The 144179-nt window shown below is 38.1% G+C and overlaps 1 protein-coding gene across 1 annotated transcript; it reads left to right on the forward strand.

Annotated features, from left to right (window-relative positions):
- The first annotated feature begins 10990 nt into the window (after nucleotides 1-10990).
- On the forward strand, nucleotides 10991-11740 carry LOC129640216 (CD63 antigen-like). Its single transcript, XM_055565430.1, has 2 exons — nucleotides 10991-11325; nucleotides 11404-11740. Exons 1-2 carry the CDS (start codon nucleotides 10991-10993, stop codon nucleotides 11738-11740), a joined length of 672 nt encoding a protein of 223 aa, XP_055421405.1.
- Nucleotides 11741-144179: the final 132439 nt, after the last annotated feature.

The following is a 144179-nucleotide window of genomic DNA, read 5'->3' on the forward strand; positions in this document are numbered from 1 at the left end:
CACATTCTGATGAATTGACCTCACATGCCTATGAATAATCCATTTCTGCCAGAGCATTTCTGAATTTGTAATTAAGACAATGTAGTTAAAGATGTACAATGATTTTTTAAATTAATCATTCTTCAATTGTGGGATAAATTACATGTAAATGTCAATTAGTTATAAAAGGACAGAAGCTATTGCTGAGATGGTGTCAGAGGGACACTGGAGAAAGCAGACCCTAGCACATTGGTTTTTGAACTTTTTTATAAAGCCAAGAGATAGAATGTAAAATCTCAGAACTTAAAACAGTTAAGAGTATCTGCTGGAGCTGTATTCGGGCTGGCAGGGGTTGCGTGAGCGGGGAGCAAAGGGGCAGGTAGAGAGTGTGGGAGGGGGTTATGAGTGGGATAGATAAGACATGGACAGGGATGGGGTGACCTTGTGGCCTCTCTCTCCTCTCTTTCTCCACCCCTTTCTCAAGCCCCTCAATAGTCTTGGTCATCTTGAGAGGATAGTTAAATTTCTTGGAACATAATTTGAAAATTAATGGCAGAGTATAAAACACATGGACTGAAGCAATTGATGAAGTCTTATTCTAATCCTGGCCCCCAAATATAAGCTGTATGAATCAGTGCAAATCATCAGAACTCTCTGAACTTCTTTTTGCATCTGTGGAATGGAGATGATGCTAGAACTGGGGTAAATGAGGTATCACTTATAAAGAGGTGAGTAGGCATGCCTGGCATATAATAGTTGCTCAGAAAATGGCAGCTACTGTTATTATCTAGGGGAAACATTTAAGTTTGCACTGTTGCTCTAAAGAAGCTCTGTGCTGGGGGTTTCTGAAGCATTTTGTTGTTCAAAAACTGTGGTTTATTTTGGGTGTGGTGATGGCCAAGGAGACAACCTTTCTATCTTTTATGACTTCTATCAGGTGCTTTAAGGATCCCAGTTTTGACAACCCAACACATGAGAGTATTTGGGGGGCTTTTTCCTCTGCTAATTTGGGAATGTACCTTAACATGGAGGAAGAGTAAAAAGTTTGAGGAAAAATGTGGATGGAGATTAGAAGACACTTTTGCTGCCAAGAAGTATTTCTTGCCCCAGGGGGCCAGTGTTTTGGGGGGCTAACAGTGAGAATCCCCAGAAACAGCAGCTCTGACAACTTCTGTGCTTGGAAGGGATTTAGAAATCAGTTTGACTCATGCAAGACTTGGCGACTCAACAACAACAACCACCCTATCTTATTGGGCAGTAAACAGAGAGTGGCAGGAGGGGAGGAGGAAGAGTGCGAAGGTAGTTTCTGAAACGTACATTCCTCTGAGTAGGCAGACCTGTTGGGAGTGGCACAGTGGTGAAGAATCCACCTACAATGCAGGAGACATATGGGGTTGCAAACAGTCAGCAGGACTGTGCAAGGGAGCACACAAAGGCAGACCTGTTAAGTCCTTAACCCCTTATTGTGAACTACTCTGGTGTTTGCGGTGTAGGGTGGGGGAAGGATCCTACAGTCTGGCTTGGACCAAGGTGCTGCCAAGGTGGGCAAGGAAGGATCTTGACAGTGAGACCCAGTTTCAGGCCTTCAGGATGAGGGAGCTGAAAATGAAAAGCTGGGAAAAGGAGTCATTATAAAGTGATTTTTGCCATCTCTGTAACCTCAGTGAAGCTGACTGTGCTGAGCATGCTGAGGGCCTCAGCAGACTCAGTGAGGGATTGATTGAAGCTCCTGCCTTCACTTGTCTCTTTCCCCTGATTCTGTCTAAGCACCGCCTCTAGCCCTAAAGGGAAAGAAAGTAGCTGGAACTCACCAAAGCAACACTTCTATCATCTACTGAGGATGGAGGAATTGGATATTGGTGGTAAAAGGAGGGGAGGGAAGTTAAAAGTTAAACAAGTTTTAGAAAGTTCGGGTTATGTCTCCAAAATGCCAAACATCACCCCTCTCTTCTTCATGCTCTTCCCTGCACCCTCATTCCCCAAAAAGGCCAAGGCTGAGATGGGCCAAGAGTCTGGCATGTGGAATCTCACTCTTTTGTTACAGACTGGTGGTGGTGGTGCAATTTAGGAGCTGAGTAGACTGTCACTCCAAAAAGCGTTTGTCTGCTCCCTGAGAGTTTGGTCTGAAGTTGGGACTGAAGCCTACCTCAAGAAGGAAGGACCTTCCAAGTTGGGAAGCCCCCAGCTAAATTAAAAGCTGAGTTGAGGTCCAAACCAAACTTCCAGTGCTGTCCAACAGAAAAGTTCTCTTCTGTGTTGTCCAAAACCATAGCTGAATGTGGCTCTTAAACACTTGAACTATGACTAGTAGGAATGAGGAAAAAAGTTTTAAATTTTATTTACTTCTAATGAATGTAAACTTTAAAATGTCTACATGTGGCTGGTAGCTACTGAGTTGGGCAACACAATTTAGGCACCTTTCCACCCATCTCCCAATCTCTGTCATCCTGTGTTTTCAGTGGTCACCACTCAAGCTTTTATTACCTATCAAAACCATATGATTGATTTTGATGATATCAAATTAAGACATCTTGAAAAATTCTTTCCAGGAAGTTAGAATTGCTAAAGAAAAGCTTATTCATCTTTAGAAATGGATGGTATTACACACATCACTTATAATTTATTTAAAAAGTTTGAGTTCAGAACTAGTAAGATACTGATGTGCTAGGTTTGGGTCTAGGCATTTAACCTCCCTGGACCTTTGATTCTTCAACTGTAAAATAAGGTGTTTGTACTAAATGAACCTGAAGCCCTTTCCTAGCTCTAAAAAAAATGTGATTTGAAATAGCTGCTATGATGGTGAAAAAATTATATGTGTTCAAAGAAATAAAGTTATGGAGATGGCTAACATTTCAGATAAGACTATTACAAATTTAGTAATAAATATGAATTCAATATAATTACAAGGAACACTAGTAAGACATAATAGTAAAGTATAAGATAAATCTGAAGAGTCTTGCTTTGATGCAGAAAGTCTGAGAAAGAGAATTTTCTTAGACTGCACACTGTTCTCACTGTCCATTATTAAAAAAAAATTCCACTTATTGATTCTAGTGGAGCCCATAAGTTTAATCTACACTTTGCTGTAAACACTAAAAGATGTATTACTTTGAATTTGTTCACATAGCCCTTTAACAACTTTTACTAAGCCACTGAAAAGCAAGAGTTGATCATCAAAGGAATCGTTTCCTAGCTCTCATGAGTAAGTTACTTTGATCTCAGTCCTGGCGAAGACACACTGGCTGCACTATCAAGAGCGTAGTTTTCACATCAGTGCATATCACCCATCATCAACCCAGACACCTTATGACCCCACATCAAAAGACAACCAGAGCTCAACCTCTTTAGGGAGAAAAGGCTGTTTTTACAAAAGGCCACCAAAAGTGATTAAATGAAATGTTTTTAGCATCAAACATGCAAGTACACCAAAGACCAACTGCAAACATTGGCCACACCAGCCCTAGGAAAGAGCAAATCAGTAGTTAATATAATGCTTATGGAGAGAATTCTACAATATGTTGTTCTCAGACAACATCCTGAGAAAAATCTTTCCATACCCTGGGATTCACCAGAAACCCAGGAATTCTAAATAGTAGCAATAAAAAGCTAATGATTATATAGCACTTCCTATGGGCCAGATACTGATCTTGGTGTCTGGTGGTAGAATGAGCCTGAGTCGTCATAAATGACATGAAAGTTTGGCTCATTCACACTGAGCACAGACTACTTGGCCAATGGTGCCATCAAAGCACTGCCTAATCAAAATGCTTTAAACTTCTGAAGAGATGGAATGCTATACACAACACAATTCGCTTACATGATTTTGTAAACTATACTGGAAATTACTTAGAGATCAAAAAGTTACCAACATGAATGTGGCATTTTCCTTCTCTTATCTGGAGAAAATAGGCTCAGACAATTGGGGAAAGTATGGCAGTGTCTGTCATAGTCTATAGGGACCGTGGCGCAGGCAAATAAAGGAGACAGCAGTCTTTGAAGCATTTCAGACTGGTGAGCCCCTCCCACTGGGACTTTACACCTCAGTACCCCTTAGTGATGTCTTAGAATAGATGGGCTTGTTCACTGTTCTGACTTCCCTTTTTTCAATTGCTAGTTCTTTCTGACTAACCTTAGAGAATGTCATGAAAAAGAAACTTGTCACCAGTAACCTGCATCTTTTAACAGGCCCTCTTCTGGAAGACAGTCCTTTAAATTCTCATCTTGCTTTCTCCTTTCACTTTTGCCTTGCTTATTAGTATCTTTTCATCTGTAACCAAAACCACATTTTTTGGATTATATTTTTAAAAAGTTACCCTCTTAAAATCCATTGTATAAGCTTCCTCAGAATTAAGAAATTAAGGTTTATAGTCTGGCAAATCAGGATTTGAACTTACTATTGGATAGCCTTAGTACTTAATACTTTATATATTACTATTCCCTATTCTCAATGAAATCAGGTAGTAAAATCAACTTCACATACATTGGTGCCCTTGGTTCACAAAGACTGCTGAATGTTCAAGAATTTTGTATGTTGGTTATTAAACAGTTTCATTGTTAAAAAATTAAATTATATAAATTTATGCTTAAAATGCTTAAGACAAAAATAATGAATGCTCAAAACTCATCAGTTCCTAATTATCTTGCTACATTTTATCATCATCTGTGATTTTGAAGTTAAGTTTAGTAGAAAGTGAAAGTGCAAGTCTCTCAGTCGTGTCCGACTCTTTGCAACCCCATGGACTGTACAGCCCATGGAATTCTCCAGGCAAGAATACTGGAGTGGGTAGCCTTTCCCTTCTCCAGGGGATCTTCCCAACCCAGGGATTGAACCCAGGTCTCTCACATTGCAGGTGGATTCTTCACCAGCTGAGCCACAAGGGAAGCTCAAGAATACTGTAGTGTATAGCCAATCCCTTCTCCAGCGGATCTTTCCAACCCAGGAATTGAACTGGGGTCTGCTGCATTGCAGGCAGATTCTTTACCAACTGAGCTATCAGGGAAGCCGAGTATAGCGGAAGTAATACATAAATGGTGTGCTTATATATAGTACTGCACATCTCTTCCCGTGCCAGCCCATGTTTAGTTGGAAATCAACCAGAGTGGAAATATTTACACCATGGAAATTAGCAAACACTACAAATCAAGGCTTTTGGTCCCTTGGCATAGTTGCTTATAACTGTTCGCCTGCACACCACTGCTCATGTATGTGATATAAGAATTAATAAGAAATAATGTATAAAAGGTGCTTAAGTATATAGCTCATAATATGTACTTAATAAATGATGGTTCTCATTAGTACTGTTATCAATCAGTGAATCAGTTGTTTATTATCTAATTCAATGCGCTGAAAGATTTCTTAGAGCATAAAAAAATTTAGTACTGTCATCTGTTTCCATAAAGATATAGATCTCAACTTAATTAACGTAATAGCCTTATCTACAGCTTGTCCTAATTTTGGTAAGTGATATACCTTTTACAGAAATTTTTAAAAGGTTTGTGAGTTTTAGTATACTCCATTGATTTGTCAGAGAAAGAAACAGAGAGTTCCAAAAGCCTAGTATTTTGCTCAAGATTCCACAGGCCTCTAGTAGTAAAATGGTAATAATATATGTTATCAATGTATCTTATAAAGTCTTTTGACACCTTTCATAAGTGGATGAATCATTTATTAAGGGTATGAACCAGATGGTTTATATTTTCAATATTTATGATGTCTTTGTGGAAACTAAAGACAACACATATACTAGAAGTTGAAACATAAAAGTACCATTGTAAGTAAAGAATGGCCAAGTGTTAGGAATATTATATAGTTCAACCTAATACTTTTAACATAACAAAGTGAATATTCAAATTGATATGATCTTTACTTTTCTTTCCCACTCCTGTCTTACAAACATAATCTAATTAAGATAAATTCAGTCACATACCTGTGAGCTACAGATGTTTAAATGAGGATTTGTGGAATGATTTGGCTATGAGAATTTTATGGTTTCTTTGCTAAAAAATGATACTATGCTACCATTGTACTGTTAAACATTGTGAAACAAATATCCCTAAGCTTTAAGATGAGGAAGGAAGACAAATAGTTGATACAAGTTTGTGTGGAATTTGTGTCATTTTCTGGTTTGGGTTTAAGACCAGAGAATGGCTAAATTATATGTATTAGCCTAGGCTTTAAAAAAACATTCGCCACATAAGCATTAGCTTAGAAAACCCTAAATTGCTTTAAAAAATGGTCAAGCCAAAATAGAAGAAAATCCGTGGTTTTGTGCCCAATATACAATTACACAATTACAGAATTTATATGCTTGCAGTTGGATTTACAAAACCTCCTTAATGTACTAAAGTGTGGTCTAATTGCTTACTAATAAAAGGGGGGAAACACTCTCTAATTAGATAAATACCTTTTATAGCAATCTAAGTAAACACAGTCTGTTTGCCAGAGGGTAGCAAAGAGTTGGGAATGTGTGCTCAGTGCTTCTTTTCACCCTGCTGTTCCTGGTCGGGCACGGTCAGCCTGGAATGCAGGGTCCTTGCCCGGAGCTGCTCAGCATTCCTGACTAACAGCTCTAATCAGCAACTCCTTTAGTCAACAGCATTCAAGAGATGAAAGGAGGCAATAGTTTAAAATTTTTTTCCCAGATAATTGGAGTCAAAATAGTAATTGACTTGTTTGTTTTTCCAATATGCCCTCTGGAAATAACCTCAGGGTCAAAGTAGTTCTCAGAGTCCCTACTCTTTCCCCAAAACAGAAACTAGAGTGTTTCTGTTTTCATTAGTTTCTGCAGATCCTACTTTGTTTTTGTTGCTGCTTTTGTTTTGCTTTGGGTTATGGGCTCTTATTTTGAAAATCTTGAGAAAGCAGCTGTCCTCTTGTTAGTAAGCTGAGTTGTAGAACACTGGAAAGCGTGGTCATGGTAGTCATAAAGCCTGAGTTCTAGTCCTGGGTTATGTTACTAATTCATTATGAAACCTTGATCACATCACTTGAATTCAGAGTACATCAGCATTCCCATCTGTAAAATAAGAAACGCTTGTATTAGCTAGAAGGCTGTGATTCTAAGGGAGAAAATGTTGAGGCTTCCTGCATCCATTTATACAAAGAAGCCTTTCTGATACCTTCAGAAAGAGAGCACCAATCTCTTCCTTTTAATTTGGTTGTCTTGTGCACACCCTTATTTTTCTATTTATCATGCACAGCTCTCTTAGCAGGGATATGAGACCCTTCAAATCAGGAACTGTAATTTAGTCAACCCTGCTGGGGATGTAGACCAAGCATAAAACCACAGCCTTTATGGAAGAAAGGATGAGGCTGGTGTACTCTGAATTGCTGTGAGGCAAGAGTAACAAGGGTGTGAGCACAAAGAGGAATGAGGAAGGGAACACAAATAAGTACTCTACTCTTTTGGGTGTGCTGGGCTGTATTTAGGAGATAAATTGTGGAAACACAGTAGCAAGAGAGAAGTGACTCAGAAGTCAGAGAATTCCAAGACCAGAAACTTGTTTTTTGAGAGAGTAGTGATAGTTTCCTTGAGACAATAGCAACAAAACTTAACAAAAATCAAAATAAAACAAAACCTGCAATTTTTCTTATTGTAAAAATAATCCACGCTTACTGTAGAAAAATTTGGAGGTAAAATGAGGACACTATCAATCACAATCATCAACTATTTCTTTTCAGTATTTTTTTCTAAACATCTTTTTTTTTGTATACATACTATTATATTGACTAAGCAAATTTATACCTTGACTTTTCACTTAAAATCACTTAATTTAAATTCTACTTTATGAATGTAACATAATTTACTTAACAATTCTCCTACTTTTCCCTATTTATGGTTTAGTCATTATGTCGTGTCTGACTCTTGCAACCCCATGGACTGTAGCATGCCAGGCTCCTCTGTTAATGGGATTTCCCAGGCAAGACTACTGGAGTGGGTTGCCATTTCCTTCTCCAGGGAATCTTCCCAAACCAGGAATTGAACCTGGGCCTCCTACATTGCAGGTGGATTCTTTACTGACTGAGCTATGAGGGAAGCTCTCCCTATTTATAGTTTTTCTCTAAGAGTATTTCTGTGATGAATGTTATTATTTATTTATTTTATTGAAATATAGTTATATTAGTTTTAGATGTACAGCATAGTGATTTGATATTTTTATAGCTTATACCCCATTTAAAGTTATTATAAAATATTGACTATATTCCCTGTGCTGTACATTATATTCTTGTATCTTATTTTATACCTAGTAGTTTGTACCTCTTAATCCCCTTCCCGTCTTGCTTCTCCGTCCCACCCCTCTCCCCACTGGTGACCACTAGCTTGTTCTCTATCTGAGTCTATTCTATTTCTGTTTTGTTATGTTCATTTGTTTATTTTTTTTGTTTTACATATAAGTGAAAGCAAATACAGTATTTGTCTTCCTCTGTCTCACATACTTCACTTAGCATAATACCCTCCAGATCCATGTTGTTGCAAATGGCAAAATTTCATTCTTTTTTAATGGCTGAGTAATATTCCATTGTATGTATATGTGTGTGTGTGTAAATATGTGTGTGTGTGTGTGTGTGTGTATCTCACATCTTCTTTATCCATTTAACCATGATGAACATTATTATGTGATAAATTTTCTCCAGATTTTTGGACAATTTTCTGAGAAGAGATTTCTGAAATAGACATTGCTAGGAATAAAGATATACAAATTTTAGGAATAAAAATATAAATAAAAACACACATAAACACATGTGTTCCCAAATTATTTCCTAAGAAAGTATTATCAATTTTCACTTTCACCAGAAGGGACCATATGTATACATTACAAATAAGAGCTGTCTGAGGTTGAAATGCTCTATCACATTTAACTGAATTATTTTGGCCCCTATTGTAGAGGAGTTTCCTATGAGGGGAAGTGGGACTGAATGACCCAAAAGGTACCTGCCATCTACAAGAGTCACTGACTAAAATCAACTGAACTACTACCAAGAGAACTGGCTATACAGTTCTATTGGCTCCCCAAGAAGTTAGAATCTCAGCTTGCTTAAGTCACAATGCTCGCTGCCAAGGATACGGTCCCTGTCCTTGAAGAGCTAACTGTCTAGTGGAGTGCAGGTATTAAATAATTAATTTCAATATAATGGTATCTGATAATACCTGAGACATTTTCAAGGTATTATAGGGTCTCAGAAGAGGCCCTTAAGCAAAGAAAGGTGGGGAAAACATTGTAGACAAAAAGAAACAGCATTATCAAAGGTATGAAGGGGAAAACATGGCTTGTATGTTCTATGTGTGTGTCTACAAGTCATTAAGTTTTCTTTAAGGATAAAGTATTAAGTGGAAAATGGTGTAAGCTTGTAGGATAGTCAGAGGCTAAGTCATGGAGGGCTTTATATGCCATATTGAGAAGCTTAAACTTTCTTTTATAAGCAGTGGAGAAATATTTGAGGTTTTAGAGAGAGTGATGCAGTCAGATGTCATGATAGATAATGTTTCTGACTGTGGTGGAAGAATGGATACATTTTTAATGAGGCAAGACCAGAAGCAAGGAGATCTGTTAGGAGACTTTTGTCATATCCTACTGAGGAAATGTAAAAGCTTAAATCAGGGCAGTGGCAGTATGGAGGAATGGAGGGGAAGGAAAGGCTCAAAATTATGCTGGATGTCAGTTGGGCAGGAGTTGATAATTGATTGAATGTGAGGGCTAATGGAAAGAAAATACTGCATAAAAATCAAGATAATAAGAATATCAAAGAATCAATGCTCAATAGGTTAACTGTAGAAGAGAGGTCCAACCAGAAACATTACTGGCTGAAATATGCAGAATGAGTAGAAAGGGTAAGACCTAAGGGAGAACAATATGGAGGCTGCTGGAGTAATCCTTGTAATGGATGGCAGTGACTGGATTAATGCATTGCCTGTGAGGTGGACAGAAGTAGATGGATATGAAGGATTTTAAGGAAGTGAGAATTGACAGAGCTTTTTGATGGATGGGATGTGGAGATGAAGGAGAGAGAAAATTAAAGTATGATTCCCCAGGTTTCTAACTTAGGCAACAGAGAGGATGGTGACACCATTTATTTGAGACAAGAAACTCCAGGAGAGGAGTGTGTTTGGGCTCTATTGATGAGTTTAATTATGAAAAAATTGAGCTTCAGTTCCTGTGAGACATGGCACACTAATTCATTTATTCCTTCACTCAACAAATATTTACTGAGTACCTACTATATGCCAGGTACTATGCTATATTCTGGGACTAGAGCAATGAAGACAGTCTAGTTTAAATTCAAGTAGACATGTTGATGAGCTTCCCAGGTGGCACTACTGGTAAAGAACCTGCCTGCCAGTGCAGGAGACAAAAGAGACGTGGGTTTAATCCCTGGGTCGGGAAGATCCCCTGGAGGAGGGCATGGCAACCCACTCCAGTATTCTTACGTAAAGAATCTCCTGGACAGAGGAGCCTGGTGGGCTACAGTCCATGGGGTCACAAAATGTAGGACAAGACTGAAGCAACTTAGCATGCATGCACAGACATGTTGGTATTTGAATGAAGCTAAGGATGAGTTTAAAGCTAAGTTATAGGTTTGGGACTCACTAGTGCATGAAATCATTCAGAGAGTCTCTAGAAAATGTTAATATGTGGGGCAGGGTTGAGGAAGAGGTACCAAAAAGAAAACTGAGAGGTAGTGGCCAGAGATAGGAGGGAAATCAGGAAATGTGGTATCACAGAAGCCAAGAGATAAGTCATTCAAAGATGAAGTGATGAATGTGTCTGACAGATCAGAGGAGAAAGTCACTGTCCATTGGATTTAGTGACAAGGTGCTCATTGGTGAGATATGTGGGAATATCATCAGAATGATATGGGCAGAAACCAGTTGCTGTGGGTTAGGAATGAATAGGAAAGGAAATGGAGATGGACTTTGTAGATAATATTTTTCCCCCAAATTTTAGCTATATAGAAAGCCCCTGAGCCAAGGCAAGAGCGTGCACAGCCTTCTGGAGCCCAAGCCTGGAAGCCATGGTGGTGGAAGGAGGAATGAAGTGTGTCAAGGCCTTGCTCTATGTTCTTCTGGTGACCTGTTGCATCTGTGCAGTGGGACTGATTGCTGTGGGCTTAGGGGCCAAGCTCGACCTGAATCAGACCACTAACTGGGGGGCCACCCCCGAATCCCTGGCGCCCGTGGTCATCATCGCAATGGGTGTATGCCTCTTCCTAGTGGCCTTTGTGGGCTGCTATGGGGCCTGGAAGAAGGACTACTGTCTTATGATCATGCTTGCCATCTGCTTGTCCCTAATCATGCTGGCGGAGGTGGTTGCAGTCGTTGCTGGCTATATGCTTAAAGATAAGGTGATGTCAGAATCTAATAAGGACTTCCAGCAGCAGATACAGAATTATCAAAAAAACAATCACATGTCATCGATTATGGACAGGATGCAAGAACATTTTAAGTGCTGCAGGGCAGCTAACTACACAGACCGGGAATACATCCTGCTCACGACCAAGCAAATCCCTGGCTCCTACTATGTCAGCATCACTAAAGGCTGTGGGATTAATTTCAGCATAAAGGAGATGCATGCTGAAAGCTGTGTGGTGAAGACTGGGGGCTGGCTGAGGAGCAAAGTGGTGATTGCAACGGGCTTGAGCATTGCCTTTATGGAGGTCCTGGGTATTGTCTTTGCCTGCTGCCTCGTGAAGGTCATCCGACGTGGTTATGATGATGTCAGGGGTCTGGTCTCTTCAGCCCGCTTAAACAGGGGAGTGGGGTAGTGTACTCCAGGTTTTTCAATTAAATGGATTATTTTTTCAAACCAAAAACCGTGTTTCGACTCTAAAAGGGGAAAGTAACATCAATAATAGCTGGAAAAGGAATGTGGTGCCCCGAGTTACACAAACTGCAATGTTGAGGACACAGTCCTTTAAACTACCAACTCTGTCTAAGACTTCTCATCCCAACTATTAATACAAGGAGTTGGAGTTCAACTACAAAGTTAGAAGAGTCCACACAAAATCACCCTCACTTCTGACACCAACTGTAACTTTGAGAGTTCCCCAAACACCTGTAAGCTTCAATAATTTATCAGAAAGATTCACAGAGCTCATTGAAACTTATTATACTCATAGTTTATTACAGGGAAAGGATACAAATTAGAACCAGCTAAATAAAGTAAATGATATGTAGGACAGAGTTTGGGAGGGTCATAGGTGAAGCCTCCATTGTTCTTAGGATGTATTACCTCCCCAGTATTAATGTGTGAAAATATGCACAGAGTACTGCCAACCTGTGAAGCTCACCCAGCTGTGCTATCAGAATTTTTATTGGAGCTTCACTATGTAGATAAGATTGATTGATTGATTGGTCATCCATGTGGTTGAACTCTGTCTGCAGCTGTCCACTCCCAGGATATTGGGCTGATTTCACATGGTACTAGGGGCCTGCTTTGAATGACAAGGACAGTCTTATCACTTGGGAAATTCCAAGAGCTCAGAATTTACTTCCCAGGAGCCAGGGATGGACATACTTCTTTTTGAGAAGGTCAAAGTCTTTATTATACAACGGAATCACGTGAAGATTTTTGGTTTTATAGTTATTTAGTCTTGCTTGAATGAATTAGGCTTGAGCATGTTTAAATGCTGATTAGTAATTGAGAACTTCAAGATTAAAGATAGAGGGCAGAGTTAAGATGGCAAGATTCTTGAGAAGGTAGGAAGGGATGGATTCAGACAATGAGGGAACAGAGGCATTAGCCTTCTCCTACATAACAGCAGGCAAAGATGAAAGGATGAGGACTGACTTAACAGGGCATAATAAAAAGTCTTGACTAATGTCCTCTAATTTCTCTGTGAAGTAGGAAGCAAAATCATTTGTTGAGAATGATGGCCCAGGAGAAAGTCAGGAGTATGAGCAGCTGGAAATAGTTGCCATGGAGCAGGAAAACCCAGCAAGCTGGAAGACCTGAGCTAAGGGTCTCTTTGATACATTAATATTGATGACCAGAAATTTATAGTGGCACCAATCTGCATGGTTTCAAAATAAGTACAGTGGTGCAGTTCAGGCTTAAAGGAGTCTGAGGAAGAGATTCAGAAATCAAATTTTGCAATCTTCCCAGTTTTAGGACAAGAAGAGTGAAGTCTCTAATAAAGCAAGGAGGTAGAGAGAATATCTGGAAACAAGTTAGAGGTTAACCTAAGCATGACCTAAGCACCTCCCAAAGACCCTTCCTCCAAATATCATTACCTACAGGGTTAGGGTGTCAACAGGTGGATTTGGGGGACATCAATATTCAGACCATAGCAGGTATGATTATTCTCATTTTAGAGGTGAAGAAATTAAGGCTCAATATGCTTTGGTAACTTCACCCAGGTAAAAGATTCAGCAGCAGATATAGGATTTGAACCCATGTCTTAACAGGATTAATCCATAGCACCACAGAGACAGGAGGTCACTATTTACATAAGATTTCAGTTCAGAAAAACTCTTCACTGCTTTTATTTCCTATATTTAGAAATGAGTATTTTAGTTTTGTATTACTATTATTTGGGGGAACAGTTGTTTCTATTTTGTTTCCCTAGCTTTTAGTAAACTTCCCTTTGAAAATATTAGTCTATCTCTTCTTTGCTGAAGTAGAAGAAAAGATGTTTTCATTTTATTCCAATTACAGGGAGAAGTGAGTGCTCAGTCACTAGCATAGCTGTCCCACTCAGCTCAGCCATCATTATTCTGAAGCTCATTATTGCTCAGACCTTGTAAGGTTTGGTTTTACTGAGGAATCCCATTCATTATTTAGGGCATGTAGCAAAAATAGATTCTGATGAGTTAAATATAGAAAGTCCAGGCCATCATCTAGATGTCAGAGTCATAAAGAAAATGACAATGATTCATAGAGTGTCAGAATAGGAAGAAATTTCAAAAACCATCCTGTTCACTTCATTTTACAGACACAAGACCTGAGACCCAGAGTGGTTAAGTAATGTTCCAGAGGTCTCATTCAGGTAGTATGGAATAGACAGAGCCAAATCACCTGATTAAACTTCTTTTTTCTATCCTTAACATCGCAGTGGCCAAAATTTGGTTTTGTCAGATTCCTACTCTCTGACTCAAGTCCAAAGTTCTTTTAATGTCTCTAACTTCCAAGTGGGCCACACAAATATCAGTCTCTTCTTTTGTTCTGTTGCTAGATTCAGTTCAGTTCAGTTCAATCACTCAGTCGTGTCTGACTCTTTGAGGCCCCATGGACTGCAACACCCCAGGCCTCCCTGTCCAGCACCAACTCCAGCAGCTTGCTCAAACTCATGTCCATCAAGTCCGTGATGCCATCCAACCATCTCACCCTCTGTCATCCCCTTCTCCTCCCACCTTCAATCTTTCCCAGCATCAGGGTCTTTTCCAATGAGTCAGTTCTTTGCATCAGATGGCCAAAGTATTGGAGTTTCAGCATCAGTCCTTCCAATGAACACCCAGGACTGATTTCCTTTAGGATGGACTGGTTGGATCTCCTTGCATTGCAAGGGACTCTCAAGAGTCTTCTCCAACACCACAGTTCGAAAGCATCAATTCTTCAGGGCTCAGCTTTCTTTATAGTCCAACTCTCACATACATACATGACTACTGGAAAAACCATAACTTTGACTAGACGGACCTTTGTCGGCAAAGTAATGTCTCTGCTTTTTAAAATGCTGTCTAGGTTGCTCATAGCTTTTCTTCCAACAAGCAAGCATGTTTTAATTTTATGGCTGCAGTCACCATCTGCAGTGATTTTAGAACCCAAGAAAATAAAGTCTCTAACTCTTTCCATTGTTTTCCCATCTATTTGCCATGAAGTGATGGGACCAGATACCGTGACTTTCATTTTTTGAATGTTGAGTTTTAAGCCAGCTTTTTCACTCTTGTCTTTTCCTTTCATCAAGAGGCTCTTCAGTTCCTCTTTGCTTTCTGCCATTAGGGTGGTGTCATCTGAATATCTGAGGTTGCTAGATTAGAAACCAGGAAACTTTGAAGAAGAAGGGTAGAAGATGGGTGATAGCTCTCATGTACCTTTTCTGCCTTTTCCCTTACTCCTTCCTTTTCATTATTTTACTCCCAAAGATGTTTTCCAATGCTGGTAGAAGGGTTTATGCTTGAAGGTATATCTATCAGATATATATTGTGACAGTTTTATAACATGCTCCCGAAATTCTTACATACTCCTCAAGAAGCAAAGTCTATATCCTCTATCCTTTAATAAGTGTTCTGTGAATGCTTGACTGCTAGAGTGTGGCAAAGGTGAGAGTGGCTCAGTTTCTGGGCCTGGGCCTTAAGAAACGGGCATGTTTTATTTTCTGTCTCTTGAGATGGTCATTCTTGAAACACAGCTACCATGTGTGAGAAAGCCAGCAACCCAAGGAGAAGCCTCAGTGAGCTGTAGCTGGCGGCCATCACCACCTTGCCAGTCACGTGAGTGAGCCTCTTGTCTCCCTTGCAGAGCTCTACCCAAACTGCTGATCTGTGGATAAATAAATGGTTATTGCTGCTGCGAGCCACTAAATTTTGTTTTGTTTTGGTAGTGGTAAGGGGATTAAGTGGCAGAAAATAACTGGAACAGGTATTTCTACAAAAATGCTATATAACAAACCACCCCCTAACTCATTGGCTTTAAATAGCAGTCATTTATTCTCACAGATCTTCAGGTTACCTAGGGCAGCTCTACTCTGTGTGTGCTCATCTGGGAGGCCAGTCTGAGGGGCTATACTCCCTAGGACAAGCTCTTCTCATGAGATGGCAGGAGTCCAAGAGGAGAGTGAAAGACACAAAGCCCAAGCTCAGAACTTGCCACTGTAGCTTCTGCCAACATACCACTGGCCAAAGCAAGTCACATGGCCAAGCCCAAAGGCAGGTGGTGAAGAAATATACTTTCTCCCTGTAATCAGAGGAGCTGTGAAGTGACGCAGCAAAGAGGGGGAACAAGAAGGAGTGAAAAATTGGGAGCAATTGTGTGATCTACCATAGTGAATAAAACTCAGCAACTTTGGGCTGAAATATCTCTGTTAATTTTAAAGCATTAATAGATTCTCTGAGATCTACTACCAGGATGTTTTACTGATTTTAGAAAATTTAAGAATAAAATTAAAGTAAATTCAAGAAGAAGAAAAAAAGAATTCATATGCACATTTTTAACCTTGAGTGGGCTGAGAAAAATACTTAACTAAGAAAAAACAGCTACTAAAAAAATGCAATTGCCTTGTTTCCTGCCTAAACTGCACTGTGCAATATAATCTGGAGATAAATACTCTTTTGCCTTTGTAAATCAGATTCTCCCAAGGGAAGTGTTTACTGCATTCCCAGTAAAATCATGGGTTTCCCATGAGAATAAAAATACTATCTTTGGGGAATAGCATAAAGACATATTATTCTTCTTTGCCTTTCTATAGCTACTGAAAATTAAATTGGGAAGCTAACTTATAGTCTTTGAATGTTTCTTTTTTAATTTAATTCTTATTTTATATTGGAGTATAGTTGCTTTACCATGTTGTATTTGTTTCAGGTGTACAGCAAAGTGATTCAGTTACACATATATGTATATCCATTCTTTTTCAGATTCTTTTCCCATATAGGTTATTACAGAGTACTGACTAGAGTCCCCTGTGCTATACAGTGGACCTTTGTTGATTATCTATTTTATATATAGTAGTATATTACTAATCCCAAACTCCTAATTTATCCCTCCCCCACCTTTCCCCTTTGATAACCAAAAGTTTGTTTTTTAAGTCTATGAATCTGTTTCTGTTTTATAAATAAGTTCATTTATATAATTTTTTTAGGTTCCACATGTAAGTGATATCATATATTTGTCTTTGACTTAACTTCACTCAGTATGATAATCTTTAGGTCTATCCATGTTGCTGCAGATGACATTATTTCATTCTTTTTATGGCTGAGTAATATTCTATTGTATATATATATATATACCACATTTTCTTTATCCATTCATCTGTTGATGGTCACTTAGGTTGCTACCATGTCTTGGCTATTGTAAATAGGGCTACAGTGAATATTGGGGTGCATGTATCTTTTTGAATTATGGCTTCCTCCAGAAAGTGTCCAGGATGGGTTTGCTGGGTTATATGTTAGCTCTGTCTTGAGTTTTTTGAGGAACCCTCGTACTGTTCTCCATAGTGGCTGCACCCATCTACAGTGCCACCAACAGTGTAGGAAGGTTCCCTTTACTTCACACCCTCTGGAGCACTTACTGTTTGTAGAGTTTTTAATGATTTTCATTTTGACTGATATGATGTGAATGTTTCCTTTTAGAGAATCTGCTTTTGGCTAACAAGGAACTACATTTCCCAGAATTCCCTTCTCTGCATAGTTTTTTGTTAATATGGATCACTAGAGACATTTTGGGGCTCCCCAGGTGATGCAGAGGTAAAGAATCCGCCTGCCAATACAGGAGACATGGGCTTAACCCCTGGGTCAGGAAGATCCCCTAAAGAAGGATGTGGCAACCCACTCTAGTATTCTTGCCTGGAAAATTCTATGGATAGAGGAGCCTGGCAGACTACAGTCCATGGGGTCACAAAGAGTCAGACATGACTGAGCACACACAGAGACATTTTGGGTAAGATTTGAATGGTGGAAATAAAGCAACATACATATTCTTTTTTATACTTGGAAAGAGTGCATGGTCACAGTGCTTTTGCAATGCCGACATGGTGTTGCTGATCTGCTAGCTCACCTTCTTGGTGTGGGGCAGCAGCTGGGTTCACAACTCCTCCAGGTGCTGCCAGACACTCTACAGCTTCTTCAGTCCTAAGACAGTGTATGCAGCTTCTGGGACAACAGTAAGGTCTGCTTCTTCTACCTACCTTTTCAGCTTCTCTGATACCTGCATCAAGTCTGTGTTCAGCTTTGTGATAAAGGGTGTCAGGTTCTCCTTCATGTCAATCCATCACTGACTAGAGGCTTGAGGGCAGTTAGAGACTGATACAAGTTCTAGTTAGTCTTCAACTTCCAGCTTTCCTTCTGGGCTGCCTGTTCTGCTGAATTTAGACCCAGTGCCTGGTGCAGAAGCAACAGCCAAACAAAAACTAAGCAGCTTCCTTGATTATATAAGGTCAAATTCCTGTAATAACTTTCTTATTTAACATAATTGCTTATGGTTTTGCTTCTCTGATCAAACACTGACAAATACAAGTTGTTGTTGTTGTTTAATCGCTCAGTCATGTCTGACTCTGTGGCCCCATAGACTGCAGCATGCCAGGCTTCCCTGTCCTTCAGCATCTCCCGGAGCTTGCTCAAAACTCATGTCCATTGTGTCAGTGATACCATCCAACCATCTTGTCTTCTGTCATCCCCTTCTCCTCCTGCCTTCAATCTTTCCCAGCATCAGGGTCTTTTCTAGTGAGTTGGCTCTTTGCATCAGGTGGCCAAAGTATTGGAGCTTCAGCTTCAGCATCAGCCCAATGAATATTCAGGGTTTATTTCCTCTAAGATTAACTGGTTTGATCTCCTTGCTGTCCAAGGAACTCTCAAGAGTCTTCTCCAACGCCACAGTTCAAAAGTATCAATTCTCCTGCACTCAGCCTTCTTTATGATCCAACTTTCACATCCATACATGACTACTGGAAAAACCATAGCTTTGTTGGCAAAGTACTGTCTCAGCTTTTTAATAGGCTGTCTAGGTTTGTCATAACTTTTCTTCCAATGAGCAAGCATCTTTTAATTTCCTGGCTGAAGTCACCATCTGCAGTCATTTTGGAGCCCAAGAAAATAAAGTCTGTCACTGGTTTCTATTGTTTCCCCATCTATTTGCCATGAAGTGATGGGACCAGATGCCATGATCTTTTTTTTTTAGAATGTTGAGTTTTAAGCCAGATTTTTTACTTTCTTCTTTCACCTTCATCAAGAGACTCTTTAGTTCCTCTTAGCTTTCTGCCATAAAGATGTTATCATCTGCATATCTGAGGTTATTGATATTTCTCCTGGCAACCTTGATTCCAGCCTGTGCTTCATCCATCACAGCGTTTCTCATAATGTACTCTATATATAAGTTAAATAAGCAGGGTGACAATATACAGCCTTGATGTACTCCTTTTACAATTTTGAACCAGCCCTTTGTTCCATGTCCAGTTCTAACTGTTGCTTCTTGACCTGCATACAGGTTTGGCAAACAAATGCAAGAACCTTATGTAAAACTCAACATGATTTATCTTTTCTAACATTTTTTTCCAAATACCCAAGTCTTTTAGCCTATAGTAAATACTTACTAGATGCCAAGTACTTTGGTAGGCACTAAAGGAAACAAAATGAATAAGATAGTTGATTCCTGCCCTGTTAAGCTCAGTCTGGTCCCCATATATATTGCAGAGTTATGTAAAGGAACCAGTAGAACTGTTAAATACAGAGAATATTATTATCCAACTCCTAGAACAAACCTTGGTGCTCTAGTGATTTCTCTGTAACCTGTGATATGTGTCTAGGTACAGTGGAATTGCCTGACGACATGTGTATGACACTAGGGAAAAGGATAACATGGTACTTAGTTGTTGTGACATCCCAGTGACATGTCGTTCAGTCGTGTCTGACTCTTTGCCACCCCATGGACTGTAGCCTACCAGGCTCCTTCGTCCATGGGATTTTCCAGGCAAGAATACTGGAGTGGGTTGCCATTTCCTTCTCCAGGAGATCTTCCCGACACAGGATTTGAACCTGGGTCTCCGGCATTATATGCAGACGCTTCACCATCTGAGCCACCGGGGAAGTCAACGTCACAGTCTTAAGTGGCCTGGAAATGTAAAACCAATCTTTCCCATGCCCAGAGGATAATAATAGAAACTATATAAAAAATAGTATTGCTAATAAAATAGTATAGGTTGAGAGGGTAGAAATTCAGCTTTCTCACTGGAGCAAAGAAGATGATCCCCCTGTATCTGACATCTGGTAGCAGAGAGGTGAGGGGCTGTGCATGCTGCAGGCTACGGGGAAGTTCATCACCAAACTTAGTGCCCCTGGGAGGAGGCACAGATACCCACATGACTTACCTTAATAGAGGAGGAGGAAGCTGTGATGATGCTGTTCCCTGTAGCAATGACTTCTGTACACATATTTCTAAAGATAAAAATGGTCTCATAATTGATTAAATATATGATCATATGTCCATGCCATGTAATACTGTGCAGCCATTAAAAAAAGGGTGAGGTAGTTGTATGTGGACTGGTAATGGGAAAAACAAGACATGTTAGTCAGTCAAACAAGGGGCCAGCTGTGAATAGTGTGCTACTATTTGTATTTATAAAGGAATAAAAATAGGCTATATACATATTTACTTGTATAAGTACAGAAAATCTTTGTTGTTGTTGTTTAGTTGCTTCAGTCATGTCCAACTCTTTTCAACCCCATGGGCTGTAGCCCGCCAGGCTCCTCTGTCCATGGGCTTTCCTAGGCAAGAGTACTGGAATGGGTTGTCATTTCCTACTCCAGGGGATCTTCTGCATTGGTAGGCAGATTCTTTACCGCTGAGCCACCTGGGAAGCCCTACGGAATATCTTTGGAAGGATTCTAAAAACCAGTAACATTGGTTGCCTCTGGAGGGGAGGACAGGTAGGATAGGGGACAGGAGTAAGAGCAAGACTTTGTACCTAATACTCTTATAACTTTTTCATTTTGTGCCATGTGAATTTAATACTCATTCAAAAAATAAAGGAAATAAAATGTAAAATTAGAAAGAAAATGGCCAAGTAAATGTAAAGACATTTGGAAGATAACTCACCCCTCTTGGAAGCCCCACAGAAAACTGGTACTGGAGAGGGTGAGAATGCATCCGCTGGCCCTGCTACTTACAGCAGCAGTAGCAGTTGCCAGGTTTGACCAGTTGCCAGGTTTCCAAGTTCAGGGAAATGAGGGCTTGCAAAAGAAGTAGCTTGCAAACAATATGGCATTGATCCTATTTGGGGTGAAGAGGTCAAGGGGAATTATTCACAGTGAAAGCCATTACAAAAGACCACTGCTAATGGCTCCTCTTTGGACTAGTTCCCCAACATAATGAGGAATCTGGAAGCTTGGGAGATCTTTTTCAAAGACCACCCCATCCATTTGCCACATAAACTATCAAAAACAAAACAAAAGGCAACTGTGAATCTGAACATCCTCTAGAGAGGCTAAGGTGTGCGTTAGTACTGGAACAACTGAAAACTCCCGCCAGCTAAGAGCTAAGAGCAGAGTTACTTGTTAACCACCTCAGGAACACACTCAGTCAGCAGAATGGAGCCTTGTATGACAGAGCCTCAGGGCTTAAAAAAGTTATTGAAGGAGAGAATCCCATTAGAACCTTCTGGGGACTAGTTCATACACTCTCACGTCACACCGTATACCTCAGAGAGCACAATTCCCATCTTTTAGGAGAAATCAGCCTCTCATTTGCTTTCTCAATCACATGTATTTCCACCTTCATGTCTGTCAAACTACCAACACAGAAATTCCAAATGCAGCCACCTTTTCATCTGGAAGAGAAAAAGGCAGCCAAAGTGCTCAGTCTCTTGTCACAAAATACCCCAGGTCCCAGAGTCAAGAAAGCACATATTTTCAGCAGAAAATGTTCAGCCGAGCCCTGTCAGGATTGCAGTCCTGGTATTTGCTATTATGCGTATTTGAAATGTTGAGAAGGAAAGGGGAGATGAAAGAACTTGGGACCCTCAGGCACATCGGAAGTCATCCCACCTCAATTAGTTTTTCCTCCACCCTGTCACCTGGTTTAAGGGGGACATGAAAGGAAACTGCAGCTGCAGGATGCCCCTTTGCCCATCCCCCGTCCAGTCCAACCTACTTTCATCTCTTGCCCTAAAAAATAAATAGGACAGTGTGAGAATAGAGGAGTAAAAGAGACACTGGGTCACAAACCTCATTTTCTACCTCAACTCTTGCTCTTTTGTTTTAAGATCATTTTTACCTGGACCTTACTCCCCTGCATTCTTGATCCTTCTTTTAAGAAATCCTGAGTTTATTTTCCTAAGTCAGAATAAAATACTCAAAGCAGAAAATGCTCTGTAATGCAAAACACATCAACCTTCTTTTCAGGGCATGGTTTTACGCAACTAGAGGATGTTTGAGCTGCAGGAGAACTTAGACATCATTGTTCAAATCTCTTATTTGGGGGCAACTGAAACCCAGAAAAGTTAGTCAACTTGTCCAAGCTAGTTGCTGAACCAATAGTAGGAAGGAGGTTGTCTGACTCCTGTCAAGGAGGTCTATAAATAGACTTCAAAGTGAGAATTGTATTTTTTATTTTTTTTATGCTGCATACTTTATGCTGAATTTTGAACATACCAAAATAATACTCCGTATTGAAAGTCATTTATCTAATGATATTAACTACTCACAGCACACAGTTAAGAATCAGAAAGCAACTGAAAAAGATTAGATACTCCAAATAAATGTATTTGAGCTTATGTACTAAGTTTCTTTACTCTGAATATAAGAAATGTCCTCAAACTTTCCCTCGGAGTCTATTTACTCTAACTTTGCACACAGTTCTACCAAGCTTAGGTATTTGATTTTCTTCATTCACTTGTTTAATCATACATTGAACCCTTGCCCCAGACCAGGCACTGTTCTTGGAGATTGCAGGTTTAAAGACAAATAAGGCACAGCCTTGGAGCTTACATTCTGGAATTGTAAACCTAAAATTCCAAGGCAATATGCTTGTATGGGGGTCGGTGCAGGTACTGTGAGGCCACGCAGTCCAGCCTGGGAGAGTCAGAGGAGACCTCACAGAGCAGGTGAAATCTGTGCTGGGGCTGGGAGGGCAAGTAGGTGTTTACATTCTAGGCAAATGGAACAGTATGGAAAAGGTAAGGGACCCAGAGGAGTGTCATGTCTTCCAGTAAATACAGGTATATTTTATGACTAGAGAATAGGATAAGTTCAAGAATTGGTGGGCTTGTATACCACTCCCAGGAGTTTAGATTTTGTCCTGAAGGCGATACAGAATCAAACAAGACTGATAATTAAATTTGCCTGTTTGAAAGAAAACTTTAGGAGCTTGTAGTGAATGGGTTGAATACATAGGAATCTGTGGTACTGAACTCAGAGGATTTCTTCAGAAAGTTTGTTTCATAGTCCTTGTGAGAGATGGGACCTGAGTAAACTTGAGAGCATTTTAGGGGATAGAGTTATGAGAAATATTGGTCTTGAAGGCAGAAGGTGAGGAAAATGCAGGAGATGAGAATGATTTCCATATTTCTAGCTAGTTGTTTCCCCACATTACATTATGCCCTTCTTTCCTAGTAATAGAAGCTTTGAATTTTAATACGAATGGAAGAAGCCCTTATTTCCCAGTCTCCTTTGCAGCCAAGTAACTCAGTTCTGGCCAGTGGCTGCACGTGAAAGTGGTATGTGAATGTCCCAAGATGAGTCCTTAATGGGAAGGAGCATGCCCTTCTCTTCCTTTTTGATGACTGGAATTCAGCCATAATTACAGGAGGTAGAGCAGCCATTTTGGAAGATAAGGAGGAAACTGCATATAGAGGAGGGCAGAGGAGCAAGATTGAAAGGACTTGGGTCTCTTATGATTACAGAGCTGCCAAATCAGCCCTGAAGTACTCTCATTTACATGCAAGAAAAAATAAATTTCTTTTTTGTCTAAGCCACTGTTCTTTTGGGTTTCTGTGGCTCACAGCCACAATGAATCTTAAAACAGATGGTGAAACCATGGATTGAGAAGGTGAATGAAAGGAAGAATAAATTTGGGAGAGGGGAAGAATATAAATTTGGATAGGTCAGTGCTGAATTGTGTACTGAACTTCCAGATAGAAATATCAAGCCAGCAGTCACCTCTCAGTTCAGTTCAGTTCAGTTGCTCAGTGTCCAACTCTTTGCAACCCCATGGACTGCAGCAAGCCAGGCTTCCTTGTCCTTCACCATCTCCTGGAGTTTGTTCAAACTCATGTCCATTGAGTTGGTGATGCCATCCAACCATCTTGTCTTCTGTCGTCCCCTTCTCCTCCTGCCTTCAATCTTTATCAGCATCAGGGTCTTTTCCAATGAGTCAGTTCTTCACATCAGGTAGCCAAAGCATTGGAGTTTCAGCTTCAGCATCAGTCCTTCCAATGAATATTCAGAACTGATTTCCTTTAGGATTGACTGGTTTGATCTTACAGTCCAGGGGACTCTCAAGAGTCTTCTCCAACACCACAGTTCTATAGGTCTGAAACTAAGAGAGAGGTTTTGGATGTAGACCCAGACTTTAGAATGGCCCAAGTGGAGGTGGCAGTAATAGCTGTGGGTGCAATTATGAATGAAAAGTGGATGGCCAAGAAAGGAGTCACAACTAGGGGTCAGGGAAGTCAATTAATGTAGAAAGAAGGGAGAACGTATATACTTTGAACACAGAGGCAAAGCAGAAATCATGGGCAATGTGCTCAGGCCAAGATGGAACGAACAGATGGACATGAAATCAGTGAACTGCATTGATTGTCCAAAGCCAGAGTGGAACACAGAGGAGGCAGAGGCTGATGCTCACTCTACAGGCTTTCATGCTGTTGATGTAGGAGCAGTTAAAAGTGTGATCTGAGTACTTTGGGGAGCACAGTGACTGACTAACAGATCATCTCACACAGAGGAATGGTCATTAGATAAAGGTATGACATTAAGAGAACCTGCATCATGAGTAGCTTCATACAACACCATGACCAGGGAAGTTTGACTCCTAGCATGGGAGCTATCAATTCTCTGCCTCAGTTGTAAATATCTTCATGGGAGAGGCAACTATGTGCTAGAAGGCTAGTGCATCTTTTCAGAGCAGGGCAGTTCCCTATAGAAGCTAGTAGTTAACAATGTTTTGATTCTCCTCGAATTCTACTTGGTTCAGCAACTAGTTTTTGTTCTGTGATAGAAGAAAAGAGACAGGAAAGTAAGATAGAGTGAAGAGAAAGAGGATGAGAGAGTGACAGAGAGAACATTGACTTGAAACACTCCATTGTCATGTTATCTAAATTGCTTTTTCTCTCTCTGTTACCAAAATATTTCCATATTTCCATTCTTTCAAGATCCATCTCATATTTTATCACCCCCACAAAGATTTTCCAAATTACCCTGTCCCACATTGAGCTCACATTCATGAAAACTCAAATAGCATTTCTACCTCATTTGTACTACAGAAATAATCATTTAATTATATATTGATTTTGAATTATAATCTATGTGGAATCTTGTCTTTCTGAATAAATTACATACTCCCTGAACACAGAGATTACATTGTACATGGCATCTGTAATCCCTTACATGTCATGTTTATAGTAAGTATTAAACAGATGATTGGTGATGAAATGGAACCAAAGGAGCATGTGAGTTGTGTAAATGTCATGACACACATGCTAGTAACAGCATCTCCTGGTGACTCTTCAAGCAGAACTAAGAACATACCATATTCCCTGTTCTTCTCTTTTGACATATGCACTAGAAAATATTTAAGTAATCACTCAGGAGTGTTAAGGTCAGCCACCACCCCATACCACACATAAGGGGACAGTTACTTGCCCAATGGATAGTTTATCCTATAGTGTTGACCCTTAGGCTTCTCAAACTTTTTCATTTTTTATTAAAGTAATTTACCTCAATTGGTTGAAATGGCTCAAGAGTTTATATATATATATATATATATATATATATATATTTTTTTTTTTTTTTAAAGGAGCAGGGAATGGGGGAAAGGCTCACATTTCTTTGTAATGACTGTCAGACATAGTTTGAATTCTCCTGTGCAGAATGGGGCTGAGACTTGGAGTCTCCAAATTTATGTATAAATTTAGAGGCTCCTAGTGGATACTCTGACCAGTATGATGAAGATTATGGTGGCCAGGGTGAACTGAATTTCCAGGGCCTGCGGCAGTAAGCTCTGATTAACTGTAGAGATAGATCAAAAGATAGAGTATATTCAAAACTAAAAGCCCCTCCCTAATGATTCCAAATCCTGGATGGAATATAAGAAAAAGAGAACTCTAATAACACAACAAAGACAAAAAAAAAATGAGTTCCAGATTCAATAGCTATTAATCTTCAGATTGGGAGCAGGAACTACCTGATCTTACAGAGAAGCAAACTGTTAGAAATGACAATAGCTGCTTTTATTGAGCTGTAGTGCCAGACACTATGCTTTGTTTGTTAAGTACATTATCTGTAATCCACAGCAATCTTACAAAAGTATCATTATCTCCATTATATGGGTTTGAAAACACAGTCAAAAGGATGCTAAGTAAACTGCTTAAGGTTGCAATGTTATTAATTGGACGGAAGTTAGAGAGATGGTATGGGGAGGGAGGTGGGAGGGGGGTTCAGGATGGGGAACACATGTACACCCATGGCAGATTCATGTTGATGTATGGCAAAACCAATACAATATTGTAAAGTAATTAGCCTCCAATTAAAATAAATAAATTTATATTAAAAAAAAAGAAACCCAAGTCTGTCTGAAGCTAAATCTTATGCTTTTTTCAATACTGCTGTATGATTGCTGAATTTATATACAGTTGATTTAATTTATAAAGAACTTCCATGTATTTCATCTGATCATTATGTATGACAGCTTATTGTTCTATCCATTTTGCAAATAAGGAAAAACAGGAGTAAGTCACTGAATATAGATAAGCCTCAGTTTCCTCTGCTATAAAAAGGGATAATAATGTCTACCTCGAGTTGTTACTGGGGGCTAGACATATTTACTATGTCCAATTACCAGTCCACAGTCAGTGCACAATAAATGCTTCCTCTCATATTGTTACTATCATTGGCAAGGTCGTGAAATGTCCAAAGTCATACAGCTTAAAGGTGACACATACATGACTCATGTGCAAGTTTTCTGAGCCTATCCCAGTGATTCACCTCCTGTGGCTGAGTCCAGTGAATCCTCAGGAGGATATCTCTATAGGTCTGCATTTAAGATAGACCAGAAGCACAAGGCAATGGCACCCCACTCCAGTACTCTTGCCTGGAAAATCCATGGACAGAGGAGCCTGGTAGGCTGCAGTCCATGGGGTCGCTAAGAGTCGGGAACGACTGAGCGACTTCACTTTCACTTTTCACTTTTCACTTTCATGCATTGGAGAAGGAAATGGCAACCCACTCCAGTGTCCTTGCCTGGAGAATCCCAGGGACGGGGAAGCCTGGTGGGCTGCCGTCTCTGGGGTTGCACAGAGTCAGACACAACTGAAGCGACTTAGCAGCAGCAGCAGCAGCAGAAGCACAAGGTGTAGGCAGAAGTCAGGCATCCAAAAATCCTTCTGCAATTATTTATTGACCTTGGTATGCATTAGAATTAATGGTGAATTTTAAGAAATACTGAAGCCTAGGCCAAATCCCAGACCAATGACAACAGAGTCACTGGTGGTAGGGCTCAGGTATTAGTATTTTTTAGAGTTTCCCAATATGCAGCTAGGGTTAAGAACCATTGATGCAGAGAAAAGCAAGGCCAAACATTTGTCCATCTTGAGTTGTTTCTGACTCCCAGTGGCCTTGTCATCCACAGACAGCTTCCTGTTATAACATCTTAGTTTTATATGATGCGCTGCAGCTGGCAAAGTACTTTCTCCTTCCTCATTTGGCCATCAAAACACAGAGAAGCAGGCCAAGCAAAGACCATCCTGTTTTTTTAATGAGGAAAATTATATCCACAGACTTAATTTGGATTATCCAATGTTGTGACTAATTAGTGGTACAGGTGACTTTGAAAAACTTTCAACCAAGTACTCAATTTTATGCCTATGCTCTTTTTAGTATTTCTTTCTTTCTTTGGGTTATCAAGAAGGAAGAGAAACTTGTGGCCCCCATATTAATTCCTTGAATTCTTTTAAAGAATCCCCACTTCACCAGCTGAAAATTTCTTTAATTGCCATTTTAACAAACATGAATTTGATGGCAAGAGAATATTCAAAATCAGCCACTGCTGGTCTTAATGGTAAGTGGCATTTATATGAATAGATGTTAAAAATGTTGTTCCAGTGCAACATGATTATTAGATTATATTTATATCTGATTCTAGTAAACTCTTGAAATTGAGAAAATTTCTGAATTCTATAGAGTTAAGACAGTGATGGTTCTTAGAAAGGAATTTGATCAAACCCTCTTTGTTACTTCACTAAACTCTGACTCCTATACACCATAAATTATTTAGAGTATAATAAAACTGCTTACTTCTCTATAGTTAGGAAAAATGACCTATTCATTGTTTTGAATTTCAGTTGATTGATGTCCTCTTTACATCACATTTATAGCTGATAAGGTTACAACTGTGATAACTACTAATCACGGAAATGTAGAAAAGGTCAAGGTTTGCCTTTTTAGGCAAAATCCTACAAACCAGCCAAGGCTCCTTTATTTGAGATATAAAGAAAATGAAGGCAAAAGTATGTTTTCCAGTGAAGAGTGAAAACAAACAGGCCTGGAGGCACTATTAGGGGAAAGTCAGTATGGATTTAGCATCAGCTGAAAGGCTAGTGGCCTGGTTGCTAATTCTAACCATCCTTGACTTTCCATTAGCCCAATATTTAGACTGTATATTTTCTAAAGTTAAGAACCATTCATTTCTCACTAGACATTGCATTTGCAAAGCAAACAAAAATAAAACAGACACTACCACCACCCCAAACTGGATCAAAAGAGGTAATGGGCTAAGATATTAATATATGACACATGTCACAAAGACAGAACAGGCATCCCCAATCACTGTATAAAGTATTCCCAGTTCCCAATTATAAGAGAGCTTTAGAGAAGGCCTATGCTTTTATTGCTGGATTTTCTTCAATCCATAGTAATTTCAGTTGTATCTTTCTCCATCTTATTCTTTAAATGGGTGTTGACACCTTTTTCTCTTGGGTTGGAAGCTGTTGGATCTAAAGTGTAGACTTTTGTCAGTTGCCATTAAATCATTTTATTTACTCAGGAGTCATGCTGCTCATTTAATTATTAAATGTCCTGAAATATCAGGTGTGCAATTTGCACTGGAAATATAACAATAGACCATCTTTTCTAATGGGATTTCAACAAGAATGAAACTAGAGGGATAAATCTGGCTCTGTAGTCATTAAGAATATAGGGCATTCCATTTCTGAAGAAGTTCCTAATGAAGAGGATTACGTAGCAAAGAAATAAAAAATAGAAGATAATCAATTATCATAACTATTTACTCCAGAGAAACATGCAAGTTATAGATTTCGATGAAGAATGTATTTTCCATTCTTGGTAAATAAATCATTATCTTGTTCACTTGTTTTTAAGAAGAGACATTTCCCTCTAGAGGAACCAAAATATGTTTGCTTTGTAGTTTATTGGAAAAAGCCATCCAGGCCATTTGTTGAAAATAAGCATACAAAATTTCTAAACATTGCAAATGCCTACTTTTCTTTTTCAGAGTTATTGGTGATGGGGATGGGTTTATGTGTATAGAGAGAGATGTCATCTTTACTAGAAGAGAGATGGAATCCTAGGGCAGAACAAGAAACAAACTGAAGCTTTACTGAACACATAAATCATGCTTGGCCCAGGGCAGCTGACAATTTGTAAGGCTAACCTATAATTCTTTTCATTCTTGGAATTTCTTCTAAGTCTAGTTTTATATAACCATCCAAAGCCAGACTTTTTCCTTTCTGTTGTGATTTTCTATCTCCATTCATTAACAATTACCACAAGCAAAACTAGAAAGAAATTAAATGGGTAATGCTGGGTGCATTCATTTTTATAGAGTAGGGAAATCCTAAATCAGTGCCTGAAGGAAAATAATTCACTTGCCTTAAGGAGAATATGAGTCGTTCCACTATACATCTGTTTGCTCTTCAACAAGATACTCTTAGTCCTGTTTAGAGAGCTGTGTTGTTGTTGTTCAGTCGCTCAGTCATTTCTGACTCTTTGTGACCCTATGGACTGAGCACACCAGGCTTCCTTGTCCTTCATCATCTACCAGAGCTTGCTCAAACTCATGTCCATTGAGTTGGCGATGCCATCTAACCATCTTGTCCTCTGTCGTCCACTTCTCCTCCTGCCTACAATCTTTCCCAACATCAGGGTCTTTTCCAGTGAGTCAGTTCTTCACATGAGGTGGCCAAAGTATTGGAGTTTCAGCTTCAGCATCAGTCCTTCCAATGAATATTCAAGACTGATTTCCTTTAGGATGGACTGGTTGGATCTCCTTGCAGTCCAAGGGACTCTCAAGAGTCTTCTCCAACACCACAGTTCAAAAGCATCAATTCTTCGGTGTTCAGCCTTCTTTATGGTCAGCTGTCACATCCATACATGACCACTGGAAAAACCATAGCTTTGACTATACAGACCTTTGTCAGCAATGTAATGTCTCTGCTTTTTAATATGCTGTCTAAGTTTGCTATAGCTTTTCTTCCAAAAGAAAGAGAGCCAGTTTTAACTATTAAGAAACCATCTCCCTCTTCACTTGTTCCATTCCCCCATTACTTTGGAGCAAATTTCATAGGAAGACAGATTGTGGTAAAAATATAAGACTGTACCATAATCCAAGAGAACATAAGGGGCCAGCTTTGTTAGAGACCAGTTTGATGTCACTGAACTGAGAAACCATACTTTTACCTATGTTTCTTGTAGTTTTTTAAAGTAGTTCATGGAGTGAAAAATGCTTCTTAGGGCTCCAGTTGAAATCCCAGCTATCAAGATTCTCACTCCAGAAGGCTTTGAGGTAGTTCCCTACTTATTCATTGGGAACATGAACTCTACAGAGTGAAGGTTCTCTTCTGAAGATGGGACATCAGGTGCTCCTAGAAGAATAAGAAGGAGTTCTTCACTGAGAAAACATGATCTGTGTTAACAAGTATTGTAGATTTGTTCAGTATTGATTTAGCTAATCTGGAACTACATCTCTCCAGAGTTCCCTTCCCTGCACAGTTTTGGGTCAGAGTGAGCCGCAAGAGACGTTGTGTATCAGATTATGAAGATACAAATGAAGTAGGGCCATCTTCTTACTTCTGAAAAATCACTGCAGGGCACAAGGTGCTGTTGCAGCTCACATAGGTTCTTTCTTATCTCCTGCCTCACCATGGCTTTTCCAACTTCTGGGACAATTAGGTGTTAAGCTCTGAGGCAAAGGGTGCCAACTTATGTAGGAGACCCTCATCTTCAAAGCTGGAGTCTTAAATAAAGCTCATGATGTGCAATCAACAGGGTTTCACTTTATTGTTGTGAGTCCCAGCTCGGCCTTGCCGGTTCCAGTTTACATTCATTTCCTTTACTTCATGTTTGTCTTTCCTTTTAAAATGCCAGCCCTGAGAGTTTGGGCTCCAGTGCCAGACTCAGAAGCAACAATTTCACATTGGTTATTTGATCAGCTTCCAAAATTGATTATGGTAAAATTCATATAGTAAATTCCTTAATGTACCTGTCTATTGATATAGATATTAATAAGTAGATGTAGCTTGAGATAGAGCTGGTAACACGGAAAGAGCTGGTGATAGAGGTAGGGACAGATATCTCCTAATGATTCTGCTTTTTTTCCCTGTGGTCACACGGCATGGCTTGTGGGATCTCATTCCTGGACCAGGGATCGAACCTGGGTCATGGCAGTGAAAGTCTGGAATCCTAACCACTAGGCTACCAGGGAAGTCCCTGATTCTGCTTTTTGGATCAAACCCTAACTGATACTGGAAGCATGAACTCTGTAAGAACTTGGAGGACCACCTCACGGGGAAGGAGTCAAACTGATAGTGACTAAGGAACCCAGCTTACACTGAACATCAGTTCTCTTGCTACTGTCTCAAGGTCTGGCTCCACTGCTGACTTCTAGCCTTTGTTCAACCCACAAACCGTCTTATTTTTTGATCCTGCCCCTTATGTCATCTCAGTCTGCTCTACTGACTATTGTTGCCTTGACTCCTTTTTGTGGCCAGTTTTCCTTGACCTTATTCCTGAATCTTCCATCTATGTGTGTGACTGCACTTCTCACTGAAGTCCTCCTACATCCCTGCTGCCTGTGATAATGCATTTACAGCCACCTCTCCTGCCCCTGCTATCCCCTCATAGTCTGCCACTGTCTTTGCAAAAGCAATGCCTTAACCCTCTAATATGCTGACTTCTGTGCTAAGAAGAATATCATCACACAGAGACCTTGAGGTGGGAGATGGGTAGTTGAGAGTGAGGGATTCAGGATTCCATCAGTAAAGGCAAGCCTAGATAGGAGACCTTCTTAGTGGCCTCTGATTAACCAAGGAATAGCCGGAAAGCTGGCATGCCTTCAGAGGTCTTTGGGGAGTTGTTGTTGAAGCTCCAAACAAAGCGGAGTTGAGGAGCCCAACATAGACCTCACCTGTTTCCTGAGTCTGAACAGAAGCTGCTTGCAAACATGGTAATTGGTAGTGACACTCTTAGCAACTAGGACACTGTGCCAAGTCTTTTAGATGTGATGGGACACTACATAGCCTGAGCAGCCCTCTGCAGTGGGTAAGCTAAAATTGATATTTTTCTTATGTTTGTAACAATTTTTGTCCTCCAGAGTTTCAGCCTGCAATCTTTTGTGAAACTTTCAATAAAAAACAAAAGCCTCTATAAGAAAATAATTAGTTTTACTGTAGCATTAAAGATAATAAAATAATTAGTAATAAAATTAGCAAAAGTAGTACAAAACATATAGTCTGAAAAACCACAAAACATTGCTGAGAGGAATTTAAAAAGACCCAAATAAATGGAAAGGCATTTCACGCACATGGATTGAAAAACCTAATATTGGTAAGATGGAAGTATTTCACAAATTGATCTACAGATCCAAAGCAATCCCTGTAAGAATCCCAGCTGACTTCTTTGCCGCATTTGACAAGCTCATCCTAAAATTCAAGTGGAAATGAAAGGGACCTAAAATAGCCAAAACAATCTTGAAAAAGAAAAGCAAAGTTAGATGACTCACATATCACAGTCTCAAAATTTACTACAAAACAATAACCAACAAAGTCTGGAACTGGCACAAGGATAGACATATAGATAAATGGAATACAATTGAGAGTCCAGAAATAAACCCTCACATTTACAGTTAACTGATTTTCAACAAGGGTGCCAAGAGAAAGAATAGTCTGTTTCAACAAATAGTGCTGAGACAACTAAATATGTACATGCAAAATAATGATGTTGAACTACTTCATGCCATACATAAAGGTTAACTCAAAATGGATAAAAGACTCAATTGTAAAAGTTAAAACTATAATATTCTTAGAACAAGCATAAATATTTGTTATTTTGGATTAGATTAAGTAAGATATGACATCAAAAGCAAGCAGCAAAAGAAACACATAGGCCACCTAGACATCATCAAATTTCAAATAACTTGTGCTTTAAAGGACACTATTAAGAAAGTGAAAGAGCAACTTGAAGGATGGGAGAAAAATTTTGCAAATCAGAGATCTGATTAGAACAAATATCTCAAATATATCAAGAACTCTTACAACTTAATAGTAAAAGACAAACAACCCAATCTAAAAATAGGAAAAGAATTTGAATAGATGTTTCTCCAAAGAAGATAAACAAATGGCTGATTTAAAAAGAAAAAAAAAAAAACATGAAAAGAGGCTCAACAATGCTAATCATCAGAGAAATACAAATCAAGACCACATTGAGATATCACTTCACAGCCACTGGATTGGCTATAGTCCAAAAGACAGATAATAACAAGTGTTGTCAAGGATCTAGAGAAATTGGACCTCTCATATATTATTAGTTGGAATGTAAAATGTTTCAGTCACTTTGGAAAACAGTCTAGAAGTTCCTCAAATAGTTAAACTTAGAGTTTGCGTATGACTTAGTAATTCTAGTCCTAAGTGTATACCCAAGAGAAATGAAAACATATGTTCACACAAAAACTTGTACCTGAATGTTCACAGTAGTATTATTCATAAAAAACAAAAAGTGGAAACATACCAAATGTCCATCAACTGATGAATAGATAAGTAAAATGTGGTATATCCACACATTGGAATATTATTAAGCAATGAAATGAAGTACTGGCACATGTCATAGCACGGATAAACCTTAAAAACATTATGCTAAGTGAAATAAGCCAGTCACAAAAGACCACACATTGTGTGATTCCATGTATATGAAATGTCAAGAATAGGCAAATCCTTAAAAATATAGAATAGATTAGTGGTTAGTGGTTGCCTAGGTATGGGAGGGATAAGGGAATTGGGGGTGACAGCTAAGGGGGGCAAGATTTCTTTTGAGAGTGATAAAAATATTCAAAATTTATTGTGGTAATTGATGTACAACTTTCTGAATATACTTAAAACCATTAAAAATTGGACTATAGTTGATTTACAATATTGTGCTTCTGGTATACAGCAAAGTGATTCATTTATATATTTATATGTACACATATATATTGCTTTCTGTGTCTGTGAGTCTGTTTGTTTTGTAAATAAGTTTATTTCTATCATATTTGAGAGTCCACATATAAGTGATATCATAGTATTTCTCTCTCTCTGTCTGACATACTTCATGTAGTATGATAATCTCTAGGTCCATCCATGCTGCTGCATACAGCTTTATTTCATTATTTCTTATGGCTGGGTAGTATTCCATTATATATATGTACCACATCTTCTTTATCCATTCATCCATTCATCTGTCAGTGAGTCTTAATTCTGTGCCTTGGCTATTATAAATAGTGCTGCAATAAACATTGGGGTGCATGCATCCTTTTGAAAGATGATTTTCTCTGGATATATGCCCAGGGGTGGGATTGCTAGATCATATGGTGATTCTGTTTTCAGTTTTCTGAGAAACCTCCATGCTATTTTCCTTAGTGGCTGCACCAACTTACATTCTACCAACAGTGTAGCAGGATTCCTTTTTCTCCACACACTGTCTAGAATTTGTTATTTGTAGGCTTTGAAATGATGGTCATTCTCACTGGTGTGAGGTATACCTTAGTGTCATTTTAATTTGTACTTCTCTAATAATTTGTGATGTGGAGCATCTTTTCTTGTGCCTATTGGCCACCTGTATGTATTATTTGGCAAAATATCTATTTAGGTTTTCTGCCCATTTTTTGGATTGGCTTATGTGTTTTTTGTTAATTGAGTTGTATGAGCTTGTATATTTTGGAAATTAAGCCCTTGTTGGGTGCATCATTTGCAAATATTTTCTGCTAGTCTGTAGGTTGCTTTTCATTTTGTTGATGGTTTCCTTTGCTGTGCAAAAGCTTGTAAGTTTGACTAGGTCCCATTTGTTTATTTTTACTTTTATTTCTATTGCCTTGGAAGACTGACCTAGGAAAACATTGGTATGCCTTATGTCAGAAAATGTTTTGTCTATGTTCTCTTCTAGGAGTTTTATGGTGGCATTATATAAAGGCTTATATTTAAGCCTTTAAACCACTTTGAGTTTATTTTTGTGTATGGTGTGAGCGAGTGTTCTAAGGTGTGATAGCAGCATTCATTGACATGTCCAGCTTTCACAATACCACTTGCTGAAGACATTGTCTTTTCTCCATTGTATTCTTGCCTCTTTTGTCAAAGATTAATTGACAGTAAGTGTATGGGTTACTAAAAGCCATTTATTGTACACTTTAAATGGGTGAACTGTGTGGTATGTGAATTATATCTCAGTAAAGGTGTTTAAAAAATAGACTAATAAAGCCTTGCTTAGAGAAAAAAGTCCATCATCAGACACCTCTGAATCATTGGGAGGAAAGAAGAGGCCACAAGTTAGTAGAAAGAGTATTGAGGATACTAGTGAGTGAATTGCTTGTTCACAGGAATAGGTAATGAGAATCTTTGGCAGATTTGCTCTTCAGGGGGTAAATTAATAGCTGGAATTAACCCAAGTTCAAAAAGGGTGATCTTAGCTAATTAAGACTAAAAATCTGTCAGGTTTAGTAGCATAGTGAATAAATGTTTTCAGAGTAAGCTTAACTATAACATTATTGCAAAAAGTGAACTTTTGTAAATTAAAAAAAGAAGAGTTTTAAGTGTTCTCTCTGAATTTATGCATATTACCATTAAAAAAAAAGAGAAAGAAATCCCCCAGACACTTCTAACTAGTTTCTAAACTTCATCCTTTATGTACAGTGAAGTAAAGTGAAAGTCGCTCAGTCGTGTCCAACTCTTTGAGACCCCGTGGACTATATAGTCCATGGAATTCTCCAGGCCAGAATACTGGAGTGGGTAGCCTTTCCCTTTTCCAGGGGATCTTCCCAACCCAGGGATCGAACCCAGGTCTCCCGCATTACAGGTGGATTCTTTACCAGCTGAGTCATAAGGGAAGCCCAAGAATACTGGAGTGGGTAACCTATCCCTTCTCCGGGGAATCTCCCTGACCCAGGAATCAAACTGGAGTCTCCTGCATTGCAGGCAGATTCTTTACCAACTGAGCTATGTTTCTAAACTGAGCTATGAAGTTTCTAAACTTCATCCTTAATGTAAAGAGTTATAGCTAATTCTATTAATTCTGTTTCTTGTATATTTTTTGCAGGATAGATTTTGTATAGATTTTGAGGATTAAAAATGTCTTCTATCTGAAGCCATTCTCTATACTCTGAAGGTTCAAAAAGTTGTTTCTTTTGCTCAAACTTGACATAAGGATGGGAGGGTCTTATTTAAAAGCCAGTTAATGGCTTTTGTATTAGTCCAGAAAATAATTCTGACCTAACTTGGAGAACTCATTAATGCCAGTCTTGTTAAAGAGCTGATCATGCCCCTTAAATAATACCATTCTGATAGAGGTGCGGTTGCTCTACTCATTGTTCAAATCTCAACTCTTCCAGCCAGTTATTTCTGACTAAGAGGTCTATTTGCCACCATCCAGTCCTCAATTCCCTCTGATGGAGAAGGATAAGAGGCTTATGAGAGTTTCCTGATAGGAGAGACTGACTGAGGGGGAAACCGGGTCTTGTTCTGATAGGTGGGGCCATGCTCAGTAAATCTTTAATCCAGTTTTCTGTTGATGGGTGGGGCTGTGTTCCCTCCCTGTTATTTACCTGGGGCCAAACTATGGTGGGGGGCTTCCCTGGTGACTCAGATGGTAAAGTGTCTGCCTGCAATGCGGGAGACCCGGGTTCAATTCCTGGGTCAGGAAGATCCCCTGGAGAAGGAAATGGCAATCCACTCCAGCACTCTTGCCTGGAAAATCCCATGGACGGAGGAGCCTGATAGGCTACAGTCCCTGGGGTTGCAAAGAGTCAGACACGACTGAGCGACTTCACTTTCACTTTCAAACTATGGTGGAGGTAATGAAGATAATGGTGACCTCCTTCAAAAGGTCCTATGCACACACTGCTCCAACCCTGCAGCAGGCCACTGCCAACCCATGACTCTGCCAGAGACTCCTGGACACTCATGGGCAAGGCTGGATCAGTCTCTTGTGGGGTTACTGCTCCTTTCTCCTGGGTCCTGGAGCCCACAAGTTTCTGTTTGTGCCCTCCAAGAGTCTGTTTCCCCAGTCCTGTGTAAGTTATGATGGCTCTATTGTAGGATTAATGGCGACCTCCTCTAAGAGGGCTTATGCCGTACCCAGGTCTGCTGTACCCAGAGCCCCTGTCCCTGTGGCAGTCCACTGCTGACCCGTACCTCCACAGGAGACACTCAGACACAGTTCTGTCTCAGTCTCTGTGGGGTCTCTGGGTCCTGGTGAGCACAAGGTTTGTTTGAGCCCTCTGAGTGTCTCTGGTAGGTATGGGGTTTGATTCTAAATACGATTTCACCCTTCCTACCATCTTGCTGGGGCTTCTCCTTTGCCCTTGGATGTGGAGTATCTCCTCAAAGTCATTCCACCACCACACAGCCGAGCACCTACTGTCTTGCTGGGGCTTCTCTGCCTTTGGATGTGGGTTATCTCCTCACAGCTGCTCCAGTGCCGTGCAGCCACTGCTTTCTCACCCCAGTGAAATTCTCTTTTCCACCTGAGAAATCTCACCCTTGGCTTCCTGCCGCCTTCACCTACCTTTCCAAGAATTAGCCATTTAAAATTACAGCTAATGTGGTGCAGATCAAACTTTGAGACATGAATCGAGTAGGGTCACCCAAGATGGATGGGTCATGGTGGAGAGTTCTGACAAAACGCAGTCCACTGGAGAAGGGAATGGCAAACCACTTCAGTATTCTTGCCTTGAGAACCCCATGAACAGCATGAAAAGGTAAAAAGATAGGACACTGAAAGATGAACTCCTCGGGTCGGTAGGTGCCCAATATGCTACTAGAGATCAGTGGAGAAATAACTCCTGAAAGAATGAATAGACAGAGCCAAAGCAAAAACAACACCCAGTTGTGGATGTGACTGGTGATGGAAGTAAAGTCTGATGCTGTAAAGAGCAATATTGCATAGGAACCTGGAATGTTAGGTCCATGAATCAAGGCAAATTGGAAGTGGTCAAACGGGAGATGGCAAGAGTGAACGTCGACATTTTAGGAATCAGTGAACTAAAATGGACTGGAATTGGTGAATTTAACTCAGATGACCATTATATCTACTACTGTGGGCAAGAATCCCTTAGAAGAAATGGAGTAGCCATCATGGTCAACAAGAGTCCAAAATGCAGTATTTGGATGCAATCTCAAAATGACAGAATGATCTCTGTTCGTTTCCAAGGCAAACCATTCAATATCACACTAATCCAAGTCTATGCCCAGACCAATAATGCTGAAGAAGCTAAAGTTGACTGGTTCTGTGAATACCTACAAGACCTTCTAGAACTAACACCCCCAAAAGATGTCTTTTTCATTATAGGGGACTGGAATGCAAAAGCAGGAATTCAAGAGATACCTGGATTAACAGGCAAATTTGGCCTTGGAGTACAGAATGAAGCAGGACAAAAGCTAATAGAGTTTTCCCAAGAGAAAGCACTGGTCATAGCAAACACCCTCTTCCAACAGCACAAGAGAAGACTCTACACATGGACATCACCAGATGGTCAACACTGAAATCAGATTGATTTTATTCTTTGCAGCCAAAGATGGAGAAGCTCTATACAGTCAGCAAAAGCAAGACTGGGAGCTGACTGTGGCTCAGATCATGAACTCCTTATTGCCAAATTCAGACTGAAATTGAATAAAGTAGGGAAAACCACTAGGACATTCAGGTATGACCTAAATCAAATCCCTTATGATTATACAGTGGAAGTGAGAAATAGATTCAAGGGATTAGATCTAATAGACAGAGTGCCTGAAGAACTATGGACAGAGATTTGTGACATTGTGCAGGAGGCAGGGATCAAGACCATCCCCAAGAAAAAGAAATGCAGAAAGGCAAAATGGTTGTCTGAGGAGGCCTTGCAAATAGCTATGAAAAGAAGAGAAGTGAAAGGCAAAGGAGAAAAGCAAAGATATACCCATCTGAATGCAAAGTTCCAAAGAACAGCAAGGAGAGATAAGAAAGCCTTCGTCAGTAATCAATGCAAAGAAATAGAGGAAAACAATAGAATGGGAAAGACTAGCGATCTCTTCAAGAAAATTAGAGATACCAAGGGAACATTTCATGCAATGATGGGGACAATAAAAGAAATGGTATGGACCTAACAGACTCAGAAGATATTAAGAAGAGGTGGCAAGAATACACAGAAGAACTATACAAAAAAGATCTTCATGACCCAGATAATCATGATGGAGTGATCACTGACTGAGAACCAGACATCCTGGAATGTGAAGTCAAGTGAGCCTTAGGAAGCATCACTATGAACAAAGCTAATGGAGGTAATGGAATTCCAGTTGAGCTATTTCAAATCCCCAAATATGATGCTGTGAAAGTGATGCACTCAATACCCCAGCAAATTTTGAAAACTCAGCAGTGTCCACAGGACTGGAAAAGGTCAGTTTTCATTCCAATCCCAAAGAAAAGAAAGAAAGAAGAAAGTGAAGTCACTCAGTCACGTCCAACTCCTTGCGACCCCATGGACTGTAGCCCACCAGGCTCCTCCATCCATGGAATTTTTCAGGCAAGAGTACTAGAGTGGATTGCCATTTCCTTCTCCAGGGGATCTTCCTGATCCAGAGATAGAACCTGGGTCTCCTGCATTATAGGCAGACACTTTACCATCTGAGCCACCAGGGAAGCCCAAAGGAAGGCAATGCCAAAGAATGCTCAAATTACTGCACAGTTGCACTCATCTCACACACTAGTAAAGTAATGCTCAAAAGTCTCCAAGCCAGGCTTCAGTGGTACATGAATGGTGTATTTCCAGATGTTCAAGCTGGATTTAGAAAAGGCAGAGGAACCAGAAATCAAATTGCCAATATCTGCTGGATCATCAAAAAAGCAAGAGAGTTCTAGAAAAACATCTACTTCTCCTTTATTGACTATGCTAAAGCCTTTGACTGTGTGGATCATAACAAACTGTGGAAAATTCTTAAAGAGTAGGGAATACCAGACCATCTGACCTGCCTCTTGAGAAATCTGTATACAGGTCAGGAAGCACCAGTTAGAGCTGGACATGTAACAGCAGACTGGTTCCAAATAGGGAAAGGAGTACATCAAGGCTGTATACTGTCACCATGCTTATTTAACTTATATGCAGAGTACATCATGAGAAACACTGGGCTGGATGAAATACAAACTGGAATCAAGATTGCCAGGGGAAATATCAGTAATCTCAGATATGGAGATGGAGAAGGCAATGGCACCCCACTCCAGTACTCTTGCCTGGAAAATCCCATGGACGGAGGAGCCTGGTAGGCTGCAGATCATGGGGTCGCAAAGAGTTGGACACAACTGAGTGACTTCACTTTCACTTTTCCCTTTCATGCATTGGAGAAGGAAATGGCAACCCACTCCAGTGTTCTTGCCTGGAGAATCCCAGGGATGGGGGAGCCTGGTGGGCCACCATCTATGGGGTTGCACAGAGTCGGACACAACTGAAGCGACTTAGCAGATATGGAGATGACATCACCTTTATGGCAGAAAGTGAAGAAGAACTAAAGAGACTCTTGATAAAGAGACTCTTGATGAAAGTGAAAGAGTTAGCTTAAAGCTCAACATTCAGAAAACTAAGATCATGGCATCTGGTCCCATCACTTCATGGCAAATAGATGGGGAAACAGTGGAAACAGTGACAGACTTTATTTTGGGGGGTTCCAAATCACTGAAGATGGTGACTGCAGCCATGAAACTAAAAGACACTTGCCCCTTGGAATAAAAGTTATGACCAACCTAGACAGCATATTAAAATGCAGAAACATTACTTTGCCAACAAAGGTCCATCTAGTCAAAGCTATGTTTTTTCCAGTGGTCATATATGGATGTGAGAGTTGGACTATAAAGAAAGCTGAGTGTTGAAGAATTGATGGTTTTGAACTGTGGTGTTTGTTGGAGAAGACCCTTGAGAGTCCCTTGGACTGCAAGGAGATGCAACTAGTCCATCCTAAAGGAAATAAGTTCTGAATATTCATTGGAAGGACTGATGTTGAAGCTGAAGTTCCAATACTTTGGCCACCTGATGTGAAGAACTGATTCATTTGAAAAAGGTGGGAGGAGAAGGGGACGAGAGAGGATGAGATGGTTGGATGGCATCACCAACTCAATGGACATGAGTTTGAGCAAACTCTGGGAGTTGGTAAAGAAAAGGGAGGCCTGGTGTGCTGCAGTCCATGGGGTTGCAAAGGGTTGGACGTGACTGAGCAACTGAACTGAACTGATCTGCGGCCTCAGTTCTGCAATAGTGACACTTCATGGGCTGGTTACATGGTGTAATTTGGAGCTGGTATGTTTTAAGTGTACACTGTCTCTCCAGATAAACTAAGAAAAATACCAATAGTATCATTGAGCCATTTTTGTGTATGCTTTATGTATGTAATTTTTTCTCCACACAGCAAGCTAGCAATGCAGTTACGTTAGTTATATTCCCATTTTATTAGTGAGTAAACAGAAGTTTAGTGAGATTAATCAGGTTGCCCAAAGAACCAGCGTAGTTAGGCTAGTTTGAAAACTGCTTCCGTATCATATACACACTGATTACAAAGCTAATGCTCTTAACTATTATGTTGCTTCCCTGGTGGCTCAGACAGTAAAGCATCTGCCTACAGTGTGGGAGACCCGGGTTCAATCCCTGGGTCGGGAAGATCCCCTGGAGAAGGAAATGGCAACCCACTCCAGTATTCTTGCCTGGAAAACCCCATGAGCGGAGGAGCCTGGTAGGCTGCAGTCCATGGGGTCACAGAGAGTCAGACACGACTAACTGACTTCACTTTCACTTTCATTATGTTGCTAAAGTGTGGCCCATTGGAAAAGTGTCCTTATGTCCCTCTTTGACCAGAACATTTCTCATTTGTATTTGCTGACCTAGTAAAATTACTGAGAATGTGCCCATTCACTCTTATGGTGGCTATGAGAATATACCATTCATATCTTCAACTGCAGAGAGTATAATTGACCAATGGCTTCTTCCGCCACTTGGCTCTAGCACCAGACAAAGGAAGAACATAGCCATGGGAAGATTTAGGGGTAAAGCCAGAAGAATACATCACTTCTGCTTACCTTTCATTGGTCATAATTCAATGGAAAGGGAAATGTAGTTAATTCATGTGATAAGGGGGAAGAAAGCATTGATATTGGTGATCAAATAGCCAGTGCCTTCTACAACCTATAGTACTTTTGCTTCTTATGTCTGGTACCTTATTCAGGAATAATCACTGGAAAAAAAAAACTATTTATTTTATGTTCAGACATGCACAGAGACCAAGAGGTGTAAATGTTCACTTAGTTTGAATTATCTTTTAGTATATATAGAATTTGCCTGAGAGACATCTTGGAGAATTTGTCTTCTCTTTCTCTCTCCCCTCAATCTTTGTCTCTATTTCCCATGGTCATTTTGGTACTTTCTACATCTCTGTTCTTTCCCGGCATTCTATCTCTACCCTAAAGAAGCATGTCTACTTGAGGTTCTGAGAATCCTCTCCTGTTGCCATAAAAAGAAAGGGGAGGTCATTTTCGGAATGATATGAGGCAGGCCTTAAACCTTTGGATGCCTCAAAATATGGGAAATGTATAGTTCAAACTAAGCTGATTCTAGCTAATATTGACCACAACTCATGGCATAAATTCAACTTGCTTTACATCATAACAAGTAATAATTTCATACTCTTTCATCCAGCAATTTTATTTCAAGAAAGGATTTCAAAATAGATTTCAAAATCCTATTTCCTAATCTTAAGGAACTAATTAGACAAGTTAGCAAAGACACATACATGAATATATTTATGGATGCATTGTTTACAAATAATGAAGAAACAGAAACAATCTAAATATCTGAATATCTTACAATAGGAAATTGTTTCAATACATTTCAGTACATACATAAAAAGCATGAATACCATACTGCCATCAAAAATGATGACATATCCATGTTTACTTAATGGAAAAATATTTATTATATAGAAGTGAAAAAAATTATATTACAAATAGTAATTATAGTATGATTCTAATTTTTGCATTCATGTATTTTCACTTGGAAATATTAGAAAGATCACACCAAAGGGTTATCATTGATTATCCTAAGGTCACAGAATTTCATGCTGTTTTAATATTGCTTGATTTGATTATCTACATTTCTAAAAAGGTTCTCCACATTTAGTACTTACATAATAAGAGACAGAAGAAATAAAATAGGGAATTGGAGAGTGGGAGATGAAGACAAGTCTCAGAAGGTGGTTTGGTTTAAAAGAAAAGTACTGACATTTTCCTTAGTCTTTATGAAAGCACTGGGTTCCCAATGTTCCCCATCCAGTCTGTCTCCTGTTTCCTTCACTTTAGGAACTGTTGGAGACAAATTCTCATTTGATAATTTTACTTAAATTGAAATCCAACAGCATAGAATAAAGATATATTAAATAACTACCCCAAAGGCACACAAATTAAATTTCTGAAACAGTGGTTCTTTTGTTCTTTTTAAAGTCAGTTCCTTTTATTTTAATGTGTTATGAATAAAAACAATTATATTTTTATAACAATTAAAAAAACAAATATAATATAGCAATTATAGTTTCTTCTCTCAAAAAAAGAAAAACCAACCAACAAACCCATGATGCTTGGAAGAACAGGGCTGGTTGTCATTTTTGTAACTCAGCAGGAAAGTTTAACAAAACTTTCAATGATTTCAAAGGTGTTAGGCTATTAACATTGTGTGATGGCCATGAGAATGCTCTTGGATCTCCTACTCTGGGGAGCCCAGATGTTGCACTATGAGGTCCATCTGCATTCTGCTCCAAAGCCATAACTCCCAGGCAATGACAGCTTTGCAGGGCTGCTCCCAGCTACTGACTGAGTGTAGCATCGGTACTAAAGCAAAAATGTTCCTGGAAGATGCAGGGCTCCTTTGATGAACAGCTTAGGCTCAAGGACTCCCCTCCAGTATTTCCAGATTCTCTTATAACTGCATTGTAGACGAAGATGCTTCCACCAAACATACTTCCTTCTCTCTGCCCCCTTCACTTGGGTTCAGACCTGCTTTGCAGTTTAATGGCTCTTTCAGCCTCTCACAGCTGCCACTCCATTTTTCTCTCACAGACATGTCACCTAATAAATTTCTTGATCACTTAATGTTATCTTGGCATGTATTTCTCAAAAGACCCAAACTAACAAAAATAGTTCATAATGTGCCCAAGAGATTAAACGTTAAGTGATACATGTATAACCACACTTACCACAATTCAGGTGTAGACCTGGAAGCAGAAGAAAGCATTTTCCCAATGGCTATCCTTTAAGGAAACCTAAACTAAAATTCTTTTAAAGTTTATTTCACTTTAAAAGGAGTTCCTATGGAAGTCTTCTAATCTCCCAATAATCAGAAATACTAATTGCTTTGGCAGAGTCAGAACTTGGAACCCACAATCACAACCATCATCCAACAACATCACTGATCTTTAAAATTAATCTGTCTGTCTTGGAATATTTAATACTGATTCATTATTGGCTTTGGACATGGCCTTTAAATTCTGCGGGACTCTGTTTTCTTCATTTTGAATCTTTTGCTATATGGGAATTTCCTTGGTTTTAAGCACACTGGCTCTTAAATATTGCAGAGTTTGAATCTGGGCTCCAATTCTTATTAACTGTATGACCTTGGGTAAGATACTTAATATATCTTAACCTCAGTTTCTTTTTCTACAAGGTGAGTTTAACAATAATCTCCTAGGATTATTGTGAGGAGACTGGTATTTAATGCACAGTACATTTTTATAAATATTGGCTTTTGTGGTTAGTATTGATTTACTGATCACTGCCTAGGTACTCTAGGGAGAACTACAAATATAAAACAATGTGGTTGATGAACCCAAAGAACAAAAAAAGGCTAGACATATTTAATTCTGCAGCTGTGGGCTAAGAACTATACCAAAGGAAAATAGAAGGTATGGGGGTTCTATAAAAATAGGGTAAAGTGAGTTCTGGGAAGGCTTCCCGAGAGATATTAGTTACACTTGAACTGAGTTCTGAAGGGTATAGAACTTGATTAATCAGAGCAAGGCTTGCACGCAAAGAGGATGGCTCATGTGGAGGCATGTGGATGTAGAACAGCATGGGGGCATTCCTGTCAGGTGCAGGAGATTTGACTTACTCCAACTGAAGAAAGTGAGAGGAGAAACATTTAGAGGCATATCTTCAGAGGTTGGCCTGGACTTCCATGCAGTGGAATGTGGATTTTATTCCTAGAGAGTGGAGGGTCATCAGTAAAAGGGCTAGAACAGGCTAGGAGCATCACCAATGATGTGTTTTAGAGTGCTTTTTCTGGCAGCTTTATGAAATATAAACCAGGTATGAGAAGGACTCAAGACAGACAAGAAGACCAGTAGGGAACCCCTTTGATAAAGTCAGAAAAGAAGGCTGGAAAAACCAGGATATAGAATATAAGATGGAGAAGGCAATGGCACCCCACTCCAGTACTCTTGCCTGGAAAATCCCACGGATGGAAGAGCCTGATAGGCTGCAGTCCATGGGGTCGCTAAGAGTCAGACACGACTGAGCGACTTCCCTTTCACTTTTCACTTTCATGCATTGGAGAAGGAAATGGCAAGCCACTCCAGTGTTCTTGCCTGGAGAGTCCCAGGGACGGGGGAGCCTGGTGGGCTGCCATCTCTGGGGTCACACACAGTCAGACACGACTGAAGTGACTTAGCAGTAGCAGAATATAAGAAGGGGAACAAATTTGCAGAAAAAGAGTAGTTCTTCTATTATGTATTCTCTGCTTAATTCCACAAAGAACTTGATGTGGCTTGCAGAAAATATACAGGATAGTAAAATAAACAAAAAGTAAAGCACTAGGACCAGAGGGAAATACAAATTAGATAAGGAAATATGAGCTAGAATAGAAGTAAAACATAACTAAGCCAATGGTTTGGGGCTTGAGCAGGTGCTATTTTGACAGCCAAGAAAAAAAAAAAATTGATTTGGTATAGTGTTCAACTGTACTATAGGTGAGTTTTCCCATCATTACCCTCAAAAGCATCAGTTAATGAGACCATTTGGAATGTTGTGTTTAGGTATCTGTGAAACGTCTAACTAGAAATGTTAATAACATTTCCATGTGTGAGTCTGGGACTCCAATACAGGGCCTGAGCTGGAGAAATACATTAGTGATGCCTCATTGTCCATGTGGCCATCAGAACTATGATGTAGATTAAACTCATCCAGGGAGACTGTGTTAGCTAACTCCTTGGCCAGATAAACCACTGGCATAGGACAAGACATTCTCTATGATCCTTTTAGCTCTAGCATCACATTCTACTGGGTAACTAGGGGATCTTATCTCACCACCTGCCTGCTGCCCTGGAAACACCTGGAAATCTGGATCTGAAGAAATACTTAAGATTCTCTCTACAACAGAGTTGGTTCCAGTCAGGATCTTACAAGTAACCCATCTAAGAAGATGGAATTCTCTGATCCTAGACTAACCAGACCTTCTAGGCTGCTTCAAGTTCAGTTGGATCCAACTTAGTTTAGCCTGATTCCCTCAAATCTGGAGCAAGATCTGTTGAATTCACAAAGGCAGGTAAGGAGAACTTGTGGAGCAGTACATCATTGCTTGTGTTCTAGATCACAAATGAATCAGATGTCTGGATTATATGAGATGATTAATTCTTGAACTTCATATCCAAACCACCCTACTCAACATTCCCTACTCTATCAAAGACAAAAAAAAATGCCTTTATTGAATATCTTGTCCACTTGGCTGAAGTAGTACACATAGGCATAATGCCTTTGGGTTCTCTTCTCTTACCTCCATGTGCATTGACTAAGTTTTATTTTTGCTTTTATTTCCTCAGATTCCAATTTTTTGCCTCTGGAAGGTTGGAAGGGATACTCTATTTCTATGCTTTTTGTGATTACTCTGGGATTTTTCACACACATTTATCAAATCTAAAGTAAATCAATAATGGTGTCTTCTCAAATAATACAAGGACCATACAAGGACCTTAAAACATAAATGTTAATCACTCCTTACTCACAACTCCTACGATTTTATTGACCATGCTAAGTCACTTCAGTCGTGTGCAACCCCATAAATGGCAGCCCACCAGGCTCCCCTGTCCCTGGGATTCTCCAGGCAAGAACACTGGAGTGGGTTGCCATTTCCTTCTCCAATGCATGAAAGTGAAAAGTGAAAGTGAAGTCACTCAGTTGTGTCCGACTCCTAGCGACCCCATGGACTGCAGCCTACCAGGCTCCTCTGTCCATGGGAATTTCCAGGCAAGAGTACTGGAGTAGGGTGCCATTGCCTTCTCCGTTATTGACCATACACCCACATAAATTCTGAGTGTTAACCTTGCAAATTATGCTATTAATTTCAATATGTACTTAATTTTACCTACATGTTGACCATTTCATATGCTCAGCTTTCTTTCTTTCATCTCATACATTCCTTTTGTGTTCTTTTTCCTGGAGATACATCTAATGTAAGTTCCTTTAATGATGGCATGGGTAATTAGACCATTAAAACACAGTAGCAGTAATAACAATAGTGATGATAATAAAAGCAATAACTGCAAATCATTGCATGTTTACCATGTGTCAGGAACTGTGCTAGATGCTTTAAATGGATTATCTTTTAATCTTCACCAAAACCCTTCAGATATCATTGTCATCTCTATTTTACAGATAGAAAGACTTAGTCTTAGATTAACTAACATGTGCAAGGACACTTAACCAGACAAGAAACCATTTCTAACCCAATGTCCATGCTCCTAACCATTCTTCTTACATCCATACAACTGTGGACATATTTCAAAATTTCTTCTATAGCCTCTTCTGTCTTACTTGTCACTAGACTTACAGATTCAATTTGTGCAAAGAATGTTTGGCACCAACTGGAGGCTATTCACAAATTGAATCTGTAAGTCTGATGACAAGCAAGACAGAAGAGGCCTGAGAGGTTTTTCAGATATGAAGCTATCATTATAATCAGAGTCCATCATTTGTGGCTGCACATCAGTAAGTATATAAATTGCAGGCATACTATATTGCAATGCTACATCATTAGTCATGCTGCAGTGAATCTGACTTCAAACTACTTAGCGTAAGCTGAAGGAAACCACTCTCAAGTTTGTGATCTAAGACCAGAAACATTGTTTTCCATTATTCAAAGCATGCATACATATTGAAACTTTTCTTTTCTAGGACCTTTTGAAGTCATCTTCCTAAGCATCAATCTCCACCTCAAATCATCATAATAGTTGTTTGTTCAAAATAACCAAGAATAAGTAGAGCTCTTCCATGGCCCTTCATTTTGTGGTGCTGAATCTCACCATAAGCTATGTTATTCATAAATATTTGCTTTGAGTATTAATTAGAAGATTATGGGGTTTCCCAGGTGGCACTACTGATAAAGTATCCACCTGCCTACCAATGCATGAGACACAAGGGATGTAGATCAAACCTACATCCCTTGGAGTAGGAAATGGCACCCTACTCCAGTATTCTTGCCTGGAAAATTCCAGTACCAGAGGAACCTAGTTGGCTACAGTCCATGGGACCACAAAGAGCCTGACACGACTGAGCAACTGAGCACACATAAGAAGATAATATTATGGAAAGGAAACATCATTCAAGTACCATCAGGTAACTACCTCTAGTCTTAAGAGTCTTAAGGCTCTGCAGAGCCTGAGACAGACACTGCCTAGAAAGCTCATTCTCATGTTGAAGAAAGAAGATTCCGTGGTGTTCCAAAGACCTGACTAGTATCTTATCAAATAAGACCTAGGTGTAGCCATATTGCTCTTAGACAAAATAGATTTCTTCAGGACAAAGGAGAAGACCAGTATTACCAGGGATAAAAAGGAAATTGTATAAAAGTCTATACATTGAGAAGACTTAATAATCCCAAATGTGCATCCATCTAATAACAGAGCTTCACTATACATGAAATAAAAACTTACAGAACTAAAGGGAAAAACAGAAAAAACAATAATCAGAATTGGAAATTTTAGCATGCCTCTCAATAGATGTCAGAATAAGTAGCCCTTCTCCTAAATCAACAGGAATACAAAAGATGTTAATCTCTCTGATATTTTTTTTAATTTATTTTAATTGGAGGCTAATTAGTTTAAATCATTGTGGTGGTTTTGGCATACATTCACAGAAATCAGCCAGGGGTGTACATGTGTTCCCCATCCTGACACTCCACCCCACCTCCCTCCCCATCCCATCCCTCAGGGTCATCCCAGTGCACCAGTCCTGAGCACCCTGTCTCATGCATTGCACCTAGACTGGCAATCTGTTTCACATATGATAATATACATCTTTCAACCCTATTCTCTCAAATCATCCCACCCTCGCCTTCTCCCACAGAGTCCAAAGTCTGTTCTTTACATCTGTGTCTCTTTTGCTGTCTTGCATACAGGGTCATTGTTGCCATCTTTCTAAATTCCATACATATGCATTAATATACAGTATTGGTGTTTTTCTTTCTGACTTACTTCACTCTGTATAATAGGCTCCAGTTTAATCCACCTCATTAGAACTGATTCAAAAGCATTCTTTTTAGTAGTTGAGTAATATCCCATTGTGTATATATACCACTGCTTTCTTATCCATTAATCTGCTGATGGTCATCTAGGTTGCTTCCATGTTCTGGCTATTGTAAACAGTGCTATGATGAACATTGGGGTACACATGTCTCTTTCAGTTCTGGTTTCCTTGGTGTGTATGCCCAGCAGTGGGATTGCTGGGCTGTATGGCAGTTTTATTTCCAGTTATTTAGGAATCTCCACACTGTTCTCCATAGTGGCTGTACTAGTTCACATTCCCACCAACAGTGTAACAGGGTTCCTTTTTCTCAGCACCCTCTCCAGCATTTATTGTTTGTAGACATTTGGATAGCAGCCATTCTGACTGGTGTGAGATGGTACCTTATTGTGGTTTTGATTTGCATTTCTCTGATAATGAGTGATGTTGAACATCTTTTCATGTGTTTGTTAGCCATCTGTATATCTTCTTTGGAGAGATGTTTGTTTAGTTCTTTGGCCCAGTTTTTTTATTGGGTTGCTTATTTTTCTGGTATTGAGCTGCAGGAGTTGCTTGTATATTTTTGAGATTAATTCTTTGTCAGTTTCTTCATTTGCCATTATTTTCTCCCATTCTGAAGGCTGTCTTTTCACCTTGCTTATAGTTTCCTTCATTGTTCAAAAGCTTTTAAGGTTAATTAGGTCCCATTTGTTTATTTTTGCCTTTATTTCCATTATTCTGGGAGGTGGGTCATAGAGGATCCTGCTATAATTTATGTCAGAGTGTTTTGCCTATATTTTCCTCTAGGAGTTTTATAGTTTCTGGTCTTACATTTAGATCTTTAATCCATTTTGACTTTATTTTTGTATATGGTGTTAGAAAGTGTTCTAATTTCATTCTTTTACAAGTGGTTGACCAGTTTTCCCAGCACCACTTGTTAGAGATTGTCTTTTCTCCATTGTATATTCCTGCTTCCTTTGTCAAAGATAAGGTGTCGATAGGTGCATGAATTTATCTCTGGGCTTTCTAGGTGTTCCACTGATCTATGTTTCTGTCTTTGTGCCAGTACCATACTGTCTTGATGACTTTTGCTTTGTAGTAGAGCCTGAAGTCAGGTAGGTTGATTCCTCCAGTTCCATTCTTCTTTCTTAAGATTGCTTTGGCTATTCGAGGTTTTTTGTATCTTTATACAAATTGTGAAATTATTTGTTCTAGTTCTCTGAAAAATACCGTTGGTAGCTTGATAGGGATTGCTTTGAATCTATAGATTGCTTTGGATAGTATACACATTTTCACTATATTGATTCTTCTGATCCATGAACATGGCATATTTCTCCATCTATTTGTGTCATCTTTGATTTCTTTCATCAGTGCTTTATAGTTTTCTATATATAGATCTTTTGATTCTTTAGGTGGCTTTATTCCAGAGTATTTCATTCTTTTCCTTGCAATGGTGAATGGAATTGTTTCCTTAATTTCTCTTTCTGTTTTCTCATTGTTACTGTATAGGAATGCAAGGGATTTCTGTGTGTTGATTTTATATCCTGCAACTTTACTATATTCATTGATTAGCTCTAGTAATTTTCTGGTGGCATATTTAGGGTTTTCTATGTAGAGGATCATGTCATCTGCAAACAGTGAGAGTTTTACTTCTTCTTTTCCAATCTGGATTTCTTTTATTTCTTTTTCTTCTCTGATTGCTGTGGCTAAAACTTCCAAAACTATGTTGAATAGTAGTGGTGAGAGTGGGCATCCTTGCCTTGTTCCTGTCTTTAGGGGAAATGCTTTCAATTTTTCACCATTGAGGATAATGTTTGCTGTGGGTTTATCATATATGGCTTTTATTATGTTGAGTTATGTTCCTTCTATGCCTGCTTTGTGGAGGGTTTTTATCATAAATGGATGTTGAATTTTTGTCAAAGGCTTTCTCTGCATCTACTGAGATAATAACATGGCTTTTAATCTTTCAATTTGTTAATGTGATGTATCACATTGATTGATTTGTGAATACTGAAGAATCCTTGCATCCCTGGGATAAAGCCCACTTAATCATGATGTATGATCTTTTTAATATATTGTTGGATTCTGTTTGCTAGAATTGTGTTAAGGATTTTTGCATCTGTGTTCATCAGCGATATTGGCCTGTAGTTTTTTTTGTTTGTTTTTGTTTTTTTTTTTTTGTGGCATCTTTGTCAGGTTTTGGTACTAGGGTGATAGTGGCCTCATAGAATGAGTTTGGAAGTTTACCTTCTTCTGCAATTTTCTGGAAGAGTTTGAGTAGGATAGGTGTTAGCTCTTCTTTAAATTTTTGGTAGAATTCAGCTGTGAAGCCATCTGGTCCTGGGGTTTTGTTTGTTGGAAGATTTCTGATTACAATTTCAATTTCTGTGCTTGTGATGGGTCTGTTAAGATTTTCTATTTCTCCCTGGTTCAGATTTGGAAATTTATACTTTTCTAAGAATTTGTCCATTTCTTCAAAGTTGTCCATTTTATTGGCATATAGTTGCTGATAGTAGTCTCTTATGATCCTTTGTATTTCTGTGTTGTCTGTTCTGATTTCTCAATTTTCATTTCTAATTTTGTTGATTTGATTCTTCTCCCTTTGATTCTTGATGTGTCTGGCTAATGGTTTGTCTATTTTATTTATCTTCTCAAAGAATCAGCTTTTGGCTTTGTTGATATTGGCTATGGTCTCCTTTGTTTCTTTTGCATTTATTTCTGCCCTAATTTTTATGATTTCTTTCCTTCTACTAACCCTGGGGAGTTAGTAGAAGGAAATTGTAAGGCCTCCCCTGTCTGGATAATTTCCCCTTATCCTCCATCCTGAAGGAGATCAGCCCTGGGATTTCTTTGGAAGGAATGATGCTAAAGCTGAAACTCCAGTACTTTGGCCACCTCATGCGAAGAGTTGACTCATTGGAAAAGACTCTGATGCTGGGAGGGATTGGGGGCAGGAGGAGAAGGGGACGACAGAGGATGAGATGGCTGGATGGCATCACTGACTCGATGGACGTGAGTCTCAGTGAACGCCGGGAGTTGGTGATGGACAGGGAGGCCTGGCGTGCTGCGATTCATGGGGTCGCAAAGAGTCAGACACGACTGAGCGACTGATCTGATCTGATCTGATCTGAACCCTGGGGTGCTTCATTTCTTATTTTTCTAGTTGTTTTAGGTGTATAGTTAGGTTATTTATTTGATTTCTCTCCTGTTTCTTGAGGTAGGCTTGTTTTGCTATGAACCTTCCCCTTAGCACTACTTTTACTGAATCCCATAGGTTTTGGGTTGTTGTGTTTTCATTTTCATTCATTTCTATGCCTATTTTGATTTCTTTTTTGATTTCTTCTGTGATTTGTTGGTTATTCAGAAGTGTGTTGTTTAGCCTCCATGTGTTTGTATTTTTAATAGTTTTTTCCTGTAGTTGACATCTAATCTCACCACATTGTGATCAGAAAAGATGCTTGAGATGATTTCAATTTTTTTTTTCATTTGCCAAGGCTAGTTTTATGGCCCAGGATGTGATCTATTCTAGAGAAGGTTCCATGTGCACTTGAGAAAAAGGTGAAATTCATTGTTTTGGGGTGAAATGTCCTATAGATATCAATCAGGTCTAACTCGTCCATTGTATCATTTAAAGTTTGTATTTCCTTGCTAATTTTCTGTTTAATTGATCTATCCATAGGTGTGAGTGGGGTATTTAAGTCTCCCACTGTGATTGTGTTACTGTTTATTTCCCCTTTCATACTTGTTAGCATTTGCCTTACATATTGCAGTGCTCCTATGTTGGGTGCATATATATTTATAATTGTTATATCTTCTTCTTGGATTGATCCTTTGATCATTATGTAGTGTCCTTCTTTGTCTCTTTTCATGGCCTTTATTTCAAAGTCTATTTTATCTGATATGAGTATTGCTACTCCTGCTTTCTCTTGGTCTCCATTTGCGTGAGATATATTTTTCCAGCCCTTCACTTTCAGTCTGTATGTGTCCTTTGTTTTGAGGTGGGTCTCTTGTAGACAGCATATATAGGGGTCTCATTTTTGTATTCATTCAGCTAGGCTTTGTCTTTTGGTTGGGGCATTCAACTCATTTACATTTAAGGTAATTATTGATAAGTATTATCCCATTGCCATTTACTTTGTTGTTTTGTGTTCGAGTTTACACACCTTTTCTGTGTTTCCTGTCTAGAGAAGGTCCTTTAGCAATTGTTGGAGAGCTGGTTTGGTGATGCTGAATTTTCTGAGCTTTTGCTTGTCTGTAAAGTTTCTGATTTCTCCTTCATATTTGAATGAGATCCTTGCTGGGTACAGTAATCTGGGTTGTAGGTTTTTCTCTTTCATCACTTTAAGTATGTCCTGCCATTCCTTTCTGGCTTGAAGAGTTTCTATTGAAAGATCAGCTGTTATCCTTTATGGGCTATTTGTTGTTTTTCCCTTGCTGCTTTTAATATTTGTTCTTTGTGTTTGATCTTTGTTAATTTGATTAATATGTGTCTTGGGCTGTTTCACCTAGGGTTTATCCTGTTTGGGACTCTCTGGGTTTCTTGGACTTGGGTGGCTATTTCCTTCCCCATTTTAGGGAAGTTTTCAACTATTATCTCCTCAAATATTTTCTCATGGCCTTTTTCTGTGTCTTCTTCTTCTGGGACTCCTATGATTCAAATGTTGGGGCATTTGAGATTGTCCCAGAGGTCTCTGAGATTGTCCTCATTTCTTTTAATTCTTTTTTCTTTTTTCCTCTCTGCTTCATTTATTTCCACCATTCTATCTTCCACCTCCCTTATCCTATCTTCTGCCTCAGTTATTCTACTGTTGGTTCCCTCCAGAGTGCTTTTCATCTCAGTTATTGCATTATTCATTATTGATTGACTCTTTTTTATTTCTTCTAGGTCCTTGTTAAACATTTCTTGCATCTTCTCAATCCTTGTTTCCAGACTATTTATCTGTAACTCCATTTTGTTTTCAAGTTTTTGGATCATTTTTAGTATCATTATTCTGAGTTCTTTTTCAGGTAGACTCCCTATCTCCTCCTCTTTTGTTTGGTTGGTGGGCTTTTATCATGTTCCTTTACCTGCTGAATATTTCTCTGCCTTTTCATCTTGTTTAGGTTGTTGTGTTTGGGGTGGCCTTTCTGTATGCTGAAAGTTTGTGGTTCCTCTTTATTGTGGAGGTTCCTCCCTGTGGGTCGGGTTGGACAAGTGGCTTGTCAAAGTTTCCTGGTTAGGGAAGTTTGCATCAGTGTTCTGGTGGGTGGAGCTGGATCTCTTCTTTCTGGAGTGCAATGAAGTGTCCAGTAGTGAGTTTTGAGGCGTCTATGGGTTTGGTGTCACTTTTGGCTGCCTGTATTTTAATGCTCAGGGTTATGTTCCTGCATTGTTGGAGAATTAACTTGGTATGTCTTGCTATGAAACTTGTTGGCCCTCAGTGGAGCTTGGTTTCAGTGTTGGTATGCAGGCTTTTGGATGAGGTTTTGTCGATTAATGTTCCCTGGAGTCAGGAGTTTTCTGGTGTTCTCCAGTCTTGGGTTTAAGCCTCCTGCCTCTGGCTTTCAGTCTTATCCTTACAATAGCCTCAAGGCTTCTCCATCCATATGGCACCAATGTTAAAACATCTAAGTTAAAGGTGAAAAGATTCCCCACAGTGGGGGACACCCAGAGAGGTTCACAGAGTTACATGGAGAAGAGAAGAGGGAGGAGGGAGATAGAAGTGACCAGGATGAAAAGAGGGGGAATCAAAAGGGGAGAGAGCAATCTAGCCAGTAATCAATTCCCTATTTGCTCTCCACAGTCTGGAACACTCAGAGAGCTTCACAGAGTTCCATAGAGGGAGGGAGGAAGGAGATAGAGGTGATCAGCAGGAGAGGAGGGGGAGTCAAAAGGAGAGAGACCAATCTAGCCTGTGATCAGTTCCCTAAGTGTTCTCCACAGCCCGGAACACCCAAAGAGATTCACAGAGTTAAGTAGAGAAGAGAAGGGGGAGGGAGGAGATAGAGATGACCTGGGGGAAAAAAAGGAGAGTCAAAAGGGGAGAGAGCAATCAAGCCAATAATCACACTCCTAAGTAAAAATGGGTACTGAAGATTGGATTCTTAAAGGTACAGAATTGATAACAAATACCAAAAAGCAAAGATTAAAAATCTAGAGTAGAGGTTAGACTCTCAAAAATACAATATAAAAAAAAAACAAAACAAAATCACAAAAGTTATTAAAAAATATGAAATTTGCTTTAAAAATAGGGTCTTTTTTTTGCAAGGTAATAGGTTTAAAAAAATGAAAATTAAAGGAGTAATAAAGAACTTAAAAATAAAAAAATTAAAAATGATAATAAAACATATCTAGGAATTTCTCTGTAGCTGTTGAGGGCAGTGTAGGGTCAGTTCAGTTTCAGATAGTTCCTTGTTCCAGCTTATACTTCTTCTCAAGGTCTATAGATCCCTTCCAATGTTGCCAATGCTAACTATAAGGTTTTAATCTGTTGCACCTATCACTTTCAAAGCAGTTCCCTCTTCTTTGTTTTTTTGGCTTCCTCTGTTTGCAAGTCTCTTCAGTATCTCACTTTTGCCCTGACACAAGGGGGCAAAGGTAGTCATTTATTTAGGCTCACTTGTTCAATTGTGCTGTGAGGAGGGAGGAACACTACAAACAAATATCACTGGCATGTCTCACTGATATTTTTAGAGCATTACATCTAATAATTTTTATTTTCTTGGGCTCCAAAATCACTGTGGATGGTGACTGCAGCCATGAAATTAAAAGATGCTTGCTCCTTGGAAGGAAAGCTATGAGAACCTAGACAGTATATTGATAATCAGAGACATCACTCTGCCAACAAAGTTCTGTTCAGTTAAAGCTATGGTTTTTCCAGTAGTCATGTACAGATATGAGAGTTGGACCATAAAGAAAGCTGAGCACCAAAGAATTGATGCTTTCAAATTGTGTTACTGGAGAAGACTCTTGAGAGTCCCTTGGCCAGCAAGGAGATCAAACCAATCAATCCTAAAGGAAATCAGTCCTGAATATACATTGAAAGGACTGATGCTGAAACTGAAGCTCTAATACTTTGGCCACCTGATGGGTAGAGCTGACTCAGTGGGAAAGACCCTGATGCTGGGGAAGATTGCACACAAAAGTGATCCTTTCACTGTCATAATTTGAGTTCTAGTCTGGTGGCAGAGGATGAGATGGTTAGATAGCATCAGTGATTCAGTGGACATGAATCTGAACAAACTCTGGGAGATGGTGAAGGACAGGAGAGCCTGGCATGCTGCAGTCCATAGGGTCACAAAGAGTCAGACATAATTGAGGGACTGAACAACAACAGCAAAAATCTAACAGCAGCAACATACACACAATTTGAAAAATGTAAGCAACTGAATTAGTACAAAAAATTACCTACAAATTTAAAAGCCCAAGCCCAGATGGCTTCACAAGTGAATTAGACCAAATATATATTTTAAATGAATACCAATTCTTCTCAAATTCCTCCAAAGAACAGACAAGCAGGACACACTTCCCTGTTCACTCTGTGAGGTCATTATTACCCTGATACTAAAAGCAGGCAAAGATATCATAAAGAAAGGTACAGACCAATATCTCTTATGCATATAAGCACAAAAATCCTCAACAGAATACTGGCAAACCAAATTGAACCACATGTAAAAAGAATTGTACACCAAGACCAAGTGGGTTTTGTCTCAGTAATGCAAGCTCAGTTTAACATCCAAAAATGTATTACACCATATCAATAGAATAAAAAAAAAAAGAAAAGAAAAACCACATGATCATTTCAATAGATGCAGAAAAAGAATTTTATAAGATCCAAGACCCTTTCATGATAAAACACTTAACAAACCAGGGATAGAAAGAAAATTCCTCGATCTGATAAAGCACATCTACAAAAATCTATAGCTAACAAAATATATAATGATGAAAGTTTTGATATTTTCCTCCTAAGATCAGGAATAAGACAAGAATGTCTACTCATGCCACTTCTATTCGACATTGTACTGGAGGTTCCAGATAGGAAAATTAAACAAGAAAAGGAAATAAAAGATATCTATATTGGAAGGGAAGAAGTAAAACTATTTCTATTCACAGATGACATGATCTTATGTATAGTAGTTTCTGAAGAATCACTAAAAAGCTATTAGAACTAATAAATGGGTTCAGCACGTTTGCAGGATACAAGATTAATATACAAAAATCAATTGTATTTTTATATATTTTCAGTGAACAAGCCAAAATGAAATCAAGAAGGCAATTTCATTTATAATAGCAACAAAAAGAATAAAATGGGAATAAATTTAATAAAGTAAGTGTAAAGCTACAAGACCTTGTTGAAAGAAATTAAAGAATATTAAAACAAATAGAAGGAATTCTGTGTTCATGGATCATAAAACTTAATATTGTTAAGATGGTAATGCTCTCCAAATTTATCTACAGATTCAACACGGTCTCTACTAGAATCCCATCAGGCTTCTTTGTAGAAACTGGTAAGCTGAACCAAAAGTCCATATGGAAATGTAAGGGACCAAAAATAGCCAAAACAATCTCAAAAAAGAACAAAGTTGGATGACTCACACTTCCATATTTCAAAACTTACTACAAAGCAACAGTAATCAAGAGGACAATACTAGCATGAGGGTAGACATAAATTAATGGAAGAGAATTGAAAATTCAGAAATAAACTCTCACATTTATGGTCAAATGATTTTCAACAAGGGTGCCAAGATTATTTAATAGGAAAAAAGAATAGTCTTTTCAACAGATGATGCTGGAACAATTGGATATCTACATGCAAAAGAATGAAGTTGGTCTCTTACCTCATATCATACATAAAAATTAACTCAAAATAGATCAAAGGCCTAAATGTAATACCCCAAACTATAAAACTCTTAGAAGAAAACACAGAGGGTAAATGTTTATAGTTTTGGGTTAGGAAATAGACTCAGATATGAAAGCGCATAAGCAAGAAAAGAAAAAGAATAGATAAAACGAACTTTATAAAAATAAAAAGTTTCATGCTTCAAAGGAAGCTATCAGGAAAGTGAAAAGACACCTATAGAATGTGAAAAAAATTATTTTCCAATTTATGTCTAATTAAAATCTAGTATCAAGAATATATAAAGAATACTTTCAACTCAAAAATAAAAGACAGCCCAATTAAAAACTGGGAAAAAGACCAAGACAAACCATTGTCTAGGGCATAAAATAAGTTTCAATGCATTTCATAAGACTGAAATCATACAGAGTTCTATTTGTTCTCTGATCACAATAGAATTAAATTAGACATAAGTAATAATAAGATATGTTGAAATACTTCAACTATCTCAGGGATTATTTTCTAAATAACCTATGGACCAAAGAAGAATTCACAAAAGAAATTAGAAAATATTTTGAAATGAATGATAATGAAAATACAACATATCACAATGTGTGGGATGTAACTAAAGCAGTGCTTAGGAAGACATGTATGCTTTCTGTACAATATAAAGATGTGTATTTTTTAAAAACTCATTGAATTATACACTTGAGATTTGTACATTTTACTGTTTGTAAATTTACCTTTAATTAAAAAATAGCACCAGGCTGTCAGATAAAGCAGAAATCATGGAATAAAAAAGAAGGTATTAAATAAATGAAGATTGGAGAAGCTCTGGTTAAAGTGTGTTTTCTAAATGGTAGCAGACTCCTTTTTTTAATGTATAATTAACATAGAGTAAAATGTACAAATCTTGATCACTCACATCAAGATGAAGAATATTCTGTCAACATAGAAAATTTCCTCCTGCTCCAGTTCATTCAGTACCCTTCTTCAACCTCTGAAGTTATCCTAGTAGGTTTTAATAATGGTAGTTCTGAAAGTGAAACAGTTCAATAGAGTCAACTTTGGCAGAGGTCAAGTAGAATAAAGATTAGGAGGACACTGTAGATGGTAGAAGTGGGGAAAGATTCCAAATTGGAGTTAATCTTGAAATGAATGGGAAGTGAAAAAGAAACAGAAACTTTTAAAAAGCCTGATACTGCTACTATACTCGACAGTGAAAAGGGTGGAGGGGAGGGACAATTATCTTTCTAATACTTGCGATACTTTCAATATATTTTGGGAGATAAAACACTTTGAAATGCTTTTCATCAATAGGCTAAACAATGATTGGTAGACAAATAATATTTTAACATATATATCTAATTTAGTCACTTTTCCCATGTTGTTACTGAACAAAACTTGAGTCTGCCACCCACATTCTGTAAGGCCAGTCTGTTGCAGGAAGGGAGACTCCTTCCAGGGCCTGAGGGTAGGCTCTTGTCTAACAATAGGAAATGAATTGTCTGAGGAGACAAAGAAAGAGACTTTATTGGGAAGGGGCACCTGGGGGGAGAGCAGCAGGGTAAGGAAACCCAGGAGAACTACTGTGTCACACAGGCTTGCAGTCTCTGGTTTTATGGTGACAGGATTGGTTTCAGGTTGTTTCTGGTCAATCACTCTGACTCAAGATCCTTCCTGGTGGCACGTGCATCATTCAGTCGGGATGGATTACAGTGAGAAGGATTCTGGAAAGTTAATATGACATAGGATTGGCATCCCCTCTCTCTTTTTGACTTTTTCTGATTTCTTCTGGTTAGTGGTAGCTTATCATTCCAAGTTCCTTACCAGGACCTCCCGTTGTAACTACTCATGCAAGTGATTACTATCATACCTGGCCAGATCCCGCTAATAAATCTACAGACATGGATTGTGGTGAAAGAAAGTGCAGCTTCATTGTAAGACACCAATACTAGGAGAAGGAGTGCCTCACTTTCAAAAACCCTGAACTCCTCAAAGGGTTTCACCAAAGCATTTTTAAAGGCAAGGTGAGGGAGTAATATTCCAAAATATGTGATCAGCTCATCCATAATTTTCTGGTTGGTTGATACCCGAAGGTCTGTGGGCTAAGTGCTCCTTATCATCAAGTAGTTAATTCCATCCCTTTTGTGGTGGTTTTAGCATGCATCAGATGCTATTATCTAGGTACTTCAGAGAGGAGCTAAAGCAGAGGATATGGGGGAATGGGTCTGTCCTGGGAAGGTCCCATAGGGTCCTGCTGCATTGCAATGTTAAATATACATATATATATATATATATATATATATATATATATATATATATATATATATATATATAATATCCAAGTCTTTATTGTTTTAAATAATAACACAATTGACCCTTGAACAACACTGTTTAAATTACCTGGGTCCACATATATGCAAATACCTAGATAGCATATTCAAAAGCAGAGACATTACTTTGCCAACAAAGGTCCATCTAGTCAAGGCTATGGTTTTTCCTGTGGTCATGTATGGATGTGAGAGTTGGACTGTGAAGAAGGCTGAGCGCCGAAGAATTGATGCTTTTGAACTGTGGTGCTGGAGAAGACTCTTGAGAGTTCCTTGGACTGCAAGGAGATCCAACCAGTCCATTCTGAAGGAGATCAGCCCTGAGATTTCTTTGGAAGGAATGATGCTAAAGCTGAAACTCCAGTACTTTGGCCACCTCATGCGAAGAGTTGACTCATTGGAAAAGACTCTGATGCTGGGAGGGATTGGGGGCAAGAGGAGAAGGGGACGACAGAGGATGAGATGGCTGGATGGCATCACTGACTCAATGGATGTGAGTCTGGGTGAACTCCAGGAGTTGGTGATGGACAGGGAGGCCTGGCGTGCTGCGATTCATGGGGTCGCAAAGAGTTGAACACGACTGAACGACTGATCTGATCTGATCTGATAGTACTACATCCCGTGGAGAAGGGCATGACAACCCAATCCAGTATTCTTGCTTGCAGAATTCCATGGACAGAGGAGCCTGGCAGGCTTAGCACGCACATAGTACTACACAATCTGTTGTTTGTTGTTTAGTCGCTATGTCAAGTCCAACTCTTTGCGACCCCAGGACTGCAGCATGCCAGGTTTCCCTGTCTTTTACTATCTCCTGGAGTTTGTTCAGATTCATGTTTATTGAGTCAGTAATGCCGTCCAACCATCTCATCCTCTGTTGACCCCTTCCCATGCCCTCAACTTTTCCCAGCATCAGGGTCTTTTCCAATGAGTCAGTTCTTCGCACCAGGTGGCCAAAGTAGTGAAGCTTCAGTTTCAGCATCAGTCTTTCCAATGTATGTTCAGGGTTGATTTCCCCTAGGTTGACTGGTTTGATGTTCTTGATGGCCAAGGGACTCTCAAGAGTCTTTTCCAGCATCACAATTTGAAAGCATCAATTCTTTGGTGCTCAGCCTTCTTTATGGTCCAACTCTCACATCTGTACATGATGAATGGAAAAATTAGAGTTTTGATTATACAGACCTTTGTCGGCAATGTGATGTCTCTGCTTTTTAATATGCTATCTAGGTTTGTCATAGTTTTTCTTTCAAGGAGTAAGTGTCTTTTAATTTCATGGCTGCAGTCACCATCTGCAGTGATTTTAGAGCCCCCCAAAATAAAATCTGTCAGTGTTTCCACTTTTCCCCCAATCTATTTGCCATGAAGTCATGGAACCAGATGCCATGATCATAGTTTTTGAATGTTGAGTTTTAAGCCAGCCTTTTCACTTTCCTCTTTCATTCTCATCAAGAAACTCTTTAGTTCCTCTTCACTTTCTACCATTAGAGTGGTATCATCTGCCTATCTGAGGTTGTTGATATTTCTCCTGTCAATCTTGTTCCAGCTTGTGATTCATCCAGAGTCTGCCTTTTCACATGATATACTCTGCATATAAGTTAAATAAGCAGGGTGACAATAAACAGCCTTGAGGTACTCCTTTCCCAATTTTGAACCAGTCCATTGTTCCATGTCTGGTTCTAATTGTTGCTTCTTTTCCTGCATACAGGTTTCTCAGGAGACAGGTGATGTGGTCTGATATTTCCATCTCTTTAAGAGTTTTTCAGTTTGTTGTGATCCACACAGTCAAAAGGCTTTAGTGTTGTCAATGAAGCAGATGTTTCTCTGGAATTCCTTTGCTTTTTTCTATGATCCAACAGATTTTAGCAATTTGATCTCTGGTTCCTCTGTGTTTCTAAATCCAGCTTTTCATCTGGAACCACACAATCTGTAGTTGGTTAAATTTGAGGATGTGAAACTTTAAAGCTTATATGTGGATTTCCCCATCTTGTTCAAGGGTTAACTGTATAATTAATAATCTCATACATAAATTTTTGTTTGTTGCCCTGATGAATTCAAATGCTCAACAAATAATTTTGAGTACCTACTGGATTTCAGGGCTTCCCTGGTAGCTCCCAGGCGGCGCTAGTGGTAAAGAACCTGCCTGCCAATGCAGGAGACATAAGAGATATGGGTTCGATCCCTGGGTCAGGAAGATCCCCTGGAGGAGGGCACAGCAACCCACTCCAATATTCTTGCTGGAAAAGAGTGAAGGCAGGAGGAGAAGGGCACGACAGAGGATGAGATGGCTGTATGGCATCACCGACTCGATGGACATGAGTTTGAGCAAGCTCCGTGAGTTGGTGATGAACAGGGAAGCCTGATGTGCTGCAGTCCCTGGGGTCACACAGAGTAGGACACGACTGAACGACTGAACTGAACTGAACTGGTATCTCAGCTGGTAAAGAATCCACCTGCAATGCAGGAGACTCCAGTTCAATTCCTGGGTCAAGAAGATCCCCTGGAGAAGGGATAAGCTACCCATTCCAGTATTCTTGGGCTTCCCTGGTGGCTCAGATGGTAAAGAGTCCACCCACAATGTGGGAGACCTGGGTTCGATCCCTGGGTTGGAAAGATCCTCTGGAGAAGGGAACGGCTACCCACTCCAGTATTCTGGCCTAGAGAATTCCATGGACAGGGGAGCCTGGCAGGCTATAGTCCATGGGGTCACAAAGAGTTGGGCATGACTGAGCGACTTTCATACACACTGGATTTCAGGCATTTGGCTAGATGCTGAGGACTTGATCAGTGGACAAGACAGAATCGTATTGGAGGAAGAAACTTTTTCCTCTATGTAGCTTCTTAGGTTCAGTCTGGCCCCTATAAATTAAATTGACAAAAGACAGATTAACAGAAGCGAAAAGAAAAAAAAATTTAATTGTATATGTATGTATGGAAGTTCACAAAGAAATGTGGCTCGAGGAGGTGGTTAGAATTTGAGGCTTATATACCACCTTTGGCTAGACAAAGGAAAAATGGTTAGAGCAATTCCTGGAAGAGGGGATGGTAAGTTAATGGGAAGGTAAGGAGAAGAAATGTATGATTGATAAGGGTTGGTTAGTCAGGTTTGTTATGCAGATAAAAATCATTTTAGGAGTTAAGAGTTGTTTCTAGGAGTGCTTTTCTTCCTGGTACAGAGAGGGAGACACCTTTACAATGGAAATTTATGTTCTGCTTCTAGAAAGGAGGAGAGCAAAGAGCTCTTTGCCTTCTGCTCAAAAGAACACTTATGCTGAAGTGGCATATTTGAGGGTGGCATATTCTAGCCCCCCTCAGACATAATAGCTGTCTCAAAGGCGTTTATAGTCTAGCAAAGATAAGAAACATTGACTAATTGTGGCTGATCTTAACTAAGCAGAACTAGGAGTTCTGAACTAGGGGGTGTAACAGAGTCTGGTGGTGGTTTAATCACTAAGTGTGTCCGACTCTTTGTGACCCCATGGACTATAGCACACCAGGCTCCTCTGTCCATAGGATTCTCCAGGCAAGAATACTAGAGTGGGTTGCCATTTCCTTCTCCAGGGGATCTTCCCAACACAGGGATTGAACAGGCATCTCCTGTGTCTCCTTTATTGGCACACAAATTTTTTTTACCACTGAGCCACCTGGGAAGCCCACCTTGTAGACTACTCTAAGTACTTCATTCATTTTCTTCAGGGCAGTAGTAAGCTATTGAATTCTAATCAGGACAGTAACAGGATCATTGATGCAAATAGCAGTTGAGTTCCTCACTAAGCTTCACTTCTTCTGCATGTTGGGAAGGGAAGAGGACTTGGCTGATTTGGCTCCTGCGCTGTCCACAGAAAAGTTTCCTCAGTGTTGTAAATTGCTGCCCTCCTCTCCATGATGCCTCCCTCCTTCTCACTCCACTGCAGTTGTAGCTTAGACATTAAGCAGAGTTCCCTAATGGGCTGCAGCACCTCTGTATGGCCCCAGTGAAGGAGAAATGAGGCAGAACACGTTTTCTTCTTTTGTTCTGTTAATTTATTCCAATAGTTCCACCCTTTAAAGCTCTATGGCTATTAGAATTCCTTACATAGTTAAAAATTACACTGGAATAGGGAATTAAAAAAAATATCTAAAAGGATATACCAAATATGTTTACCCCTTTAAGTTAAAGGAAAAGGACCCAGTATGTATGTAGGGAAGGGTGCCAAATTTCACACTCATGTTCTCAGATCCACTTCCTCTCCAAGACAACCATCTTCTAATGTCTGTCTCACATATCTTTACCAGCCTTTCAGGACATCTTTCCAGTGTGGATAGATCTTGTACAGTGGGACAATCCGCAGTAATCTTTGACATTCTGCATCACATAGAAACCTCCAGGTGCTCCTTGGCACCACTCTCATGTTTTAATTCTGAGCTCCTCCCACCAGCATGACTTGTATGAAAGTCTCTGTTTTTCTGATTACCCAGCTGTTAACTGTTGGAACACATACTTATGTGCACCCACATACCCTCACCCATAGTCTTCAGAGGACAAACATTATTTGGCAGAGACAGTACAAACAAGTCTCACAAGGAAAAGGCGATAATTCCCTAAGTTTCCATAATTTACAAGGTCACCTCTTTCACCATGGAGTTAGTACAGTACGTAATTATGCAAAGCAGTGTTAGTTCCTTTCTATTATCCCCTTCTCTCAAATTTTACCTCCTTTGAGCTTGCCAAGAATAAGAAATGGCCCATTACTAAGCCATAAACCTCTTAATGACCACTCAGCTGCACAAAGACTTGGTTAAAGGTAGAAATTACCTCTTGAAATTTTCCAGTTAGCTATTAGACAAAGGCCATCCGTCTCCCCAGCCTCTGTCTTTGGAAGAAGACTTTGGTGCTTGGAAAGTAAGGGAAGTGGGTATAATCAGATTTGCATTTTTATCAGAATATCCTGAGTGGTAAGTAGAAAGTGGCTGAGGGGAGGACTGCAAGATTACTTGCTGGAGAGCCAGGAGGAGAAAAAAGACTGGTACATTGTGGTCTTAATTTGCAGTCAAACAACTCACAAAAAGGGAATTCAAGAAAAGGAGCTTTGTCAAGTAAGACAGGTTCTAGTTTATACTATTGAAATTACTCTGAGATGGTGGTGCTGTCTTAGAAAATTTATAGGGTTTCATGAACATGGAATATCACTGTTTTCTTTTTTTTTTAGTTTTATTTATTTATTTTTGACTGTGCTGGGTCTTTGTTGCTGTGCCCAGGCTTTTCTCTAGTTGCAGTGAGTAGAGGCTACTCTCTAGTTGTTGCATGGGTCTCTCATTGCTGTGGCTTCTCCTGTTGCAGAGCATAGGCTCCAGGGCTCATGGGCTCAGTAGTTCTGGCTTCCAGGCTCCAGAGCACAGGCTCAACAGTTGTGGTGCACGGGCTTAGCTCTCTGCAGCATGTGGGATCTTCCCAGACCAGGGATAGAACCTGAGTCTTCTGCATGGGCAGGCTGATTTTTTACTACTGAGCCATCAGGGAAGCCCTATCACTATGTTATAAATAGGAGGGAAAATGTAATAAGATGGAATGGCACTCCCCTGACTCCATGCAAAATAACCAGTGTTAGAATCGGTGATCTGCACAAACAAGTATAATCATTTCCTCATCATTTTCCAAAGGGAGAGTCTCAGTAACAACAACAAAAATCCAGAAACTTTGTGTGTGATGGTGACCACTTTATAAGCATTTGGATGAATGTGATACAACTAGGATAACTATGTGGCTTTTGTTCTAAAATTAAACAAGTGATAATTCAGAATGTACTTCCCCACCTCAGATACTCTTCCTCAGAAATGAGATTTCAACTTTCCTGACACCAAATTTGGGCAGAGGTGTCAAATCATTATAATAACTGCAAGTTGGCCCCAGCTAAAATAGCATTTCAGCAGCCTGCCACTGGCATATAATCAACTGCACACCCACTGCTGGACTTGATACACAGTTGTGGCACCAAAAATGATTAGAATGTTCCTCTCAGTGCCAAGTATTGCAGTACAGCAAATTAACCTTTGACCAGAATAATTATTCTCCCACTTTCTGAATGTCTATGTTAGTTAAGCATTTTCAGATCAATGCAGTCATATGGCTACCTGCAACATGAGAAATTATTCCTTATTTGCTGAATAACCCTCTGTCTCACAGAGGACATACTATGTCTTTCAACTCAGAAGGGTAGACAACTGGCTATTTCAAAATATTTGATGCACTAAACAGTCCAGAAGTGCTTACCTAAATGCATCATATTAGTATATCATATTTTAAAGACTGCCACATAAAGCTGACCCAAACAAATAGTTCTCTACAAAATAGTTCAGTGCTTTAATTTTCTCGGGATTGTCAAGATCAATATCTTTCTCTGCACCACATATCTTTGTGGCAGTAATTAGCTTTGTATTAATAGAATTGCTGTTAGAGAAAAGTAGGTTTTCCCTGCAGAAGAGGGAAAATCTACAAGTTGTTATGTATAGAAAGGCAATTTCAGGAGGAAAATGGTATAGAGTGGGTAGCTGCCGCCTAGATGTATTTTTTACTTAAGTCTCCATGTTGCTTATTTTTATATTTTTGGGCTTTTAGCTAAAGTACAACACTAGGATTATTGAATTGTTCATTATAGTAATCTTCTGTAGAAACTTAATTCATAACTAAGGTTGCAATGTTTGGGATTATAAATATTCCTGGTTTTTTTTTTTGTTTTTGTTTTTTTTTTTTTTTTGCAGCTTACTTCTTCCATAAAATCTCAATGGAAATCTTACTTCAGAGGAGCCCCTCAAAAATTTTGGGTCATTTTCTACCGAGTACATGTAATACAAAAGTGCTTTTCTTAAAGGAAACCCCATGGGACCAAAACAAGTCACAAACAAAAATCAAAATAATAATAAAAATCTTCAGTCACAGTACTTTAGTGCAGATAAATATACTTTTTTAAAGTGAACTCTGAATAAAAGTTTAATTGTTGAACTATCCAGGAGTGTTAAGCACCTCAAAAGAAAATTCTTTTTAGGAGGAATATTTAATGCTTGTGGGCTTTAAATTGCCATTTGACTTTGAGTAGAAGCAAAAACAAGAGTTGACCTTAAGGACTAGAGGACATATTCGCTGCATCTCCCTCTTCTTCTGGACAGATCCAAAAGTAGGAATGTTTTGGCATAGTGTGTAACTTTGTTTTCTAAACAAGAAAAACAGTTTTATAGAACAGAGTCATAGGGTATAATGAAAGGGGCACATGTTTTAGAATTAGAAATATGCAACTTTAGATAGTGTTTCTACAACTATATTGCAGTTGGAGGCTCTGTTTTCTCAAATGTAGAAGGAGGATAGAGCCAATTGAAAGAGATTGGTATAAGAATTAAGTGAAATGCTTATATTAATAAAAGCACCTGGCTCAGACTAAGTGCTCAATCCTCTCTGGTGCTTTCACCATTAGTGATATGATTTTCATTGGATTTAAGTGGGGTTTACAAGATGCTGAAAGCTGTTTTCCTAAGGAATATATCAATTTGACAGCAAATAGAGAAGAAAAACAGGAATGCATCAATTTCTATTGTAATATTTCAGAAGGTCATACAGACCATTATACAGAGAGATGCCATCAACATTAAAAAAAAATCCATAAATGCATTCTCATACCTGTCAAATCCATTGATTATAAAGATCAGTAAATGTATACTGTCAGTTTTGATCTTTTTCTTGTTTGCTTTAGAATGATAGAATATATATATAGAATATAGAAATCTATGTATATAGAATATATATAGAATATAGAATTCTATATATATAGAATATATATAGAATATAGAATTCTATATATATAGAATATAGAACATAGAATTCTATATATAGAATATATATAAAATATAGAATGATATTGGCCACAAGATGATTGATACCTAATGAAGATGATTAAAAATATGGAAAATACACAATCTGAAGCATGCAAACCTCACTGTATTTTTTCTGTTAGGGGAGGAAAAGATGAATGGCTAATTTTAGAGTTTGGATATCATGAAAGTATTCATTTTAGAATTCTTATATACAATGTATACTTCCCTGTTGTAAAAAGCTGACCTGTTGACTTAGAAGTTCAATCATTTGGTACCCTGCAAAATTATTTTTCTCCTAATATACGTGGCATTAATATTCTAAAATTCTTCCATTGAGGTATGTGCCCTAATAAGAGTTTCCTGGGCATCCCCAAAGGCTCTGAAGAACTCATAGGGAGAGGAGCATTTTCCCGAGAGCAGCATGTCACCTCCTCCTCACCACATAAGCCTCTTTGTTTAGTTTCCTTCTGTCTCACTAACATCTTGGCATTTCTCTTTATCTTACCACTATTCCTACATCATTTTAAGAGTTCCTATTTCTCTCTCTTCTAACTGTCTGATTTTATTTTCCGTATTTGGTGTACCAGCTTTGGAGTAAGGGCTTGAAGACAGTACCTGCCAGCATGCACAAGGTTCACTGAGGTCCGCAGAAACAGCTGAAGAGTCAGCTCTCCATCTGATAGAGAGCTGAGAAAGCTGCATTGCCCCTGGGGCGTTGGTGTATAGGGGAAGGAAGGCTTTTTCAAGGGGGCTTTGAGCCAAGGTTGTGATTTAGAAGGGAACTGCCATGGTTCTGAGCCATCCTACAGAGGATGTAGAGAATAATAAAGGCCCATGAGCAGCGCTTTGAGGAGGAGATAGAAGTGATGGAAGCAACCTTCCTCAGGGCACAACTCCAGGCTGACCACACTTCTTCTCTGTTAGTTCTTCTCTTGTTTCCTTTGCCCTCATGGAGAACCTATGAAACCAGGACACTGGATGAAGAAACCCCATGACTTCACTTCCTGGAGGCCAGTATCCCACAGTAGCCATCACGTCATGGATGCTGGAAGGAAGGACTTGATACAGAGACCCAGCCCCTATTTCAGAAATAATTTTTAGGATGGATCTAGTTATCCTTTGCCTTAATACTTTGAAAGGATTTAAAATCTCAAAAAATGACCCTGAGGGCAAAATGTACAAAGAGGCAATATTGTTTGTTAGATCTTTGACCTTTCACAGAATTTGTGACCATTTAAGGATTGGGAAAAACCCCAAGCATCTTTTTTATGTAAACTTCTGTTTTCTTCTGCTGCTTTGAAGCACGTGTGTTTGACGGGAATTTTAAAATTCATGTCTTGGATTTATGTCTCTGATTACACATAATTCATCAAGATCTTGCTCTTCATGAGCTATTTAATATTCAGGAAGTCACTTAAGTCATTTTAGAATCTTCCTAAAATCCAACAGGAAGTTGTGTTTACAAAAGACACATAAACCTGAAATATTTGCATATTTCATTTGCATCCAAATGCAGAAGCCCTAAGTAGTTTGGAATGGGAGAGAGATTCAGACTCTCTCTTCTGTGACAGTAAGAAAGGTCTGACACAACATCATTCAAAAATGCTTCCTGATAATCCCACGTGGACATGATGTGTGGAATATTATGTTACACACATCATTCATTGTCTGTAGTCTCATGTTATAGTCGTTTGTGTATGTATGTCTCCAGTCTTTAATGGAGATGTCTGATATAAAAGGAGGAAAACTAGATGTAAGCTTAGGTGAGCAAAGTTCAAGTCTTGATTTTCACAGCTGTGTGACCTTGGACAAATCAGTGAGTGTTACTGAGCCCCATCTATTGTACATACTTCATGAATTTTGAACACATCAAAAGTTATAATGAATGCAAACATTCTTGCTTGCTTGCTTGCTAAGTCGCTTCAGTCTTGTCCGACTCTGTGCGACCCCATAGACGGCAGCCCACCAGGCTCCCCCGTCCCTGGGATTCTCCAGGCAAGAACACTGGAGTGGGTTGCCATTTCCTTCTCCAATGCATGAAAGTGAGAAGTGAAAGTGAAGTCGCTCAGTCGTGTCTGACTCTGTGAGACCCCATGGACTGCAGCCCACCAGGCTTCTCCATCCATGGGATTGTCCAGGCAAGAGTACTGGAGTGGGGTGCCATCGCCTTCTCCAATGTAAACATATTGTCAACCCCTAAATGATAATTGCCATCCACTATTAAATCCATCCAATTTTTCCTTGTTTTCATTTAGAAAATTCTAAATTCTTGTTTCAACAAGGATTTTTCAAGATCAACAACAGAAACATTGTGGGAAAGAGGACAGAAATATGGAAAAAGAGTGGAGAAGTTTTATTTTCAACACACATTTCTTTTTATACCAAAGTGGAATGTCTTTATCATAACAATCATGTGCTGTTTCGCACCTTGTTGTGGTCATTTCTAAATAGAGGAAGAGGAAATTTATGATGTCCCGGAAAGCTAATTTTTATCAATGCCTCCAGATTAGACATTTTACCATATTTTATGGTGAATTGGTTCAAAATATTGTATCTTCCAAAAACTGTACTATTGACTCTTACTTTTTTTTTCTGATTCTTATTGTGCTTTTATTTTATTTTTTTAATTTAAATTTATTTATTTTAGTTAGAGGCTAATTACTTTACAATATTGTATTGGTTTTGCCATACATTACTTTTTAACTTAAAGAATATATTTAGTTCAGTTCAGTTCTACAATATGTAATTATAAAAGAGACATTTCAAATATAATCTTGATTTAAGCAAAGTTTATATTTATTTAATAAAATTTCGCTTAAAATTCTAGGTGCCAACATATTTTAGAAATACGAAATCACTTGCATTTTTCTGCTTCTCACAAAAGAAGTAAATGTGTTTACCACCACATGTGATGCCCCAGGAGGGTGCATTTTATTCTGTATGTCATATTTTAAGTGGAGAAATAACAGGGTGCAGACAAACTGAGAACACTCTCTCAGTAGCGGATGTTTTTCCCTCCAGTGGGTGATGAAAATCAAATCCCTAAACTGCTCTTTCTGGGCTTTTTACTAATTAACTTGACATCTATGGTGAAGCGGAACATAGACTAACCTTGTTCATTCCCAGTCCCACAATTAAACTGCTGGTAGTTCAGGTCAAAAGCTTATCTCTGGAAATTTGAGAGTAAAATAATTGCAAATTGACAGAAAGTATAAAACAACTTCTTTAGTATTTTTACCAAAGATATTCAGAAAAAGTAGGGGCTTTCAGGTAGAGTAAAAATTGTACTCACCAACCCACCATGATTTCCTACTCAGCTACTGTATCTTTCTCCAACCTATTGATGAAAGAATCAAAGGATCCATGAAAATAGGACCATTCATGTAAAATAGTTCTTACAGAGCAAAGAGGAGTGGAGTAATGCTGTGATTGTGATGTGATGCAAATAGAGATGGGGGTGGGAAAATGAAGTGGGCAGAAAATTTCTTGGAAGATCTAGGGAGAAAAAAATGATTCCATAGAAAAAAAATTATAGCATAATATAGCAAAAAATGTTTACTGCAAAGAGAAAGTGTTAAATTTCCCTCATTCATGCTACTATCAGCAAGTATCTGGTGACCTACATGTGTTCGTAGCATAGAGTCAATGAGCCAAAACTAGGATGACCTGTGGCTTACCAGATGAAAGGAAGTAAAGAGGTTATGATGGGAAAAACTAGAGGCAGACTACACTTGTGTACAAATGAGAAAAAAGATGAAATAGAAGCATGGATGGGCGAAAGGACATGATGGCTAGGATTTTCTTTAAAATACTACAGCAAAAAAAAAAAATTTAAGTACAGGATTGAAATAAGTTACTTATACAAACCACATGGATAAATCTCAAAAACATTGTGTTTTACAAAAGAACATTTACTATATGACCCCATTTATATTAAGCTCTAAAAAAGGCAAAACTAATTTAAGGTGAAAAATGTCAGAAAAAATATCTTTTGGAGTCATAGTAGAGGCATGAATTGACTGGGAAGGGACATGAGGGATTTTCCTAGGGTAACAGATATGTTCTATGCCTTAATAGGAGTTTGGGCTACACAAGTGTATGTGTATGTCAAAACTCAGCAAATGGTACATTTAAACATTTCACTATATATAAAATTTACTTCAAAATAAGGGACTATAAACAAATGCTTGAAGTCTGTTACTAATATGCTACTTGAAATTTTTTGAGGGGAAATACACTGATGTCTGCTTACTTAGAAATACATAAAAGTATAAGAGTTTGGTGAATGGATAAAGAGATGGATAGATCCAGGCGAGAGTACTAGAGTAGGTTGCTATTTCCTTCTCCGGGGGATCTTCCCAAACCAGGGATCAAACCCCGGTCTCCCGCATTGTAGGCAGATGCTTTACCCTCTGAGCCACCAGGGAAGCCCTAAAAACAAGTATCAGAAAAGATTAATTGTTGAGTCTAGATAGTGGACATATGAAGATTCATTTTACAACTTTATATTTGAATTTTTTTATAATAAAATGGAAAAAGTGGGAAATGGGAGAGATGAAATAAGATTGGCAAAAAATGTGACTAAATAGTGCAGCACAGGGACTGTTCATGGATTCATTATACCCTTCTCTCTACTTTCTATATGTTTGAAATTTTCCATGATAAAAAGTTAGAAAGGAATTCATTTTGTTGGGGAGGAAAATTTTTTTCTATACCCTTCTAAGTACTACTGGCTGATCTAAGAATTAAATTACATATCCATAAGAATATGAAGCCCCAGGCACTCAAGTGGTTCCAGAGACAGGTCATCCAGAGCTAAAGAGAAGTGGGTATTGGTCTAGGACATCAAAGGGGAGGAAAACAATTCACAAGGAGGGGAGATGGAAGAGCAAATGTTTGGTAAACAAGTGTTTGCCCTGCCAAGTAAAGAAGTCTTTCTGATGTAAAAAGAAATTGTCTTTGGTAATAGGTCTCTTCCGGGTACAGGCTTCCTATTTAAATTCTTTTAGGTGGTTTGGGGGAGATAAAAAGAAAAACTACTTGAGTCTTCTGTTCCTCAAAGATAACTACCCCAAAACAATCCTCAAGCCAAAGAGACACATTTTGGGGTGGCTAATTTTACTCCCCTACAGTATGATGGGATTATCCAACTTGAATACAGAATTGTGTTTAAAGTAGTGATCCCCAACCTTTTTGGCACCATGGACCGTTTTGGTGGAAGATTATTTTTCCATGGACCAGGGATGAAGGAGACGGTTTGGGGATGATTCAAGCACATTACATTTATTGTGCGCTTTATTTCTAATCTAATGCTGCTGCTGATCTGACAGGAGGTACTGGTCCATGGCCCCGGAGGTTGGGGACCCCTGATTTAAGTCATGTAATTATGAAATTTTATTTTCTCTCATTTCTCTATATCTAGTAACAGTATTTAATTTAGTCATAAAATAAGGGGGAAATGGAGAGAAATGGATTCAGATAGGATTCTAGGGAAATTAGAAGAGAGGGTCCTGAACTAAAACTTCCATCTTTATCAAAATATAATCATTTTTACAAGTTTCTTCTCATCACCTAAGTTCAGTTCAACTCTGTATCCTGATCCCTCCCTCGAAAAGGGGAACCTACCTCTACAGTGAGAGGAGGAGAAAAGGTAGTCATTAAGAATGCAGACTTGAAAGAACGTGTAGGAACATGCTGGATTCTGAAGCCAAAATGTAAGCCTCCTACAGTTTTCTCTCATTCTCCCCACTCCCAGCTTGGCTTCATCTCTCTTTCTATAATGTTCCGATAACTTGTAAATGTGCTGGTGAATTGACTGGTTTCACAAACCCTAATTCTACTCACTAGCTACTTGTAGATCCTTCTTTGCTATAGATTCTCATTCTGAATTTTCCCTTATTTTAATATTGCCTTCTCAACTGTTTCCTCAATAAATGCCTTCACAAAACTACTATTAAGATTACACTTTGGTTTAAAAAATATTGAACCAATATAAAAATGGGCATATGAAGAAGGTCTCTGTAGTTGTTATAAAATTGCTTTGAAGATACTGTTTATTGTATTGTTCAGTCCTCATATGTTCAGTTTCTCCCAGAGTTTATGAGCTATGGGTGGTGTCTCCTGATGATCTGTGAATCTCCCTTTGTTTGATAGTTGTGTAACCCTCATATTTCCCTTTTTACCATGGGCTCCAGGAAGTTTAGAGCTACTTGATTCCTTAAAAACTAGCCTTCCTTGGCTCCATTTTCTGTTCTAATTATTCCATTCTTGCCTTTCCCATATCCATCCCAATCATTGTTCCCATTACTTGGTACTTCCCCTCTAATAATTATAGATTTGATGGATTCATAGTATTTAAGCTTTTGTAAACTGGTCTAGGTTTGGAAGTAGGTAGGGAATACAAAATAATTTCTAAAAAGACCTCCAATTCTGTTAATAAGTTATGTTACTCTAGCTCACAGTTTATTGCAGCGATAATTTAGCATATTGCAATAAAAGATAGGTTTAGCTGATACCTTTTTTTGGCCAAGCCACATGGCTTGCAGGATTTTAGTTCCCCGACCAGGGGTTGAACCTGTGCTCTCATCAAAGCACAGAGTCCTAACCACTGGACAGCCAGGGAATTCCCTAGCTGATTTCTTTAGAAAATAAAGTTCTTTGTCATATCAGAAAGTCATCAGGAAGCAATTAAGAAGAGGAAAATTTGCACAATTTAGAGTGATTTTATTAAAACAAAAAACACTGAGGCCTACTTCCAATATGCTGTATTGTCCATCCATTCTCTTGAATATATGTGTGTTCCCAAATTCTCATCACAATGGTCAGGCTGATCACTGATGTGGAAACAGATCTCATTCCTCTCAACTGGCTTTTGTTAAACAGAGAATGAATCTAGGTCATCTCTCTTGGAGATAGTGCTGTATCTCTGTGGATTAGAGAGAAAAAGCCCAACAGTATGGCAGAAAAAATTCAACAGTCAAAGTTAAACTAAGTATCTTTTAACTTCATTATAATTTCATAAGTGTATATTCCCTAAAAGATAAGAAAGATTCCTCTACCACAGTTCACCTGGGATAATTCATTCCTCCCAAACACATAATCACTAGAAGCTATGACTGACCCACTGATTAAATATTTAGAAGCTGAAAAAAAAAAAAAAGTTAAAATGCATACAAGCACAGAAGGAAATGGCTGTATAATTATCTGATCTTAGGGTAAAGAAAAGTATTCTAAACTGTAAAGTGACATAACAATTGCAATAGATATGTCTACATAACAGTGTAAGACTTCTGCCTATCAAAATTAGAAACCAAACCATAGCTGGGACTAGTGTATGCAAGATATGCAAGACAAAGATTAAAATCCTTCATCTACAAAGAGCTCAAGAAAATTAAAATGCTTTCAATAAATGAAGGAAACAACGTGATCAGAAAATTCTTCCAATGTCAAAAATAAAAATTAATAATAAATACCTGAAAAACTAGTCAACACTACTGGCAATAAAAATACAAAATTAAGCCATAAATAAGATTTTTTTATGTGTTTCAAAATAGCTCAGATTTTTAAACAAGCATATATTTTCATACTGGTAAAATGCATATAGAAAGAATCTCTCACTCACTGTAGCCAATAGAGCCAGATGCCACCTTTTGGATAGGACAATTTGATATGTTTCAAGATCCTTAAAAATATTAATTCCTTTTTTCCTGATAATTTTAATTCTAGGCATATATCCAAATAAAATAACCAGAAACATGAATATATGTATAGAGATATATGCATAATAATGTTCATCAACATAATGTTTATATCAGTTTGCAATGGAACAGAACCTAAATTATACATCATTTTATTGAATTATAAAATTAATAAAAATTTTGCAGAGAATAGAATATTACATAGCCATTTAAATTATTTTGCAGAAAAAAATTTTGATGGGAAAATGTTTAAAGTATATTTTTATGGAAAAAAGAACATGTATAGAACAGTCTTATGGACTCTGTGGGAGAGGGAGAGGGTGGGAAGACTTGGGAGAATGGCATTGAAACATGTAAAATATCATGTATGAAATGAGCTGCCAGTCCAGGTTCGATGCACGATACTGGATGCTTGGGGCTGGTGCACTGGGACGACCCAGAGGGATGGAATGGGGAGGGAGGAGGGAGGAGGGTTCAGGATGGGGAACACATGTATACCTGTGGTGGATTCATTTTGATATTTGGCAAAACTAATACAGTTATGTAAAGTTTAAAAATAAAATAAAATTAAAAAAAAAAAAGAACATTATACATTATAAAAGATTTTAAAACTATGCAAATTATATCTAAAACATGGAAAGAAATGTGCTAAAATGTTAACTATTTCTGGAAAACAGGCTTATAAATGACCATTATGCTGTTCTTTATATTTTTCTAGGAATACAATAATTTCATTATCTGCAAAGAGCTACTAAAAACCTTAGAAGAACCCCTCTTTTTTCTATCTTTAACTCTTCCTCACATCATAAGAAAAAGTGTATTTCTCTTTGAGCTAGGACTTGCTGCTTTAACAGAAATAATCAAACATTTCTCATATTTCTACCTCCCTCTTTATACTGTGATTTACACTAGGAAAAAGGTCCTCTTAATCCCTGTCTCTTGAATATGAATTTCCAATTTAGGGAACTAAATTGGATTCTGAGAGGGTAGAAAAAGCACTGTAATAAAACTAATTAAAATTGCTCTAGAAATTCATGGAAGAATAGAATGCTACCAGAAATAAAATATTGATAATGAAACATCCCAAATGGAAAAATGACATTTTTGCTTTGTAAATTTGAGTTCTGAAGCTAAACAGGCTCTTTACTTTCACTTAGGTACATGGCTTATAATTATAATATGGTGGTATTTTAGCAAATCATTTCGTTATTGCTGTGTAACAAACCACCACAAAAGAAGATGACTTAGAAAAACCACCATTTATTTAACTCACCATTGGCAAACTGGGCTGAGCAATGCTTCCAGTCTCACCTGGGCTTACTATGTGTCTGTAGTCAGCTACCCTGTAGCCAGAGGAAGGCTGCTCTAGAATGGCCTGAGCTGGTGTGGCCTCTGTTCCATGTAGTCCCTCATCCTCTAGCAGGGCCCAGGTTTGTTCTTATGTTGAAGGCTCAAGTCCAAGAGGGAGAGCAGAAACAAGACCATCTATGGCCCAGGCTGGAATGCGGCAGAAGCTGGTGCCAGAATTCAGGGAGTGGAACCACCTGGCAGAGAGAACACCTTCTTTGAAATCATTCTGCCCTGCAGGCTCTTGCACTATGGGCCTGTGGAGAGAGGGGTAACTGTTGTGGTTTAGTCGCTAAATAGTCCGACTCTTTGCTACCCATGAACTGCGGCATGCCAGGCTCCTCTGTCTTCCACTATCTCCTGGAAAGATAAACTCTCCTCTCTAAAATGCCCTGGGGATCACCCTTCTGGGTTTTTTTTGGACAGTAAGTCCAGGCTTCATTTAGACAGCCAATCAATCTCCCCATTGTCTTGATGAATAGCTCCTCTCTTCCACTGAAATGGTCAACCCCTACCAATTTCTTCATCAAATTCAGGACACCTTTAGTGTACTCTTTGAACAAGATTTCTTTCTTATTTCAATATGGATAGATTGAGAATTTTCCAAATTGTCAACCAGTCTACTTCCTTTCTGATGAACAATTCTACCTTCATATCATTTCTCTCCTCACATTTTACTACAAGCATTCAAGAGAAACTAGGCCATTCCTTCAATATTTTGCTTAAATATTTCTTCAAATTTCCATTTTCATCGTTCTCAAGTTCTACCTCCCACAAAATACTAGGAAACAAATAATTCAGCCAAAGTCTTTGACACTTTATAACAAAAATTGCATTTCCTCCAATTTCCAATAACATGTTCCTCATTTCCATCTGATACTTCATCAGAATGATCTTTACTGTCCGAATTTCTACCAACATTTGTTTATGACCACTTAGGTTTTCTCTAAGAAGACTGAAGATTTCTCTACAGCATTCCTCCTCTCCTGAGCCCTTTGGAGAATTACTCTTAATGTCCATTAACAATAAAGTAGGCTTTTTCTAGCCTGAATCTCAAAAATTCTTCATACCTCTGCCCAATACCCATTTCCAAAGCCTCTTCCATGTTTTTAAGAATTTGTTACAGCATCACCCCCACTATTTGGTACCAATTTTCTTTCCTAGTTCATTCCAACTGCTATATGAAAATGCTACAGACTGGGTAGCTTATAAACAACAGAAAATCATTTCTCACAGTTCTGGAGGCTGAGAAGTCCAAGATCAAGGTATTAGCATGGTCCAATTCTGATGAGGGCCCTTTTTCTGGTTCATAGCTGGGGCCTTCTCACTATATCCTCACATGGTGGAAAGGTTAAATTGCTGTTTTAGTTGAAACATTGGCTAGATATTCTGACACCTGACAATAGCACCATAACATGAGAAAAACTCTCCTTTAAAACAAAAATGTTGGAGGTTTGGAATTATAAGACATGGACAGGAGAGCTGGCAAATCAGAGGCCAGATGAGGCACTGTATCTTTTTATTGCCGTGTGTTACTGTACCCTCCATGGTAATCACAGCCGCAGGTTTAGACTTATAGGCAAGAAAACTGATTATAAATCTGGTATTCAAAAATTAAAAATTAGATGCTTTTAATGGTGAAGAATGGCAGTATCCTGTTCCATATCTATATAAACTGTTTATATTAATTATTTTAATACATGAATTAATATTACCGTATGTAGCTATTCAAAATTTTTCTTTGAAACCAAATTGGAATGATAATGAAGGTTGCATAGGTAAAGGAAAACATTTTGAAGTGAGGAAAACTTGCTAAATCTAGGAATCTTTCATGATTTACAAGAAATAAAACTTTTAAATTGGAAAATATCACACCAAATCAGATAATTATTATGGACTCCATATATAAACACTCTTGCTTTCTGGATAGACTATTTAAACCTGATCTTTTCAGACTTAACATAAGTAAAACACTTGAGTTAGATAAAGCATTACTTTAATATTGAAAAATATGGGTGAGATAATCACATTGGTGAAATAACCTATCTCAGGAGACACAAAAGGTAATCCATTCTGGAATTTTATGGCATAACTGAATAATGTGATCATTACAACTTCAAAAATTACCTCATTCTCCAATTTGCTTAAAGACTCATTAATGTCTCCCTGGAACACTAAAAATTAGGCATTTTCTCTTCTTCCTGACCCTATTTAAACATGCAACATCTATTGCACTATTTTCATTCCTCAGATTCATCGCTATTGAACACATCAGAATTATCAGAACTCATTTTCTAGACTAGAAATCAGAGTTTCTATATTCTAGAAGTTTCTGATATTTTTAGTGAATACTGTTACATGGATCAAAATACCTAAGTAGTAAACAAAAAATGCATTAAATATTATCTTACAAATGTTTATGTATGATTCAGAGAAATAACAATTGCATTGACAAAGGGGTGTAAAGATGTGAAAAATGATGGCACATTGAGGAATAGCAAGTGCTTTGGAGAGGCTGAGGATCCAGAATGAGGCAGAAGATGAGGCTACAAACTTAAATAGGGACAGAGCAGAAAAATTTTTCAACTCATATAAAAATTTTGAGATTTATCTGGTAGTGTTCAAGGGATCTATTGGATTAGGTTAAGCTGGATAGTAACACAATCAGATTTGCTTTTTAGAAAGATTGTTCCAGTCTGGTAGCATTGCATTCAATGAATTAGAGGTAAGAATGAATGGAGGCAGGAAAGCCAACTAGAAAGTGGTAGCAATAGGCCACATGAGAGCTGATGATGACCTGAACTAAGACAGAAGGTCGATTTGAAGAGAAGAGTGGTTTGGATAAACACTATAGAATTTTAAATGATAGAGCATGGTGAGATCAGCAGTTATATTAGACATCATATATGATTCAGTACATCCTATTTGTGTGTTCATTTTCTGTCATTATCAATTCTTATTCCTCTCCTTCATCCCTCACTCCAGCCAGGTGTACCTGTTTTATTTTCCCTCTGTGGTTCAAACTTCCTCTAATCCTTTTCAGCATTGGCTGCACATTTAGTCATCTGGGAGCTTTTAAAAAAACTACTGCTATCTGAAATTCTGATCTAAGTTATCTAGGATGTGACCTGAGCATTGGGATAAAAAAAAAAAAAAAACCCTAATAATTTAAAGTGCAATCAGGGCTGCTGAACCCTGATACAAGTTATTGGTTGTGATTGAAGCTAAGGATTTTTAAGACTTCTGCCACTGATTGTTGGGTTCTTTGAGCTCACCCATCACTTGCTAGAGGTTTTAACATCTAATCTTTCTTTTATTTACAATAATCTCACTTTACCTGATCACTGACTTTGATTTTTCCTTCAATTTTTAGTCTAGCCCTCTGATATAGCTACAAGAATGAAAATGAATTTTAATTGAGCCATCAAGGAATTTAAAGGATATTGGAATTTCCCATGAGTACTAGAGAACCAAGTTTGGAGTCAAGATCAATGCTCAGAATAAAACACCAGAACTGGCCCTGTGAAAATAGTTATTACTGTGACTAGTAATAGACACATGGGTTGTATAGCCCACACCACCAATGCTAAACACAACACTACTGCTTGGAGCTATGGCCACAGCTACTCCTGGAAAACAGATACAGCATTGTCTGCTCAGGAATGAATTCCCTATTGACCTGACCTTTCTGTCCATTAGTTTCAGAATCTAGAGGCAGTACAAATGGTTGGAAAGCATATGGCCACACTCCAGCAGCAAAGGAGGCTTGGGAAGTGAGTGTCTGGCATTTTGGGCTTCTGTATGTTTGTGTGTATGCTCAGTCATGTCTTTGCAACCTGATGGACTGTAGCCCACAAGGCTCCTCTGTCCATGGAATTCTCCAGGCAAGAATACTAGAGTGGATAGCCATTCTGTTCTCAGGGAATCTTCCTGACCCAGGGATCGAATCTGCATCTCTGGCATCTCCTGCATTGACAGGCAGATTCTTTACCTGGGCTTCTATAGCTGTGGGAAACTCAGTGGTAGGCCTCATATGCAAGGAGTTCCCATATATAGCAAGGAATTCAAGTTCTTTCTGAAAAGGTGAGAAGATGATAGTTATTATAATTATTTCCCCCCTATTGCCTAGATATTCTTGCTTGTCTGATTCCTATGTGTTTTCTCAAAATCTAGCATCATGAAAGGCTTTCTTTCCTTCATTCACTTAATACTTTGTTGTTGTTCAGTCTGTAAGTCATGTCAGACTCTTTGAAACCCCACAAACTGTAGCACATCAGGCTTTCCTGTCCTTCACTATCTCCTGAAGTTTGCTCAAATTCATGTCCATTCAGTCGGTGATGCCACCCCTTTCTCCTTTTGCCCTTAATCTTTTTGAGCATCAGGGTCTTTTCCAATGAGTTGGCTCTTCACATCAGGTGACAGTACTTACTTGGTACCTATTACATGTGCCTACCACTTCCTCTTTAGTGTTCCTACAAGTAGGTTATGATTACAGTCTCAGATAACTCTTCATTGGATTTGTTTATATTGGTGGAGGGGGCTTTGTTTCAGGCTGCATATTCTCATCTCTAGTACAATGCTTGTTGAATGATCAATTAATCAATGTATTAGGCTTTGGTTTAGACACAGATTCTTCAGTGAATGAGGCTTAGACTCTTTTCTCAAGGACTTCAGTTTAGGTTGATTGCCATTATTACCTTGATACTTCACCCTTCCCTGTATCCAGTTTCTTTGTCATGTGATGTTGCATTAAAAGAATAGGTTATATTTCCCTTTCCCACTTGACTTTGGACTCAACCATGTGACTTGATTTGACGTAATGGGGAAGACATCAAGTGCCAGTTCTGAGCTTCAGCCTCAGTCACACATATTTCCACTTTATTTCTTAAACCTATACTATTGCTATAAGAAGTACTTATCCCCAACTAGCCCACTGGTCCAGAGAGGATGAGAAACAATTAGAGTAGAGCCACCTCCATTCATTGTGGATCTCTGAGTTTCAGGATGGTTTGTTATGCAACACTGTTGTAGCTGTAGCTGACTGACACTTTTGATAGTGATGAACTAATAGGGAACTTTGAGATAGAGATACAACTTTTCTTACACCCTTTCAGAAGTACAAAGTGATGTGCAGTGCTAGCATATTAAAGCATTAGTCAATCAGTTCAGTTCAGTTCAGTTGCTCAGTTGTGTCCAACTCTTTGTGACCCCATGAATCGCAGCACGCCAGGCCTCCCTGTCCATCACCAACTCCCAGAGTTCACTCAAACTCACGTCCATTGAGTCAGTGATACCATCCAGCCATCTCATCCTCTGTCGTCCCCTTCTCCTCCTGCCCCCAATCCCTCCCAGCATCAGAGTCTTTTCCAATGAGTCAACTCTTTGCATGAGGTGGCCAAAGTACTGGAGTTTCAGCTTTAGCATCATTCCTTCCAAAAAAATCCCAGGGCTGATCTCCTTCAGAATGGACTGGTTGGATCTCCTTGCAGTCCAAGGGACTCTCAAGAGTCTTCTCCAACACCACAGTTCAAAAGCATCAACTGTTTGGCACTCAGCCTTCTTCACAGTCCAACTCTCACATCCATACATGACCACAGGAAAAACCATAGCCTTGACTAGATGGACCGTTGTTGGCAAAGTAATGTCTTTGCTGTTGAATATGCTATCTAGGTTGGTCATATCTTCCTTCCAAGGAGTAAGCGTCTTTTAATTTCATGGCTGCAGTAGTCAATAGGAGGTCTTTAGGTGCATATTTTGGGCCTCAAATATTGCTATTATATGATTTTGAATATAGTTAAGAAAATTGATCTAAGAAATAGTACTGAGAGTAGAAAAATACAGAAAAAGGCCCCCAATTGTGACAGATTATTATCAGAATCATCAGCATCAGAACTTCCCTAGCGGTCCAGTGGTTAAGACTTTGCCTTCCATTGCAATGGGTGTGGGTTCAATCCCTGGTCAGGGAACTAAGATCCTACATGTCTCATGGCCAAAAAAACACAAAATATATTAAAAAAAAAACAATATTGTAAAACAAATTCAATGATGTGTGCCAGAACCAATACAATATTGTAAAGTAATTAGCCTCCAATTAAAATAAATAAATTTAAATAAAAAAATAAATCCAAAAAATGAAAAAAAATAATAAAAATTAAAAAAAATAAAAAAATACTTTTAAAATGGTTCACATCAAAAAAATCTTAAAAAAACAAAAAATCATCAACATAACCATGAACATCATTGATATCCTCTTCTATGAAGCACATTTTGTGTTCAGAGAATGACATTGTCATCTCTATTTTCCAGATGAGAAAACTGAGGCTAAGGGACATTAAATAATTTTACCAAATCATTTGGAAGAAGGCTGAGCACCGAAGAATTGATGCTTTTGAACTGTGGTGTTGGAGAAGACTCTTGAGAGTCCCTTGGACTGCAAGGAGATCCAACCAGTCCATTCTGAAGGAGATCAGCCCTGGGATTTCTTTGGAAGGAATGATGCTAAAGCTGAAACTCCAGTACTTTGGCCACCTCATGAGAAGAGTTGACTCATTGGAAAAGACTCTGATGCTGGGAGGGATTGGGGACAAGAGGAGAAGGGGACGACAGAGGATGAGATGGTTGGATGGCATCATTGACTCGATGGACGTGAGTCTGATTGAATTCCGGGAGTTGGTGATGGACAGGGAGGCCTGGCGTGCTGCTATTCATGGGGTCGCAAAGAGTCGGACACGACTGAGCGACTGATCTGATCTGATCTGATTTGGAAAAATCAAGATTTTTGTCCAAGCCTGTAAGATCCCATAGTCATGTTCTAAATATGTACTTGATACCTCATTGAGGGAAGAATGCCAATAATAATACAAATAATACATATTAATATGTGTATGTTACTTTATGAACTATTTGCACAGATATTATCTCATTTGGTCTATATAATATCTTTGTAAAATGAAAACTATTATGTATATGGTCATATAAAGGGCAAATGCCAAAGTTCTGAGAAGTTATAGGATTCTAGCCCAAGATCAAATTAATGGTAAGTCCTAGCACTTGTTACAAACTCAGAGAAGATGGGAAATGTATGTCCCACTGCCAACTAGAACACTTGAGAAAACCTTTGGTGTACACAATTGAGAACATAGTTCACATGAGTGAAAATCTCTGGGTACTTGGTTAAAATATATGAAGAAAAATAATCTAAGAGACACAGCTAAGCCAAACACCTGAGTCATTCATTCCTACTGAAGATTCTAATTCACTTTCTCTGTTCCACTGATGTGTAAAAAGAACAACCCTAAATGCATTCCATTGATACTCTCAGGATACATCCTAAATTAGTTATTTCTTCTCACATTCAGTTTCTAATTATTCATCTCTGGCTCAATTTCAATTTTATTTAATAAAGTTTTTTTTGTACTCATTATATTACTCTGTAAATTATTGTGGGCCACCACTGTGAGTTTCATTCTGCCTTTGTTTCCCCTTTCACAAATATTGTTGTACAATATCATTTATACAGACAAGCTGTTAACATTAGGTTACATCAGTAACAATTGCATTTCTCTTCCTGAGTATTACAAGAGTAATACTTGTAATACTCAAGTATTAATACTATTGCTACTTAAGTATTAATAATATTAATATTCAAGTAGTAATATTAATATAAAGTAATTAAATATTTGTAATACTCAAGCAAGAGTTCTATTTTTTTTAAAGATTCATTCTTTGATGACTATTTCATTTTGAATCTGTCTCTTTCATCTTTTTTAAAGTGGAAATAAAATTATCTATCAAAACAACAATATTGGGGGTGAATTCTATGCAAAGCATTTGCAAAGATAGAAACATTCACAAAAGGAAACAGAAAGGAAAGACTGTCCTTATATATTTAAAATTAATAATCACTAGTGACATTATCTGTTCTTTGAAATCTGGGCATGAGTATGTTGGTTGTTTCATAAATCTCTCCTTACATAACATCATCTGGAAATAAAAATCCAGATGTCCTTTTTTTGCCATGAATATAACTTAGTGAGGGAAGAACTGCCCAAGAACCAAAAGAAGAGACCTGGGTTTAAGGTTAGACATGGAACCCTAACCATTAATGGGAATTTGCGCAAGCCTTTCCATTTGTCAGAATAAATGGTTCTTAAACTTTTGATATGAAAACACATTTTTGAGCACATAAATCACTTTTGCAAACTTTCAAATAAGCAGTCCCCACTGTGGGAAACGATCTCAATCCCCTGAAAAATTCTGCAGGCTGGTATAAGAATATGCTTCAGAGTTATGCTGGTTGAAGTGCAGGGAAGTTGGGATATTAATCTACTTAACTCCCTGTCCATGCACAGTGGAAGGAATGCTGCTGGGCATACACTTTATAGCACTTCTGGTTGCTATTGGACAGGCCAAGTGGTCTATGACCAGACCAACAGTTCTTGTGTAGAGCCATGAATTTTGCAGTAAAGCTGCCTTTGACAACACATGAAGGTGAGAGCTGAAGGGATAAGAGTGAGGCACCATAATGTGTGCTGTATCTTCCAACCAATATTTTTATCCTAATTGTAGAGTGAACATTAGTCTTTTTTTCTCTTTCTCTGTCTATCTAGGTTCTAGACCACCTTCCTATGTTTAAGGAAATCCTTGACCCAAGAGTTTTGGGAAAGAACAGAGCCTGCTTTCTAGCATGGAAGCTGAAAAGGAAGATATGTGTTTTCTAAGCTCATTTGCAGGTAGGACTGTATTGATTAGTTGCTATTGCTTGAGATATTGACTATGGAGCAAGTGACACAGTGAATCTGGGGGCACTGGAACACTAAATCTTGTGACACTGGATGGCAGTGGTGGCAGCAGCCCATCTCCAGAGTATCTGTGGCCAGAGGGAGGGGTCCGTGGTGGTGCCTGATGTGTAGAATTCCCAGTAGCAGTGGTGCAGGCTCTTGAGTACATTGTCTGGCAGTGGCCAGAGTAGTGTCCTCATCAGATACCTCCTTAGCCTCCCTTGGCAATGCTTGTTTTCTGTGCCTTATTATTCTGTCTTCTGGTGATTCTGTGAGCTACTGTGGACTTACCAATGCATTTGATATTTGCTTAAATCATCCAGGGTCAATTGCTATTGCTTGCAGCTCGAAATCTTAACTAATACAACAGGTTGAGGTTGTAGCTCCCCAAACTTATGTTTTTAACAGCCTTTCAAAATGATTCTAATGCAGACTTCGAGAACCACTGCTCTGAGTTCTATTTCCTTAAAAGGGAAATAAGTATAACAACATATGCTCAGCGGAGCACTTGTGATGTTCAAATAAACTAATTACCATAGAGGAGCTTCAAAAGCATGAGTAAGATGATTTCACAATTGAAGGCATCAACTAAATGATGATTTTAAAGTAATTTTCCACTTAGCATGAATGGATTGTGTTAAAGCATTTCAGCTATGTTGTGAAGCAATCTATTTAAATACTGATGTCTTATGGAGAACTACCTGGCCCTGCCAGTCTCCAGATCCCTCCAGCCCTCATATTTGGGATCAATGAACCTGTGGTAGATAGATTACAAAAATGGCCATGTTTCTTCACCCCTCCTTATATCCAGTTCCATTACAATAATCTTGAGTTAAGTCAATCAGATGATTGTTGTTTTAAGCCATTGCACTTTGGGTGGTTTGTTATACAGGAATAGATAACTGATACAGTCCCCCAAATATTTTCTGAGTTCTATCTGAGGTCACTTGGGCCTATGGGAGAATTGACTAAGGAACTTATCAGGTACTCAACACTGTATAGCACATACATGTAGTAGTTTTGCTGGTATCTCCCTCTGGCTTGCATCTCAGTTTTCAGTGATTTGGTCCTTGGCTTATCACTCTGTTGCAGTGACTAGGTTCTCTGCCCAATAGCTTACTATATCCTCATGATTTTGGCTTTTGTCAGAGGAAACTAAATAAACATCTTGCAAAATGTCAAATGTCCTAATTCTAAAATCAACAATTATTTGAAGCTGAAAATCACCATCATAGAATTACTTTCTGGGATAGATGTTAGTTATTATAATTATGCAATCATCATTAAAAATATAATTTCAAGGAGTTTATTGTCTGTTTTCTTCAAGGAATTTTATGGTTTCAGTTGTTGTGTTCAAGTTTTTAATACACTTTGAGTTAATTTTTGTGTATGGTGTAAAATAGTGGTTAAGTTTCATTCTTTTGTATGTGGCTGTCCAGTTCCCCCAACACCATTTATTGAAAAGTCTGTCCTTTCCCCATTGTGTATCCTTGATTCCTTTGTTGCAAATTAATTTACATATATTCATGGGCTTATTTCTGGGCTCTCAATTCTGTTTTATTTACCTATGTGTCTTTTTATGCCAGTATTATTTCTATTACTATAGCTTTGTTATATAACTTGAAATCAGGGAGCGTGATGCCTCTAGCTTTGTTCTTCATTTCTAAGATTTCTTTGGCTCTTCAGAATTTTTGTGGTTTCACACAAATTTTAGGATTATTTGTTCTATTTCTTTGAAAAATACCATTGGAATTTTGATAGGGATTGCATTGAATCTGTAGATTGCTTTAGGTGGTATGGACATTTTAACAATATTAATTCTTCCAATCTATGTACATAGAATATCTCTTCATTTATTTGTGTCTCCTTCAATTTCTTTCATTAATGTCTTGTAGTTTTCAGGAGTGGAGAGTGAGGGGGTTGGGAGAAATGGTAAAATGGACCAAAAGGTAAAAAGGAAAACAAAACAAAAAACAGATTAATACTGAAGCTATTGGTTAAATGTTAGTTCATTAAGTCTCGGTATGTTTATGATAAGAACTAAAGGGGAAAGATTATCTCATATACTTGGTATTACACTGAGTGTAGCAAGATATATGTATATACAGATAATTTATAAACTTCCATTTGTGGTGATGCCTTGAGAAGGGTAAAAATTAGAACAGCTTTAACTCTATCTCGAATATATGACATGAATTATATATTTCCATCTTTGCTGATACTTTAATGATATATACCCCTCTGTCACACAAAAAATTAAATACTAATAAATATCTTTAATACTTCACTAGAAAAAGTTAAACCACAGAGAAAGGGGAATATTTTATGACAATAAAAGTTTCACTTCATAAGATGTGTAACCAAATATCACAAGAGCCAGATATATAAAACAAGATCTCTCAGAATTACAAGTTCTTTATAAGAAACACAGTAATAATGGAAGGCTTTAATATTCTTTCAAATTTTGACAGACTTGTCAAAAAATAAAGACACAGCATTTGCATAATATAAGGAACTTAAAAGTAAAGTCACCATTCACTTCTTATGTAATAGAACACTTACAAATCAATTATTTGTTGACCATTGAGAAATCCTTAATAAATTTCCTAAAGTAGATTTTAGGCTACACTTTTTTTTTATCATAATCAAATAACATTAAATAAAATCATAAAATTACAGAAAAACCTACTTAGAAATCAAGAAATCTCTTCCTAAATGACTCCCAGATCAAAGAGAAAATTACAAATGATCTAGGAAGTAATAAAAGTTATACTTTATATAGGACCTGTATTCAGGAAATTTATAGTCTTAAATATTTTTATTTTTAAAAATGATTAAAAATACGTGAACTACATGATTCAGTTTAGGAAATCAACAATAAAAAGCCAAGAGAAAGTAGGAAGAGGAATTTAATACAGAAGAAGATTTTAAAAAATAATGGGAAGGATAATGAGTTTTCTTTGAAAAAATAGAATAGGCCAACATCTGGCAAGTCCAATTCAGGAAAGAGAAACCCAAAGTGCCGTTATTGGGAATGGAATGGATATTATAACTACAAAAATGGATAAGACTTAAAGAACTTAGAGATGGTATGCAAGTCCATGGCAGCAAAATTGAAAATCTGAAGGAAATGAATGACTTCCTAGTAAATTTTGGACTTTCACCAAATCCATCCTGATGACATAAATAGAGTCCAAACATTTCAATCCTATAAAATGCAAGGTTGCATTACTGCAAAGTTGATGGAAACCAATTTAAAATAAAAATTTCCCAAGGACTTGGATCAACCTCGTGCATCCAGGACCCAAAGGTGACACTGCCCCAACAGGGTTCCTCGGCAAGAAGCTGTTTGACTTTCTGGAGTCAAGGAGGGAGGGAGGGAAGGAAATCTGTGGAGTAAGATGCTCAGAACCAACTGCAAGGCAGGAGTGGGAGGAAAGGGAGAGGAGCCAGGCTCTGTACAGGGGTTGGACCCTAGAACAGACTGATGTTGATGTGGTGGCTGTCTCCTTCTAGTGGAAAGTTTTACATTGCTTCTTTTTTTGAGTTCTTGCAAAATAAAAAATCCTGTCATCAAACTGAGCAAGTACTAAGTGGTTACTTTCAAATCCCCTTCCACTCCTATACCCCACATTTGATAATAAAGACTAAGCAGGGAACTGGCACTGAGCAACAGCTGGATTATATCCAATGGCAGGCATCTCATAAGAAAAAAATAAATGAAATAAACACAAGATTATAAATGGTGGTTGTCTCTGGGTGGGAGGAGGTACAGAACCTTTCAAATACTGTGTAAAATCTTATTTTTTACCATGTTTCACTACCATAGTTAGGAAAAGCAATCCACTTGTGATGGTGCCCTTCTAGGCAGACATCTGTAAATGATACTGCCTCTTCAAATTAGGACAAAAATTTAGTGTTAGATTTTAAATGCTTGATAACATAATGCAAGAATGATAATGTACTAAGTACTGGTTTGTTCCCATGATGCTAAATAGTCTCTTGCTTTCAAATGAAGTGGTTGAGGAACAAGGTCATCTCTGGCTAGTTTTGCCAACGTATGATACTGATGGGGATGTTGCCACCACATTATGCTGTCCTTCTTTGTTTTTTAAAAGTATTTATTTATTTATTTATATTTGGCTATGCTAGGTCTTCATTGCTGCCTGAGTTTTTGTCTAGTTGAGGTGAGCAGGGGCCACTCTCTAGTTGCAGTGCATGAGCTTCTCATTGAGGTGGCATTTCTTGTTGCGGAACATGGGCTCTGGGGTGGTCAGGCTTCAGTAGTTGTAGCACACAGGCTCAGTAGTCGCAGCTCTCAGGCTCTAGAGCGTGGGCTCAGTAGTTGTGGCACATGGGCTGAGTTGCTCCGCAGCATGTAGGATTTTCCAAGATCAGTGATCAACTGTATATAGTGCATTGGCAGGTGGATTCTTTACCACTGATTCACCAGGGAAGCCCCTATGCTAATGGCTCTGGTAAAGATGTATCTTCTTTTTAAAATTGAAAATCTGAATGATTTTCCTAGTCATGATGATTGGCTGATTGACTGATTGGTGATGATGCTAATGCATTAAAGCTGTCCCACAAATGAAAATGTTCTATATTACTCAAAGAAGCTTTCTAAATACTTTCAGAAGTAAAGATATAATTGATGTCCCTATTATACTGTTTATTTCTAATATTTTTCATACATTTGCTATTTGAAACAATAAGTTGAAGAAAAAAATTCTAAACCTTTTTCTGGAATGGGGCAAAATAATTGACTTTTGAACTATGCAACTTTCAAGGTAAAATCTTCCCTGAATTTCCATCTGCATTTCAGCTTTCATTGCCTGGATACCACTCCCAGCATTCTGACTAGAGAGGAATGATAGAAGTGTCTTTTCATCAGCTGTTGTATAAGAAACACTTTCATTCTCAAAGGCGCAGATTTCAGCAACAATGACTTTGCCTATAAGCAGTCTACAGTTGTTAAATATTGCTATATTACTATTACTTATAAAGTAAGATATTAAAGCTTTCTTATATTCAGGTTGCCTTTTAAGACATATAATAGTGTTCCTTCCATCATGTTTGGACATCTTGTAAAACAAGTGACAAAGCACATCCAAAATAGCTTGCATCTCTGTATAACATACCATCCCCAAATCTCTTATATGACTAGAAATCTTTCCCTTGCTTAAGAATGATGAAAATGTTTCACTATTTTTCTGATGTCCTATTATTTCTTTTTGAACACACAAGTAAGCAAAGTGGACAAAACATTGTAGGATTGTGGATCCTGAATTATGTATAACTCTCTTCATATTTATTGAAGTCTCAAAGACAATTACATGGTAATTCTATTCACCAATTTTCTATCCTATAAATAGTTTTTTTAATCAAATGGGCCATGTTTATTGTGTAAAACCTAGAAATCCCTCGAAGCAATAAAGCAGAAGTACAGTTGAAATCATTATTGATTCACCAAGTTGCTAAACTTAAAAGAGGCTTCTGCTGATTTCTGAACTACCAATTGTCTGATGTACAAGATACAGAGATTGCATATTCAATAATACCACTAAACTTGTTGATAGCAAAATATAATTCAGGAAATTTTTCTCTCAGTAATATATTTTCTAGATGAAACTTTGTACCTGGGATTTTTTAAATTTCCCAATTCGAAAAACTAAAAAATCCTTTCTCTTCAACTCATAAAAATGATTGGCATTCTATATAATTTACATAAGCTGTTTATTTAAAAATTTTAAGTTCTGAACACTTAAAACTATATGGGATTGTCTTCTTAAATGCATTCTTTTAAAGTCTATCATTTTAAAGTTTGATGGTAAGAACAAAATAGGCTTGGACTACCTCATTTTTCTCTAACATTTTCTTTCTCTGTATTCTTTATATTCTTTATTTTATCAGAGTCAAAAGTTATTTATTAAGTAGACTTTTAGTTTATTTTTTTAGTTTTTTTCTGCTTGTGATAATTTGGGGTGGCAAAATTGACATTCAGGTTTTAAATCATCCACCCAAGATCCAGTGAATTCTCAATAGGGCTTTTTTTCTTGAAATATTCTACTTAGATGGAAGTAAATAACTACATTTTAAATTAAGTTATTAAAAGGTTGTTATATTTGATGTTATAATTGTTAACAAAATAATTCTACAGAAATTAGAATTAATATGTAATCTAAGCACTGTTATTCAGTCACTTATTATTATTCAAATTGTATAAATAATTATTGAAAAAAGGAAAAACTCATTCTTTCTAAAGTTATTTTCTCATGTACTTTCATAATATTTACAATAATTGTCAATATTTTCCCTTATTCATGTAGCTCTTTGAAAGTTTTTAATAACTTTTATATATAAAAATTAATGGCTTTCACTATCATCATTAATTATTATAGAATTTTATTTCTGCAATAATAAATGTACATTTATATTACAATTGACTGTTATAATTTCAACAAATAAAATACTCAAGAAAATTTTAACTCTATATTATACCCAGAATGCATATCTATATTTGAAAGTGAATATACAGAAGTTAACAATAAATTCTGAGGATCTAGCTTACTGTCATTACACTATTATTATTTTACTGTTGTTATTACACCAAGTATATATAATGGCAACCAATAATCTTTCAAATAATGTTAAAATATACAGAAGGCTATTTAGCTTCTCAAAGGCTGCAGCCAAAATCCAAGTTGAAAACAAGACATTGGCTGAATTCCAAGTTCAAAATCAAACTTTCATGCCTCCCAGCTTTGTGTATTTAAAGCCTCCATCTCAAAAAAATAATTTCAGACATATTATAAGATTTCCATAAAAGCATTTATGTATGTGTAACGGATCTGTTTCTATCCGGAAGCAAGATGTTAGGTTATGTGTTCACAGATTTTGAAAAGCTGAACTTGGAAACTGAAAATCTGAAGTTCTTCCTTGTTGGATACATGCTAAGGAAGGTATTTAGATAGCCTCCAAATATGGTTGCCAGCAAGGGCTCCCCAACCTATATACACATGCTGCTCTCATTCCTTCTATGAAGAGGTAGAGTCTATTTTCTTCCCTTGAATACAGGCTGACTGGTGACTTTGCCACTTCTAGGCCTAGCCTTTCAGAGGCAGGGTTCACCTTTGCTTCCTTGGAAACTAGCTGTTGTGTTATAAGGAAATCTGGGCTATCCTGCTGGATAAAGAGGACATGTGGAGAGGCTTTACAGGCTGAGGAGGATGGGCTTCCATATAGAAAGACCAGAATTGCTATGGGCCAGTGACTGTGTTCAGAGAAGGCAATGGCACTGCACTCCAGTACTCTTGCCTGGAAAATCCCATGGACAGAGGAGCCTGGTAGGCTGCAGTCCATGGGGTCACTAAGAGTCGGACACGACTGAGCGACTTCACTTTCACTTTTCACTTTCATGCATTGGAAAAGGAAATGGCAACCCACTCCAGTGTTCTTACCTGGAGAATCCCAGGGAAGGCAGAGCCTGGTGGGCTGCCGTCTCTGAAGTCTCACAGCGTCGGACATGACTGAAGCGACTTAGCAGCAGCAGCAGCAGCAGTGACTGTGTTATACCCTTCACCCCCTCCTGTTTGAATGGACATGTTAACTGATTTTCCTAGTTTTGTCTCACTTTTGTATGATGAGTATATGAGGGACACATAACTTGTATTTTTAATTCAGTTTTCTTCTTTGAGGGGAAATATGCTTAAGCAGTGGCACCAAACAAAAACAAAAAACAAACAAAAACCCCACAGCAAACCTCAAAATTGCACCCAAGGATCTGCATCTAAACTTATTTTAGATGACAAGATCCTGGACTTTGAGCTGATGCAACAATGGTATGACATTGTTGAGGATTATGTTGAGTGCATATTGCATATGTAAGGGATGTGAATTGTCAAAGAGTGAATTATGGTAGCTGGTCTGTAAATATGTCTGTGAAAATATATCCTTTCTCTATGCTTGCATGCTATTTGTCTCATAGAGAGGAAGCCTCTAGTTTCCCTTCTCTTGAATTTGGGCTGATCTGTGACTTTCTTTAACCAATAGAATATAGCAGAAGTGCCACTGTGTCAGGGGGCAGCTTACACTTTTGTTTCATTGGAACCCATTTGCCATAGTGGAGACAGAAGACATGTGGCAAGGTCCTAGAAGATGAGCTGCCATGTGGAGAAAGAGTCCATATAGAGTAAAACTGAAGCACCCCAAGTGACAATTAATATCAAGGCCCAGATATGAGAGTGAAGCCTTCATGGGCCTTGCAGATCAAACCAGGCACCAGCTCAATGCAGTCATGTGACTGAGCCCAACTAACAATGCATAGAAGAAAAGAATTGTCCAATCAACACAGTCATCATAAATAATAGATTGTTGTTGTTTCATGCCACTAGGTTTTGGGGTGGTTTGTTACATAGCCAAAGATAACTGAAGAAATTAGAAATGCACATCTTTTTATGTGGTAGAAGAAAAAATGTTATCTATAAAAAAAGCATTATAAATTACCCTGCTGTTTATGGAATTAATTTGTTAAGATGTGCTCCTTTAAGAAGAGATATATATTCCTTTTGGTAAAATGGATTTGTGCCACTTAAAAAACCTTTGGAGAATATGAAACAGTTGTTGAGAAAATCTGAGTCAAAAATGTAATATATTCTTAATTTAAAAAAAATAAATTCTAGCAGAAACTCTTTGTAATATGAAAAGTATCATTATTCATTATTTCTGGCACAAATTTAAAGATCTGTATCTATTCTACTCCTTGGAGAAATAATCATCTGATATTTTTCAAAGTATCACAATGACCTGACATATCAAGAAAATCTTACATTGCAAGGCAAACTATATTAATTGGTCATAATATTTAATATACTCATGTTAGTTTTGTCTGCACATCAATAGTATACATTCTTTAAGATCAGAGGCTATATATTAAGTTTATTTACTTCTTTTCTTTTTAATATTATTCTAGAAACATAGGTAATTGACAAGATTATTCATCATTCAATAGAATAGTCACTTATTGAGAAACTACTGTGTGTCTTGCAATGTGAGATGCAAAGACCAGGCACAGTCTCTGCCTCAAAGGCTTATAACGTGGGTAAAATACGAAAGCAAAAATCTGTTCCCCCTGGAGTAAGGGGAGAAAGTTATCTTGGTTGGGTTCAAGATCCAATAGCAACTAGAGATTGGCTGCTACTGAGGAAGGACCAGGAAATTCCCATCCAAGATCAGCCAATATCAACAAAGAATTCTTTCAATGGTCTCATCAATAGACTGGATATATTTGAGGGTAGACTCCATGAACTTGAAGATAGATTAATATAAATGTCATTTACTAGGGAGGTCCGTTAGAGACTCAGCACCCTGGGTTTTTATTGGAGGCTGGTCAAATAGGCACCCTTTGCCTAGAGCATATTAAAATTCCAGACTCTCTGAAGTAAACTGTGTGTTCCATATGTCATGTTGTTTGTACAAACAGTTTAGGTGCAGTGACACACTCTTATAAGTTAGGGTGGTGGCAACATTCCCAAAATCCAAGCTCCCTGATGCTAGCCAAAGGCCAACCTTGAGAACAGGCCATTTAAGGTGTAACAGCTGCACCCTGGAAGTTCTGCTGACATAGTCTCACTGCTACCAGAAGCTTGTCAACATCAAACTTACCCTGTAGTGGGTATGTTCATCTTCTACAAGTATTTAATCAAGCCAAGGAGCAAACAAACCCAAAGAAACCAACCTGTGATGTCAAAAAATAATAATAAATTAAATTAAATTAAAAATTAGAGCAGTCACAGGCCTGCCATATTAAATCTTTTCTGCAAAGTAATTAATTAAAATTTAATTGACTCCAACTTTTTCAAGGTCTGGGGCAGAGGAGAAACTGTTTCCACAGGAGAAACTATTGTTTGTTGTCTCTGAATAGTTTTTTCTTTATAAATTAGATTCATTGTGATTGCAAGAGTAAATCACCACAGTGGACTTCAACATAAAGAAACAGATATATGGATTATGTTGGAAGCAGGATCAATGCAATGCATTTCTGGTAGTGTAAAATAAACATGTTTGTAAGAAATTAAAGTTTTATTTTTGAATGTACCTTACATTAATTTTCAATCACAGTGTTAATAAGCATTAGATAAAAATGAGATATCAAGCACCTAACAAAGTGAGTGGTATTCAGAGCCTTTGAAACCAAAAACAAAAAAGAGGTAACAAGCTAAGGTAACATCACTTAACAGAGGAGCTCCTCGTGGCATGCTGCAAAATGTCAATGTAGAATCAAAATTGACCCCCTCTTCAGACAGAGGCATTCAAACAAGGAAGTGGCTATTTTTGAATGATGAAGTTATGGAACCCCGAAGGAGCATCAACTGTCTCTAGAGATAATCCTTGCTTAAGGGAAGATTTGCTGTTGGAAGCATTGTTGTTTTCAGCATTACCTATTGACGTCATGATATTTTTCTTTTTTTTTTTTGTTTTGTTTTTCTTAAGCACTTTCCTTGATCCTTTTAATTTTTTTATATTTTATTTTATTTTTTAACTTTACAATATTGTATTGGTTTTGCCATATATCAAAAAGAATCTGCCATAGGTATACATGTGTTCCCTATCCTGAACCCTCCTCCCTTCCCGTACCATCCCTCAGTGGGATGATTTGGGAGAATGGCATTGAAACATGTATAATATCATATATGAAATGAGTCACCAGTCCAGGTTCGATGCAGAATACTGGATGCTTGGGGCTGATGCACTGTCATGATATTTTTTCAATGGCTTACTTCCAAACATCCTCAAATGAAGAAGAAAAGTCTCTCCACTGCTGGACAACTGAAAAGTACATAGGTGTTACACAGTACATAGTACATAGGTGTTAGCAGGAGACAAACCTATTAATAGATTCAAATATTAATGGCACCAAATAACCACCGTGTGGTTCTGGTCAAGGTTCTTGATTTCTCTGAGCCTCAGTTTCCTCCTCTATAAAAGGCTCATAATAACAACAAGTTTGGAGAATTCTTACAAAACTTACTCTAGCTGTCAAGTTCCTAGTCAAGTGAATATTATAGTAGTGAGAGAGTCAATTCCTAGGCAGGTTGATAAGAAGTTCGGGGTCCCCGAGGAGGAGAAAGGGGTCTGGGGCTCTCAAAGCAGATATAGCGGTCTGGAATTCTCAAGGAGGAAGAAAAGACAAACATCTTTTTTTTTTTTTTTTCCTCTATATTCCTTAGTCTTAGTCACATAAAATGTTTTTTTCTTTAAGCCCAGAACTGATGATTATACAACAAACAACTCAGTTTAAACTCTGTACTAAGGATTATATAACAACAATGTATCCTGCTTGAGGACAGTTTCTCCTTCCTGAAAACTTTCTGGCTAATCCTGATGCGAAGAACTAACTCATTTGAAAAAGCCCTGATGCTAGGAAAGATTGAAGGCAGGAGGAGAAGGGGATGACAGAGGATGAGATGGTTGGATAGCATCACCAACTCAATGGACATGAATTTGAGTAGACTCCAGGAGTTGGTGATGGTCAGGGAGGCCTGGCATGCTGCAGTTCATGGGATCGCAAAGTGTTGGACACGACTGAGCGACCGAACTGAACTGAATCCTGTTATCTTAAAATGTAAATTTGGGGAGTGGGTCTAATAAGATCTTTACAACCTTGAGGCATTGTTCTGATTTATTGTAATAACCAATTTAAAAAGTATATAACTCCCTTGATAACACTAGCAAAGTGGGGCACTCTCCGCCCCCCTTCTGATGTCTATGTCAGAAGCTTTCTCTGTCCCTTTTTATACTTTAATAAAACTCTGCTATGCAAAAGCTCTTGAGTGATCAAACCTGGTCCCTGGTCCCAAAGTTAAATCCTCTTTGGAGATCACGAATCCGACACTGTTCACCATAAGCTATCAGTAGAAGAGCGTTGAAAAGTGGGTATCTTTACCTTTTACAGCTTAATGGTTAAGATGTTGCATCATAGTTCATACTAGACTCTGCCTGAGCCATTCTTTCGAGGTGAGTAAAGTAGGAAGAAGAAGCTGCTGCAATATAACTAAAAGAAAACTTCCTCTGGGCATCTGCACTTATACAACCACCTGAGGAATGTAGAGGGATTATTTTGAGAAATAGACTTTGTGAAGTACAAATTTTTCTTAAACGTAAAATCCAGGAAACCTCAGATTCTGTTTTTTCTTGTTTAATATGGAACTGTGAAGTAAGAGATCTTTCAAGAAAATTGTAATAAACAAGTAAAGGTAGAGAACAGCAATCCCACTGCTCCTTTACATTCCCCAATTTCTGATTGAATCCCTCGCCAGGAGTCCCATAAATCTCCTGCAATGGGAGCTTCCTGTAGAGCGTACTGTATGACAAAATTAGAGGGGATGGTTGAACAGTCACATTAAAACAACATGAAGTATAGATCTTCAACTCAACCAGGAAAAGGGGATATTTGAGAGGTGCTTTTTGTTTGTTTGTTTGTTTTTGTTTTGTTTTGTTTTGTTTTGTTTGAGGCACTGAGCCTGTTTGTGGGTATTAAAATGATTTCACAGCAGCTGTTAAAAATCTAGTTCCGATTTGGTGGGATGTGAATTACAAAATTAAAGGCATTCAAAAATGAGTAAGCATATTCTTTATTGCCCCCAGCCCCATCGCCCAGGATGAGGAGAGGGAGAGAGACATAATCATGTGAATCATTTCTATATCTAATATAAATAACAATAATGAGAATGAGATGCTATAAAAATGGGGCAGATTCCATATCAAACTCAGCTAAAGGACAAGTACTCACACCTCACACTGCACATCTGTTTGATATGGTTCTATTTTTGCACAGTACTAAAATATCCTCAGTGGCACAGGATGCTGCTCAGTTTTCCTGTGTGCCCTACACCTATGAGACACAGGGAAAGGGACAAAAGGTGCAGTGAAGACTGTTACAATTTCAATTTACTCAGATGATGGTCATTTTGCCCATCAAGACTTTGATAAAAGAAGCCATTTTTTCTTGCATGTGGCAATGTCATAGCATAAATATGCTCTCATACAACCATCACATAGGCGGTTTACGCAGGGCAATGGATGGAAGTCTCACTGTTATTCTCCAGGCCAATGATAACATTCTTTCATGACTCCAATAAGTAAGATGACAGCCTTTCTATGCCCCATGAGGGGTTTCTCTAATTTTCTACTGTTGCTTTCAGGAAGAAAGTCTTTATGCCTGCTTTTAACATTTGTATATATAAAATATTTTTATTTTCATTTTGGCCTCTAAATAAGTTTTGGCTGAGTTGTATTAGGTTGGTGTAAAAGTAATTGTGGTTTCAGACCATGAATTTTAAATCATTGTAACTAGGCTCAAACACATCTTTATTAATCAAAATAGGAGTCATTACAATCAACACATTTTTGCCAATGAGAAATAAGTTAGTTTATTCCTATAGTGTAAAAATCCGTGCTTCAGGATTTGATGAATTCTTGGAAAGCATTTTATGCTTGTTGTGGAAGCATTTTCTCTGCAAAAAGTTATTGAGATACTTGAAGAAGTGATACTCGGTTGGAGAGAGGTCAGGTGAATATGGTGGATGAGGCAAAACTTTGTAGCTCAATTTGTTCAACTTTTGAAGCATTGGTTGTACAATATGCTGTCGAGCTTGGTTGTAGAGAAGAATTGGGCCCTTTCTGTTGACCAATGTTGGCTGCAGGCAGTGCAGTTTTTGGTGCATCTCATCCATTTGCTGAGCATAGTTCTCAGATGTAATGGTTTCACTAAGATTCAGAAAGCTATAGTGGATCAGATTCATGGTGTAGTGGATCACAGTAATCCAAGTCTATCCCCCAACCACTGATGCTGAAAAATTTGAAGTTTACTGATTCTATGAAGATCTACAAGACCTTCTAGAAATAACACCAAACAGCAATGTCCTTTTCATCATAGGGGATTGGAATGCAAAAGTAGGAAATCAAGAGATACCTGGGGTAACAGGCAAGTTTGGCCTTGGAGGACAAAATGAAGCAGGACAAAGGCTAACAGAGTTTTGTCAAGAAAACACAATGGTCATAGCAAACATCCTTTTCCAGCAACACAAGAGAGGGCTCTACACATGGACATCAACAGATGGTCAATCCCAAAATCAGATTGATTGTATTCTTTGCAGCTGAAGATAGAGAAGCTCTATACAGTCAGCAAAAACAAGACCAGGAGCTGGCTGTGGCTCAGATCATGAGCTCCTTATTGCAAAATTCAGGCTTAAATTGAAGAAAGTAGGGAAAACCACTAGACCTTTCAGGTATGATCTAAATCAAATCCCTTGTGATTATACAATGGAGGTGACAGATTCAAGGGGTTAAATCTGGTATACAGAGTATCAGGAGAACTATAGACAGAGGTTCATAACACTGTACAGGAGTCAGTGACCAAAACCATCCCAAAGAAAAAGAAATGGAATAAGGCAAAGTGGTTTATCGGAGGCTTTACAAATAACTGAGGAGAGAAGAGAAGCAAAAGGCAAGGGAGAAAGGGAAAGATATATCCAATTGAATTCAGAGTTCCAGAGAATAACAAGGAGAGATAAGAAGGCCTTCTTAAATGAACAATGCAAAGAAGTAGAGGAAAACAATAGAATGGGAGAGACTAGAGATCTCTTCAAGAAAATTAGAGATACCAAGGGAACATTTCATGCAAAGATGGTAACGATAAAGGACAGCAATGACAAGGACCTAACAGAGGCAGAAGAGATTAAGAAGAGGTCACAAGAATACACAGAAGAACTATACAAAAAGGTCTTAATCACCCAGATAACCACGATGGTGTGGTCACTCACATAGAGCCTGATATCCTGGAGTGTGAAGTCAACTGAGACTTAGGAAGCATAACTACGAACAAAGCTAGTGGAGGTGATGGAATTCTAGTTGAGGTATTTAAAATCCTAAAAGTTGATGCTGTTAAAGTGCTGCACTCAATATGTCAGCAAATTTGAAAAACTTGGCAGTGGCTACAGGACTGGAAAAAGTCAGCATTCATTCCAATACCAAAGAAGGGCAGTGCCAAAGAATGTTCAAACTACTGTATAATTGTGGTAATTTCACATTCTAGTGAGGTTACACTCAAAATCCTTCAAGCTAGGCTTCAGCAGTACATGAACTGAGAACTTCCAGATGTACAAGCTGGGTTTAAAAAAGGCAGAGGAAGCAGAGATCAAATTGCTAACATTCACTGGGTTATAGAGAAAGCAAGGGAATTCCAGAAAAACATCCACTTCTGCTTCAGTGACTATGCTAAAGCCTTTGACTGTGGATCACAACAAACTGTGAACAATTCTTAGAGAGATAGGAATACCAGACCACCTTATCTGACTTCTGAGAAACTTGTATGTGGGTCACAAAGCAACAGTTAGAACCTTACATGGAAAGACTGACTGGTTCCAAATTGGGAAAGGAATACATCAAGGCTGTATATTGTCACTCTGCTTATTCAACTTCTATGCAGAGTACATCATGAGAAATGTAGAGCTGAATGACTCATAAGCTGGAATCAAGACTGCAGGGAGAAATATCAACAACCTCAGATATGCAGATGATACCTCTTTAATGGCAGTAAGTGAAGAGGAACTAAAGAGCCTCTTGATGAGGGTGAAATAGGAGAGTGAAAAAGCTGGCTTAAAACTCAACATTCAAAAAATGAAGATCATGGCATCCGGTCCCATCACTTTATAGCAAATAGATGGGGGAAAAGTGGAAACAGTGACAGATTTCATCTTCTTGGGCTCCAAAATCACTGCAGATGGTGACTGCAGCCATGAAATTAAAAAGCGTTTGCTCCTTGGAAGGAAATCTATGACAAACCTGGATAGCATATTAAAAAGCAGAATCATCATTCTGCCAACATAAGTCTGTATAGTCAAAGCTATGGTTTTTCCAGTAGTCATACATGGATGTGAGAGTTGAACCATAAAGAAGGCTGAGCACCAAAGAATTGATGCTTTCAAACTGTGGTGCTGGAGAAGATTCTTGAGTGTACCTTGGACGGTACACCAGTCCACCCTAAAGGAAATCAGTCCTGATGCTGAAGCTAAAGCTCCAATCCTTTGACCACCTGACGTGATGAGCTGACTCATTGGAAAGACCCTGATGCTGGGAAAGATTAAAGGCAAAAGCAGAAGGAGGCAGCAGAGGGTGAGATGGTTAGATGACATCACCGATTCAAAGGACTTGAATTTCAGCTAACTCCTGGAGATAGTGAAGGACAGGGAAGCCTGGCATGCTGCAGTTGCAAAGTGTTGGACATGACTTAGCAGCTGAAAAACAAAAGAAAACATGGAGAGTGGTGAAAACTATGGCATCTAGGGAATAATTGCTCAGTTTCAAGGGGCAGAAACTATTTAGATCTTGCCATCATTGCCTGGGAAAGGAGACCTCGGATAGCTGATTTTATGCAAAGTCTCCCAATTTTAAAATATTGTTTGCTTGAAAACTTACAAATACTGTACAACAACCAATGTTTAGATCAGATAGTATGTACGTGTGAGTCTCATTTGATTCCAGGTCTTCCATCTTGCATTCAGTTAATATTATTATTAATAGCAGCTATCATCATTGGGCTCTTAATCTTTGTCAGATACTGTATCTGTTAGTTTTTGCTGCTTAAAACCTCCCCAGTGGCTTAAGGCAGCTATTTTAAATTTATCTCAAAATTTGGGTTGGCAACAGAGACTGGACTCAGCTGAGCATTTCTGGTCTTGGCTGGCTTCCTGATATGTCTACAGTCAACTTTCATTTGGTTAAATCCTTACACTCGGTGGGGTTGGCTGGCTGTCCTCTCACATGTTCAGGGCAACTAGGCCACATGCTTGCCATCCTATAGGAGGCTAGCTGGAGCTTGTTTACATGGCTGCAGCAGTGTTCCAAGAGTGCAAGAGGGCCTCTTGAAGCCTAGTTTTGGGACACTTACGTTGCATTCCATTGTCCCCAAGCAAGTCACAGGACCAGTCCAGACTCATGGAGTGAAGAGAGAGACGTCATCACTTAGTATAAAGAACTGTGCTCAGTCGCTTCAGTCATATTCGACTCTTTGCAACCCCATGGACTGTAGCCCACCAGGCTCCTCTGTCCATGGAATTCTCCAGGCAAAAATACTGGAATGGGTTGCCATTTCCTCCTGCAGAGCATTTTCCTGACCCAGAGATTGAACTTGCATCTCTTGTGTTTCCTGAGTTGGCAGGCGGATTCTTTACCACTAGCGCCACCTGGGCTACAAAGTCACATTTACAGTGGGGTGTGGGCACAGAGAAAGGGATGATGGAGGCCATTTTTTGCATAAAATCTACCACATTTAATCACTTATATTGATAATGTCATTTAATCTTTATCACCCTCTTGAGAGGCAAGTATTTCTTCACCCAGTTTAAAGACGAGAAAACTGAGGCTTAAAATGTTGTTTCTCAAGTACTCAGCTGTGTCTTGAATTGAGATCAAGATATGCTAATAATGATTTTTAAAGGGTCCCTGTTCAATTCACTGGAGGCTTAGAGTACCCTACTGTACTCCTCTACTCCACTGCCTCCTTAACCATCTCAGACCCCATCCCATTCTCAGGGAGTGGAGTGGGGGTCACCCAGGAAGTTGACCCAATAGTGATTGCTGGCCTGCCTGGATCTCGAAGGTTGTTAGCACTAGATTCTTTTTTGCTGTGTGTCAGAAGTCCGTCAACCCCTTTGCTTCCTTCACAGTTCCCATATCAGGCAGGGACTACCACCCACTGTCTTTTAGTCACCCTCTCATTCCTGGAGTTCACATGTCAGTGTCCTTGCTTCTGGAATCCTGACCACTCCAATGCAGCGATCTAGCTCTAGCCTCTGTCCCAAACCCTCACCATGCTCCTCCCCTCTGTAGTTAACCAGTAAGTATGCAACTCTATCTGCAACACAGTCATTTTGAGCTCTCATGGAAGACTTTGGAGTACATGGCTAGTAAATACCTCTAAAAGAGGCCTCTTTCTGCTGCTTAGAGATTTGGGAAAATATAAAATTCCTACAAATCCTTTTTAATAAGCACTATGAAAGCCCTATTCCATCCTCATTCAGAGGCTGGAAATTCTGAATGTCCTCAGAGGGTTACAAATATGTTTGATAGATGCCTAGGGAACTAGTTTTCTGAGTCCTGGATTGGTGAATGCTAGCCCTGCATATGTTGGAAAAACATGACTGGCTTGCAAACTGTTGAGGACAAATGCCTTGTTTTTCTTCTGGCTTGGTTTTAAATAGAGAGTAGGAGGTTGGGCGGGAACCGAGGGGGAGTAGAGAGAGAACAGGCATTGTTGTGTAGGGTTTTGGATGCCCCTGCACGAAGTCTGAAACAAAAACCAGAGCCCCATTCGGCAAACAGCCTTTAGGATGAGTCACGGTGAGGGAAGTGAGGCTGGGTGTCCACTCTTTGTACTTACTGCCTGCGATCATGGCAAATACTTAAATGATTAGGAAAGCAGTGTGAGTGGGAAACGAGAGAGAGAGAGAGAGAGGAGTTACAGGCGTCACTAACTTTAAAGGAAGAAAAAAAGATCTTTTTTATTCAACATTATTCATTTTAACTAGAGAAACAAATGGCCTTTTTAAAATTTAGAAAGCCCTTCGAGACCCAGGAGTTTGGAAATTACAAGAAGCCTAAGTTGGACCGCCCAACACAGTAGTTCTCAGACTTTGATATATATTAGAATCATCTGAGAATAAAACCCCTACCATACTCAGGTTGCTCTCTGGACCAACTACATCCGAATCTGTAGTATCAGTTGTTGTTTAGTCACGAAGTTGTGTCCAACCCTTTTGCAATCTCATGGACTGAAGCCTGCCAGCCTCCACTGTCCATGGGATTTCTCAGGCAGGAATACTGGAGTGGGTTGCCATTTCCTCCTCCGGGAGATCTTCCCAACCCAGGGACTGAACCCTCATCTCCTGCATTGGCAGGCGGATTCTTGACCACTGAGCCTCCTGTAGTATCAGTAGGTATTGGTAGATTCTAAAGCATCCCAGGTGATTCCAATGTTGCATGTAGGTTTAAGAACTACTGCTCAAAGTGAAACTTGACAAACGGTTGCTATGTGATAAGACTCATACAAGGTATAAAAAGCACAAAGGGTGACATGTAGTCAGAATCTTAATGAAAAAGAAAATAAAACCACAAAATGCAACCTGCTCTCTTTCTGACAGTTTGTTCAATTTGATTTAATATTTCAGGCAATTTTCAAATTAAAAACGATGAGACTGTTTTGTGTTCACATTACTCTAGGCATTTAATAAAGATGCAGTCGCTTCCTTGTTTTGTACTTCTAGACCTTAGCTTTTCAATTTCTTTTTTCAGTATTTAGTCCATTAAAAGAAAAGAAGAAAAGGAAACGAAAGTTCCCAATCAGCTTCCGAATTTGTTAGTAGGTCTTATCAGAAAATATACAGATTTTTGATGGAATTTGCATTAAAAACACATGGAACATTCCCTTCCAAAATTTTTCTTCACAATTCGGAAATTTGAGTTCAAACTAAAATAAACGATTTGATGAGTTGTTCTGGAAATAACTCCACTATTCAATAGGATTCTGTTGTACAATAACATCTAATGATAAATAACAACAACAAAAATCTTTGATTTCCTTCAAAATAAGGATGCATGTATGGGGCATGATTCATCTGATGTCTATTTTTTATCCAAATGTACTCTAACCTCAGTAGGGTCTAGGTTAAGCCTATGGCTTAATTCAGGGGTATTTTTACTATTATTCATATTATACAAACTTAGCTAAAATCTCTTTGGAGAAGGCAATGGCACCCCACTCCAGTACTCTTGCCTGGAAAATCCCATGGATGGAGGAGCCTGGTAGGCTGCAGTCCATGGGGTCGCTAAGAGTCAGACACGACTGAGCGACTTCACTTTCACTTTTCCCTTTCACGCATTGGAGAAGGAAATGGCAACCCCCTCCAGTGTTCTTGCCTGGAGAATCCCAGGGACGGGGGAGCCTGTGGGCTGCCATCTATAGGGTCGCACAGAGTCGGACACGACTGACGCGACTTAGCAGCAGCAGTAGCAGCTAAAATCTCTTATTCTTCCTTTGAAGAAAATTTAGAGCAAACATCACAACTCATTGCTATTATTATCATCAAAAATGATGGTAATGATCCATTCAGCCTGCTCTTGTCCCAGCTGAAAAGGAAATTTTTAAATTAACTGGTCAGTAAAAAATTGGAGTATGATTCAAACATTAGTATTATAGTAGAATCCCTAACTTTGTGATAGCAGTGCTTCTATATCTGTTGTATCTATCAATATATCTATCTCATTTCCACTGATATCTCTCTATATTTTTCATGTATATTATATGTGTGCATTTTATAAATTTAATTTTTCTACTCTACTGGCTTGGAAATTATAATCTTTTTCCATTCCTCAAAATTTTAACATGCATTATTAACAAAGACTAAATTTAATATCTCCTTCTGTAGAACGAACATTTTAAATTCCTTGCAACTCCCCTCTTTTTACATGTTACTTTCTCCAGTATTTTAGTTATGTCTTGTTTTTAATTTGCAAGTTAGACATTAATTGGTTTTGTACCATTAAATTTTAATTTTTTTCATTTGTTATCAACATTTTCAATGGAGATGGCTTCCAAGAAATCCATAAGGCTTTTAGGGGAATATAGCTGTGCTCTGCTATATCCTCCCCCCTCATTTTCTGCACCTCAAAGAGGACTACTTTAATGCTGCTAGATCATTCTTTTAGTTTCACCTCCATGTGCATGCATTCACCCCATACTTCTTGATAAATATTTCTAAATACCACTACTTTATTTTTAAAGATTTTTAAACTTTTTATTTTGTATTGAGACATAGCTGATTAACAATGTTGTGATGGTTTCAGATGAACAGCAAAGGGACTCAGCTCTACATATATATGTATTCTTTCTCCCCCAAATTTCCCTCCCATCCAGGCTGCCACATAACATTGAGCAGAGTTCTATATGCTATACGGTAGATCCTTGTTGGTTATCCATTTTATTTATTTTTTCTTTTTTTAAATTTTAATTGGAGGTTAATTACTTTACAATATTGTATTGGTTTTGCCATACATCAACATGGTTATCCATTTTAAATATAACAGTAAATATCGCTGCTTCTTAATTCTTTAGTTTTAGAGATTGCCTATTGTCTTTCCAGTACAAGAGACAGGATGTTATACCAATATTCAACATTTATGTTGCTATGACTACACAAATGCTAATCTATCTGACTGCCAGATTGTATGCCATGATCACACTTCCTTTCCTGAAAAAGGTTTTGTTTTCTCTGAAGTTAATAATTTTGTTTCTTTGTTTTGCATTTTGTTTTGCTTAGTTTTCAAAATACTTAACATAAATTAAAGCCCAAACTTTTTCTTTGTTATATAAACCTCATCTTGATATGCTTAAACTCATTCTAAGATAATGTGGCTGAGCCATTTCCTTGAAGAGTCCTTACATCCTTATCTTTGGGACTTTTCTTTCAGGCTTGTCAGATTACATCAGAAAGAAACTTCCAGTAGGAGGCTGCTTGTCAGTATTCTGGGTGCTGGATTGGAGAAGAAAACTGAAGGTCTTAACATTTCTTATGTAAACTTGGACTTAATACTACTTTTTCATACAGTACCCTTGTTTTCAAGTCCAGAAACTCTGGGTTTTTCTCTCATCAAAATGAAAATGACCTGCATTCAGAAGGGCAGTTGCCTGCCTATGTAATGGAAGGGAGAAGATGTAAGAATTTGTTTTTTAAATAGACTTTCAATAGATCTTCTTATTTTGAACTCTACATGCCTATCTGCTTTGAGAGGTAACTGTCACCTCCAACTCGGGGTTCTGTGAAAACAATCAGATTGCTCTAGTCTTTAGATTCAGCTCTCTCAGTCCTGCTAAATTAGTTAATTTAGCTTTCCATCTTCCATAATTGTTATCTTTCTTCTTTGTTTGCATTGTCCTTATGAATTCATGCCTTAAAATTCTTTTTTATTTGTTTCAGGGGAGTTTCAGGCACCTGTAGAAGTCAATGAGAGTGTTGAATTTAGGCAAGTTCAAGTTGAGGATGCGTTCAAGTTAAGGTTACCATTATTCAGCGATTACTTTTTAGACCCATATGTCTTCCTGTTTCTTTGCTCACCATTCTTTCTTGCATTCAGTCCTTTCTTTGGGAACATTTTCCTTCTTTTTAAAACATATACTTTAGAAGTTCTTTTAATAAAAGTTTGCCGGTAAACTCAGTTCTTGTCTGAAAAAAAGTACTTATTTCACCTTCATTCTTAAAGCATATTGTTTCATATACTGCAATTCTAGACTGACAGTTATTTTCTCTCAGCATACAGAGGATATTAATCCATTGTTGTTATTGAGAAATATGTTAGATTTTATTCTGTTCTCTTTCAGCAACTCTGTGCTGAAATCATGATTTTTCATCTCTCTTTTCAGCTGAATCTGTTCTTCTGTTAAACCATCTATTATTGCATTTTGTTTACTTCTGTGACTATATTTTTATTACTGGAAGTTCTATTTATATTTGTAAAATTTGTCTGGGAATATTTTGTAGTGGGTCATGTTATTACTTCAATTTTCTTATTCTTTAATCACTTTAAGTATACTTATTTTGTGGCATATAGCCAGTAATTATATCATCTGAACTTTTTGATAATCAGATTCTCTAATTCCTGGTAGGTTTTCTCCTCCATGTGTTTTCTAATATTGGATATTGAACTTCTTTTTGATTGGTTTTTATTTAAGGAAATCCTGTGAGGAATGGAATATGACCTTCTGAAGAGATATGAATTTACTTCTGCTAAGCAAACTCAGGACCACCGTATACATTTCTTACTTTGATTTGGGGCCTCCTAAAATATGTAAGTTATGAACCTCAAATGGGCAAAAACAAACCTATGATTTTAAGTTCTCAGGAAAGAAGATTTTAAAATTTATTTTGTTTTTGTATCCAGAGCCCTGGTCAGTTTGTTGCTGTAAACAAATTTTATTTGTCATCTTCTTTTGCTAGTAGATTCTTTTTTCTATTTCATGCTTTCTTTGACTCTGTACCCTATAAGGGATTACTGAGGAATCAGACCCCAAATCTTTCCCTCAGATGGCCAGAGACAGTCCCCCCCACCATGTTTTCAAGTCTCATTGTATTTTGTCCTCTGTGGTTTTCCTTACTTTCTTGTGGGCTCAACTATGAATTTAGTGATGTTTCTCCAGCCTGTTGATATGTTTTATATTGGAGGGCTGTTCTTCCCCCCCAAGATAGCTGCTCTGCTGCATCTCCAGAAACAGAAGTTGTGATATATCTGTAAGACAAGGGAAGACAGGAGAAATGAGGACAAAGATGGGAAGATGTTGAAGTTAGTAGATTGGATGAGATCCAAATTATAGGTTGTTTTGGAAGGAAGAAAATGATGGATGCTTAAAAAACATATGACAAATCCAAATTGAGATATTTCCTACAAAATAGCTAGCCTATACCCTTTCAAAATATTCAGGTCAAGAGACACAAAGATTGAAGAACTATACCAGAATAAAAAAACTGAGAGACATGATGGCTAAATGGAAGGAATGACACTAGATTGGGATTCTATACTGGAAAAAAACAGCTATAAAGGACATTGTTGAAACAATTGATGACATTTAGATATGGACATGGTTTAGATAATACTGTCATATTAATATTGAATGTCTTACCTTTGATAACTATGGTGTGGTTATGTAAGAGAAGGTACTTGTCCTTAAAAGACACACATTGAAGTTTGTAGGGATCAAGGGGCACAACTATTAAGTGGTTCAGAAAATAATATGCACACACCTAACTATATATTTTTATATATGGAGAGAGATTTATAAAGCAAATGAAGCAAAGTTAAACAATTGTGAATTTAGAAAAAGGGTGTATGGAAATTCCTTGTACTATTCTTGCAACATTTCTCTAAGTTTGAAATTATACCAAAATTTTTAAGTGGGGAAGTGCTGAGAAACCACTTTAGGGAATAATTTTAGGAAAAGAGAGAAGGAAAATAAGCAGATGAAGGAGAGCAAATTAGAACATGTTATTGATATAGGAAGATAACTAACTAAGCATAGATGACCAAAGTCAAGGATATTTCACTTTGTTCAGGACGTCTCCTCCTTATGTTACCCACACTTGAGTTCACAGAGACATCAGAAAATATTTCAGAACCACTGGATTCTTCATGTTCTTGCAAACAAATCATGCAGTCACTTTGTGAATTACCTAAACTAAGTGGTGTTATGATTCATTGATTCATTCAGCAAATATAACATCCTCACATTTTAAAATAACTTTTGCTTTTTCCATATTAAATTAATATCTTTGGAGTAGCTATAGTCTGAAAAGCAAGATCTGACATTTCTTCTTTCGAAAGCATTGAATAGAACTATGCTTTTCACCCAGAATAGTTTGTGATTATTGTGGAAATTTTATAATTACGTTCTATTAATGAGAATTATCCTTTCCCTTATAAGATTTGGGGTTTTCAAATTTAAGACATAGTTTCCATATCAAACTTTAGGTTGATTTTTGCTAAATTTGTGAAATATATAATTTAATTTGATGATATCATGCACCAGCTATTTTATATCACATTGTAGCTATTACTTTAGTATCCTTGTTGAAAAGGCAATGATTTTCCTGAACAATTGGGGGAGAAATGATTGTGCTTTCTTTCTTTAGTACTATAATTAAGATGTTTAAATAACCAGTACTCCCTGCTGCTTTAGAGATGGTAGAAAAAGTTGGGGGAGGGAGGACTTGATTGAATTCTGCCTTTGAAGGAAAAACACTCACTTTGATTTTTAAAAATCTTCACAAATAGCTTTAAGAATTTAAAGATATAATTAACTATCATGGTTATATAAGTATTATATGTCAATTGCAACATGTAAAATGATCATATATATTTAAAGTCAGTTCACTCTTTAGCTCGCTGCTGCTGCTGCTAAGTCACTTCAGTCATGTCCGACTCTGTGCGACCCCATAGACAGCAACCCACCAGGCTCCCCCGTCCCTGGGATTCTCCAGGCAAGAACACTGGAGTGGGTTGCCATTGCCTTCTCTGACTCTTTAGCTTAGGTGTTGGCAAATTTTTTGTGTAAAGTCACATAGTAAATATTTTTGGCTTTGCAAGCCGTGAAATAGTTTTTGCAACTAGTCAGTTCTGCTTTTGTAGTGTATGCAAGTGAGTCGGAGTGGCCATATTCCAAACAACTTTATTTACAAAACAGGCAGTGGGCTAGATTTGTCCCTTGAGCCATAGCTTGCCATTCCCTGCTTTAATTTACAGTTATTTCATGTCGGAATGTGCCAGCCTTATCTTAAGGGAAATTCAAATCATGAAAGGGAATAATTTTTCATTTTAGAGAAAATTTCACTGGTTACTCATGTTCTCCCAGTACTGTGTGTCAAGGGTAGAAATCAGGAGAACCAACTGTCAAAACTCAAGCAATAAAAACCAACATATCTGTGTATCTGTGATAATTAAGAAAACCAAGACAAAATAAACTCCAAAATAAAGGAAAACCAAAAATCTAGTTTCTGTTAAAAAACAAAAGAAAATGGTTTCATTTTGTTGTATCTTCCAACTGCCCTCCAGTTTCCATTCATTTCTTTTACCTGTTGTTAGGGATGAAGAATTAAGTCAGTCAGTCCTTGGACTCCAAATTATTTTTGATTCAAGAGGTTTGTTATTGAATGAAGTGCAAAGAAATAGAGGAAAACAATAGAATGGGAAAGACTAGAGATCTCTTCAAGAAAATTAGAGATACCAAGGGAATATTTCATGCAAAGATGAGCACAATAACAGACAGAAATGGTATGGACCTAACAGAAGCAGAAGATATTAAGAAGAGGTGGCAACAATACACAGAAGAACTCTACAAAAAAGATCTTCATGACCCAGATAACCATGATGGTGTGCTCACTCACCTAAAGCCAGACATCCTGGAATGCAAAGTCAAGTGGGCCTTAAAAAGCATCACTATCAACAAAGCTAGTGGAGATGATGGAATTCCAGTTGAGCTGTTTCAAATCCTAAAAGATGATACTGTGAAAGTGCTGTACTCAGTATGCCAGAAAATTTGAAAAACTCAGCAGTGGCTACAGGACTGAAACAGATCAGTTTTCATTTCAGCCCCAATGAAGGGCAATGCCAAAGAATGTTCAAACTACCACACAATTGCACTCATCTCATACACTAGCAAAGTAATGCTGAAAATTCTCCAAGCCAGGCTTCTACCATATGTGAACTGAGAACTTCCAGATGTTCAAGCTGGATTTAGAAAAGGCAGAGGAACCAGAGATCAAATTGCCAACATCTGTTGGATCATCAAAAAAGCAAGAGAGTTCCAGGAAAACATCTACTTCTGCTTTATTGATTACACCAAAGCCTTTGACTGTGTGGATCACAACAAACTGGAAAATTCTTCAAGAGATGGGAATACCAGACCAACTTACCTGCCCCCTGACAAACCTATATGCAGATCAAGAAGCAACAGTTAGAACTGGACATGGGACTAGTTCCAACTGGACTAGTTCCAACTGGTTCCAATTGGACTGGTTCCAAATTGGGAAAGGAGTACGTCAAGGCTGTATATTGTAACCCTGCTTATCTAAAAGAGTACATCATATAAAATGCTGGACTGGACAAAGCACAAGCTGAAATCAAGCTTGCTGGGAGACATATCAATAGCCTCAGATATGCAGATGACACCACCCTTATGGCAGAAAGTGAAGAGAGACTAAAGAGCCTCTTGATAAAAGTGAAAGAAGAGAGTGGAAAAAGTTGGCTTAAAGTTCAACATTCAAAAAATGAAGACTATGACATCCAGTCCACCCCTTCATGGCAAATAGGCGGAGAAACAATGGAAATGGTGACAGACTTTATTTTCTTGGGCTCCAAAATCACTGCAGATGGTGACTGCAGCCATGAAATTAAAAGACGCTTGTTCCTTCGAAGAAAAGCTATGACCAACCTAGACAGCATATTAAAAAGCAGAGACATTACTTTGCCAACAAAGGTCCGTCTAGTTAAAGCTATGTTTTTTTCCAGGAGTCATGTATGGATGTGAGAGTTGGGCCATAAAGAAAGCCGAGAGCCAAAGAATTGATCCTTTTGAACTGTGGTGTTGGAGAAGACTCTTGAGACTCCCTTGGACTGCAAAGAGATCAAGCCAGTCAATCCTAAAGGAAATCAGTCCTGACTATTCATTGAAAGGACTGATGCTAAAGCTGAAGGTCCAATCCTTTGACCACCTAATGTGAAGAACTGACTCATTTGAAAAGACCCTGATACTGGGAAAGATTTAAGGCAGAAGGAGAAGGGGACAACAGAGGATGACATGGTTGGATGGCATCACCAATTCGATGGACATGAGTTTGAGCAATCTATGGGAGTTGGTGATGGACAGAGAAGCCTGGCATGCTGCAGTCATGGGGTCGCAGATTTGGACATGACTGAATGACTGAACTGAACTGTTATTGAATGAATGAATGAATGAATGAATATATTTGGTAGTATGTCTTCCAACTTAAAAGTTTCTTTCACAGGAGTTTGTCATGGAGCATTATTAGCTCTCCTTGAATAAAATGCTTTCAGCCAAATTATACATAAGCGTTTTCATTTGGAAAATGTCTTTAAATAGCAATTAGGTCCAACTTGTTTTGTAAAGGAGGACCACTGTGTTAACATCATTCCCCACATTATACTCTTACTGAGTGGCAGCCTTTGATGAGTTTTAGGTATATTTCAATTATCCCAGCAATAGTTTGAAGTTCAAGTTAATGAAGTTATAAATGCATTCTTTTAGAGTTTAATCTAAAAGTTCACCTGAAAGTATGTTTTGTCATAAGAAATTTGTTGACTTACTATTAAGATCATTTCGAAGCAAAGTACATTTATATCCTTTTATCATTCATGAAGTACTTTTCATGTACATTATCTCAATTGATTCCAGTAACAACTTTGTTAGATATGCCACTTTAAAGTATTTTTATGTTTTTGAACAAATGTTGGAAAAAAATACATGCTTACATTTCTATATTCATCATGTTTAGGAAATTAAACTATAAGCTCTGTTTAGGTGGAACAATGTCTTATTCACTGTTGTATCCACAGCAGCTAGTACTACTGCCATATAATAGGCACTCTGTACATATTGTTGCATCAATAAATTAGTAGGTGTGAAGTAAGACATATATCAAAGTTCCTACTATAGAGAGGAGAAAACAAAAATTCAGAGATTTTCAATGATGTACTTAAGTGTGAATGGCTGGTAAGTAGAAATAGAACTGGAGTACAGAAAATATTAATAAAATAATGCATATAAATTGCTTAGCACAATTCCTAAGGCATAACAGATGATCAATGTGTACTTATTTTGCATTATATGTATGCATACCTGTGTGCTCAGTCACTTCAGTCATGTCCGACCCCATGGACTGAAGCCTGCCAGGCTCCTTCATACATGGGATTTCCCAGGCAAGAATACTGGAGTGTGTTGCCATTTCCTTCTCCAGGGGATCTTCCCAACCCAGGGGTGAAACCCATGTCTCCTGCATTGCAGGTGCATTCTTCAGCCTCTGAGCAATCTGGGAAGTCCATATTCTACACATGTATTCACTTAATTTAGTGATCTTTCCACTATACTGTACCATAGTAACAGTACATATGATAGAAAATAATCCAGTATTTTAAATAGCATCTACTAAAATGTAAATATATCCTCAAAGACTAATTAATTTCTCTTTTCTTCATTTTCACATATTATCTTAAGTTGATTTAAAACCCAAAGACAATTAAATTGAATTTTATGCAAGAGCATAAGAATAAAGCTGTCTTCTATTCATCATACACCAATTTGCCTGTGTCAAAGAGGAAAACTTCCATTTAGCCCCCTGAAATGTATACAAGCTGTTGTTACCGTTTGCAAATCCAGAGCCATTTACTTTGTAAATTACCATTAATTACAAACAAAAGCCCAGAAATAGGTCTGTGCAGATTCACGCCAGTTAGGCAGCTCTGTAAATAGTGAGCTTTGCCTGAGTCCTATTTTAAATACCTTCATTATTAACAATGTCATGTTATCCTTAGAACTGAATACCGTGCAGTAAACCCCTAAAATAAAATTTTGAACATTTCAAAACAGTCAAGGCAGCCTTTACAGAAAGTATTTTGCCACATACCTACTAAACCAAGCCATCTATTGATACAAACATACATTTTTCTTTCATAAGTCTGCTTTTTGGAGGGTGTCTCATTTTGGTAAGGGCAGAGAACTGTCAGTTTTTCAAGTAAGGCTCATATTTATTTATTTAAACACAGATGAACTTTTCTTATTTTAACTTCCTTAAAGACTTCATAGGGGAAGTCTTTAGAAGTGTTCATATTTTATTACTTATGATTGTTTTAGTAAAATACTTTCAAAGAGTGATGTCTAGGTTCACAGAATGAGCTTTTCTGACATCCTCATTATTCTAAATTCTTTTCTCCAGAATTTTATTTTTGCCACAAATATCAATGCCATACTATAAAAGGCAACTTTAATTTGCCTGCTTTAAGTAGGAGATTGATGTTTTAGAGAGTAATTTGAGAAAGACATTTATGATCCCAAAGGTCACTTGATTCAAATTTGAATTCATGTTCCTCTGCCTCCAGTGCCTGTGCTCTATTCACTATAGCAGGCTGGGAAAAATTAAAAATTTGCCTTTCCAAAAATCCAAGAAGAAAGACTAGGAGCTAATGGAGACCATTAAAAAATCCAAAAATGTGTATATCTACATCCTTAAAGAATGGGCAGCTCTAAAGTCCAATAAACCTTCTTGAATAAAATATGCATTATAACCAACAAATGTGAAAAATATGTGCAACTAAAAGGTAAGGAAATACAAAAAGCTACAGAAACTTACTTTTTTTCTCATCTGATTTACAAAAAGATTACATATACAAATAATTAAAGATGAACCGGAGTCATTGTCATTTGGAGAGAGTTTTGAAAAGTAAGCTTAGCATTCTAAGTTTTCTAGGCTTCTGGAATTATCCCTTTCTTGACTATCTGAGTAAGATTTTTTCCTGAAATCTATTTCTCTTCCAATCGGTTCTGAGGACTTCCTAAAAGACAACAGTACTTACTGGTTGTTACTTGTCAGCTGTTTCTTAGAACACAGCTGCAACTTTGTCTTCAATCATGTGCAGACAGTTTGATGACATTTCCCCAAATGTTTCTGTCTTCTTTTAACAGAGAGAGAGAATTTCTTACAAGGACACTATTCTATCAGGGTCCTATCCTTATGAACTCATTTAAACTTCCTTCCTTAAAGGTCCTTTCTTCAAATACAGTTAGAGGTTAGGGGTTAGGGCTTCAGCATATGCATTTTGGGTGAAGAGAGCATTAAGTCCATAACAACATTAGACTGTGGTTTTAGATGGATGGATGGATGGATGGAGAGAGAGAGAAGGATGGATGGATGGAGAGAGAGAGAAAAGTATCTAAACCAGCTAATAAAAGGCTATACAAAGAGATACACTAAAAACATAATAGATAGGAACAAATGGATTTTTTAAAATATTCAAATAATCCACAGAAAAGCAGCAAAAAGAAAACAGAAATTTAAAATAAGAACAAACAAACAAACACTAAATATTATAAAATAGCAGATTTGGGCTCTAACATAGGCTTCCCTGATGGCTCATTGAGTAAAGAATCTGCCTACAATGCAGGAGACACAGGAAACACAGGTTTGATCTGTAAGTGATTTAAATATATCAATTAAAAAACATAGACTGACATGGTGGTTTTAAAAAAAAGATGACCCAATAATATGCCATCTACAGGAAACTCACCTCCAATAAAATGATATAGGTAGGTTGAAAGTAAAATGATGAAAATATATAAAATGAAAATAATAATAAAGAAAAAGGACAACTGGCTGTTAATATCAGTTAAATTAGACTTCAGAGCAGAAAAGTGTTACTAGGGACAAAAAAGTATATTGCATAATGATAATGAGTCAATCCACCAAAACATAATAATCCTAAATGTAAATATGCAAATAACAGAACATCAAAATTTGTGAAGCAAATACTTACAGAATTGAAAGGAGAAATAGACAAATTCATAATGGTAATTGAATAGTTTTAACACTTCTCTCTCAAAAACTGATAAAAACAACTAGAGAGAAAAATCAAGGTGGTTCTAGAAGAACACAACACCATTAACCAATAGAATCTCACTGGCATTTATGGAACACTCCATCCAACTGAATGCATATTCTTTTCTAGAGCTATGAAACATACACCAAGATGTCATATATCCAGGCATAAAATAAACCTCGAAACATTTAAAATAATTTAACCATACAGAGTGCATCTTTGAACACAATAGAAATAAACTAGAAATCAGAAAGAAGAGGAAATATCCAAATATCTGCAAACAAAATAGCACACTTCTAAATAAACCAAGAATAAAAACAAAAAAAAAATATCAAGGGAAAATATTTTTAACAACATTGAAGTAAGGGAAAATAAAAATACATATCAAAATTTGTGAAATACAACTATAGTAGTATTGACAGGAAAATTTATATTGCTAAATATTTGAGTTAAAAAAGAAGAGATGTCTAAAATCAATAATTTAAATTACTACCTCAAGAAACTAGAAAAAGCAAGTAGAAGGAAAGAGTTAATAAACAGTAGGAATTAATGAAATTAGAAACATAAAAATAATAAATAAAGAAATATAATGAAACAAAAAACTAGTTATTTGAAAAGTTCAATAAAATTGACAAACCTCTCGAGAAGCTGACAAGAAAAGAAGATACAAGTTAATAATATCAGAAATATATCATGACAGGAACTATTATGTACAGCACTATCCATATAAATTTGACAATTTAGGTAAACTGGACCAATGCTTTGAACAATTCAAACTATCACAATTCACCCCTTATGAAACAGATTTCTTGATTAAAATTATTGAGTAAATGAAATTCATAGTTGAAAATTCCCCAAGAAGAAATCTCCAGAGGACAATTCTAAATTTATTTCATTAATCCAGTAATAACTAGATGCTAAAATCAGAAAAAAGACAGTACTCTGCCCCCCACCCAAAACTACTACAAGCCAATATCTCTCATGAATATAGATGCAAATATTCTTGACAAACTATTAAGATGTAGTATTTATCAACACATAAAAATAATTATATACCATGACCAAGAAGAATTTGTCCCAAGGAAGCAAGGCTGATTCAGTAGTCAAAAATGCATCAGTGGAATTCACCATACCAACAGGCTAGTGAAGGAAAAAAAATTACATGATCATTTTAACTGCAGAAAAGGCATTTGATGACGTTCAACACCCCTTTGGAATAAAACCTCTCAGGAAACTAGTTATAGAAGAGAATTTTCTCAACTTGATAAAGAACATCTAAAACAAAATGAAAACAAATAACTTACAGCTAACATTATACTTAATTTTGAAAGGCTGAATAATTTTGTTCTAAGATAAGGAATAAGGAAAGTATGCCTTTTCTCACCACTGCTATTTAACATGGTCTTAGAAGTTCTAGCCAGCACAATAAAGCAAGAAAAGGAAAGAAATGTCATAAAGCTCTGAAAGAAAGAAATAAAACTGTACATATTTATAGTTGACATGATAGTCTGCATAGAAAATCCCAAGGAATCTACAGATATACACCCTTTTCACAGGATATAAGATCAGTGTATGTTAATTGTGTTTCTGTAGACTAGGAATGAGCTGTGAAAACCAAAATAAAAACCACAACACCGTTTATAATTTCTCTAAAGGAAGGGAAATAATGTGGATAAAGATCTAACAAAATATGTACAGAACTTGTATGCTGAACTATAAAATGCTGACAAAAGAAATGAAATATGTAAATAAATGGAGAAGCATATCATTTTCATGATTTGGAAGACTCATAATAGAAAGAAAAAAGATCAGTTCATCCCAGATCTATGTACAGATGTATCACATTATCAAAATCTCAGCATGACATTTGTTGTATATACAGGCAAGAATATTCCAGAATTCATATGGAAAGACTAAGGGACTAGACTAGCCAATTTTTTGGAAAAAGAAGAATGAAGTGCAAGGAGTCACCTGATAACAATCATCAAGACTCTGTTGGTACTGGTGAAGGGATAGACACATTGATCAATGAAACAGAATATTAAAACCAGAAATAGTGCCACACAATTACAGAAAATTGATTTTTTGCAAAATCGGAAAAAAATTCAATGGAGGAAGGATGAAAGGTGCTGAAATAATTGAGAAGGCAATGCAAACCCACTTCAGTACTCTTGCCTGGAAAATTCCATGGACGGAGGAGCCTGGTAGGCTGCAGTCCATGGGGTCGAGAAGAGTCGGACACGACTGAGCGACTTCACTTTCACTTTTCACTTTCATGCATTGGAGAAGGAAATGGCAACCCACTCCAGTGTTCTTGTCTGGAGAATCCCAGGGACAGGGGAGCCTGGTGGGCTGCCATCAATGGGGTCACACAGAGTTGGACACGACTGAAGCGACTCAGCAGCAGCAGCAGCAGAAATAATTGAATATTCGTAGGCAAAAAAAGGGAACCTCAATCTAAACCTCATGCTGCTGCTGCTGCTGCTGCTAAGTTGCTTCAGTCGTGTCTGACTCTGTGCGACCCCATACAAAAATTAACTCAAAATGTCCCATAGATTTAAATATAAAGCCTAAAGTTATAAAACTTCAAATGTAACATAGGAGAAAAATCTTTGAGACTTGAACTTTTGTGAAAAGTTTTCAGACATGACACAAAAGCATAATTCATAAAAGAAAAAAATCAAAATTAGACTTAATAATTTAAAACTTTTGTTCTGTGAAAGACCTTGTTAAGAGAGTAACAAGATGAACTACAGACTGGAAAAAAATTTGCAAACCACATGTCCTTTATCAATAAAGGACTCATGTAGAGTATATAAAGAACTCTCAAAGCCAACAGTAAAAATCAAGCAAGTAAATTAGAAAATGGGCAAAAGACATGAGAGATAGTTTACCATGGGGGATAAAAAGACAGCAAATAAATGTAAAAATATATTCAACATCAATAGCCATTGAGAAAATGCAAATTAAGATCATGATCAGCTATTGCTGTACACCTGTAAGAATGGCAAAAATTTTAAAAAATGATACCAATTGTTTGCAAGGATACAGAGAAACTAGATCTCTCATAGATTGCTTGTTAGAGTGTAAAATGGTTCATCAACACTGGAAAATAGTTTTACAATTTCTTTAAAAATGTAAATATGCATTTACCACATAACCCAGGAATTAAACTCTTAGGCATTCATGCCCCCCAAAATGAAAATTTATGTCCACATAGCTCTATTTTGGACTTCCCAGGTGGCACTAGTGGTAAAGAACCTGCGTCCCAATTCGGGAGACACAAGAGATGTGGGTTTGATCCCTGGGTTAGGAAGACCCCCTGGAGGAGGGCCTGGTAACCTAATCCAGTATTCTTGCCTGGAGAATCCCATGGACAGAGGAGCCTAGTGGGCTACAGTTCATAGGGTTGCAAAGAGTCAGACATGACTGAAGCAACTGATAATGCATGCACAGTTTTATTTTCAATAGTCAAAAACTAGTAACAACCTAACTATCCCTCAATGGGCAAGTGGTTAAATAAACTGTGGTACACATGTAAGATGGTATGTTACTCAGTAATAAAAAGGAGCAAACTATTGATATACACAGGAACTTGATGGATCTCAAGAAAATTGTCCTGAATGAGAAAATAAAGCCAGTCTCTAAAGGTTATACATTATATGATCTATTTATATAACATTCTTGAAATGTCAGAACTATAGAGATAGAAAATAGATTAGTGGTCAGGAGTTAGAGATGAGGGGAGAAAGTAGAAAGGTGTATATGATTATAAAGGAATAGCATGAGAGAGATCTTTGTGATGATGGAATAATTCTTTATCTTGTTGTAGGTGGTTGTTACATCAAAATGCATATACATTGTACCTTTAAATGGAGAAGAAAATAGCCACTTGCTCCAGTAATGCTTGGAAAATTCCATGGACAGATGAGCCTGGTGGGCTACAGTCCATGGGGTCGCAAAGAGTCAGACACGACTGAGGATGCATGTACACATGTACCTCTAAGAAAGAAAAATAAATTTAAAGGACTTAAACTATCTGAGACTTATTTTATTTTATTTTATTTTTAATTTTATTTTATTTTTAGACTTTACATAACTGTATTAGTTTTGCCAAATATCAAAATGAATCCACCACAGGTATACACGTGTTCCCCATCCTGAACCCTCCTCCCTCCTCCCTCCCCATGACAGTAATTAAGACAGTGTGGTATTGATATAAAAGTAGACAAATTAATGAAACCACATAGGAGATTTGGAATGAAATCATGCTTATACAGTCAACTGATTTTCAACAAAAGTGTAATGGTAATTTGGAGGTAGAGAGAGTCATTTAAATAAATGTTTCTGGTTCAATTGAATGTCTCTATATAGAAAGTGAAAATTGGCTCATATCTCACACCATATACAAATGTTAATATAAAATGGATCTTAGATCTAAAGCTAAAACTATGAAAGTTCTGGAAGCAAGCATAAGAGAATTTTTGTGACTTTGTTAAAGATTTCTTAGGAATGATATCAAAAGCATGATCTATATAAGAAAAAAAAAGTTGAACTCCATCAGAACTAGGAACTGCTCTTGAAAATTCTGTTAAAAGGGTGCAAAAACAAGCAACTGACTGGAAGAAAATATTTGCAATTCGCCTATCTGATAAACTTGTATCCACGGTGTATAAAGAACTCTCAATATTCAATAGTAAGAAATTACACTTTCCACTAAAAATAGGATATATACTTGAAGATATTTCACCAACAAAGGTACATACATGGCTAATAATCACATGAAAAGATGTCCAAAATCATAATTAGAGAAATACAAATGAAAACCACAATGAGATAACCCCACCCCGTTGTTGCTGTTGTTCAGTCGCTAAGTCATGTCCAACTCTTTGCAACCCCATGGACTGCAGCATGCCAGGCTCCTCTGTCCTCCACTATCTCCTGGAGTTTGCTGAAATTCATGTCCATTGAGTTGGTGATACCATTCAACCATCTCATCCTTTGCCGCCACCTTCTCCTGCTGCCTTCAGTCTTTCCCAGCATTAGGGTCTTTTCCAATGAGTCAGCTCTTCACATCAGCTGGCCAAATTATTGGAGCTTCTGCTTCAGCAACAGTCCTTCCAATGAATATTCAGAGCTGATTTCCTTTAGGATTGACTGGTTTGATCTCCTTGCAGTCCAAGTGACTCTCAAGTTTCAGGAGTCTTCTGCAGCACCACATACCCCTACATACCTATTAGAATGGCGGAAATTAAGTCTAGCCATATCAAGTGCTATCAAGGATGTAAAACAAATGGAACTCTCATATACTGAGGGTGGGAATGTAAACTTGTGCAACCATTTTGGAAAAAAAGTTGAGGAGTTCCTTCAAAAGTTGAACATATGCCAGTATATTATCCAGCCATTCCCATCCCTACATATTTACCTAGGAGAAATTAAAACATATATCCCTACAGAGGCTTGTACCAAACATCCATAGCAGCTTTACTTGATATAGCCTCAAACTGAAAATAGCTCAACCTTCAATATGTGAATAGATAAGCAAATGGTGGTATATCCATATGATGGAATACTACTCAGCAATAAAAATAAATGTACTTTTAATACATGTGACAGCATGAATGAATCTCAAGATAATTATTGTGACTGAAAGGAGTTGAACAAAAATTAAGAGTACATACTGTATAATTCCATTTATAGAAAATTCTAGAAATTGAAAACTAGTGTATAGTGATAGCAAGCAAAAATGACTGGACTGTAAGACCTGTAAAAACTGAGATTGTGTAAGCATGGTCCATTCTTGTATATCTAGTGGCATATCATTTATTCATTCACTCAAGAGATTTTAATTGAGTGCCCACATTGTGACAGGCACTGTTCTGGGAATAAGTATACCAGTCTTAAAAGGATACTGTCCCTGTGAAGCTTATATTCCAGAGAAGAGAGAACGTGATGAAGGAAGATAGGAAGGAAGGATATAATAAATAAATATTTGCTTGTAAACAAGAAGGAAGGGAGAGGTGGAGACAGAGAGAAAGAGACCACTAGCTACTTACTCCATGTTAAAGTTTTCAATGCCTTTTCTTTAAGGAAATTTACTCTAATACCTATTCTTTCATTTCTTAATGATAAATAAAGCCTTTCCAGGGTCAGCCTCACACAGTAGATAACCACTTATGTAGTTTGAGTTTAGAATCCCCAGAAAAAATTTCCTAATAAAAATGTTTGAAATACTCCCCCTTCATATGTTACTTGATACTAAAATATCTTTTTAATGTAAAAAATATCTTTCATTGTACACTTAGACATGATGCTTCAAACATAATATTTTGGTGTCATAATTATGAGTGAATAAAGAATAAATAAGAAAGTATTGAACCAGGGGATTCTTTTCAGGGTTGCCACCTATCATATGAACAGTCTTTTGGACTCTGTGGGAGAGGGAGAGGGAGAGGGTGGGATGATTTGTGAGAATGGCACTGAAACATGTATAATATCATGTATGAAATGAGTTGCCAGTCCAGGTTCGATGCACGATACTGGATGCTTGGGGCTGGTGCACTGGGGCGACCCAGAGGGATGGAATGGGGAGGGAGGAGGGAGGAGGGTTCAGGATGGGGAACACGTGTATACCTATGGCGGATTCATGTTGATATATGGCAAAACCAATACAATATTGTAAAGTTAAAAAATAAAATAAAATATAAAAAAAATACTGACTTAAGGAGTAGGTATCAATGAGGAAAGAAAATACTCACAAGGTTTAAGTCAGCTATCAGAGACGACCATGGTTCTCGAGCATTTTTTGGACCTGACTTGAGTTTGACTCCCAGGGAGAGAACATTTCACTCTTGAGTTTCTGTTCTTGTAGAGCGAGTGTGAGATCACCATCTCACCTTGTTGAGTGAAATAAAGATGCTATTGATGGAACCAGGAAACTGGATTTAGGATGCTAACTACCCCAGTACCTGGGGCTTGTGGAGCCACTGAGATGTTATCATTCTCTGTGAGGAGGATGGGTGTGGACAGAAAGCTATCAGTGTTGTTGGAAGCTGAGCTTGAGCACTGTCTTTCATTCATGGAAAAGATGGACTCTTCCAGATTCCAGCCACTTTATTGTCTAGGCAGCCTAATGAAGGTGTGTCATGTTTAGATGGTCTGGTTTTGTAATATGAATACTTTCCTTTAAATTGTTGTGTTTTTTTTTTTGGGGGGGGGGGAAGCAGTGTGAGGAAGGAAGGGCTGGAATGAGAAGAAAGAAATTAGATAAAGCTCAACCACATATATTCATAGGATGAAGAAAAAATCATGAAAGAAATGAGGATCTGGGGATACCAACTACAAATTTCATTGTTTTCCATTTTGTCTAGGAAATCCATTCAAAATATTAATGGGGAATTGATAAATCCACAAGACAGAACATATGTCAATATTACCTTCTGATTGTAAAATCTATGAAGCACAATATCATATTGTCTGCCCTCAACAAATGCTGCCTGTCCCTGCTTCTAATAGTGATCCCAAATAGCCAATGTGTTCATCTTCTTGAAACAACATTCCTTCCATTGCTTTAATCTATGTAGACACGTTTTTCATCCAACACACTACATGATCATCACCAACTTACAGTTGAGAACCCAGGGCATTGGGAACAACTGTTTTGGAAATTTACCTTGAAGAATTTCTGTTTTAGAATCACATAGACTAACTTCCAAATCCTTTCAGTTCAGTTCAGTTCAGTCGCTCAGTTATGTCTGACTCTTTGTGACCCCATAAACCGCAGCAGGCCAGGCCTCCCTGTCAATCACCAACTCCCGGAGTTCACCCAAACCCATGTCCATCTAGTCGGTGATGCCATCCAACCACCTCATCCTCTGTCATCCCCTTCTCCTCCCACCCTCAATCTTTCCCAGCATCAGGGTCTTTTCAAATGAGTCAGCTCTTCGCATGAGGTGGCCAAAGTATTGGAGTTTCAGCTTCAACATCAGTCCTTCCAATGAATACCCGGGACTGATTTCATTTAGGATGGACTGTTTGGATCTCCTTGCAGTCCAAGGGACTCTCAAGAGTCTTCTCCAACACCACAGTTCAGAAGCATCAATTTTTTGGGGAGTCCAGAAAAATAAAGTCTGACACTGTTTCCCCATCTATTTGCCATGAAGTGATGGGACCGGATGCCATGACCTTAGTTTTCTGAATGTTGAGCTTTAAGCCAACTTTTTCACTCTCCTCTTTCATTTTCATCAAGAGGCTCCTTAGTTCTTCACTTTCTGCCATAAGCATGGTATCATCTGCATATCTGAGGTTATTGATATTCCTCCCGGCAATCTTGATTCCAGCTTGTGCTTCTTCCAGTCCAGCGTTTCTCATGATGTACTCTGCATAGAAGTTATATAAGCAGGGTGACAATATACAGCCTTGACATACTCCTTTTCCTATTTGGAACCATTCTGTTCCATGTCCAGCTCTAACTGTTGCTTCCTGACCTGCATACAGATTTCTCAAGAGGCAGGTCATATGGTCTGGTATTCCCATCTCTTTCACAATTTTCCACAGTTTATTGTGATCCACACAAAGGCTTTGGCATAGTCAATAAAGCAGAAATAGATGTATTTCTGGAACTCTCTTGTTTTTTCAATGATCCAGTGGATGTTGGCAATTTGATCTCTGGTTCCTCTGCCTTTTCTAAAACCAGCTTGAACATGGGGAAGTTCATGGTTCACGTATTGCTGAAGCCTGGCTTGGAGAATTTTGAGCATTACTTTACTAGTGTGTGAGATGAGTGCAATTGTGAGGTAGTTTGAGCATTCTTTGGCATTGCCTTTCTTTGGGATTGGAATGAAAACTGACCTTTTCCAGTCCTGTGGCCACTGCTGAGTTTTCCAAATTTGCTGGCATATTGAGAGCAGCACTTTCACAGCATCGTCTTTCAGGATTGGAAATAGCGCAACTGGAATTCCATCACCTCCACTAGCTTTGTTCGTAGTGATGCTTTCTAAGGCCCACTTGACTTCACATTCCAGGATGTCTGGCTCTAGGTCAGTGATCACACCATCGTGATTATCTGGGTCATGAAGATCTTTTTTGTACAGTTCTTCTGTGTATTCTTGCCACCTCTTCTTAATATCTTCTGCTTCTGTTCGGTCCATACCATTTCTGTCCTTTATTGAGCCCATCTTTGCATGAAATGTTCCCTTGGTATCTCTAATTTTCTTGAACAGATCTCTAGTCTTTCCCATTCTATTGTTTTCCTCTATTTGTTTGCACTGGTCACTAAGGAAGGCTTTCTTATAGCAAATATTTATAGTTCCCAAAACAACTTCAGAAGTCATATATATATATATATATATATATATATATATACATGAAACATATATTTGGGGGAAAGGAAAAATGCTTCTGAAGTAACTGAGCACCACTTCCTATTTAATGTGTTTAGCATTCTATATTTCATCTTTTAAAGTTTTCTCATTTTACACATCAGAAAATTTTACATGAGTATGATTGTCTTGTAGATCAATCTTGGCATTTGCATTTAACACTAATGTTTCTTGGCTTAACAAATGCTGGCTTTATTTTCAGAGCTGGATTTTTAGGCCATCTAAGGAGATGCTTTGACTAGCATATGGTGTTTCTTGCAAGGAATTTAAACATTAATTTACAAGGTGATTGAAAAATGTGTCTTCATAAACAACTGCTTTTAATGTGAATACATGTCTGTGAGCATCACTTTACCAGAAATCTTGACTGTTCTTCATTCAGTGGGTGCTTGGGCTCATGTTTCCTGTTTATAACTGTATCACTCAAGGGAAAGCTACTGGAAATAAGACTTGGTTTATCTCTTTACTATGATATGAAAGAGAGAATAGTATTTTTTTGTTTGTTTTTTGAAATATACTTGATTTACAATGTCATGTTGGTTTCAGGTATACAGCACAGTGTTTCAGATATATATGTGTGTGTGTGTGTAATTATACACACACACACACATATATAATTTTCAGATTCTTTTCCCTTATAAGTTATTACAAAATAACGAGTATAGTTCCTTTTGCTATACAGTGAGTCCTTGGTAATCTATTTTATATGTAGTTGTGTGTATATATTAATCCCATCATCTTCATTTATCCCTCTCCCCCTTCCCCTTTGGTAACCATAAATTTGTTTTCTATGTCTGTGGGTCTATTTGTGCTTTATAAATAAATTCATTTGTATCATTTTTTTCAAATTCCACATGTAAGCAATATCATATATTTGTCTTACTCTGTCTGGCTTACTTCACTTAGTATGATAATCTCTAGGTCCACCCATGTTGCTGCAAATGGCATTAGTTTATTCTTTCTTTGGCTGAGTAATATTCCATTATATATATATTTTTTCTTTATCCAATCATCTGTTGATGGACATTTAAGTTGCTTCCATGTCTTGGCTGTTGTAAACAGTGCTGCTATGAACATTGGGGTGCATGTGTCTTTTCAAATTAGTTTTCATCTTTTCTGGATATACACCCAGGAGTACAATTGCAGGATCATATTGTAGCCTTATTTTTAATTTTTTAAGGAACCTCTATACTGTTGTCCATAGTCAGTGTACCAATTTACATTCCCACCAACAGTGTAAGAGAGTTCCTTTTTCTCCACATCCTCTCCAGCATTTGTTATTTGTAGACTTTTTGATGATGGCCATTCTGATTGGTGTGAGGTATACCTCATTATAGCCTTGATTTGCATTTGCCTAACAATTAGTGATGACCCTAAAATCTTCCGCTTGTCTGTGCTAGAAGAGTGAACACTATCTCAATTAGCTTTGCATGGTTTATTCTTGGAAATTAAGGGACAACATTAATTGATTTGAAGACAAAAGGCTCATAGCTCTTCTTAATGAATATTGCCCAAATCTGGAATTACAGATTTAATAATGCAGTTCTAAAAAGTAGCTTTATTTAAACAGAAAATATCCTTCATATCCTCAATGTGGAAACAGGCCACTAAAACTCAGATATAGTCCAAACCAAAAGCATTAAAATATTAGGCCCTCTGAGAAGATGGATTGCAGATCTGCCTTTGAGAATGCAATCTAATACTCCTTATTTTCCCTCAAAGAAATGTAGTCAAAATGTTTTCCCTTTCCATGTGCTGTGCCAAGCACATGCTGTGTAGATGCTGTCAAAAGTGGATGTTACTGTAACTAAACTCATTTCCTGCCTAAATCAGTCCTAAGTTCCCAGTACCTTTCTTCCTAATGTTTACCTTTCCTGCCAATGCTTTGTAGTGACCTCACCCTTCATCTTTCAGAGAAAAGAAAACACTCCATCCCATTTATCGATTATTAAGTAGTAACCAATGCTGCCAGCCATTGTTTGCCCTCCTGTGACCATCCATTCACTATTTTGGTGACATAGTCATACCTCATTTGCCTCGGACTGCACATCAGGGGCCTTCAGAAGGTGATTAATCATTACTCTGAAGCAACAGACTATGTACATCAGCCTGAAGAAGTGAAGACAGAAGGGTTCAAGATGAAATTCAGTTTCATAAGGCCAGCTCCACATAACTAAATTGATGACTGAGTTCTCCCTCCTTCTCCTTTGTCTGCAAGTTGTCTCAGATTTAAAGTTAATGTCTACTGAGACCTAAGTGAATAATAGCTACTGCTGATAGCCCAGAACTTTGGGAAAAAGTGCTGATTGGAGCTCTCTGATTTAGAGAAATAAACTACTAGAATATGTCAAAACACACAAATACTCATAGTGGATCATCAACAGTGGAATATCAAGAACTGTTAATATCCTTGGGAAAAATACGTTGAATTTCTATAGATAATCAATTTGTATTTACTCCTGGTTGTTTATGCAGTCAGTTGGCAAGGATTTATTGAGTGTCTGCATGTCCAGTATGTCAGCAGTTTCAGCAAGAGGGAAAACAAAAGTAACTCTAGTATTATAGCAAGTCAACAAGCCACATGAAAATTCAAAGTTTCTTTTGAAGGAGGTTTCAGATAGAATTCTAAGCCAAAGAGTAATTTTTTATAAAGTTATAGTTTATATAGGTAATAATGATAATAATAACTAACACAATTGACAAAAATTAAAGCATTTGGAGGTTGAATAAGTTGCTTAAAGTCACAAAATGAGCATAACAAAGGAAAAAAAGCAGTTTAGGCATTTTAAAGGACTAGAATATTTGCTTTCTCTGAAATCTGGATAAAAAGTTTCCAGAAAATTGGGTTTCCTGCTTTTGTTTCTTCATATGTGAAACCTAACTAAATGAGAAAATGTATAAGTAGTGCTTATAGCATAAATACCACACAGTAAGCTCAGATGGTAAATAATCTACCTGCAATGCAGGAGACCCAGGTTCATTCCCTGGGTCGGGAAGATCCCCTGGAGAAAGGAATAGCTACCCACTCCAGTATTGTTGCCTGGAGAATTCCACGGACAGAGAAGCCTGGCAGGCTACAGTCCATAGGGTCACAAAGAGTCAGACACTACTGAGCAACTAACACACTTCACATATATAAGCCTGTGTAAGTAGATGGTCTCCACCACAGATGAACAGTTTGCTGCAAACACAGAATAGCTTCTGTACTCTTAGTAAGAGAGAATGATCACACATTACAGGTTAAATTGAGCAAATCAGAGCTTCCAGCTTTAAAAATGTAAAAACTGTGCTGAGGAATAGCCTGATTGGTATAGATAGGTCAGTGGTTCTCAGTTAGGGGCAATATTGCCCGCCAAGGCATTTGGAGACATTTTTGGTTGTCACAACTTGGGGGAGATGATGCTGGCATCTAATGGGTGGAGGCCTAGGATGCTGCTGAACATTCTGTAAGGCATAGATCAGCCCTCACAGCAAAGTATTATTTGGCTTAAAACGTATATAGCACTGAGGCTGAGAAAGCCTAGTCTAAGCTGATGGACATAAATTAGGACATCAATTCTGTGTATGCTATAATAGAAGCACTGAAGTTGTTAGATGTAGAAGTGGATTTTCCTTAACATAGATTTGTTTGATAGAAAAAGAAAAATGGAGCAGAATAACATAGCATGTTTCTATGATGCAGTATCTCCTTAGAAATTTAAAGAAAGATCAAAAGCTAGGAGTGATTTTAGAGCAACATCTTAAAGGGGGATAAAAGTGGAAGGATTTTATCAAACAGAGAATGAGGACTCCATAATGTAACATAATGTAACATTAAAAAGTTTTCTAAGCCTGAATGCAAGACTATGGAGTCATACTAGGATTGGCACTTTTAAGAGGACTAAATTTAAAAGGTATTTCCACAGAAGTATCTCTTGGTCATTTAAAATTTAAGAGACAAGAAAAAATTGACTTAAAAATCAATGCATTTGACTAGAGTGAGATTTTAATTAAAGGACAAAAGCAACAAAAACGGCTTTAATTAGGGAATCGTGGCTCTTTTGCATTGTGAAGTTCTACTTATTTATAGAGGTGCACACATACAAAGAGACTAAATACAGGAGAGAAGTGTTGTGACCCAAAGAGTAAATATGGCAACTTCAGTGTTTTAATTAAAGATGACATTTAGGGACATCAGACTGGTGGTGAAAACTAGAGTAAGCTAATAGTCATGTATGGATAAACAAAGATTTTGTTAATTTTACCATTTGAACAACAACAATAAAAGATAAAAAATAAAAAGAGAATTGTAATATGCTTTTGCAAATGTTTTATGATATACAAAGTACTCTGATGTTATCTCATTTATTTATAGAGTAAAATGGGAAAAATTATTGTTTTTCATAATGACTCTTTACTCCCAGGTGTCCAAAACACTTGGCTTCCAGTAATAGAGTTCCATTGAGCTACTGAGTGAATGTGTGGATTCCAAGAGCTCAAACAGCAGTAATGATGATCTAAAAACATCTAACTCACTAAGGGCAGTAAGAAGTAGATGGAAGACATAGCCTACATCTGAAGACAGCCTATCATACCACCAACTTAATGCACTGGAAAATAAAAAATGGTTAACTCTAGATGCTGAAATTCACAAGGAGCCATATAAACCCAATAAATCACTGATAGAGGCTGTAAACTTGCCAGCAAATCAATTAAAATATCTTTGTCATCCCTTTCTATTTGTGAATAAAATAACACAAGGGATTTGAAAAATAAGCCATCATTGTTTGCTTAAAATCAGTTCTTGAGGTGGTAAAAGACACCCCAGTCACCATTCATTACCAAGGCCTTTATTATATAATTTGTTAAATGGGAAAAAGGATTCTTTACATGTAAATATGATAATGCTAATCCATTATCAGTATTTTGAGCTGTCTTTCTAGTAGTTAAGATAAGTTCATATTAAGTAAGGTATATACTCTTGTCTAACTTCAAGATACAATAAGTCTGAAGACATTATTTATGCTACACATTATCTTTTGATCACACATAAAATTAATACATACAGGGATAAAACTCTGCCAAATCACTTGATTTCCTTTTAGCAACTATGATGTATTTAGGACAAATTAGGAAGGACTCCAATTGTCAGGTATGTAATAATTTTTAGGGTGATAGAATCTTCAGTTCAGTTCAGTTCATTCTCTCAGTTGTGTCCAACTCTTTGCGACCCCATGAACCACAGCACACCAGGCCTCCCTGTCCATCATCAACTCCTGGAGTTCACCCAAACCCATGTCCATCTAGTCGGTGATGCCATCCAACCACCTCATCTTCTTTCATCCCCTTCTCCTCCCACCCTCAACCTTTCCCAGCATCAGGGTCTTTTCAAATGAGTCCGCTCTTCACATCAGGTGGCCAAAGTATTGGAGTTTCAGCTTCAACATCAGTCCTACCAATGAACACCCAGGACTGATCTCCTTTAGGATGGACTGGTTGGATCTCCTTGCAGTCCAAGGGACTCTCAAGAGTCTTCTCCAACATCACAGTTCAGAAGCATCAATTCTTTGGTGCTCAGCTTTCTTTATAGTCCAACTCTCACATCCATACATGACCACTGGAAAAGCCATAGCCTTGACTAGACGGGCCTTTGTTGGCAAAGTAATGTCTCTGCTTTTGAATATGCTATCTAGGTTGGTCATAACTTTCCTTCCAAGGAGTAAGTGTCTTTTAATTTCATGGCTGCAATCACCATCTGCAGTGATTTGGGAGCCCAGAAAAATAAAGACAGCCACTGTTTCCACTGTTTCCGCATCTATTAGCCATGAAGTGACGGGACCAGATGCCATGATCTTAGTTTTCTGAATGTTGAGCTTTAAGCCAACTTTTTCACTCTCCTCTTTCACTTTCATCAAGAGCCACTATGGAGAACAGCGTGGAGATTCCTTAAAAAACTGGAAATAGAACTGCCATATGATCCAGCAATCCCACTGCTGGGCATACACACTGTGGAAACCAGAAGGGAAAGAGACACGTGTACCCCAATGTTCATCGCAGCACTGTTTATAATAGCCAGGACATGGAAGCAACCTAGATGTCCATCAGCAGATGAATGGATAAGAAAGCTATGGTACATATACACAATGGAGTATTAGCCATTAAAAAGAATACATTTGAATCAGTTCTAATGAGGTGGATGAAACTGGAGCCTATTATACAGAGTGAAGTAAGCCAGAAAGAAAAACACCAATAAAGTATACTAACGCATATATATGGAATTTAGAAAGATGGTAACAATAACCCTGTGTACGAGACAGCAAAAGAGACACTGATGTATAGAACAGTCTTTTGGACTCTGTGGGAGAGGGAGAGGGTGGGAAGATTTGGGAGAATGGCATTGAAACATATATAATATCATGTATGAAACGAGTTGCCAGTCCAGGTTCGATGCACGATACTGGATGCTTGGGGCTGGTGCACTGGGACGACCCAGAGGGATGGAATGGGGAGGGAGGAGGGAGGAGGGTTCAGGATGGGGAACACATGTATACCTGTGGCGGATTTATTTTGATATTTGGCAAAACTAATACAATTTTGTAAAGTTTAAAAATAAAAATAAATTAAAAAAAAAGAGGCTCTTTAGTTCCTCTTCACTTTCTGCCATAAGGGTGGTGTCATCTGCATATCTGAGGTTATTGATATTTCTCCTGGCAATCTTGATTCCAGCTTGTGCTTCCTCCAGCCCAGTGTTTCTCAAGATGTACTCTGCATATACGTTAAATAAGTAGGGTGACAATATACAGCCTTGAGGTACTCCTTTTCCTATTTGGAACCAGTCTGTTGTTCCATGTCCAGTTCTAACTGTTGCTTCCTGACCTACATACAGATTTCTCAAGAGGCAGGTCTCTTAAAGCTAGGCAAAAACCTTAAGAGTATATAATACCAGTCTATAGTTGAAAATGAGGAAGTTAAGATTCAGGGAGGTTAAGAGACTCACCTAAGTATATGTAGCTAATGTTGTGGCTTATCAGGGTCTAGAATTCAGAATTCCAAGCTACCAGTTCAGTGATCTTTCCATCATATACGGTCCTGAGGTCACACTTGGTTCTACCACTACCTTTGTAACACAAAAATATTTCATGCCAAGCCACCAAGAGCATTAATACAGAGGTGTTCTGTGAACTTATTTGAATCAGCCTGCAAGAAGTAAGACTTTAGGTTCATGTCAACTGCTTACACCAGCTCAGAATTATCAGTTCTTTCATCACCACTCAATGAAAGAATGCATAGGGAGCCCCATCATTTAAATTTTTACATCCTCTACAGTGTCCTGGGCTTGTTCACATTCTCAAACCTGATTCAGAGGTGCAGGCTTGGGCAAGAAGACCATCTACTGATCAAATAGCACTTAAGTAATTTTTAAAATTCAAATCTAGAATATCTTTTAATAATCACTTATCTTTAGTGATTATATTTCTACAAGCTGCTTTCTAGTCCTAAAACAAATTTATATGATTAAGAAAAAGCTTTGACTGTATTTTGGCATTTTGCAATATAGAACAAAGATGTGAACGTGACTATGAGGTGAACAAACTGATCGTGTCCAACTCTTTGTGACCCCAAGGACTGCAGCACGCCAGGCTTCCCTGTCCCTCACTAACTCCCAGAGCTTTCTCAGACTCATGTCCATCAAGTTGGTGATGCCATCCAACCGTCTCATCTTCTGTTGTTCCCTTCTCCTCCCGCCTTCAATCTTTCCCAGCATGGGGGTCTTTTCCAGTGAGTCAGTTCTTCCCATCAGGTGGCCAAAGGATTGGACCTTCAGCTTCAGGATGAGTCCTTCCAAATGAATATTCAGGACTGATTTCCTTTAGGATGGATTGGTTTGATCTCCTTGCAGTCCAAGGGACTCTCGAGTATCTTCCCCAACATCACAATTCAAAAGCATCAATTCTTTGGTGCTCAGCTTTCTTTATGGTCCAACTCTCACATCTGTACATGACCTCTGGAAAAACCATAGCTTTGACTAGATGGACCTTCGTCAGCAAAGTAATGCCTCTGCTTTTTAATATGTTGTCTAGATTGGTCATAGCTTTTCTTCCAAGGAGCAAGCATCTTTTAATTTCATGGCTGCAGTCAGCATCTGCAGTTATCTTGGAGCCAAAACAATAAAGTCTCTCACTTTTTCCATTGTTTCCCCATCTATTTGCCATGAAGTGATGGGACCAGATGCCATGATCTTAGTTTTTTGAATGTTGAGATTTAAGCCAGCTTTTTCACTCTCCTCTTTCACTTTTATCAAGAGGCTCTTCAATTCCTCTTTGCTTTCTGCCATAAGGGTGCTGTCATCTGCATATCTGAGGTTATTAAAGTCACCTTTAACAACGTCCAAAAGGCATGGCAAACAAGTGGGGTTTGGGCAGATAATGTGGATGCAGTCCAAGAGAAATAAGACAGCAGAAATGGTGAGGTGGGGGAGATGAGAAGTGCAGAAGATTGTATCAGTGACCCCAGTTCTCCACTTCTACTTGTATCCATATCTTCTGTCATATACCTTTGCAGTCCTTTCCAACAGAGCTGGGACACAATCCCTTACCCCGGCTTTATTTACACTGACATGCTTTGACCAACGGGATTAGCAAATACGACAGAGTTGTGAAAAATACTTGCCGGATTTCTCTTTCTCGTTCTTGTGCTTACGCCTTCTCCATGAGAAGGACACACCTAACTTTGAGGCTCCCGGGGTAGGATGAAAGACATGTGAATCAGAACTGCTGCAACCAAGGTATTCTAGATTGTCCAGCCTAGAGCAAAGCTCATCCAACACAAGGATGTTTTTGTGTGACTAAATGAATGAATGAATCAGTGCAGGAAACTGAAGTCTAAAACAAGATCAGACTAATGGCTAGTCTAAAGAAAAAACTGGAGCTGAAACTGTGAAAGCCAAGATATGAGTGTATGGGGGGAGGGCATAGAGGACATTAAATTCAGGCAGCCTCTAGCAAGAGTAGGCACAAACCAGATGAAGGGTACATATCTGCAAGGAAACACTGTGGGTGAAGCTTGTGTGGTAGAGTGGCATGAGGGAACATTTGAGACCTTTTTCTTCTATAGAGATTGTAGAATAAAGTAGACATAGCTGAGATCAAGCCTTATTTAGAACAAAGACAAATTTTCCTGGACTGCATTTGGAAATGGCTTATTTTTTGGCTCAAAGATTCCATGCTACCTGCATTTTCCGTAAAGAGAAAAACCAGGGTTACTGAAAGGAAAGAGAGCAGTTCTCTTGGAGGTATGCCTAGGGTCCATCTGCCCTTAGAAATATGATTACAAACTGTGAGCACTGTTCATGTATTCCTGTGTTCCTCCTGTATTCCTACTGGGAGATTATCCCTTCACCTCACCTTCCTGAGGAAAACAGGAGGGATTCACTCTTGGTTACTCCTTCATTATTGAGAAAACTAATCAATATTTCCTCTATTTCTTTGCATTGATCACTGAGGAAGACTTTCTTATCTCTCCTTGCTTTTCTTTGGAACTCTGAATTCAGATGCTTATATCTTTCCTTTTCTCCTTTGCTTTTTGCTTCTCTTCTTTTCACAGTTATTTCTAAGTCCTCCCCAGATGGCCATTTTGCTTTTTTGCATTTTTTTCCATGGGGATGGTCTTGATCCCTGTCTCCTGTACAATGTCAGGAACCTCCGTCCATAGTTCATCAAGCACTCTATCTATCAGATCTAGTCCCTTAAATCTATTTCCCACTTCCACTGTATAATCATAAGGAATTTGATTTAGGTCATACCTTAATGATCTAGTGGTTTTCCCTACTTTCTTCAATTTCAGGCTGAATTTGGCAATAAGGAGTTCATGATCTGAGCCACAGTCAGCTCCCGGTCTTGTTTTTGCTGACTGTCTAGAGCTTCTCCATCTTTGGCTGCAAAGAATATAATCAGTCTGGTTTCGGTGTTGACCATCTGGTGATGTCCATGTGTAGAGTCTTCCCTTGTGTTGTTGGAAGAGGATGTTTGCTATGACCAGTGTGTTCTCTTGGCAAAACTCTATTAGCCTTTGCCCTGCTTCATTCTGTATTCCAAGGCCAAATTTGCCTGTTACCCCAAGTGTTTCTTGACTTCCTACTTTTGTATTCCAGTCCCCTATAATGAAAAGGACGTCTTTTTTGGGTGTTAGTTCTAAAAGGTTTTGTAGGTCTTCATAGAACCGTTCAACTTCAGCTTCTTCAGCATTACTGGTTAGGACATGCAAAAAAATAGAGGAAAACAACAGAATGGGAAAGACTAGAGATCTATTGAAGAAAATTAGAGATACCAAGGGAATATTTCATGCAAAGATGGGCTCGATAAAGGACAGAAATGGCATGGACCTAACAGAAGCAAAAGATATTAAGAAGAGGTGGCAAGAATACACAGAAGAACTGTACAAAAAAGATCTTCATGACCAAGATAATCACGATGGTGTGATCACTCACCTAGAGCCAGACATCCTGGAATATGAAGTCAAGTGGGCCTTAGAAAGCACCACTTTGAACAAAGTTAGTGGAGGTGATGGAATTCCAGTTGCGCTATTTCAAATCCTGAAAGATGATGCTGTGAAAGTGTTGTACTCAATATGCCAGCAAATTTGGAAAACTCAGCAGTGGCCACAGGATTGAAAAAGGTAGGTTTTCATTCCAATCCTAAAGAAAGGCAATGCCAAAGAATGCTCAAACTACCACACAATTGCACTCATCTCACACGCTAGTAAAGTAATGCTCAAAATTCTCCAAGCCAGGCTTCAGCAATACGTGAACCATGAACTTCCAGATGTTCAAGCTGGTTTTAGAAAAGGCAGAGGAACCAGAGATCAAATTGCCAACATCTGCTGGATCATGGAAAAAGCAAGAGAGTTCCATAAAAACATCTATTTCTGCTTTATTGACTATGCCAAAGCCTTTGACTGTGTGGATCACAATAAACTGTGGAAAATTCTTCAAGAGATGGGAATACCAGGCCACCTGACCTGCCTCTTGAGAAACTTACATGCAGGTCAGGAAGCAACAGTTAGAACTGGACATGGAACAGCAGACTGGTTCCAAATAGGAAAAGGAGTACGTCAAGGCTGTATATTGTCACCCTGGTTATTTAACTTCTATGCAGAGTACATCGTGAGAAACGCTGGGCTCTGGAGGAAGCACAAGCTGGAGTCAAGACTGCCGGGAAAAATATCAATAACCTCAGATATGCAGATGACACCACCCTTATGGCAGAAAGTGAAGAAGAACTAAAGAGCCTCTTGATGAAAGTGAAAGAGGAGAGTGAAAAAGTTGGCTTAAAGCTCAACATTCAGAAAACTAAGATCATGGTATCTGGTCCCATCACTTCATGGCAAATAGATGGGGAAACCATGGAAACAGTGTCAGAATTTATTTTTTGGGGGGGCTCCAAAAATCACTGCAGATGGTGACTGCAGCCATGAAATTAAAAGACGCTTACTCCTTGAAAGGAAAGTTATGACCAACCTAGACAGCATATTCAAAGCAGAGACATTACTTTGCCAACAAAGGTCCATCTAGTCAAGGCTATGTTTTTTCCAGTGGTCATGTATGGATGTGAGAGTTGGACTGTGAAGAAAGCTGAGCACCGAAGAATTGATGCTTTTGAACTGTGGTGTTGGAGAAGACTCTTGAGAGTCCTTTGGACTGCAAGGAGACCCAACCAGTCCATTCTGAAGGAGATCAGCCCTGGGTGTTTATTTGAAGGACTAATGCTAAAGCTGAAACTCCAATACTTTGGCCACCTCATGCGAAGAGTTGACTCATTGGAAAAGACTCTGATGCTGGGAGGGATTGGGGGAAGAAGGAGAACGGGACGACAGAGGATGAGATTGCTGGATGGCATCACCAACTTGATGGATGAGATTTAGAGTGAACTCCGGGAGTTGGTGATGGACAGGGAGGCCTGGCGTGCTGCAGTTCATGGGGTCACAAAGAGTCGGACACGACCGAGCACGTGAACTGAACTGAACTGAACTGAATCAATATTTGGGTAGGTCTATAAGGAGGAGCTTTATCTTTATCATTTGTCACATTTTTCTGCTTCCTAAAGGTACTGAGCAGAGGTGAGACATGTAAGAGACAACGTCTCTTGAAAAATGTCTGACCATTCAAGTTCCCAGTTTTCACTTTCTGAAGCATATGGAAAGATGGATCCCTTCTTTTCCAACAGGTCTCAGAGAAAGGCTGCAGAATGGCTAGGATACTGCTCACTTGGACCAGGGGTGCTCACAGGGAAGTGGTAAATGTGGATGTGATGTAAGACTTCAGCTGTGAGTCAGATAGGAGCTGTGCTAAGTCTCCAAAGAGAGCTGGTTGGAGGTGATTCCTTCATCAGCAGGGCTGTTGGGATCGCCACGTGTCTACATCAAGTCTTTTGACAGTAGGATGAGTGCTCAGTGAATAACTACACAATGAGCTCAACCAACTTGCCATTGATAGTCATATAAAGGAATGACTTTTCTCTTTCACTGCTCCTTGTCTCAACACTGGAGGAGGTGTAACATGCTGAGAATACAAAAGTTGGCTCAAACAGACCATAGATGTTGCCCCTTCTTCAAGCCTGCAAAACAGGGGCTCTCAACTCTATCATATTTGATGGCCTTCTACCCAGGTTTGTGTTTGTGTGTGTGTGTGTGTGTGGTATAATACACTTTACAAAAAAATGTACTATCTCAACCATTTTTAAGCACAGAGTTCAGTAATGTTAACATTCACGTTGTTGTGCAGCCTATTTACAGGATTCTGGCAAAACTGAAATTCTATACCCACTAAATAATAACTCCCCATTCCTCCCCTTCCAAAATCCTGGCAACCATCATTTTACTTTCCATCACCCTAAAAGATATACCATATACATTGGCAGTCATTCCCTATTTCCCCCTAATTTCCCCTCTTTCCATGCCCCTGGAAGCGACTGATTTACTTTCTGTCTATAGATTGGTCTGTTCTCAACATTTCATATAAATCAGTATCAGTCAGTATAAGTTCAGTCGCTAAGTTGTGTCTGATTATTTGTGTCCCCATGGGCTGCAGCATGCCAGGCCTCCCTGTCCATCATTAAATCCCAGAGCTTGCTCAAACTCATGTCCATTGAGTCAGTGATGCCATCCAGCCATCTCATCCTCTGCCGTCCCCTTCTCCTCCTGCCCCCGATCCCTCCCAGCATCAGAGTCTTTTCCAATGAATCAGTTCTTCACATCAGGTGGCCAAAGTATTGGAGTTTCAGCTTCAGCATCAGTCCTTCCAATGAATATTCAGTGCTGATTCCCTTTAGGATTGATTGGTTTGATCTCCTTGCAGTCCAAGGGACTCTCAAACACCACAGTCCAAAAGCATCAATTCTTTGGTGCTCAACTTTCTTTATGGTCCAATGCTCACATCTTTACATGACTACTGAAAAAACCATAGCTTTGACTAGATGGACCTTTGTCAGCAAAGTAATGCCTCTGCTTTTTAATATGTTGTCTAGATTGGTCATATTCCAAGGAACAAGTGTCTTTTAATTTCATGGCTGCAGTCACCATCTACAGTGACTTTGGAACCCAAGAAAATAAAGTCTCTCACTGTTTCCATTGTTTCTCCATCTATTTACCATGAAGTGATGGGACTGGATGCCATGATCTTAGTTTTCTGAATGTTGAGCTTTAAGCCAACTTTTTCACTCTCCTCTCTCACTTTCATCAACAGGCTCTTCAATTCCTCTTCTCTTTCTGCCATAAGGGTGGTGTCATCTGCATATCTGAGGTTACTGATATTTCTCCCTGCAAGCTTGATTCCAGCTTGTGCTTCATCTAGCCCAGCGTTTCTCATGATGTCCTCTGCATATAAGTTAAATATGTATGGTGACAATATACAGCCTTGACGTACTCCTTTCCCAATTTAGAACCAGTCTGTTGTTTCATGTCCGGTTCTAAGTGTCGCTTCTTGACCTGCATAGAGATTTCTCAGGAGACAGTTCAGGTGGTCTGGTACTCCCATCCCTTGAAGAATTTTCCAGTTTGTTGTGACCACACAAAGGCTTTGGCATAGTCAGTGAATCTGAAGTAGATGTTTTTTTTGTTTTTTTTGTTTTTTTTTTTCTGGAATTCTCTTGTTTTTTCAATGATCCAATGCATGTTGAGAATTTGATCTCTGGTTCCTCTGCCTTTTCTAAATCCAGCTTGAACATCTGGAATTTCTTGGTTCATGTACTGTTGAGCATCTTTTCATGTGTTTGTTAGCCATTTGTAGGTCTTCTTTGGAGAAATGTCTGTTTAGTTCTTTGGCTCATTTTTTGATTGGGTCATTTATTTTTCTGGTATTGAGCTGCAGGAGCTGCTTGTATACTTTTGAGATTAATTCTTTGCTATTGTTTTCTTCCGTTCTCAAAGCTGCCTTTTCACCTTGCTTATAGTTTCCTTTGTTGTGCAAAAATTTTTAAGTTTAGTTAGGTCCCATTTGTTTATTTTTACTTTTATTTCCATTACTTTGGGAGGTGGGTCATAGAGGATCCTGCTGTGATTTATGTCAGAGAGTGTTTTGCCTATGTTTTCCTCTAGGAGTTTTATAGTTTCTGGCCTTACATTTAGATCTTTAATCCACTTTGAGTTTATTTTTGTGTATGGTGTTAGAAAGAGTTCTAGTTTCATTCTTTTACAAGTGGTTGACCAGTTTTCCCAGCACCACTTGTTTAAGAGATTTTCTTTTCTCCATTGTATATTCTTGCCTCCTTTGTCAAATATAAGGTGTCCATAGGTGCGTGGATTTATCTCTGGGCTTTCTAGTTTGTTCCATTGATCTATGTTTCTGTCTTTGTGTCAGTACCATACTGTCTTGATGATTGTTGGTTTGTAGTATAGCCTGAAGTCAGGCAGGGTGATTCCTCCAGTTCCATTCTTCTTTCTCAAGATTGCTTTGGCTATTCGAGGTTTTTTGTATTTCCATACAAATTGTGAAATTATTTGTTCTAGTTCTCTGAAAAATACCGTTGGTAGCTTGATAGGCATTGCTTTGAATCTATAGATTGCTTTGGGTAGTATACTTCTTTTCACTGTATTGATTCTTCTGATCCATGAACATGGCATATTTCTCCATCTATTTGTGTCATTGTTGATTTCTTTCATCAGTGTTTTATTGTTTTCTATATATAGATCTTTTGTTTCTTTAGGTAGATTTATTCCTAAGTATTTTATTCTTTTCGTTGCAATGGTAAATGGAATTGTTTCCTTGATTTCTCTTTCTGTTTTCTCATTGTTAGTGTATAGGAATGCAAGGGATTTCTGTGTTGATTTTATATCCTGCAACTTTACTATATTCATTGATTAGCTCTAATAATTTTCTGGTGGAGTCTTTAGGGTTTTCTATGTAGAGGATCATGTCATCTGCAAACAGTGAGAGTTTTACTTCTACTTTTCCAATCTAGACTCTTTTTTCTCAGATTGCTGTGGCTAAAACTTCCAAAACTATGTTGAATAGTAGTGGTAAGAATGGGCAACCTTGCCTTGTTCCTGACTTGAGGGGAAATGCTTTCAATTTTTCACCTTTGAGGACAATGTTTGCTGTGGGTTTATCATATATGGCTTTTCTTATGTTGAGGTACTCTGGGAGTTGGTGATGGACAGGGAGGCCTGGCGTGCTGCGATTCATGGGGTCGCAAAGAGTCGGACACGACTGAGTGACTGAACTGAACTGACTGATGTTCCTTCTGTGCCTGCTTTCTGGAGGGTTGTTTTTTTTTTTTTATCATAAATGAATGTTGAATTTTGTCAAAGGATTTCTCTGCATCTACTGAGATAATCATATGGTTTTTAATCTTTCAGTTTGTTAATGTGGTGTATCACATTGATTGATTTGTGAATACTGAAGAATCCTTGCATCCCTGGGATAAAGCCCACTTAGTCATGATGTATGATCTTTTTAATATATTGTTGGGTTCTGTTTGCTAGAATTTTGTTAAGGATTTTTGCATCTGTGTTCATCAGTGATATTGGCCTGTAGTTTTCTTTTTCTTTTTCTTTTTTTTTTGTGGCATCTTTGTCTGGTTTTGGTATTAAGGTGATGGTGGCCTCATAGAATGAGTTTGGAAGTACACCTTCTTCTGCAATTTTCTGGAAGAGTTTGAGTATGATAGATCTTAGCTCTTCTCTAAATTTTTGGTAGAATTCAGCTGTGAAGCTGTCTAGTCCTGGGCTTTTGTTTGTTGGAAGATTTCTGATTACAATTTCAATTTCTGTGCTTGTGATGTGTCTGTTAAGATTTTCTGTTTCTTCCTGGTTCAGTTTTGGAAAGTTATACTTTTCTAAGAATTTGTCCATTTCTTCAAAGTTGTCCATTTTTTTGGCATATAGTTGCTGATAGTAGTCTCTTATGATCCTTTGTATTTCTGTGTTGTCTGTTGTGATTTCTCCTTTTCATTTCTAATTTTGTTGATTTGATTCTTCTCCCTTTTTTTCTTGATGTGTCTGGCTAATGGTTTGTCTATTTTATTTATCTTCTCAAAGAACCAGCTTTTAGCCTTGTTGATTTTTGTTATGGTCTCCTTTGTTTCTTTTGCATTTATTTCTGCCCTAATTTTTATGATTTATTTCCTTCTACTAAACCTGAGGTTCTTCATTTCTTCTTTTTCTAGTTGCTTTAGGTGTAGATTTAGGTTATTTATTTGATTTTTCTCTTGTTTCTTGAGGTAACTTTGTATTGCTATGAACCTTTTCCTTAGCACTGCTTTAACTGAATCCCATAGGTTTTGGGTTGTTGTATTCTCATTTTCATTCATTTCTATGCATATTTTGATTTCCTTTTTGATTTCTTCTGTTATTTGTTGGTTATTGAGAACCATGTTGTTTAGCCTCCATATGTTTGTAGTTTTAATAGTCTTTTTCCTGTAGTTGACATCTAATCTTACTGCATTGTGATCAGAAAAGATGCC

The sequence above is a fragment of the Bubalus kerabau genome, chromosome X (assembly GCF_029407905.1).
Source record: "Bubalus kerabau isolate K-KA32 ecotype Philippines breed swamp buffalo chromosome X, PCC_UOA_SB_1v2, whole genome shotgun sequence".
In the NCBI taxonomy this organism is placed as follows: domain Eukaryota; kingdom Metazoa; phylum Chordata; class Mammalia; order Artiodactyla; family Bovidae; genus Bubalus; species Bubalus kerabau.

Bases quoted from the DNA above. Each gene is read 5' to 3' on its own strand.
- LOC129640216 (XM_055565430.1), top strand. From the start codon at position 10,991: ATGGTGGTGGAAGGAGGAATGAAGTGTGTCAAGGCCTTGCTCTATGTT. The intron at 11,326-11,403 runs GTCAGAATCTAA...GATTATGGACAG, and splicing joins ATGCTTAAAGATAAGGTGAT to GATGCAAGAACATTTTAAGT.